Raw genomic sequence first — 144,179 nt, 5'->3', positions numbered from 1 at the left:
CCAGTGACTTCTTGTCATGTTCCAAATGTGTCCATCTCGATTTATGTCGACCTGGATGTTAAGTAACATGGAAAACATGGATGTAATGTGGATGTAACATGGTTGTTAAGTAACATGACAAAACACCAGTATAATATTTTGTCATACCACTAAATTGTCATTGTTCAGGTTTGGTTATATTTGCATTCCTCTGTGGTCTACCACTTAAATGGCACTATTTGTACTAGCCATACTTTCCTATTTTAACCATTTAATTTTAGCAAACACCTTTTCATCCATTAGGTTCAGCTAAACATCTCAACTATTCATCAGTTGCTTTTTGCTTTTATTTTAACTGCTCCTTTCAGCAAACTCATCCATCACCTTCAGCTAAATGTTTCAGCAGTAGCATTAATGTTACGTCTTTTCCTTTTAGCTTGCTATTCTTACCATTTTGTCAATTTATTTCGATAGTTTCACCTGTCAGTTTTAGCTAACTATTTCATACATTTATCATTACTCAACTAATAATTTTAAACCATTTATGTAATATTTTTAGCTGTTTCACCTGTTTATCCTTTCTTAGCCTATCATTACATACATTTATCTAGCGTGCTCCAGGAATGAGTCTTAAAACCTGGAAATGAGTTAGCATTTTTGTACTCCCAGTTCCGTCATCTCAAAGTCAATGGTTTTTTTTTATATGTTTTTGTGTAGAAGCCTGAAATAAGCTCTGTGGTAAACACAAGCATAAGAGACTTTCACGTTTTGTTCTCTGACATAAAATACATCAGTTAATAACCCACTTGTGAGTTTTGAAGCTTTTATGTGTCTGGATGCTAACAAGCGGCTTAATGAGACTACAATAATACAATATGTCATCACACCAAACATGGCTTTACAGCCTTGTTGTGGTGGCGAGGTTAAATCATGTGACTGCGGTGTAGGTTGTTTATAGCCTAATGTTAGCTCTTTACTTCTGGTGATTACAATTACGCTTTAAAAATGATTAAAGCTGTGTTCATTTGTGAAGATCAAAATATAAGTATCATAAACATTTGTTTACCATGGAGCTTATTATTTGCAACAATCTAAAATCCAATGGAAAAATCCTATAGGCTTTTTGACAAGGGAACCAGGGCAAAGCTCATTTCCACATGGGCCTACAGAATAACATCATCCCTGGAAGACTTTCTCTGTTTATCCTGTCTTAGCTTTTTAATTTCAGCCATGTATCTTTTACTTTTAGCAACTGTTTCAGACAAACCATTTATCAAACACTTTCATCCAACTATTTTGCTTGTTTATCCATTCATTTTAGACTAATCATATGAACTGTTTATTCATTATTTTTGGATAATTATTTCAGTGTTGATCCTGCTTTAGCTGAATATTTCTGAATATTTAAACCATTACTTTTAGCTAACTATTTGCAACTTCTCTGCCAGCTTGCTAAATAGTTTTCATGCACCCTCTGTAGCAACACGTGGTGTTAAGGTGTCATAACTGACTCAGGCAGTACTGGTGGGAGGTGTGATTAGACAGAGGGTGAGACGGATCATGCCGTAGCTTTCAATCAAATTGCTTGATAAGTTAATTTCATGGGGTGACAGAAATGCACTTTTTCCTAATATTTTATTCATTCGGTGCATAAATCTCTCTTCTTATGCTCAGAGAAGCTCTTCTGTGGCTCACAGATCTGAAAACGAGCGTGCAGCTGAAGAACAGGAGGACAGTTAGCCTCTCTAAGCTCCATCTACTACAGAGAATTCAAAGCATACTCTGATCCCCTCAGAGGCTGCTGCTGTGCACTATTAACACAATATGCTATAACAAAAACACACATCCACGCATGCACACACATATGCACGCTCCCTCTTAACATATAAACATGCACAAACACCCTCCATGAGACTTTACTTCTATCTCTGTCCTTGCAGAGTCTGCTAATGTGTGTGTGCACACGTGTCCTTGTGTGTGCCTGACAGCTAGGAAGGAAACCCTTCTGGCTTCACCCCCCCCCACCCCCCCCCCCCCCCCAAAAGGACTGGCATCAAAGAAGAGGGCTTTTCCTCCCTCCTTCCCCCTTTCCACAGTGTGCTCTATTTCTAGACGTTCTCCTTATATAACAGCTGAACGAGTGCTAATCTAGCCAGGAAGGCGAGACAGAGGAGAATCTGTTGGTTCCTTCCTGAAGCTTTCTCTCTCTTTTGCTCACTCGGTTGCTATCGATGCGTCTCCCTAAACTGAGGAGACAAGCGAGCCGTGTTGCATGAACCAGGTGAGACCCAGACGAGAGTTAACAAGGCTTCGGAGACAAGAGCTCGCAGCTGAAACACAGTTGTCTCCAAGATGTTATCCTTCTGTCTCCCCCGCCCCCAGTAAAATTGTGCTATATCTGTGTTTTTGTGTCTAAACGCATGAGCGAGTGTGTATTTGTGAATTTCTGTGGGTGTATGACTTTGCTTTAGGAGACAAGGTTTAGGAGAGGATGAGGTATTGCCTGTGCTGTCTGCTTAAAAGAGATGGACAGACTGTGTGTATACAAAACAGAGGTAGAGACTGTAAGTCTCTGTGTGTCTGCGTTGTCCCTTGCTGGCAGCTGTCACTGGAAGAGGCTCCACTCCAAATTAAGCGAAACAAAAGCCAGTGAGCAGCAGGAAAATAGGACAGCTCTTGCAGGACTTGCTTTTGGACTCGGCCTAAACTGCACAGGGACCACGGTACACTATAGTCTGTGTGTGTTTGTCTGTGTGTGTGTGTGTGTGGGAGACAGGAGCAGGGGATGCCTTTTTAGTAAGCGTGACGAGTGTATTATAGCTATGGTGTTAGAATTATGCCTGGCTTCTTGCTCAGTAAGACACACTATAAATAGCAGCTGCCCTTTTGCATAGTGACACATCCACACCAGAGCATGAGCATAATAACTCAAAGTAAAAACGATTGTGGAATATGAGACACATCTATCAGCTTGACGGTAATAAAACAAAGAGGGGGGGGTCGATATCTGATGGTGCAACTGTGATCCATTAATCACATTGGCAGCACGGTATCCCAATAGCAGGATAAAATAGAGATTGATTCGTCATTTCAGGATATAAGATTCTTGTTTTCCCCCTAAACTGCATAGCTGAATTAATGAACACAGTCGCCAGAGGAGAAATCTAATGGCTTCCTGCCTCCGATCTCCTTTCACCCTCTTTGCTATTTGATAGTCTGGATGTTGTCACGCTCCACCGCTGTCACCTGCGTCTCATCCCACTGAAAGCTGAGAACTTTGCAGACTTTGCCAAACTGTGTGGCAGTTACATATGTGTATATATGTGGTACACACGCAACAACACATTTTGCAGGACACGCTGTATCTGCCACAGATAATGGAACTGTGGATGATTATGGCATGGCTTTATCTGTTACGTGATGTGAGGGAAATCCAGCAGTGAGGGCTCTGTGTGTGCTTAAAAAGGAGGCACTATTACTATTATTTTTTCTTGGTTTTTTTTTTTGGACCAAGGTATTTTTTAGCTCCTTATATCTTTACATTTTAATAGGACACCTTTTATAAATGGTTTATAGGGGCTTTATAAATGGCTAATACAAATTTAACAATGTTTCAGAAATCAGTAATCAACTATTAGTAACAACAATGTTAATGTTGGGTCACGAAAAATGACTCAGGCTGATGTTTTGTCATGCTGAAGGAGGATAGCGTAAAAACCAGTGTGGCTGCATCACCAACCGGGCGAGGGGTCAGGTTAGGTTTAGACATCAAAACTACTTTGTTTAGGTTAGCCTAAACAAAGTAGTTAAGTTATACCTAGCTTTGACTGGCATGAATGCGACTGGAAAGGAGGAAGTGTATCAATGCAAATAAAAGCAACCCCAACACATCCAGCTTTGAGTGGCACAAATACTTGTCAAATACCACTGCTTTGTTGGCAAACCTACACAACAAAATATGATGTGCTAGGTATCCCTCTGCATTGTATTTGGATGTCCACATGACATACATCACTACCTTAACATGCTATACATACAAGCACACTACACTGTTATTTAAATAACTTGATTGACCTTTAGAGTGACACGGTAAACCGAACAGTGGGCAACTGGGTGAAAGTCCGGAGTTTGTTTGACCCATACACCACCCCTCCAGCCTGCCCTGTGCGGACTTGCTCGCTCTATTGAATATGATAGCTGCTGGCACTGTTACAAACTGCCGGGCATGGTGCGCATCATACTGCCACGAATGGTGCCTCTGTGTCAATAACTGCTGATGATGTCTGATGCTGAAATCACAGACAAAACGCAGGTATATAGGCTTTTTAAACTATGTACATTTCTCTGAGTGTATAATAATAAGGATACAAATGGGTTTACTACAGAGTTGGAAGAATGCCTGGTGCATCTCACACATACGCTAAACAGTGCCTCTGGTGTCACTATATGCCAGGAACAGGGTTAAGGAAGCAGGTTAAATAATATGAAAAGAAGAATTACCACCCACCAATCCAGGAGTTGGTCTTATTAATGGCTCATAACCAAATGTATTTAGCCTAAGTAAATGATTAATCAACCATTTATAACATTATTAACATTGTGAACCCTTCATAAAGAGTGCATTATCAGAAAGTGGAAACATTCAATTTTATCTGCTTTTTATATTGTATGATTTCTCTATTATAACTATTTTTAAGTTGATCCTACTTATTCTTGGAAACAGATTGCTTTGACAAAATGAAAGCAAATCTAATCTTTCTGTTTACATTATATATAACTGATTAGTTTACTCACATTTAAGATGTATTTACTTAATTTTGTGAAGTTGTAGCAACTTAAAAATGACCTTAAAATTGAAATTATCTTGTTCTTTCTACGTGTTAACAACTTCAGTATTACAAGTTAGTCTGATTTAACTTGGTCATGACAAAGAGGATTTTGCCAATGATGAAGTCAGGAGATCTGCAAGTTCTGTTTTGTTAACAGATTTAAGATCATCAAATATGATTTACTAGTTTGCAGCCAGGAGAATACAGACATATAGTACGGTAAACTTCGTTTACTGAAGTTGCTAAAACTTAGAAAGGTTAATTTAATTAAGCTTGTCATTTTTAAGATGCAGCAACTTCAAAAAAAGAGTAAATATAACTACATTTTAAGTAAATTTAACTAATACATATGAAGTGAACCTAAATTAAGACTAATAAAATATTTAATTACATTTTTGAGGCAATCAGTTGCCTAGATTTTTTAAGTGAAGTCGATTTGTCATATTTTATAGTCTGTGGAAGGTGTTAGATAAATAGATTTTCATCTTTTCGAAAGATACAGGCAGATTATTGAGGGCAGCCACCAGTTAAAGGCCAATACTTTACGTAACCGGGTATTATCTAATAATTAATAACCGGAGCACAGCAGTCCTTATATGTGATTGGCTCTCTGGGTTCCCTCCACTCGGGAAAGAAGAGGAAAAGGTCATGTTGTGATTATGTCACCTCATATCACATTAGAATAAAAGAGAATGTATGATTAATAAAACCTTGGAACTTGAAGCCCTCCAGGTGAACCCACAAGCAAAGGTCCTCGTTGTCGCACTCGCAGCTCCACGGGTTCCCGCTGAGCCCCACGGAGCGCAGCGCGGGCAGCGCGATCAGGGAGGTGATGTTGAGCACCGTCAGGTTGTTCCGACTCACATCCAGCACCTGTAGGGCCGCGTTTTCCACAAAGGCGTCCTGGTGAATCTCCGAGAGCCCCGGATTGTCGGTCATCCTCAGCATCACCAGGCTCGCCAAGGGGCCAAACGTCCTGTCCTCGATCCGGATCAAGGTGTTGAAGGAGAGGTCCAGGTAGGCTAGCTTCCGTAGATTCCCAAACGTGGACTCGGATATCTCCGTGAGAGAATTGTTGCTGCAGTCCAGGTACACCAAATCGGAGAGGTAGTTGAGCGCGAGCGGCGGCAGCTCCACGATGCGATTGTTGGAGATGATGAGTTGCCGCGTGGCCAGCGGCAAGTTGACCGGGAAGGTGGTCAGGTGCTGCCCAGCACATTGAACCACCAGCTGGTCATCACATACACACCTGTCCGGGCAGCCCGAGGAGAGCACCGGGGATGTGTTCACCCCCGCGGTGAGGAGGAGCAGAACTATGAGCCGCAAGGGTTGCGCGTTTGGCTGCGGGGCAAGACGCATGACACCGCCGAGGGCTTCATCCACCCCGTTTGGAGAGAGTCAGGCGCGGTCACATTCTTCATTGATACATCCTCACCAAGTTGTTTGTCTCAGAAATGATTCCCACAGAGGTCAAACCTTACGCTCGCCCGTGGCAACCTCTTGCGCGTAATGTCTCAATTCATCCTGTCGTTGCTTCTGGATCCAGCGCGCGCCTACTGTCGGGAACTTCACAACCAAATGTCTTCATGCTGTTATTGAAGTTCATTGATTTATCGGGTTTCTTCCGTCATTCACAGCGTCCCCTCATGCTGCACTACCTGCAATGAACGGTCAGTTGTTCCTCTGCATGTTTGCCATGCTCTTGCTCTCTGAAACTGAATCCAAATGAGAGGGGCGCACTGAGCTGCGCGCGGGTGGGGTGGGGGGTGCGTTGTGGAGTGATCTCACGCTTTGGAGTGAGCTGGAGCGAGAGGAGAAGCTCTGGGCAGCAGACCAGATGGAAGTAAAATAAAATAAAATAAAATAGAAAAAAGCCAACAAAGTGTAATCCATGCATATGCGGATTAGTTTAGAACAATGGCGACTTAAAATGCTCCAGCTGCAGGCGCAGTGATCACCATCACATGCCTCAGGTGTGTGTTGTATGTATGTCGTCATCATCATCATCATCATCATTTATTCAATTTAAAGCATCGGAAAACACATTGAGGTTGAACCCTTAATTTCAGTATGTACTTATAATATTCAACTTAAAAGAAATAGCAAAGCAGAAGAATTCAAGGTGAATATATATGAAAACCAGATAAACAAACATACCTGAAAACATGACAATTACAAGCAGTTAGATTAGATATTAAACCTTGGAATTCAAGGTCAGCTTACGTGTATTCAAAATATTCAGGTCATATGAAGGCTGATCTTCTTCCCATAATTTCTTGTTTTCTTTGGTATTCTTGATATATATATATATATGCAATAATGATTGTTGGGTAGCATGTATGATAATATTGTCCAGTGTCAGGTCTTTATTTGATCATGTGACGATACCATTAATTGTAGCTATAGTTTGGACGCAAAATCTGTGAGTAGGGCCAATCATATTATTGTGCACTGGGGCCTGTTGGAACTACCTTATGCCACTGGCTGAGAGATAGTATAGGAGCTTTTGTAAAAGAGCTTTGTAAATAAATAGAAATAAATGCTGATCCCTCCTCACAGGCAGAGCAGGCAAGCCATTTTTTTTTGGTAAAATAGACAATGATGTTCCCCCCTAGCTATCACTAGTGATACACCTTAAGGCTGAGTGATAAACTACATTTAAAGATTGGAGAGTGGAACTGGATGCCCGGCCATGAATAACCTCCCCTAGTCTGATACATAATGTGTGAAACCTGCATAAGATAAGATTAAAATATGCATGTGTTAACATCTGTTTGTGGGCACGTATATGTGTTGGATATCAGCCTGTCTCATGCGTCTGTGTGTGTGTGTGTGTGTGTGTAGAGGTGGAACAAAAAGCAGGTGCACCTGACACCTGGAGGCATATGTGATCAGATCACATGGGTTTTTAGGCTTTGGAAACAAGAGAGTGAGGCGGTGATAACAATGTGCTGCGAGGGGGGGATCCCTATCAGCTTATCTACATCACTCAGACCTATATGTGCAGTGAGGCCTTTACAATAATGTCTGACATATCAGCCATAGGCAACCAGCCCCCCCAATTCAAAGCATACCCAGTATACAGCCAGCAGATGATGGGACGAGATGAGATGGGACAGGGTGGTCTCAGGCAGCAGTTGTTTTTCTCCTCTCTCCAGTCTCAGTATGAGTCCTGAGTCTATTCTTGGTTCTCTGTGTAGGTGTTGAAGTGCTGAATCAGACTCAGCATGATGGAGGAGGAGGAGGACAGATGTGCCGCTGACAGTCCGTGAAAGAAACTACCCTGAGTCCACAGTCAACAACCCACTGCACACTGACCATGCTCACACTCTATCCTCTCTCACACGCACATCCACAAAATGAAGTTGAGCCTCTTTTCTGTATGTGTTCACTAGTGTCAGAAATAGAGCGCCAGGCCTGTAGGCATGTATAACCTAATGCTTTTTCACACTTGCCATCCTGTGGACTGAACTAATCCACACAGCTGTTTTGTGTCCGGGGTATTCAGTGATTTTATGAGGACATCTAGTGACGGATACTTGGTAATGTTTTACACAGTGAGAAGCTTATATGCAATAATCTTCTTACATCCTTTCTTTTCTTGTGCATGGTTTGCAGCTTGGCTAGTAATTACCCAAGACCCATGCGTCAGAAGGACTATCCAGATTTATTTATCATTCTGCATATGAAACATTGAGTCATAGGCTTGATATATAGCTTAATTGAGGGGTGGGAACACAATGATACTAGACGATGAGTCTAAAAGATTTAAAGGGTTTTGGTTTATTTTTCTTAACCTGGACTCTATTTTCCATGTTTGTGTGTCTAAGTGACTGATGGGAATATTCAAAAATTCAAAATAAGACATGACTGATGGGAACAACAATTTTTGAAACTGGTCCACTACTGAGCGAGAGCACTACAGCTGGCAGCCACAGTACAGGCTGCAATGTAACCACTCAGGGCATATTTGATTTGATATCATTTCACATCCACTTTAAGTGCTTTTTTCACCAACAGGCTCAAATTGTTATTAAAAGTGTCTGACAACGTTCTGGATATGACCCCACAGAGACAGACCTTTTTGTTAATAGTAAGATCCTTTTTGTTTAACCAGAAATGGCCCAGAATTCACCATTAACAAACCCTCCATTTAGGATAAATAAACTAACATTAGAGATTATAGAGCCAAAGTATTTTCGCACCTAACTGTGTGAATTAAGGATTTATTTCAACCAGACCTACGCTGGCAATTCTAAGAACACTGGAAAGACAAACCAAGATGTTTTTTGGGAGTTTTATTTTGTATCTGTCGACCTTGAAAGAGGTGTGATCTTACTCTTTAACAAAAAGGTCGGCCTCTGTATGGATCCTTCCCATATTGTTGCAGGACATTTCTAATAACAGTCTGAACCTGTCAGTGGTAAAAAGAAGGACTTTCAGTGGATGTAAATTAATAGTGCCCATCAATGTTACTTACTACAGCCTGTTTTGCTGCAGCAGTCTCGCTCAATACTGGACCAATTTCAAAAATTGTTGTTGCAATTAGTCACTTTGACACAAAGACATTGGGGAAAAAGGTAGCCTCTGAAAGGGAAACAGCAGAGGAAAATTTTATACTACTGGGTCAAAAAAATAGACTTAAAAAGATTTACACTTACAATTAAGCAACTTGGCCCTGACAGTAACCACAACATTGAATGCAGACAGTAAGTTCTTGGTGCATCCACCTGTTGCCTGGACAGACTGTCTGTGACCATCAAGCAAAAATAATCTCTTCACTCTCATAACTTCCTCTCTCGAGGTAAATGTGGCCTTCTAATTGTTTGGTTTACCTCAAACATTTTCATTCTACTAGAAGCAGAGAGACAGCATACTGTGAGATGAGGGTGTAAATGTGTTTGTTTTTGGTAATAACTTGTCTTAGAGGATGTCAGTCATGTTCTGCTGTTGTTGCAAGGACGTGTGTCCCATATTTATCTGATTAATCTGCATTCATGACACCTGTTTTGGCTATAACAACATTGTCATGTGGGTTGATCTACTTCCAACAAGTGGTTGCACATTGTAGGCCACAAACACAAAAAAGATAAAATCCCTCGAGTTGCTGTTGCTGTTTGAGTGACATGGTAAAGTATATTATGTCTAAAATGATTGAGTTCAGTCTCATGTCAGCAGCTTATGCAGTATTAAGCCTGGGTCTGCTGAACAAGAGACACCACTAAGAATGGTTTGCATACTTCAACTTGACCTGATATGTGATACAGGAAACCGTGCTGTCAGATCTCTGGTCACCTCAGTGGAGGGCAGATATTTTGGAAGCCGACCATTTACCCGGATCAGAGCCTTAGTATTGTCAAAGTGCGCGGTGGCACGGCTTACTGCACTTCAAAAGGATGGAGCCATCATTAATGTTATTACTTGCACCTGCTTTCATGTTATGCCAAGTCAAGATGCCCACCATAAAAAAGGATTATCCCTGCAGTAAAAGTTGACACTGTTTGGATGGCTTGATGAATATAGCAATCAATCACATACAGAACAAATCCTGTTTTTCTGGCAATTGGACTCTTGGACCTATTACATTATATCTGCAATATCTAATAATAATTAACTGTATTGAAAACCTTATCCATAAATCTACAGGATATGAAACCACAGGGGAGGTGCTGACCACCCATGTACAATCATATAATTCTCTCCAAAGCTAATCTTTATTGCAACTTCTTTTATGGATTTATGAAATATATTTCTTCCGTTGTAAGACATTCCTGGAGGTTTTGTGGAAGTGAAAGCATACAGCTTCTCCTTGGCAGAGACGTTGTACTTTAAAGCACGATTTCCCAACCTTTTTGGCTTGGGACACTTACAAATTAAGCAATGTTAGAATTTCATCTGAATAAAAAGTCCTGTATTTAAAATCTAAACGCACATACTGTAGCCCAGGCAGTATGGGCCTACTTTAAATATCAAAAGTAAAAATATTCATAATGCTTGACACTGGTACGATTTCCCAACCTTTTTGGCTTGGGACACTTACAAATTAAGCAATGTTAGAATTTCATCTGAATAAAAAGTCCTGTATTTAAAATCTAAACGCACATACTGTAGCCCAGGCAGTATGGGCCTACTTTAAATCAGAGCTGGTCAAAGTGGAGTGTTTTTAATAACATTTGTGTTTGTTTTGTATGTTTGGGTTGGCCGAACTAATCAAGAGTTCTGAGTTATGGCAAAAGTGATAAGGACTCAGGACTCAGACAGGCTATTTAACAAAACAATCAGACACAAAACTATTGTGATCAATTGCGGTGCCGTCTGTGGCTAAAACAGTTGCACTCAGTGGTCTGTTAATCAATCAATAAACAGTGTGTAACTCATCAGAAGAACAGGAAAGACAATGACACATTAAGATTAAACTAAAAGGTAAAATATTTTCTTCTGCACTTTTTACCAAACTAAATCCACTGGTTGAAACACCATGCAGAAGGAAGTCTGCATCTACTGAAAGCTCACCTTACACCACTAAGCTGGCTAATCCACACTTTGAGATATATATATATTTATTTATTGATTTTATTTCATTCCAAAGTTAAAATGTAGCCTATGGATGTATAGAATTCAAGCAGGCTACCATATGCTAATTACAACAAACCACTACTGTAACAATACTCTCGCAGGGGAATCTCGCGCGTGCATGACGTCATAGTTTACCTGCAGTCTAAGGCGCATGTCCGCAAAGTGGAACTGATTATTTGAGGAAATGTTTCTGTGGAGCTCTAAATCGGATGTTCCCGTGACATTTAGCACATATTAGCTGCAGGAGTGATCGAGTAAATCATTTCTAAAGACAGATTTCTGTTGAACAGTCAGTTCACCACGCCCTCCCTGTGTGTATGTGTGCGTTACGTAAGCCTTTACGCACGGGGACACATGAGTAGAGAGGAAACTTCAGTGTGACAGTCGGTCAGTCTCTGCACCTGAGTGCTACAGCTGTGAACCTCGTGCACTACATTTGTAAGGTAACTGAACGTTTGTGTTTTTGACAGTGCTGTGATTTCCCCCTCTGTGTTTCCTGTCAGGCCTGTTTGTGTTACATTCATGGCGTCGCTTGAATCCTCATTTGACCTTTCATTTTTTAAGGCGTCCTTGCTCTCCGCGGGTGGTTTTACAGCCTCTTTTCTCCTGTTTGACAGATTTATAAATCATATGTTTGACTGAGGGCCACGAAGCACACATACACCGAGTATTATGCATGCATATCCGTGAAAAAGCAGTATTTTTCTGTAGTTTTTGTTTTTGCCCTAAATTCTGCCAACACCTCCTTTTTGCTCATTTTTTTCACTAACAAAACAAAAACAAGGATGAAATCAAAAAGCAAGATGTATTACTTTCAAGATTAATCCAAATATTAAATGATAACACAATATATCTGTAAGAACTTTATTTGGAATAACCAAGACTTATCCAGCTGCGTGATGTTTTTTCCTTTTTCAGCTTTGCCACCATGGTTGTGCTTTCCAAAGAGTATGGATATGTAGTGCTGACCGGTGTGGCCAGTATGGTGATGATTGGACATCTGGCCTTTAAAGTTGGCAAAGCCCGCAAGAAGTACAATGTCCGGGTGAGCAGGAGTACATAGGGTTGTAAGGATGAACATGTGGTAATTTGTCTTACTTTTGAAGTTATGCATGCTTATCACTGGTGAGAGGCATATATGTTAAATTTTGAGTAAATTGTTTGAGTTATGGGAAAGGAGTAGAACAATATCCTGTAAGTGTATACTTCTTCCTACTCCTTTATAAACATGTAAATTTAACCTATTTATGTTTCTGAAAATTTGTATATTGAGCTGCTTTAGGATAACATTTAATTTTATTTGTTACTTTTTTGTAAGTTCAAAATAAACTCCCCTGTTTCTCATTCATAATGTTTAAAACCTGCACCCACCCATTTAAACAGCTCAAGTCTACACCTTGTTGAAACAGTTCCATGCTTGGGCGTTGCCATTTTGTGTCAATTTCCTATACAAATAAACCTGTCTTGCCTTGCAGTATCCTCAGATGTACAGTGACAACCCAGAAACTGGAAACATTTTCAACTGCATCCAGCGTTCACACCAAAACACGTAAGTAGGAGCTGAAATATGAGCAGTGCAACTCAAATTTGCGCACACTTAACTGATGTTGCATTACACTTTTCATGATTAGTAGCAACAATGGAAAAAGAGGTTAAAGTTAACATGCTGTTATCACTTCAGCCTGGAGAGCTACCCCACCTTTCTCTTCTGCCTCGCAATTGGCGGTGTGCATTGTCCTGTAAGTGTATTTCTGCGCTTACAGCACCAACATACATTCATATATAATATCAAAAGATTAAAGCAAAAAAAAAAAAGATTAAGTTTTTTGTTTTATCTGATAGGATAAGTATATGTACAAATTCTCTTACTCCTCATAAAAATTCCTGTCATAACTGAGTGTGTTGCTTTCACAGCGTCTCACCAGTGGACTTGGAGTTGTATGGATCATAAGCAGAGAGGTGTACGCACATGGTTACTCTACAGGAGGTAAGATCATCTGAGCAGTCAATGTTTCATTTACATTTTCTGCTTGTGTAAGGTAACACTGGGTGCAAAGGTGCTATTATAAATGAATACTATTCATCTCAACCAGATCCTAAAAAAAGAATGCGGGGAGCGTTTGGGAATGTGGCATTGCTCGGGATGATGCTGACCACAGTCAGCTACGGCGGCCACCTGCTCGGCTGGACGGGACCAAGGATGGGCCCCTTCCGTCACGTAAACTGTTGCTAGTGAGGACGAAGTCTTCAGTGTGCTTACTCAATCATTCACTTTATCATTAAAGCCACTCTGTGTAATCCGTATACGATGCAACATGTGTGCTAAACTCTGAGCATATTAACATTTGAAGTCAGGTTAGGCTCATGTGCTTTAGTGACCTGACCGGTTCTCCAGGTAGGGAAATTCCTCCTTTAGGATGCAGTATGGGGTTTATTCACTGGTTGGCACTCCCACAGCATGTGTGATCTTCAGCTGCAACCTATTAAGATATTCTTAATTAGCCGGTCCCATGACATTAATTATATTTCATATTTTGCAATAGATAATGAAAATGCTGTAATAAAATAGGGAGGTTTTCATATTGATGGGTTTGTGACAGAAGATTGTATTTGCTGGTCTGAAAAAGTCAGACTTTGCACATTGATGAATAACTGAAAATGGTGACTCCGATATAATCAAGTAAGACTCATAACTCTGATGATTGATGGATTTTTTTTTTAGATGTTTCTCATATTGAAAACAGGGGTTTGACTGGTCATACTGATGATATTAAATATTTCCATTGGTTGTAAATATTTTATGCCTTTTTTTTTTTGCTGGGTGTTGAAATGATTTTAATACGTGGTTTTGTTAACACTGGTGTGTTTAAGGGTGCGGCTTTCTTCTTTTAAACTGAGTAATCAAAGTTCAAAGTTCTCTCTGCAGAGCCGTTGGGCTCAAAGCCAACTCCTAAAGAAAATAGCTGTCACACAGGTTACAGTGACACAGCATAATACTGAAAGGGACAGTTCACCCCAAAATCATAAATTCATATTTTTTTCTCTTACCTTAAGTGTGATTTATCAATCTTGATTGTTTTGGTGTGAGTTGCAGTGTGTTGCCTTCTCTCCATTATAATGAAACTAGATGGCACTCGACTTGTGGTGCTCAACACAAGCTGAATGCCATCTAGGTAAATTGGCAACTCACACCAAAACAATAGCGAAATGCTGAAAAAGCTTTTACACAGTTGTGAAGTGTTAGGTTAAAAGAGAGGTGGCTAAGGTTTGTATTAGGGTAAGGGTTACATCTCATTACTAATAAGGTAAATCAGGTCTTCACTCACTGCGAGTTTAATAAATGGATAAAGTAGATTGTTGCTACATTTAGCCTTACACTTGGTCACTGCGATAAATAGCGCTACAGGTAAGAGGGAAAATTATGTGTCTTTGATTCTGGGGTAAACTGTCCCTCAAAGAACTAACCCAAAAACTATAGCTGTAAGATCCTACAGTATACCCTCTATGTATAGGCAACTTACCATTGTGTGATTTCAGTTTTATTATCAAACAGAAAATCTCAATGTCAATAAATTCTTACAGTCCACATTTCAAAGGCATATTATCATACGTCACTGTTGGCACTTAACAGTATAGTAACTCAGAACACACCAGGTAAAAACTGTAATACAACAGCTTAAATCCAGCACATTTGCATGATACTCCAGCTAATACAGATACATGTAACAACAGTCTAAATTTGCCTCTCCTCATTGTCTCCATTTAAAGCATTTAAATAAACACCTTGTGCATAAACAAATGCATTCTTTATAAATATGTATTTTACATAACACATTTAACAATAAGTGTGTTTTACAATTTACTCATCTGAAAGTGTTGATTTGGTGTTGCAAGGTCTCCTCTGAGTGTGTGCTGGTGGCTTAAATGTTTGAAAACAGAATAATCACATTTGTATACCAGCATTAGACCATGATGACAAAAGATCTATAACACGTGCAACTACACATTAAAAGACAGCAACACAATATTTTTGCGCATATAATTTAGGGTAACTTATTGATCATTTTAAACAATTGAATGATGAGTGGCTTCTACTATAAGAGAACTGGTGTGTCTGATTTTCCAAAGATATGGCTTTTCAATTGTAAAATCACTTATTTTGAATTTTTTTTAGAAGATTTTCCGCTAGACCTAAGACAACGTAAGACAACACCTGCAAATAGGCAATTGGTTTGAAAGTGCACTTCACTAATATTTGGTCACATAGGGGATCATAATTTATATTTCTTAATAATTCTTAGGCATGTTGACAACTTTCCCACGTCTTTCACTGTCTTATTTCTTGCTGGATAACCTGAGGTTTTCTATTAATTACATTGGAGGACTAAATGCAACCCTGGTCCACATGACCTCAGATGTCCCCAAGGGGTCACTACGACCATTCCTGCCACATTAAAGTGCTGTGCATACATGTGGATCCAGTCAGGGCTGCAGAGGCACTATTTACATAAACAAAAAGTTTCCACTTGACTGAAAATCTCCGATAATTTAAAGGGAATGTGGAAAAAAGTGTTTCTGAATCCTCCCATTATAACAACTTTATGGATCCTTCTCATGGAACCACTGATAATTATTATTCTTTTTTTTATCACTGACCCAAAACTTGTCTGCAGAGATGCGGCTGCATCCAGACAAATGCTGTTCTCAGATCCATACGGGTCTTTCTTTGGTGTCTGATTTGCTTCTGGTCTCTGAGGAGTGGAAATGTCTGACAGAATGCGTCCATCAGTAGCTGTATCTGGAGAGAGGTGTGTCCTCCATCAAATCATCCTGGAGAAGATGATGATAATAACAATAATAATAATAATGTTATTTATACAACACTTTTATACAAGAAATGCACAAAACAAAATAGGAAATGAAATGACCAAATGAACATAAAATACACCAAGGCAACTTAATAAATACATGCATTTAGATACAAAAAAAAAACAAATGTAAAAAAACCCACCTGAAAATAGAGTATTTAGCAAAAGCCAGAGATTATAAAATAAAGTAAAAAAACACATTATAAAAGAGGTGTATTCATATTATTTAGGACATGACTTTTAATTTATAGCATGGGTTAAGATCCAAAACCAATGGATCCTGCAAGACAATTAAAACATGATTTAGATTAGCAACTCTGTGAATTTTAATATTTTATATTGTAAATTTGACTGATTGTGCACACAGGATTGCAAGGGGCTCTGTAGGCAAGAAGTTAAACTGACTTCACTTTTTTTTTTATATTTGTATTGAATTCTCTTCTAAAAATCTCTCCTTGCATGTCCTCATTTGAATAGCACTGGCTATACTAAAACATAGGATTTAGTAGTTCCTGTTTGATGGATTAACTAACTAGCTAGGCCACTGACCTATGTGAGAGTGATTTAAGCGCTGTGATTTAAGACTTAGAAATAGAGCAGTGGAGTAGTTATGTCAGAAGGATTGGTCAGAAATGGTGCTGCGGACACCAAGATATCCTGACTTTTAATTCATACTATGGTTCAAGCTCTGTGTTGCACAGTTGATGCCATTTAGAGCCAGTGTCTGCACAAAAGTGATCTCCTCGGTCTTGTGTGTAAGTCCTTTTTTTATTATTCTGTGCCCACTCTTTAAATCTGGATGTTTTTTTTTTTTTCAGGCAGCAGTTTGAGTGGTGCGGTGGATAACTGATCTGTTGATTCGGTCATATCTGATCAGATCAATGCATGAGAGGAGCAGCTGCTGCAAAAGTGAGTGATGCAAACTTTTAGATCCAGCAAAATAAATGGTTTCATGCTGCTGTGTGCACCTGGGATGTTTGGAAGTTGGAGGTCAGATAATTCCAACCTTCATCTTTGAATGGAACGCAGCATTAGAGCAGGTTAAATTAATGTAAACAACTGTTGGCCTGCAGCCTGCTGTTTTCTGTTCAGATCGTGGTGACTACGCTTCAAGTCATGTAGGTTCGACTCAATTCATTGTGACCGCCTTTAATAGAAAAGGTCTGTCTGATCAGAGCCTCAGACAGCAGTCATTATACAACTGTTTTTACAGTCTGAGCAGCACTTCGTAAGACAAGTAAACTGATCTTTCTTTGTAAAACAAAAATCTATGGAGTTCCCTTTAATCACAACTGTAATTTCATACATACAGTATATGCACAGAAAAGAGTACCTTACCATGGGTAGATCTTGCAGCCGATGAAACTCAGGGTGGTTTGTCCGCTGGCGGAACTTGAGGAAGAGAATGACGAAGACGATAGCAGTAGTGACGATGAACACTGACAGCAGGCCAGCCAGCAGGGGGTCTAGAGGAGAGCTTGAGTGATAGCGAGGCCCTTTTAGGTCTAAATGACAAAAATGGACAATTTTAACAAAACAGTTAACCCATTTTTAAGTTAAAATGAGAAAAAGAATCAATATTACAGGCTTTAATGAATACTCTCATCACCTTCATCTCCAATGTTAAGCTCAGATGGGATCTCCCAGTGCGTTGGCCCAGCAGGAGCCCGGCCTGGAGCTGAGGTCAGAGGGCGTCCTGTGGTTGCTGGCTGTGTAGTGGATGTGGTCAGTGATTCAGACTGTGACTGGATGGTGGAGGCGGAGGCTGTGGCGCTTGTGTCCTGTATTGTGTGGGCCGGCTGAGATGAAAAGGTGTTGAGGGGATCTGAGGTCAGAATGGCTCTGCCTTCAGTGGTGGAGATGTGCAGTGGAGGGGTGATGCTCTGTACAGTCAGCGTGGATGAGAGGGTCTCTGCGGCAACTAAAAGTGGGGATGTGAAGGCAGTGTATCAATTCAAAACAGTGCAAAGAATTCTTCTAAGTAAACAAACTCTGTTAATGAAAACTGATCACCCCCACTGACATTAAAGCCGCTATACATGTTTTTTGTTGTCAGGTCCCACCTGTACTGCATGACAATGCCAAGAAACCCTGTTTGAAACAGAGCCAGCACAATGTTAATGACCTGTTTCACACACACCGTTTGTATTTTCATGCATCAAATAACTGTTTAATAATTGTGGTGGTTGATATCACACTTTGCTCACTACTGCGTCTTTCCAGTTTGCTAGTGACTGATTGAGATAAACACCAGGTATCAACACTACTACACCACTCTATTCAGTCTTCTCCCTATGTTTAAGTATGAAGACTAGAACATCTCGCTTCCACAACTGCAATTATCCTGAAGCAATCCACATCCTAAATGCTTTACTGGTTGTAATAAAAAAGCACATGCACTTTAAAGCAAGGTTTATGCTCTTGTGTGCCAAACAGGATGTCATCATAATCTTTAGTGTTGAGACAGAAGGCTCCAAAAGTTGCAACTAGGGGGTGGTCGTGCACCACTGAATGTTTGTTACTTTTTTTGAAATGCTGCACTGTCTAGTTTAACGGGGATGACTGGCAAAGCAGGTTTGCCTGTGCAGACGTGTTTACAACTCTTCATTGAGAGACCACAGGGACAGTCAAATGGCCTTAAATAGTTGTAAAGAAGTAGCCAGCTCACTGGGGAAAGAGGATGCTTTTTGCTGCAGGTTGTGGAAGAACATGACAGATGCCTGTAAAAGCTTGAAACAGTCTAATGAAAAGCATGGCGTCCCAAGAAGAAACAAAGCGATAAAAAATCATTTTAACTTGGAGGTAAGGGACATTCATATTTGTAGTACACAAATGCAATGTCTGGTGGTACATATGTGTTTACCACTGTTGTAAGCAGCCGACTTTTCCACTAACATTCTTCCGGCAACATTGATTTCTTGCTTATTCACTCCGTTTGTAGACCGCACTATGTTTTGGGAGTATGTTCAAAAAACAAGCAGAAACCCTGAAGAAAATGCTGAAAAAGCTTTTACACAGTTGTGAAGTGTTAGGTTAATAGAGAGGTGGCTAAGGTTTGTATTAGGGTAAGGTAAATTAAGGTAAATCAGGTCTTCATTCATTGCGAGTTTAATAAATGGATAAAGTAGATTGTTGCTTCATTTAGCCTTACACTTGGTCACTGCAAGTGGTGTTGTAGATGAGTTCAACTAACTGTTGCTCTGGTGGGTTTGACTTGTGCGAGTGCTGGGTGCGGTTTGTAGGGAGCGTGTCATGTACGCTGCACATGGGCTGTGTCTGCAGTTATACATGTCTATATGTGGCAGATGAGCAACTCTATTAGATCTATGATTTTAAAAGCTATGACCAACTGCAACTTTCATGATGAAAAATGATTTGCCTCTAGCCATAGACTACTGCCCATATTTTTTCCAAAATAGAGCTGCGTTTCCACCAAGCAGTTTGTCTTAATTAAATTCAGTATGCATTTTTTTGATTTTTCATTGTCTACAATTTTGGATGTTACCGATGGAACTGTTCCTTACTGTCCCCATTTTTCATCATCCCTCCATTGGGGCACCTAGCATACAGATCCAGTACTAAACAGTGGCTCTAGAAATGCTGCAGTCCATCGATCGATCAGTAGAGAATCAACACTCTGTGCTCAGGGCTGAGCTGTGGTTGGTTTGACCGCTGTTCATACCGTAACAAGTTTTATACATTAGGATAATAATTTAGGATATAAAATGTCATTTTGCAGCCTCTAACAGTTCAATTCACTGCACCAACTGCTGGCAACTTTTATGGTGGAACGTTTACTTGTTATGCTACTCGATGTACAAGCCGATGACGTGAAACCATCAACACACCTCAAATTTCAATATGACAACTTTGACCATGTGATCTGCTTTTATTGCCTCTCTTGGATGACATACACTTTTCACAAAATGTATATTAATTTTGACCTGATCCTCACTTGGAGAGGAAAATGTGACACTTTCCTGTGCACTCTCATGGGTGACACCATTAGGGGGGGGGCTTGCCTCTCTATTAAATTATAATTTATAGGAGTTTATGTTTTTTCTTATTAGTCACTGCTTTACTGTGTAGATTTTTAATTTGCCTGTGAAATGACTCAATATATGTTACGATATTTCTCCCTTTTTCCACGTGCATAAATTCTTACTCCACTTGAAGCACATGTGACTGTTTACATCTTGTTTGACAGCTCACGCTGAAAGCTTGAGGGCTGGGAGAGGTGTGTTTTAGGAATTTTGTAAGCTTTGTAATTATAGCCCAAACTACATCACTACTGTTCAGACTGAAGGGACAGGCAGTCATTAGTGCTCCTGACAGGACAATGAAGCATACTTGTTAATAAACGGAGAGGCAATTGTTTTATCCTTTTTCATATTTTGTATTAAGTCACAAAGATTAAAAGTAACCAGTGGTGTAAGATTTAGTTTTTGAAGTGAGACTATGCAACAGCAGCTTTTGCAAAGTGACATCTTGGACATAACTCTATAGGGACGGGCAGAGAAGTGATGACAGACAGCTAAAAAGAGGGCAAGAGTGTGAACTGCATGGTGCCATATTGTTTATTTTTGAGCTGCTTAAAGAGGCAACACAACATCAGCTGAGAGGGTTATATTTATCTGATCTATAAAAGGGAATCTCTTAAATGAGGTTACGACACACATTCACAATCTCAGTGCAGTCATGTGGGGGTCAGGGGAGGAATATGTTCCTGGAAGGCTGCTGGCAGTGCAGCTGGGTCTAAAAAGAGAGCGTCTGTGTTTGCAAACAGGCATCTTTTAGTGTGTGGGATGTTTTATTTTAATAATGTGGACAAAGTAAACAGACTGGAATGTAAAATAATAAATTCACATGTAGAATTATGATAACTATAATTTCAGTGTTTCTAAATTAAAAGCTTTTAAAAAGGAGGCATAAAAACAATGCACGCAGGTCTGTGTTGATTACCTGAAGGTGAAGGAGCACCGGTCAGGATGGCAGGAACATTCATGTGCTGAGTTGTAGCCACTGCAGAGCTTGTGTGTGTTTTATATTCTGCATTTGTCGCAGTCTCTGAACGGACAGTCCCTTCCATCTTGATGATGGTAAAAGTTTCAGTTGAGGTTTCATCCTCGCCTGCAGGATTATGTGTCCACTGTGAGGCCTCATTGCCAGGATCCTCTGTCAGGTCAGGAGATGCTGAGGGTCCGGTGTGACTCTGGAGGGCAGCCAGGGGGAGGACAGGAGGCAAAGCACTGCTCTGACCTATGAAATGAAAAAAGAAATCATACTAAAAGGGATAAACGTCAACTCCTGGATAAAATGTTTTGTCTGTAAAATTAGGTCTAAAAAATTCCCCAGAGCCTAAAATGAAATATGGCTTGTGGTTTTGTCCAAATAATAAGTATTGAGATTACTATCATAAAGACTGAAAAACAGAAAGTAACCAGAGAACTTTCCTTAAAAAAAATTTAAATGATCAATGCCTTATCAATGACAGAGGCAGATTGCTTTTTTTTGTCAACTTGTGGGAGATATTTATTTTTATTTATTAGTCTTTAGTTGTTATTAAACATCTGATCAGTAGTATTATTTGTTTGAATTTCCTTGATCTTTATTTAGTTCAGATTTTGATAGTACTTTCATTTGCTAGTTATTTGTTTATTTTATTTTATTGTTGTTGGTTTTACATAATTAGTATTTTGTTTTGTTTGTGAAGTGGGTAGCACTGTGGGCACCTGCAGATAAAGGTCAGAGTTAGGGTTAGGGTTGGGCAGGTATAGGACCAAGATGTACCTGGGTTGGCAAATATATACGTATGTACATATACGCAATAAACACAATAGGAAGTCTAAATAAAGATGACTGTGCATATAGGTGTCATTTGCACTGCAGATGCTGTGGACATGTCTCCACCACTTTGTAAAATAGACAATTTTTCCCCTCTCACTTTTAAAAGGGATAATTTGTTGAAAATGTTCGGAAAAATAGCTTAACACCAAGAAATGTTAGGTTTATAACTGAAAATGATTTGAGAAAAGTTAGAAAAAAAAACAAATATTCATTGTCCAAAAAAGTAATGTAAGCTAAACAAACCCCCCTTAAGCCTTCTAGATTCTGCAAAAGGACCCAATAATGTGTGCCAATCAATAACTTTAACAAATTCTCGACAGTTTCTTCTTGTCCAAGTTTTCCACTCTCTCTCTGTGAACACATGACCTATTAATGTCCAGGGGGGTTATGAATTAATTCAAATAAATTAAAGTGTCACTAATTAGCCACACTGTTTGGCATGTTGCAGAGGGGCTGCTAGCCGCGGTTGCTGATGCAAAAATGGGAATGGCCCTATCTAGAGCCAGTGTTTGGTTTGTCCAAACTTGGCTACTGTAATGGCGATGCAACATGGCAGACCTCATAGACGAGGACTTGCTCCCTATATAGATACAAATTGCTCATTTTAAGGTAATGAAAACACAACAATTCTTATCTTCAGGTGATTATACACTAAAGAAAACATACTTATTATATTCGACTTCTGACAATACATCCCCCTAAATACACACTGGAAGTTTAAATAGGCTTCTTTCCCAAACAAAAGAGTCTATTATGCCTCCAGGTGTGTTGACTCAGCAAGGATAACATTAAATGTGAAGAGTTGATCTACGGGTATACAAATATTTGAAAGCAATAGAAAATACCCGAAAGTATTGTAAAAAGTACTGTATTCCATTCCATTATATTTTTCAAATATTTTAAACTGTCAGCAGATGCCTGAATTTTGTGCTTTACTTTACATAAGTAAAGACATTTCCACCATAAATTGGTGCATAAAAATTCAGAGTGCAGGAAATTAAGTGTGTAATGGTCCAGATTTCCTCATGCTGCAGGACTCCTGCTTAACATGCCCCCACAGCCCCCAAACCCACTTTTGAAATGAAACCTACGCCCCTGGCTATGCATACATATATAATATATACTATATACTATATTAAAAGTTCAAACAAAATAAATAGGCATAGGACACTTGACACATAGGACACTAATCAGAGTAAATTGAGCAACCATGCGCAGAAAGAAACGCTTACCTCCTTGAACAAAGAAAAAATATTTAACCTGAGGGGCTGAGCAGACTATGAGAAGTGAATAAATAATTGAATGTAATTATTATAATAATAATACAACCAACAGCCTGCAGCTGTGTATGAACTTTCTACAAGATCAAAAGACTGTCGGGAGCATCATGTGAGGAACTGATAAACGCGTCCAACTCGGGGGATGTCAAGTCCGTCCACATCGCGCGCGCGCGCGCGCGCGCACACACACACACACACACACACACACACACACACACACACACACACACACTGGGGATGACACCTTACCTCGTGTCTGCGATGAGCCGGTAAGCACCACTAACACCCAAAACGCCAAATTCATTTCAAATTTCATCTCCCTCGCGGCCTTCCCCTGCAGATCACGATAAAAAACAGAGCAAAGTGGGCTCTCCACAGCGGCTCTGCTTCTTAGCTCTGAGGTTGTTTCCGTTACGCGATTTGACAGGGCACATCATCAGCGCTAAAAATATCCTGAGGGAGTCGGGCAGAAGAGAAGCTGGGGTGGGGCCGCGCGGCGGGCTGCATGCGGGCAGCGGCCGGAGCGGAACAGGCTGCACACGCGCTTTATTCTAAAACTCTCGCTATAAATTTCACTCTCTAGATGTGCGCTTTTCGGGCCAGTCACTCATGTCTGCATCTATTCCTCCGACATGCATCAGTTTGCAGTCGCTCCTCTGCTCCAATCAGCTGTCAGTGCGTCAGAGGCGCAGTTGTGTGCGTCAGGGGCGCGTGTTGTAGAGCGCAAGTTTGACTGTATTCATGATTATTGTCGGCAATGATGGTATACAGACATTAAACGGTGATAGGTGAACATGTGTCAGCTGGTAGTAATGTGAGACAACTTTTTTTCAGCCCCCCACAGAGGTCAATGTGTCGTCACGCCTGAGCGCACTGCCCACATGTGTACTGTATGGACAGCTGAATGACCCGCTGCGTCCTCTGGCAGCGTGCTTTGACACACTTTAGAGGACAGTGTCCCCTTTTGTAACCACTTCTTTTTGTTTGCCGATCAGATTTTAATTTCAGAGAGAAGTGCAACAAGGGAGGCACCTTCACGTTGCACCAGATGGAGCCCCCAGCCAATCCGGGAGACGACCCGGTGGGGTTGGAGTTGACGGTGGAAAATGTAGAGTCGGTAAGTAACTCCTCAACAAACAGACATTTCACTGGTTGACTGTTTACTGAGCTATGCCTTCAGATTGAGCCTCTGTAGTAACATTGAGAACACGTATTTGAACACATATGTTTGTCAAAAAGAAATCTCATATCTATATTCATTTTATTTGATAACTCAAGTAATAGATAAACAACAGCAATTTCGCTCGCTAGGAGTTGGTTTGTTAATTACTTCAACATAGAGAGATAAGACGAGCTGGACATTTTGTAACATGATACCAGCTATAAGCATATGCTGTCCTAATAATAACTAACACCATGTGCCTTGGATTAGTTGCTATGACAACACTTTTTTTTTTCAAAACTCCATTCAAACAATCTGACATCCAGCATGTATGATTATTAATGTAGCTGAGCCATTCAACTAAAAGTGATTCCTGTGTAGAGAAATAAATTGCGTCATGAATCAACCTGTTAAACATCCTGAAACACAGATGTTGTACTATACCTCAGTCAAAGCAGAGGGGAAATATGGGGATATTGATTGTTATATTTTGATCCACTATGATGTCCTCATCAAAACTTTATTCATCACTTATTACCAGTGGTGAAGGAAGTATCTAGTTCCTTTACTTAAGCAGAAGTACTAATACCACACTGTAAAAAAAAAGTATAAGTCCTGCATTTAAAATGTTACTGAAGTTAAAGTAGGTATAATCAGAAAAATGTACCTAAAGTATGAAACGTAAAAGTACCCAATTCAGAAAAATAAAAAAACACAAACAAAATTCTAAACTATTCAAAAAGAAAAAAGAAAAAGAAAACAACTTAAATGTTTATCAAAATCCTTGCCAGTTAACTTTCTGTCAGTCAGCTAATTAATCAATTGACTAATAATTTTAGCTATGCTTGTATAAACAGTTGGGTGATGTATAACAAAACCTAATATTTTATACACTCTTCTCATATTTTTTTTTAATGGAAAAATTTGTAAGGTAACCACTAACTAAAGTGTTCAAAAAATGATGTGAAATAGGCTAAAAAATGCCATCTGGAATGTTCTTGAGTAAGTAAGTATAAAGTGGGATGAAAAGAAAATACTCAAGTCGGGTAACTGAAATTTGTACTTAAGAACAGTGCTTGAGTAAATATACTTACATAGTACGTTACATTTCACCACTGGTTATTACCAAATTAATTTTTGATAATTTTTCCCTTTTTATTGGTTGTTCTCTTCTCCTCCAGGCTCTCTACCAGCTGTACTTTGACCCTGTAATGGAAAATAAGAATGTGGCTCAGAAGTGGCTGACCCAGGCCCAGGCCTCTGCGCAGGCGTGGCAGTTCTGCTGGGCCCTGCTTGGCCCTGACAAGGTCTGTTGTTGTGCTTCTGCGCAGACATCTTTAAAACTGCAACTATTGAAGTGTGCAAGAACATTGGACACTATAATGCAGTGGAAGGTATACGATGCAGGATATTCCTGAAAGAAAACATCGGCCCTTTTTTACACAGAGATTGCTTTAAAGTGGCTATGAAGACGCTCCTTTATGCATCCTTTGAGAATCAAACAAGGGCGAAATCATGCCGCTTCAGTGTTTGATTTTAGACAGCATGCTGGCATCACAGAGGCAAAAGAGACATGACGAACCTGATGTGCAACAGAGCAGCGTCAGCCTCTAGTTTGACACATAACATACACGTCAGCAGCAGTTTATAAACAATAACTATGACATAACTCAGCAATAACAATCATTTACGGTCTCTGTTATATGACATCTGATTTGCTTCTTCTGCTTAAAGGGTAAGGAGCTCCTGACCTTATTGTCTTCCTAATTTGCTGACATTCTCAGCTGCTGACCTTCATCTTTTTAAAATGGGGTTAATGTATGGACTCATACAGAAATAACCCTTCTTAATCATCACTGATGACCTGCTAGAGGTCATTGTGTATTTTTCTACAGCGACTCTGCCCTCTGCCTGTATTTTCTTGTTTTCTGTTCCTGGGATATTTAGGTGCGTGTACCTGCACAGTGCTCAGATAAAGTTGGGGCTTTATAAAAAGGTAGTGACCAGATGCCAAACCATAAACCGCATGTATGCAAGAGACACAGTGCAGAAAAGCAAAAAAATAGCAAGGCAAAATGCCAAATGAGATTGAATCTGGTTTAGGCTTTCACTTTCTCCGGTCAGTGTGTTCAGAGACAGTGAGACAATCCTGCACAGTATACCTTAAAGAAAGACAGGGTGGATGTCTAATGTGCTGATCAGAACTGCAAAATGTTACGATTTTGCCATGTTAAGTTAAAACATACATTTTTAAGTCCGAACTTCATCTATTACAGTATCTCCATAAGAGTCTGTCTCTTTACAGCTCCCAGAGGTTCAGTTTTTTGGTGCCAGCACGCTCCACACCAAGATCTCCCGTCACTGGAGTGACCTTTCTACAGAGCAACATGAGAGCTTGAGGATGCAGCTCCTCTCCCACATCCTCCACTTCTCCTCAGGGCCAAAAATGGTGCTCACCAGGCTGTGTGTTGCCCTGGCCTCTATGGCGCTTAACTTAATTCCACAGGCTTGGTCCCAGCCAGTGGCTGACATGGTGAGGGCCTTCCAACCACAAAAGTCTGACTCTGAAGGTGCCTCAGGCACAGAGGCCACCCAGGACCCTCATGCGCACTGCCTGGCATTGCTGGAGCTTCTCACCGTACTTCCAGAGGAGTTCCACAGCAGCCGTCTGGCACAAGTTCGTCGTGCCCAGCTGAGGGAGGCCCTGGCCGGGGAGTGGGCGGTTGTGTGCCCCATGCTGCGTCAGCTGCTCCAAAGCCAGGACTCCTCGAGCCAGGTGAAGGAGAAGGTGCTCCGCTGCCTTTCAAGCTGGGTAGGGCTAGACGTGCCATTAGGGGAGAGTCATGAACTGGTTCAGGACTGTTTCAGTGCGCTGTCCAACCCAGACCTGTTTGACACGGCTGTGGAGACGATAGTTAACGCTATCTCACAACCTGACAGCCAGAGGTGAGAAACACACTGCATCATACGTTCATTAAAGGGTTAGTTCACCCCAAAATCAGACATACATAGTTTTCCTCTTACCTGTGGTAATAATAATCAATCTAGAAGGTTTTGGTGTGAGTATCTGAGTGTTGGAGATATCGGCTGTAGAGATGTCTGCCTTCTCCTCAATATAATGGAACTAGATGGCACTCGGCTTGTAGTGCTCAAAGTACCAAAAATACTTTTGAAAAACTCAACATCAATATCTCTTTCCAGAAATCATGACGTGGTTACTCAAGATCATCCACAGACCTTGTTGTGAGCAGTTTCATGTAGAAACTATTTTCTTTCTATTGAATTATACCCGCCAACTATATTCACTGCGCAGTAGGAAGTGTACGTCTGCTAGCTCACCTAGCACCACTGAGCAAGCAAATGTTACAGTTCAGCCGAGGAGGACGCCATTAATTTTTACATCTTGCACTGTCACAAGCATGAGCCTCTTGTCCATGAGTAGATTTGCGGTTTCTTCTGCGCAATGATATTGTTAGTGGTTGTTGTTTGGTAGACAGAAAATAGTTCCTGCTTTAAACTGCTCTAAATGAGGTCTATTATCTTGGGTTCCTATGATATAAAAAAAATCCTAAAGCACAAACAACGGTTTTGTATAATTTGTTATGAATTAGCGCCTCATGAATTATGTTACGTACTTAACGCAAAGTGATTTACTTAGTGTAAATTTACATAGGTAAGTTTTGGAAAAGAAACATGGTAACATTGTCCCTTAAAATACCTCAAAGTTCACATGGTTTCACACAGGACATGAACACTAGTCTTTTGGTAAAAGTTCTGTATTTGTTTGACCCATCCATGAGCCCACCTACATCCTTACGAGGACTTTCATTCTTAATACAATTTTTCTTCTTTACTCCTGTCACTGCATTGGTCCTGCAATTGCAGCCTATCTCCAACACTCTGCAACTTTACACCAAAACAATCTAGACTGATAAACAGCACTGAAGGTAAGAGGAAAAATATGAAGTTTTGTGCAAATTGTCCCTTTAAGGTCAGTGTCAGTTTCCAGGTGTGTGAATAACAAAATGTGTCTGCAGGTATATTGATGCTCTGGTGAACTTGATGCCTCTGGTTTTGGGTCTCCATGACCAGCTGAAGACAGCCGCTCAGGACGGGGACATGGAAACCACACACGGTATCTGTCGCATTGCCGTTGCTATGGGGGAAACACACTCCAGGTACACACACACACACACACACACACACACACACACACACACGCTGTCTTCCTATAACCTGGTTTTAGTTAATGGCTCTTATTCCTTAATTTGGATCGATGTGTTTGTGTATGACAGGGTTTTGTTGGAACAGGTGGAGCGCTGGCAGGAGTATCTGGCTTTGGTTAACATGATTCTTTTCTGTACTGGAATCCCTGGGCACTACCCAGTCAGTGAGACCACTAGCTCCCTTACACTCACCTTCTGGTACACTCTGCAGGTAAGATCAAGGAATTTATTTTTTGTAGAACCATAAGGTTTCCATTTGGTTTCATTTTTTTTCACATGAAATGTCCTCTCAGTTTTGTAAGTTGCTCATGTTTGCATTAAATGTGAAAGTATGGCCCTGTTTTCACCTGCTCTTAACATGTATCTGAGGGGATCAGATCACAAGTGAACAGCTCTAAGTACAGGTGTGAATATACCTAAAGCATCCTCAATGCATCTTGAGATCTGATCACTCAGACCACATTCGGAGGTGGTCTGCATTTGGTCACAGTCTTTCAGCAGTGTGTACACCAGTGTGTCGTGAGCCACACTGATTAGCTGACATCCTTGCTAACTGACTCCCCGCCAGTAGATACAGTGTTGCAGGACCGTTCCCAGAGCCGCTTTCTACCTGGTGGTCCCAATAAAATTCACACAAATTCCAAAACAGTTCAACTCTGTTGTAAAGAAATGTTAATATCCGCAAGATAATGTCAGCCGTGTAAGGCTAACAATTGAGCCTATCACTTAGTGTGTGCAGGTGGACTCTGACCAGTGTGCCTATAGCATGACAAATCTCCCTCAAGTAAGAACAACAACCCATTTAGCATTAGCAAATGGAAATGATGAACATGTTCATGTGCATACAGAGCGGGAAAGTGAGATCTGAACAGACATACTAAGAGCTGTCCATTTGTGGTCCAGTCACCCAAGACGCATGATACTGCCAGCTGTAAAAAGACACTGTGTCTTTGTGTCTCTTTGACTTAACACTAATTCTACTTCTTTCTTGCATATTCAGGATGACATCTTGTCATTTGAGGAAGAGAAGCAGGCAGTTTACCTTCAAGTCTACAGGCCAGTTTATTTCCAACTGGTGGACGTGCTGCTCCATAAATCCCACTATCCGTCCCAGGAGGAGTACGCCTCCTGGTCCTCTGATGACAAGGAGCAGTTCAGAATTTACAGGTACGACAAGATACTACAGGAGATCTAATTGCTTAATTTTTGTCTTCTCTCATCACAAATAATGTCTTAAAATTTAAGTGAACAAAACTTGATATCTGTGGCAAACTTCATGGCAGTCCATCCGATCATTCTGCGGACATTTCTGCAAGCATGGTTAAAAACCGGTATGTTACCATCGTGTGTATTTTGCATTTCAGAGTGGACATTTCTGACACTCTGATGTATGTGTATGAAATGCTGGGGGCAGAGCTGCTTAGTAATCTTTACGACAGGCTGGGCAGACAGCTGATGGACCCCCAACAGTCAGCAGTATGGCAGGTAATGACAGTAATCACTGACTCATACTCCATAAACATGCATGATAAGTTTAACCTGCAGAGTATTTTAAAAAGAAAATTTAATCTATATATTTTTGTCTTGAAATTCTGACCAGATATCACGCTTTGTTTTCCTCCATCTTAAGGACACAGAAGCGCTGTTGTTTGGCTTCCAGTCCATAGCTGAGACGATAGACGTGAACTACTCTGATGTCATCCCTGGACTTATTGGTCTCATCCCTAGAATCAACATCAGCAATGTCATGCTGGCTGACACCGTCATGTACACCATAGGTACAAACCCAGACATGCTTTTCTATGTTGTCCCCAATAATAATCCCAAGACTTTTAGTTTGTTTAATGTTTTACATTAAAAGGCGGGTCTATCTGCAATCTTTTCTATGTTTTTCAAATGAAAATGCCCTCTAAGTTATTAGCAAAAATCAGTGATGTAGGTACAGCAACGATCTCTGGTAGTAATAATAATAACTGCAGGGGTTAATTTGAGTTTTTGTAGTGAGGTGTGTGAAGTCCTTATCCATAGTCAGTAGAATATTTTCAACACTTCACTTTGCCATCAGACACTTCTGTCTGATTTGGAACTAATGCTGTTATATTGCTCTTTTCAAAGTTACCAGACTCCTTCGACAAAAACAGTAATTTTTACCTTTCAGAACACTGGAGTTGCCCATCTACTGCTGTCTGAATTGGTCACTTTGTTTGTGTTGTATGCCTTTCATATCTTAATTAACATGGCATCCACAGAAGTACATTGCTTTGCTGCCGTGGGGGTTAGAGGAATATAGCCAATTCGGAAGTCGGGATGTTGCGTCATACTAGTATTTACAATAAATGTGATATTTAAAAATAAAATACTGATATCATGTTTATAAGACACATATGACAATGTCGTGTCAATAACCAAGCGCCTCTTAAATTCTTTATGTTTCCTTCCATTCTCTCTTTGTCTCCCTCCCCCCAATGCCTTCTAATCTTCAAATTTACTTTTAATATTGCAGTAATATTGTTTAGATGAACTTTTTTGGCCCCGTTAATCATGTCATGAAAGCTGGACATGATGCCATCCCTATTTGGAAGATTGATGACACACATTTCTCAAAGACGGCTTGTCTCAGTCACAAAGAGGTACATTAGAGGGGCTCAGGGTTTATTTGTAACAATATTATCATATAGAACCTCACATCAGGTCACGTGAGAAAACGTTTTAGCAGGGTTTTGGAAACTAGCATTTTGAAGCTAAAACCAACGTACTTTGACTGGAGTACGTCAACTGGAAAGCTGCAGGATGATGTAAAAAAATGGGGAAAAAAAGGTACACACCCTGTAAAGCAGAATTTCACAAATTTCAGCAAGGACTGTTAATGGCCATAGATGGACATTTTTGTCTTTTTGTCTGGACTCCGCTATAACAGACTTATTTACATGACGTGCACCCCATTACTGAATTTCCCCTGTTTGCCAGGATCCCTGGCCGAGTGGCTGGCTGACCATCCCGTGATGATAGGTGGCGTATTACCCATGGTGCTTCAGGGCCTTGTGAAGGCAGAGCTGTCTGTGTCGAGTGTGTCCACTCTGAAGAGGATCTGCAGGGAGTGTAGACAGGACCTCAGCCCATATGCTCAGGACATCCTGACTGTGTCACAGGTCAGACAAGAAACCTCTTTTTGTAACATCTCTGTGATTAATCTCTTTGCATTAACTCCTGTGTTTCTCTGCAGGATGTTCTGGTAAAAGAAATCCACAAGGTGAGTAAACAGCTATCAACAGTATTCAACCGCAAATGTAACAAGTGTCTCTGTGAGGACATCATGCACGATGTGTGGTGTAAGTGTTTCTGTGTGTCTGTGTACAGAGCAGCCAGTGCATGTGGCTGATGCAGGCTCTGGGTTTCCTCCTGTCCGCCCTGCCAGTAGAGGAGATTCTGGGCAGACTTCACTCGCTCATCACCCCTCACATCCAGCAGCTGGATACACTGGCCCAGCAGGAGGTACACCAAAGAAACTTATGCAACTTCCACAGAAAACCCACAAAAACTAAAATAAAAAACTGTGGTAGAGGTGATTGTGCCCTAGTACAAACTGAATAAATCAAGACAGTTTATCATACTTGAAGTATACTACAAAAATAGCACATTAGAACCACTTTATTATTTTGATGCTCAATTAAAGTGCAAAAAAATATATATTTATTGCAGCATTTTTGCAGCTTTTTGACACAACTTTTACAATAAAAACAGGTTAAAAAAATGCTCTTTGCTTTCACAACCACTGTCACATTTTGACAATACTTTTTCTTCAAATTTCACTGTTATTAACTCATCAAAACCATCATTGTTTCCCTTCACAGCCTGATACCGCTAACAAACAGTCTATTATCCACATCCTGGGGATGCTGTCCAGTCTCTTTACCACTCTGGACATCAACAGACAAGCAGAAAGCTTAGAGGGAGCACCCAGCCCAAGACTCACTTCCTCACAGAGCACACGCAATCCAGTAAGTTTACCCATAAAAACTGCGTACCTATCAACGTGGATACCATGAGGCCAGTTATCAAATATTATACCAGCTACTGTATCTGAATTCTGTGAAATCAGAGGCGGAGTTTGAGGGGATGGCGTCTGGGTCTCCAGCTCAAAATGTGCTCTCAAAAGCCCTGATTTTTAAAATACCTTCAACTTAATGTCGTTTAGAAAATAATATTTGCAAATGTTGATAATCTTACCATGTTGGTCTTACAGAAACTTTAAAAGACTAAATGTTTTTCTTTAGGCCAAAGATTCAAATCAGCGCATACCAATACCACAATTATTACATATTTGCAAGTACAGCAGCTCAGAATATTACGGCATGGATCAAATCGGACAAAAACAAATTCAGTGGACTCTACTCTGGCATAGTATAATAAAAATAGGTTTCAAAATTAGAGATGCTGTTTACACCAAATTACTTTCCTATTATGTTATGTGACTTAAAAAACAATCTGAGCAATTTGTTGGCTGCAGAGGTGACACTCATCCTCAACACTTGTGTTCTGGGTTGCACTCAGCCCAGACAAAACGGAAAAAAATGTTTATTTAAAAAGCACCAGCTGGTGATGACTGGCTGAACTCTGTTGTGTGTTGCAGGATTGAATTTAATTGAACTCAAATGGGCTTTATTCACATGGGAAATGCATGTTTGCATTGCCAAAGCAAACGTGAGATAAAAACCAAAATTTTATGTACAGGTATACAAGTCAAGCTCTGCTAGAAATTGGTGGATACACATGTTGCTGCTGATTGAGTATACCTCTAACACACCCATCAAATTAGAGAAACCATACCTCTCATACTGTTTTGTGTAAACATGTCGTTCAACCTGGAAACCATAGCAAAACAGCGCAGAGTTGAACGTCAGACAATCAGAGAACAATTACATGCAAAATAGCATGTAGGCTTTGGATAAGGGAATGCATTTTCATCTGTATCTATTCAGCCAACTGTATTTATATCCTACTTAGAAGGGGTGTTGTTTAACCAAGAGTGGGTGGGATTAGAGTCAGAGGTGAGAGCGACCTCATTGGAAGTTGATATTTTGAGACTGAAATTTATATAGAAATCAAAAGATCCTGTATTTATTATTTGTGAAAAACTATTCACAGAACAACCTTAGAATTGAGCTTAAGATCACTTTTGATAAGTATCCCAAATTTCGATGAAGGATTTTCTGTCATCATGAGTCCCATATTGACACGTTTTACTCGTGATTTTTGAACATTATCTCCACTGGATACTAATTTCATCTGAGTATTCTGCTCAGCACTAATGCAGGCTCTACAGCATGATTGGCAACTATCATGTTTTTCCCAAATTATGTCTCAAATGGCTTAAAAAATAGTGTGTATAGCTGCAGTAAATGGAATTGAAAAAATCTACTTGGGCAGACTGTTTCCTAAAACACCAGTCAAATAGTGGTTTTGTTAATCAGCCCTCAGAATGGGCCTTTCACATCAATATTTCTGAACATCTAAAATATCAAATATGCTGCAATTACAAAACTAAAAATAATATATATTTTTTTTAGGTTGTTGTTGTGCTACAGCAAGTGTTCACCCTGATCCAAACCATCCTCAGCAAGTGGCTGGATGACTCAGATGTAGTAGAGGTAGGAAGGTGTCTTTTATCTGCATAAATACGTATGTGTATGATGTTGTTTGTGTGTGTGCATGTATGATCATCATCTACGTATGTGTGTGTTTACTGACTCAGCTCTCCCCCTGTTTCCCTCTACAGGCAGTGTGCGGGGTGTTTGATAAGTCAGTCCGAACCCTCCTACATGATTTCGGGCCCATGGTGGCTCAGCTGTGTGAGATGCTGGGGCAGATCTATAGCACCTACCCACAAGCCTCAGCTCTGGACCTGGCGCGGCAGGTACACCCCCACAGATCAGGACCTTAATAAAAGCATTATCCCTCTAAACTGAGATAAAGACTCTGAACATTTTTTGGGATCAGTTGTCATTCTCTTTCTCTCTCTTTCTTTTAGATGGTTCACATATTTGCTGGAGAGGAACACCACATCTCTAACATCAAAAGCCTCATTAAGGTGTTGACTTCTGCCACACTTACTATATTTCAGCAAGGTAATAAACACCTGCAAAGAAATTCTACTATTTATGCCTCTGCACCAGCTATGAGTTATCATGTTGTCCGCCTTAATTGAGAACACATTAAAGGAATTTCTTCAAAGTTTAGCAAAGGTCAAGGTCACAGTGACCTTGTCTATCTCATTCTCGTGAACGTGATATTTCAAAAAAGGCCTCGAGGGGGTTTCCTCAAATTTGACACAAACGTTGACTTAAGAATGAAGTGATTAGAATTTGGTGGTCAAAAGTCACTGTGATCTCAAAAAACATGATTTTGGCCATAAATCAAAAATTTATATGTAATTATGACAACACTTCACACAACTGTCTAATGAGATGAAATGATGACGTTTTATATCAAAAAGGTCAACTATGACATCATTATGTTCAGCAAAAACATTTTTCTATCCATTACTCAACGTTATAGCTCACAAACAGAAGGGGAGACATTTGGTCAGATACTGAATTGGTGGCACTAATTTTGAGTGCACACCTTGAAAATGTGCTGATCAGATCTCCTGTGCTGCTGGGGGGAACATGTGTGTGAAGCATCAATGTTTTTCACAGTTTGAGTGGTTCGCAGAGCCATACAACCGCAAGGCGGTCATTCTAGTTTTTAGACATATGTTAATCTTGTCTCATCTTATGTTCATTTCAAAGGTCCGCGGGATCATCCCGATATTGCAGAATCATTTATGCACCTTCATGCTCAGGTGCGTTGAATATTATTAGCCATTGTTACACACGTCTGCAACACACAGAAGACTTATTTAAATCTATATACTATTGAATTATGTTTTGTTCATTTAGATTCTTAAAAGGAAGCCTGATATGTACTTGTCTGACCAGTTGGATGCCAAGGCGCTGTTTTACTGTGGTGAGTATCATCATATCATTTCCTTTTTTTTATTGGGGATGGGGAGGTATTTAAACACCGGTAAATTTTAAAAAGTTGGCATACATGCTTATTCACATTGATGGTATGAGATAATTTAACCATTTTTTAAAAACTTATTTTTGCCTCAATGCACTTTGAAATTTCACTTTGTCTTGGGCTTTTTACAAATTACTGTGGTCAAAATCAAAACACTGTCTTTCTCTCTGAAGCATTTTTGTCTTTAGAGTCCCATGATCTTGAAATTCTGCCTGAGTCAAACATTCATGTGACTTATTAGCTGAAACATTCATTTAAAAAACTGTTTCTTCCAGGAATCCTATCATTGAAGTTCCCAGAGACACCCACAGTGAAAGCTGCAACTCTGTTCTTTGTAAGTTGAGACAGAAATGTTCAGGTTTTGACTGTTAAGGACTGTTCTTTATTTATCAGAGAAGGGGATGGGGTGGGATTTTTCTTTCTTTTTTTTATCAGCTTGACCCTCCCTGGAGCTACAAATGTTTTTTCCTGAGCTGAGTGTCTCTCTTGGTAAAATGCATGACCCTCCTTTCACAATAAATAACCATTTGTTAAGATAGTCGCTCCAAACCTGAACAGTATTTAGGCCAAAACAATGATAAAACAACAGAGAGAGTAAGAGTTATCGACAAAATAAACAGCTCACTTCTGAAAAACAAAAGCAAATCCTCCCTACAGTGGCATCATCACAAAACTAATGTGTGCGCTGTGTGCAACTCAAGGGATATGTTACATTTGCATGTCATTTTGTAGCGGATTCTTGTAAACCTCACATTGTGGTTAATGTGGTGTAGATTTAGGCAAAAGAGATCATGTTTACGCTTAAAATACACAAAAAATACCAAGTTTGGGAACCACAATCTCTGCTGGAAATACAGCGATATATAACCCCCCCCCCCCAAAAAAATACTTTTCTTTCCTAAAAGCTGCTAGAAGCACAGCAATAACTCACTAAATCACCACCAGGTTTATTGTTTGTGGTTCTCATGTACTTGCCAGGCCATCCACCTTCTCTCCATCTGCTTAAGCAGTAGAAACACAACATCACTGTAGAAAGGTTTACATTACATGTCCGAAACACACAAAACACACAAATGTACTGAAATGTAGTAAAATTATTTAAAGTTGTATGTTGTACTCCTAAGCCAAAATGAAATAAAAAAACATAAGTCCCTTTCACAGTGATGTGCCTCCCACATTTTGCTCCCTGGCCTCTATAGATAACGCACAGTCCCTAAACTATAGTTGTTATTTTTTTAAAAATATCTATTCAACTCATCAGCTCATATATGCTTATGATTTTTGTCCTGCCCCTGGCAGACAGAGATGCTGCCACGTTGTAAAGACATGCCCTTGTTTGGTGAAGTGTTGCAGAGGGATGGAAAGCTTCTGACAGAGGCCATACTACAGGTGAGCCTGTTATTAGACACATCTAAATATACAAATATTTTCATAAGGGGAAACACTTCAGATGAAAACATTTTTTCATGCACTGGTAAGTTTGGAGATTTCAAGCTGTTTTGCTTCCTTTTTCAAGTTGTTAGTTTGTAGCTTGATAACAATTTATTCCTAACATGACAACTTTTTTTTTTTTTTTTTTTTACAGCTGTTGACAGTATTTTCTGCTTAATGAGGTGATAAAAAATGATAAAAAGAAATATCCAAAATGCACTATGTCAAAACCTTTGACTCTAACATCTTAACACAATAAAATAAGAATTTTGAACCTGGCTTTATTCAATGTTCAGTTTTCGCTTCTGGAAATGTATGTAAATTACAGCATATTTAATAAGCCAGTGCCTCATTTTCATATCTAAACATAACATTTCCCCAAACGTGTTATTCAAAAATGTGTTAAAAATGTGTCAAAAGTGTTATTTCTTGATGTAAAAAATCAAACTCAGGAAGTTTGATGGTGATGTCTATGAGATAAAAGTTTAACCTGTTGTGTATCCCCGTAAGTGCACTATGTAATGCAATTCTAAATACTGATTTGAAGATCAGCTTTTCACTTTTTTATAAACTTACTGTTAATAAACCAGTGTACACAGTTAACTCCTAACATGTAGTCCTATTTTAAACCACCACCAAAAGTCTTCTAATAGAGGGCATGCTGTCTGTTTTTATTTCTGTCTCAGGCAGTTGGAGGTGAGTCACCTCGCAGTCTGATTGATCACTTCTCCGAGGTGTTGTTGAGTCTGAACAGACATTGTCCAGCTCTGCTGTCTCAGTGGCTGAAAGAAACACTACAGACTCCAGGATTCCCCTCGGCCCAAGTCTCCACAGAGCAGAAACACACCTTCAGTCAGCAGCTTCTGAGGTAATAATATACCTGTCAGTTTTTCTGCACTGTTATTGGTGTCTTCAAGGAAAGTACTGTAAGAAAACTTGTCATTCAAGAGAGCAAAAATGACGAACAATCTTCATAAAAAGATATCTTGACTGTTTTGCATGTCATCCTCATCTAAATCACACTTTCGAACATGCAAAAGTGGTTTAACACATTATAGACTTTCTATATTTTCGTATAGGTGCATGATTTATTTACTTGAAAATAATTGGGAGTGTAAAATCGATGGGAAGGGATTTAATGTCAGTTTATACTATATTTTTTTCCCCATTCCATTTCATATTGTGCTATACATTTTTTAAAAATCACATTTGTATGTTATACTAGAGTAATATTTTTATTTCATTTCACAAGTTTTTTATTTATTTGCTTTTTAACTCGCACTATACTATTACAAGGTTTGACATTCTTATGCAGTACTCTACTATTAGAATTTTGTAAATCAGATTTATGTTTCATATTATACTATAGCCATTTGTTATTACACTTTTATGTGCCACTGTTCTTTGACAATTTTTCAACAATTTCCTGTCATACTTTTAAATAACTTTTTTTATCACTTTTTTTTGCCAAACCATGCTGCAACGCTTTTCATCACAAATTTATACCATTCCATTTAATTTGGAATAATGGCCATGATGTTTTACATTTCACTCGGATCACTGATTTTTTTTAGGAAATAAAGCATATGCTTATCACACTCATCATTAATTTGGATAGCAGATTTGTGTCAAGGAGACACAAAATTGTCTGAAACATGTTTAGGAAAAAACATTAATATATGGTTCTTTCTTCCAGGGAGCAAAACAACAAGCGTCGCATCAAAGAGATTGTGAAGGAGTTTTCTCTGCTCTGTCGGGGCCTCCAGGGGTCTGGATACTCAAATTACTAGACTGAGCTGGTGGCACTCAACGTTCAAGACAAGGTAACAAATCAAAAGAAAGTCTGCTTCTATGATAAATGATGCCAAGCAGGACTGTTCACTTGAGAAGTTACATTAGAATAACCTTAATACTTGTATTTAACCAAAGCAAAAACACAAACTAAGTGGCTTGTTATCAGGATGAGTGGACCTATGTGAAACATGTTTTTGATAAAACACCATTGTAAATTCACAAGCGGGATTAAATGAAAGGAAAAAGTGGCTTATTGCCCTTCACTTATCTCCGGGCATGGATCCAAACCTCCACTAAAGGACACCAATAAACAGTTTACTCTTGCAGCAGCATGAGCAACTGTTTGCATGCTCACTTATTTATTGTTTCTCTTCTGTTGTATACTTCTTGTCTACTTCTCTTCTCACAGGTAGATACACACACAGACACGCAGCTTTTTAAAAATGTGATGTTACATTATATAGCTAAGAACTTTTGTACATGTTTACTTTTGCTGTTATATAATAAAAACAATTTCATTACTTTCACAACAGAAAAAAAGATAACATAACCGACTTCTTGTAAGCAAACATGTCCTGACAGTCTTTTGTTGTTTTTTTTAATCAGTGATGTCACTGTGAGGGATGGCAGTTGTTGGAAGTTGGGACTGCATCCATTGTAGAAAACATGGATTTGAGGAGGACCGTCGTAGTGGTGATTGGTGCACTGGGATGAGAGGGCTCTAAGGACTAGTCTGTGAATGTCGTTGGTGCATTTCAACCAAAGCTCAGTAGGCTGCTCCTGAAACCATTCCTGACCCGGCTGTTCACTATCGTATTCTTGTGAAGAGGTTCAGCACTGACTTTGATTCCTGGGTACAGAGAGGAATCGAATAGTGGTCAAAAATGATCAAACTACGTCATATTGTCACTAAACCCATAATTGCTTGTTTTTTTTTTTTTTTGGTCAGGAGAATGTTCATTTTGAAAGAATGTTAAAATGACTAAAGATTTGGTTTGGTGGCTTTTTTATGTTTTAATGAATTGTATATAAGGGCTATGTGGCTTTTTAATTGTAAAAAAAATATTGTACCTTGGTGCAAACGTGTCTTACTGAAGACGTTCCAGAAACGTAGTGTCCTCATCACCAGCTCCTGTAACAATGGCCTCCCCATCAGTTGTGACACAGCCTGAAAAGGGCACAGAGAGGAGAACTGGTGAGAGCGGGAAACTTTTGGAACTTATTCAGAAAAAGTCTATTCAAAATGCTGAGAGGAGCTTGTTCCAGAAAAAAAAGTAGAGTCAAATTCCATGTAATGTGCAATCATATTTGGCAAAATAAAGCTGATTTTGAGTGGTCAATATACGACTATGAATTCTTGAATGATTACTTTTAAAATAGTTTTTAAAAAATCACCTTACATATACAGTGGACCTTTTCATGACATTTTTAATCACATAATAAACAATTACTTTTTTTAAAAATCTTTTTCTCACATACTTTATGACCTTTAAATGATGTATGTATAAAAAAACACACACATGTATGTTTCCTGAGCATTTCAGAGACTAAAAACAGGAATAAGTTAGTATAGTAGTTCTGGTACAACTGACACTGAATGTCATTTAAAACATGCAGTCTTACCAGGTACAGCACTCTGTAGGAGTGTCCTGTTCAACTTGGCCCACCTGTGTTAGCGACGGATACTTCCACACCAGGATCTGGTTCTGAGAGTAGCCATGAGTGATGCTCACCTGGAAACAAAGATAAAAGATAAAAATCAAAAATTAACTGAAAATACAAAATCTCTGTAATGTCTACTTCCTCTGGAGTTCTATACTTGCTGTGATGTTTGGTATTAGAAATAACTTTCAGTATAACAGTAGAGTTTCCAACTATATAAAATGTTTCATACATTTTAGACAAAAATGCAATTTAATGTGGACAACTCTACACTGATATATTATTTATTTTCTGATAATGTTATAACAGTTACACACATTATCTACCTTTATATTGTGTAAAACAAACACATTTCACATGGGTCTAGGTTATTTATCTTTTGAGTGTTTCCCACAGCAGAGAACATTCTATCTATGTGCGTGTGTCCTCGTAATCGTCAGTCTAATGACCACTCTTTTTTTTTTTTAGTTTGCATGCTTCTGTGGGTCCGTGCGCAGTACAGGCACTGGTCAACGAGTTCTTTGTTTTCCCTCAGCAGGCAGTTTAAAAGAGTTTGGGGTTTTCCGGGGTGGGGGGGGGGGGGGGGGGGGGGGGGGGGGGGGGGGGGGGGGGGGGGGGGGGGGGGGGGGGGGGGGGGGGGGGGGGGGGTGGATATCCTGATCTGTTGATCCAGTCAGAACTGATCAGATCCTGATGGATAATGAGGAGCAGCCGCTGCGAGTAAAGATCAAACTTATTTAGACCCAGGCACAATGGCCTGGTAAAAGTTTCGCTTATCAATGCGTCTGACATTCTGCTGCTCCATCTGTGCCAAGAGTGGACTCTGTGCTCAGAGAGTGAGGCGCAGAGAATAACTGAATGGTATGGATATCGTAATAATGGTGCTCCTAATGAATAGTCCAGTTTCCAAAAAATATAAAACCAACACATGGTAGCAGAAGTTGTAATTGTGCAGGTCAACACAACTGAATAATGTCTGGGAAACCTTGGATTTTATCAAAAGATGTAACTTTTTTTGTCAATATATAACAATATAAATCAAGGATGATGATATTATTTATTTTTACCAATAAAATGACATTTTATTGACTGTCATTTTCCGTAAACTGGCCAACAATTTCTTTAACACAAAGATTGCATCTCCAGGCTGGTATTTTACATTTGTGTGTGTCTTCTCACCAGTTCGTTGGCGTGTGCTTGGACCATGCCATGATTGCAGACCTGGGAGCCTGTATCTGTGCTCTGCAGTGCTGACCCTTCAAAGGGTGTTCCCAGAAGCGCAGGCAGCGGTCGGCGGTGCCACCCCCCTGACAGCCAGCAGCCCATGTTGGTGTGGGGACCAGGCGATGGCCACTTAACTGCTTGCCAGGTGGGTCACTGTACTGCTGCACGGGGAGGAGGCTGGAACTGTTCCACACAGCAACTGGCAGGCTGAACAACAAGGAACGGCTCATCTTCAATATGTTCACTTTTACTGTGTCGGATTATTTGAGGTTTAGAATCAGGATCTATGTCACTTTAAAAGTCTCTGATAAAAGGTTGAGGTTTAAACCCTCTCACCTTGTTGTCATTGCCAAAGCCGTGATGCGAGGTGCTGGTGGTCGGGAGACCATTTGCGACCACACACTTCTTGGTCTGTGACCTTGAAGCCTCCTCTCGCCGAGGGGGGAGTTCTGACGTCCCGCTGTAGGATCACTCGGATCCCGACTCCCAGACGACAGCTGCTCTCCGTTCCACGCCAGAGCACCTAAGCAAAAAGGGGGGGTGGGGCGGTCTCAATTTTCACTGTGGCGATCAAGAATCCTTTTGGTATTTCTAATAAGTGTAATAGCACAAACATGTTTTGGTGGTGCAATATACAGCATATCAGCATATGTTGGAATAAAAAAAAAATCAAATTCTATTCAAAACCACTGTTTGGATAACTCTCCTTTATTCCCTTTATAATATTTTTTTGTCTGCTAAAAAGCAGCAAACAGATTTCAAGCAGCAGTTTTTAATTCCCACTCCCCTCCGGCTATGACTGAACCTACACGTGCTGAGTGACCCTCCAGGCTGGTTAGCTTCCTCCCTCCCTCCTGCTGCAATCCCAGATCTGAACGTAACCCTTGTGGGTACCGACGGCAACAAGACTCCCCTGATGATAGGACAAGAGTCACACACACACTGTTATTTTCCCATTATTTCTTTTTACAAACAGTTCATTTTCTATCACATACTACTGTTGTAAACTGGCAATAGATTTAGTTCTGGCTGCTCCACCCTCTTCATTCCAACAAACTGACTGTAACGGAGTCTCCATCCACTGAAAGGTCACATAATCTTGTCACTTGGGTGGGTTAAGCCACATAGTACATTCATTAACCACTTCCCCTTTATCTCAGGCTGATCAGACACAGACTTAATTACCTTCCCTTTTGAGGAGCATCAACTGAGAACAAACTTAACTATAAAACTCAAACTATAAACAAAGTGTCGTAAGTTTTCCTCTGACCTGACTGGTGCAGGCACTCCACAGGTAGATAATCGCAGGCTCCCAGGCCGACACTGAGCAAGTTTGCCTGCTGACCAGTCTACCAGGTTGAGGTAGAAGAATCGTCCTGCAGCTCCGGAGCATCCAGCACTTTGAAGGGGATCTTGGAGATCTTACGGCTGGTTTACGCGGGGAGCGGAGCAGCTTGTGACTACAGAAACATTGAGGATAGAAACAGGGAAAGCTACATTAATCTCACCGCAACAATTTAAACAGTCATGTCTGTTCATTGGTGCAGCAGGTGAAATAAGTCATACTCTTGTTACTAAGTGGAGAAAGGGAGAGTAAGGGCATGAACTTTCATTATCGCTATCGAAAGGCACTCTCTTAGTGTGGACAGATGTACCGTGGAGAATGAACACACAAAGCAGATTTTATAGTGACGTCATTTCTAACAAAGAGACTAGACTTTAAACAAGGAAGAGGGAGCATATTTACTGCGTTTTAGCTATAATCCATTGGCTCCCAAGTATCTTTTTAGAAATGATTTTTAAGGTTCTTTTACTGTTTTTTTTTTGCAGACTCTGTTGTTTTATAAACCTTCATGACCCCTGTCTTTTTAAATGCACACATTTAACGCACAAGAAAAATAGGGCAGCACAGCTTTTGAAAACTATTCTTCATAAATTATGGAAACCCTCTCCAAAAGCTATAAGAGAGAGCAGGCTTGGAGAACATATTGAAACAACTGCTGAAAAACATTTTATATTTATTTAGTATAGCTTTTATTATGCAATTCTTGAAATTATTTATTTTTTATTAATACTCTCATTTTTCTACTCTTACTGGTCTCTGTTACTTTTTACTTTCACTCATATATTTTATTTTATCGTTGACTGTCTTTTGATTGTCTAAAACTTGCCTGTCTTTTTACTTTTGTGTTGCATATTTATTGTGAAGCACTTGGACTTGCATACCTTGTAAGAAAAGCACTCTATAAATAAAGTTTTTCCTCTTCTTCATTATTATTATTATTATTATAATTATTACTACATTAGTTACTTCAAGGAGCCATTAGAAAAAAAGTTACTCTGGAATTAAATAACCATTATTTTGTGACTCGTACCCTAAAAAGGCTGTGAGAGTCTTGAGAGAGGACTGCGTGCCGCCTGTCGTCTGTGTGAGGGTCCGGCACTGTCTCTATGCCCGCCCCCAGTAGCTCATTCCTCAACAGGGCAGCATACGCCACGGCATCTGGAGGGGTGGAAGTGAAAAAGATGATGGAACAAAAGCTATGGAGAGATATAATTTAGGACACAACTGGGATAATTCATGAGAAGTACACATGTCTGACCTTTGCTTGAGTCTGAATTTGCATCCTTTGCTTTATGGTTCTGATTTGGGGAGCGACAGTTCTCCTAAAGAGAGAAAAGAAAGAGTACATCTGATTATCAAGCTGCGTTTTTGGAGAGCAGCGTAAAAGTGATTAGCTGACTCAGAGGATGAAGAACAGACTCACGTTGGCATAGTGGAAGTTGATGCTCCAGTTGCTTCCAGCGCGTGTGGGAATGAAGCGGTCCCCTGACTTCACGCTGACAGGACTGCAGGTAGCACTCACACACTGATGGACAAAGAATGACAGTGAAACCACAAAAGAAAATCCAGCAGGGTGATTTTATTACTATTGAGCAATATTATTCAAGAGCATTTTAATTTCTGTCTTACTCCCTGCTCATACATAACATTTGGGCAGTTGTGGAAGAAGTCCTTAAATACTTTACTTAAAGGTAAACTGCTAAGGATTATTGTTTGTTGACTGCTCGGCAGTAAAAGCTAAAGTGAAGCCAACCCAAGATTCACTCTCATTTTCCATTTCCCCTCAGTACATTTGCGTTTTTTCAGCGCAGTGCCTCTCGGATGCCTGCTGCTTGAGGTCTGACACATGGTTGCCAACCATTTAATAATGAACACAGAAAATAAGAAAATACTGGCAGAGGGCAGAGTCTCTGCAAGTCTAAAAAAAGTACATGTATAAAAGTTTTAGTGCTTAAAGCAAAAAAACTGTGGGGTGGTTTTGTAATTGAGTTGATTCTCATTTTGTATCTGAATCGTCAATGATTAGGTAAGGTAAATAACACAGTAGTTGTAGCAAAATACAAAATCTAATTAGCAGTTAGGTGCAAAATATAAAAAATAGATAACGCTAGGGTGCAAAAATGAAAACTAGTTGGCAGTAAGATGCAAAATATAAAAACTGGATATTGGTAAGGTGTAAAAGATTTTTTAAAAACTAGATAATAATAAGTAAAATATAAAAACTAGATGATGTGAACATGCAAAACATAAAAATTAGATGATAGGAAGGTGCAAGTTACAAAAATTAGATGAAAATAAAATGCAAATTATAAAAACTAGATAACAGTAAGGGGCAAATTATAAAAACTACTTGTAGATGACAATAAGTTGAAAAATATCAAAACCATTTAGTGGGGGCGCCTGGTGGCTCAGTGGATAGAGCAGGCGCGGGATCAACTCCGGCCTCGGCCCTTTGCTGCATGTCATTCCCTCTCTCTTTCTCTATTTCACACTTGTGCTGTCCTATCAATTAAAGGCAAAAACACCCCAAAAATATCTTACAAAAAAAAAAACACCAAGGTGGAAAGGTGCGAAATATAAAAAGTAAAGAACACTGCGGTGCAAATGTAGAAACTAGATAACAGTAAGGTGTAAAATATAAAAATTAAAGCATGGTTAGGTGAAAAATACATAAACTAGGTAATGGCAAAGGTGCAAAATATAAAAATTAGAAAACAGCAAGGTGCATAATATAAAACCTAGATGACAGTAAGGTGTGAAACTCGATACTGAAGCTTTATGATAAATTGAGTGATGTAAAAAAATAGTAGAAGGAGTAGAAGTGTAAAGTAAGTGAAGTATAAGTGCCTTAAAGTTGTACTTTAACACAATATTTGAGTAAAATGTTACTTTCCACAGTTGTGTTTGGGTAGAGAGAGCTAATTTATTAAGTTCCAGTCTCACCCAGCTGTCATAAACACAGTTACAAGTTAGCGTGCGTCAACAAAGACATGATGTATGTGACTGCATGTCACCTTTGACAGGCGGGCCTCTGTCGGCAGGTTCTGGTGGTTGATTTGCCTCAGTAGCCGTCTCTCGTACTCTTGGTCCATTTCCTCAGGGCTGACGAGCAGCAAGGCCCCTCTGCTGCCCTCCCCGCCCCCGTTTAAACCTCCGCTCCGTCCCGTTGAGGAAATCCACTCTGGATCCCCATCTCTGTGGAAAAACAGGGCTAGCTTACTTCAGGAGATACAGGCACGCTCGTTTCAAACACACACACACACACACACACACACACACACCAAACGGCCTGGTTAGCACGGTGTCTGTGCATGTCAGCGCATGACAGGTGGTACTCATGTTGTCGTTACACGGTTTAAAGACCGCGTTTTCTGTGTCTCGCTCGTCCAAAAATCAGATACATTTCGAGGTAAAATCGCCAAACAGCTCAACAAAGCGCTAATGACAGCCGCGTCGTTGTCATGGCATCGTGCTCGCACACACAACAACCCATTTACAGTGTAACATCAGCTGACGACCCCGCTGCTGCTCGACAACACAGCTCTCTTACCCGACTGACACGGCGGCTCAGGTGACCAAATCAACTGTCATCTTCGGTTGAAAAGCTCGGCGCTGCAGCGAGGAGACTGTTGTCGCTTTCTTCCAAGCAGCGGTACATCAAAACGCCAACGCGACTCACTGGTGTTGTTTATGTTCGCGACAAAGATGGCGACCGAATCAGCTGTAGCAGAAATTCTTCGGTTGACTTCTGCTGTCTGTGCAGTCAACGCAGTGCGCGGCTCAGCAGCGACGCCCGCTGGACAAACAGGGTCACTGCAGCTAAAGTAGCACTGTCGTTATCCTCTGTGTGGCCAAGAGGGGTCGCTACTGCACTGCAAAATATTTTACCCAGTGCCTCATGGCTTCCAAGTAGTATTTTTGTTATGATAGATTTACTATTTAAAGTAAGAGTGGTAAGAGACACCAGCGTTTGTACTGATTAAGGGAAATGTCTTTTTGTCTATTTACACATTGATAAAACCATGCTAAAACTATTTTATTGAGCTTTTATTAAGTCTGTTTTATCCTTTTCTTTGATGTCATGGTTTGGTAGCCTGTCTTTGAGGGACACAAACAGACTGAGTCAGATGAAATGGTCCAGTGAGTTGATTGGTGAGTCCTAGTTGAGCCCAGAGTGTCTGTACACAGATACTTACAGAGAATAGCCAGCCCTGTTTCTAATGATGACCTGCATCCTTTGCATGGGGAATTTCGGTCTCTACCTTTTGGGCGGAGGAATACAGTTCCAAGGTGTAAAACAAAACGTTGCAACTTATGGCATTCATTCAATTGTTTATCTAGTGTCATATTGTTATTTTTTTTTTTTACCTCATTCAAATATTTTATTAATAGAAAAGTACCCAAGAACTTTTTGTCATTTCTTTGTCTTTTTTTTTTTTTTATCAGTGTGTGTTTTGAATTTTTTAATTGTGTCTGGATAAATGCCTCCTCTTTTTACTGCAAAACAAATCTACCTACATGTATGAATAATGTAACATGAACCTGTAAGACATAAAATATAAAAACATATATTTATTAAATTAATGTGCTTGCTCCTGTTTGACCCACATACTTAACAATGTTTGTCATCTTTATACGTCATTCCTTCCATTCCTTTGAAGTGATGGCATGTGTCAGAAAATATATTCCAAGCAAAATGAAAATATACTGATTAATGCATATCCCATATAACATAAAATACAAAATATTTGGGACAATAACAATGCAGGATGAAGCAAAATTTCATTTCATTACAGGTGAAAGCACCATGTGCTGCACAAAGTGCAAGGTTAAAGTTGCAGGCACAACATAAAGCCAGCAAAAATGACCATAAAAGTGAATCAAATTCAGTAAAACTAAGAATAAAACCTCATCAAATAATAATTAAGATGAGGAATAAACCAATAAAAGATACAGACATGTCAAAACTGATAAAAATGCTTTCAAAATTAAATAAATTCATAATAGGCCCACTAAATGTAGACCATTAAAATAGAATAATACATATGAATTAAAATTAAAAAATGAACTAAAAACAGAATACAATAAATACATCAATAAAAGATGGTTCTATGAATAATATACATCATCGAAAAAACCCAGGGACCATAAAATCCCTGGATTCTCCTGTAAATACTTTTTTAATTACCTTTTAATACCAACCTCACATTAATATGCATACCATCTGTGCTGTCATCAATGGCTGTGTGAGAGAGTGAGAGTATTGATAGCACATGTTTGCCCAAAGGCCCTTTGCGTGAGCATGACATCAAAGTAAATAAAGATCTAACATTTGCCCTCACTGGTACTCAATTCTCCATCCCCTGCAAAGAGCACACTTTACAAACGAAACACGCAGATAAAGGTTTACTCTTTGAACTCTTTCATGTGTAGCTTTTGTTCTGAAACACTACAGAGAAGAAGAGAGAGAAAGACAGGAAAACTGGACTGCTGCCGCCTGGGCTTTAATGAGACTGACTGACATGGTAGAGTGACGACAAGGCATGGCATCTCTGGTGGCACTGTGATCTTGCACGTAGGCCTGTCTGCCCTTTGACGTACTGCCAGACGTTCAGCCTACATTAACATGTCAGCAGACCTGGAGTCAGCTACTGTTTATAGATTATCTCTAATATACTTTCTGTGCTTATGACATTGTCTCTGTTTTCAGTATAGACAAAGTACATAGCCTATGCACGTATGTTGGAAAGTAGGCTAATTGGTCCTTTTACCTCCTGACCCCTTACAGAAAAACTGTCTTGTTTAGGGCCTTTGTCCCATATCAGATGTCATCAAATTTTTTAGCAGTTCAACCAAAGATTTCCCTTTTAAACATCTCAAATAGCTTCACATAACAATTTGAGGCTATTAGGCTACTTTTAGCTAACTATTCTGTTTATTTTTAGCTAACTTTTTGAACTACTTACTCATTGCTTTAAACTATTTTAACAGTTTAATCATTATTTTTAGCTGAGTCATTAACTAGATAATGAATTATATTTGCTACATTCAAATTTTTTTTTTAAATTCTTTTTCAAGGTAGTTGACCTACCATTTTTTTCACACTTCGCATTGTTAATTGTAAAAGTCCCCTCTTCTTGGAGTTTATTAGAGGAAAGTCCATGACTACAAATTTGTAGAAGAATTGTTTTTTTTACACATATAGAGTAATTAAATCCTGATCAAACTCTGTTCTAGACCTATAGATCATGCCACTTATGCATGAATGGATCAGTGACAATCATATCATATAATGCACTAATCTAAAAAATCCTCAGTTACGCCATTAGTCCAAATAGGCTGCATTTAAAATCCTTCTTAACAAGAAGTACAGAATCATCAGCAGAAACAACTCATGAAATGTGAAAGTACTCTTTCCTCTGTGGCTGATATTATGCTTTTACTTAAGTAAAGTGTATTAGTCCACCACTGTACAGTATACTCTATAGGCATGTTTACACCACTTAACATACACACATTCCACACGTGCGCACACATGCAAACACACGTACACAAACACCGCCATTACTTACATGTAGCTATCTGGCCGTCATCACATGTTGCTTTTCCACAGCCCAGTCACAACAGCCTCTCTTATCTGCATCCTCCATCGGCTCCACACAGAGGCCCCTCGCTGGAGAAGTCTGATGCCGACATGGAGGGCAGCGTCTGGGGGTGTAGAGCAGCTGTCTGCTCTGGTCAGGGTGGAGGGGGAAACGCCGGGGCCTTATTGCTGCTGTGATACAGTGCAGTTCAGTGGGCACACAGGAAGCTGGGCCTGTGCTTGCAGACTGTGATGCTTTCAGATCCTTACTGGAATTCATAACAATACAACTCTGACTAATCTCATCTTTTGTACAATGAATAGAAAAATAATAGTTTCTGTATGATTAAAACATGGAAAACACTTTACATAGTCACATTGTAGGCGTCGAACGCCGGCTCAGCACTTTTCCAGGAAAACATGTAAAGCTTTATTGTTCATATCGTCTCTGAGAAGCTGTTATGGAAAGAGTAGTGCATAATAAACTGAAGGACTGAATGTAGCAACAGGGTATTACTGTAAAGCGACAGTCTTATCTTTAAATCATCAGCAGTGCCACGTTACTTTAGTTTCAACTGTGTGTTTTGGTGAGAAAAAATGACAACATTCAACCTGAAGCTCCCATGTCAGATTCAGATCTAAACTTTCGGGCGTAGATGACCTTTGATGGCGTCTCAGGAGTTTGCATTGTGCTGCAGTGAGAATGTTTTGTTTGTCACACCTCTATAGATGTGGTAAATTTGATATTTTAGTTTTGTGTAAGCCTCCCCTCTCTGTTTTTTTCTTTCTGTCTCAGTCTCTTTCTCTTCACCACAGACTGTTTCACTGCAGTGCACGCTGAATATCTCCTCCCACGCACTCGCTCACTTTGACACAGAAGAGAGCTACAGAGATGCATGCTCTCCCCTTTCGCTCTCTCGGTGTCAAATGAGGACATTTATTGACCTGGGCAAAATCAATAAAGGGCACGTGGATTAAACGTGATTTGGTGTACAGCAGATCTTTATCTCGATCAAAGCACTGTGGAACCGAATTTTTACAAAGAGAAAGCCTTTACTCTGTGTGGATGCAACAGCAGAAAAACACCTGGTTAAGCCATCAGCCACACTGCATATTAAATGAGTTTTGTTTACGTCATGTTTTGATGGGTTCAACTTGTGTTTCTGCACATGCATAATCATTATTCATTCTTCTTCTTTTCCAATCAGGTGTAACACGTTCCACTCCACCTTCAAGTGTCCCATCTGTTGAATGGATAGGGAGAAAAGGGAAAAAAAAGAAGTAAATATACTAATATGAATCCTACCTTTACTTTGTTACTACCAATAAATAAATAAATAAATAAATAAATGTAATAATAATAATAATAATAATGATGATGATAAAGTCTGACATAACAGATGTGAACTTTTTTTTCTTCTTCACAGAAACACATGCCAGCCTACACAATCTTTGTTACCCCCCTGACAAAACTTAATTTACTGGTCTGTATTTATGTAAATCACTGTTCTTGTTGTCTAATAATAATAATAATAATAATAATAATAATAATTAATAATAATAATAATAATAAAAATAGTGTCTCATCTATTATGTCATACAAATTTTAGTTTGTGCAAGCACGCATTTTCCTCTGTGTCTTGTTTGAATGTGCATGTATGATCCCAGGGATGTTTTTTTAAATGATAAGCTTTTTGGACAAACAAGGATGACAGTACGCTCTTGTGTGCCGCTGCGCCCCCACAGGGATGTTCCCTTCATGTTTGAACAATTCCTGGGCCTGCTGCATGCTGGGTAGAGAGCCCTGAGGAATCAGCACAAATGTCAGGCTGGTGTCATGTCCTTAAATGTATCATGATAAATGTAATTTGACACAGACAAGTGCTTAACACACAGGCCAATGTCTGAGGAACGGCTTATTTTTTAATAATGACATTCAGCGACAGCATATTTTTTTTTCCAAAAGAGTAATTTAAATGCATTTTTTATCACACGGAATTACCATAATACTTTTGCACTCCCACCTAACCCAACTGTGACAGTGACAGGCTGCATAATATTACTCAGAGTTGGTAACACTGCCTGCATGGTCCCCCTTTTCTCTCATGGAAAGGTCAGAAAACCATGTCTTACATTTTGGGTGTGTTTTGACATTCCCCATGCATTTGCTCATTTTACAGATTATATAACTGCTGTCATACATATTCTATGTATCTGCAGATATTTGGGACGGTTGCATGCAAAAGGCAAATCCACACTGAGAAGACACAATGGCGTATCTGTGATGACTGTCGCCATGTTTGATAACTAGATGATTTGTGACATTTTCTGGGAAGGACACATCCTGTTATTGTCCTAATTCTGCATTTTAGAGTCTGTGAAACACAAGACACACAAACACACACATGCAAGAGGCCTTAGAGGAAGCTAAGTGCCTCAACTGATCTTTTCCAGATTCATCATGTTCTTAAGAGTGGTGAAGAACGGCCTTTTTCAGCAAACTTCCTGACTGTCTCAGCCACTCTGAGCTGATCTCTGCCACACACACACACACACACACACACACACACACACACACACACACACACACAGACGTCTGGATCGCTATTGAATTATCCTGGAATCTCACATATTACTACAACTGTCTGCCCAGTTGACTTCAGTCCTTACTGTCAACTCAACTAAAAACAAACAGCAGCTGGCCAGGAGAAACTCCAGGAAGACATTTGTTTTTATAAAGTGGATATGGAGAGAGGAGGTTTGTTTTGCTGGAATTGGTTTTCTTCCTCTCTTGCCTTGGCCCTGGGCCGTGGGCCCTTTCAGAGCCTGGCTGGTTGAGCGGAGAGTGGAGGTTGACTGGCTGTCAACTGGATCCACTGGCATAAGGAACCTCCGGCCGAGTCTGAACCCAGGCGGTTCACAGACACTGCTGCCGGGGCCAGGGCAGTCTGCCTTCGCCCTGCTGACGTCAGTCACCAACAGACCACAAGACCTTGTGTTAGACTTTCAAACAAACATGCTGCCCATTACCATGGCAGTATGGACCACCACCATGGAAAATGCTCATCTTCGTCTGTGCCCGTGTTTACCATAAACAGTTGCCTCCTTTTTGCTGAATCTAAAGGAAGCAGAGGATGGTTCAGGTTTCTGGTCATCATCCAGGCATCCACAAACTCCAGAGCAAACTTAATGTAACATCTCTAAAATCTTCTTCAAAATGTAACCTGTGACTTATTAGTTATATAACACACATGGAGCACTTGCAGCATGTTTGACGTCAGTACATTTTGCATCGTGTCAAGAACAAAGAACATCCACATCAGTCTTTCTCAGCACTGGTAAGCACTGCCAGGTTTCTCTTCTACCAGGTAGTTTTCATAGCTAGGTAATGAGTACCTTTTCAAACCTTGGTGACCAGATGAATGCAATTAAATACCTGCCAAAAAGCACTTTCCATCTCAGGACCTCAGCTGAGAACTAAGTTTTATAAATTATCGAGGTTCATCAACCCTAACTAAAAAATTTAGATTGCTGCAAAGACAGGCTCTTTGAACACATTGTCAGGAGAGCTACTTGCTTTCACAAATTACAAGAAGTGAAGATAAGATTACATCGGTAAATGTCTTCCATCTTCTGTTTTGTTTTAAACTTAGAAATCTTTAAAAGTCATCTCTGACTTCATGCCAGTTTTACCCAGCATGCCCTCTTCCTAATCATGTATGCCAGATGCTTATCTGCTCAGGTCAAGGTGCTCACAGCCATGGAAGAGTGAATGCCCTGAGGGCCCACCACATACCATTACTATCGCTACCCTTCCTGTTTACGTTTCTGGTTCAGTGTCCAGCAGCGACTGAACTCAAATCAGAAGGAAGACGTGCCACTGGTGTCACTGCAGGAAAGTGACTAAAGACTCAATCACATTGTTTTCCTCCTTCTGTCATTTCCACATGGCATTCCTCTCACAGTTGCAAAACTGGAAATATGACGCCAACAAAAGCACATGAGTCACTTTTGTTGTAATTACAGAGTCCCGTTGCTCTGAGAATTAAGCTAATTACAATTGTTTTGTCATTAATGAAGCCAAGATAAATAATAGATGGCTATGACAGTCTTGAGGCAAAGAATCCCAATATTTTATCATTCTTTCTCAACTTTTTGAGAAGAGATGAAATATAATATTAAGTGTCAGGCCTTAAAATACCATTTTTCTGTCTACATGCACTGATGCATCTAACATGAAATTCAGATGCACTGAATTATTTTTAGACTGCGCCAATTTTTGTTTCCCTGGACCATTTGGTTTATTATATGTATGTATATCTGAATATATATATGTGTGTGTATATATATATATATACACACACACACACACTTTCTATCAATACATATACTATATATTTATGTACTAATTCTTATTTGTTAATGTGATCCAAAAACACAGTCAACAGAATTCTGTAATACATGCTCATTTTAATAATTTGATAGAAAACATTTGTTGAGCACAACATACACCATTTTACCATATATTGTGAGGAAAAAACTGAAAAAATATATTTGAAACAATGTTATATATTTCAGCAAATATTCCTATGGCTGTACAATGACCCGTCACCGTACACAATATACTGCAGTAAATATCCAGCCTTCATAATCCACCAGGAACAAAAGCCAGACTTCTTCTGCACCTCACGTGAGGTGTCGTTGGTTCAGACTATACAAATGTCTCTGGCTGGAAATTCAAAACAAACATTTCAAATTGTCAAAATTGAGCTGCATAACTTCATGTTACAGTCTTGTAGCAAAACAGCTTGCTAAATACATTAAAACAGAACCACTGGACAAGTTCAGTCAAACTGTGATTTGACATGTGGTAGTGCATATAAATAATAACAAATATACAGGGAATATTAACAATCAATATCAATATTATCATATACAAGGAGAAAGATAATAAATACACTGTTACAAACAGCTGAAGGGTCAGCACAACACAGCTGGGTGCAACGGGATTGTGCAACTCTGTGACCACTGACATACACACTCACATGCACACACACATGCGCGCACACACACACACACACTCACACACCCACATACAGACGGGAAATATTGTGTGATGACACGATATTGCCCTCCCCCCACCATTTATTTTGAAGGTTGCACAATGTGGTACCTTTAAGGTAGTGTTGGACAGATCAGCAACCAGCTGCAGAACTGTCGACATATTCAAAGTGCTGGAATAAAAACTACAGGATACAATTATTCTATTACTAACAGGTGTTTTTTTTAAAATGTGCACTCAGTCTTACAGTCATTCAGAGCTCAAAATGAGTCACGGTGTAAAGCGTATTCACGAGAATGTGGTTAAACACAAGTGTGTGTAAGATAATGAAATGGGGGAATAATAAGGTGGAAACAGATTTCCCATACAGAAACCTTAATCTTAAGATATTTTTGGTGAAATTTTCTTTAGTAATTGGGTTTTATTTGCCACAACTCTTTACCCAGCGTCATATCAGGTATCAATCTGACTTGTGGTTGGAGGTTAAATTTGTTACACAAGTGAATCACAGATCTCAGAGGTGGCAGTGAAATAAATGTGCTTCCTTTACAGGATCTTTGGAGTTTTACTTCGTTTTTTTTTTTTAAGATGAAAAGAAATGTTCCACTTGCGAGGAATTAATTGCTTGTGAAATGAATTACTGGAAGAAAAAGTTATGAGTAAATCTTATTTTGGTTTTACATGTTTACTATAATGTAAATTACTGATGTTTCCATGCTCTCTCTTTGTCCTAAACCACCAAAGTGCAAATTGTGCTGGGAAGTCGTCTGATTTTAGAAATACATCCACTTTCGTGAGAACGAGCTTATACTATTGCCAGAACATTAGGAAGACTGTGTGAGACAAATGTGTCCTCTTTGTAGAAAATCTGACACATTTTACAGCTACATGAACGTGTTCAATAAATTATAAAAACACTTACAAAAAGACACGGTTGTTTAAAAAAAAAAGGCACACGACTTTTTTTTAGACAAGTGTTGGAAAAACTACTTAGGTACAAATAACTTGCTGACCAGTAGTTTTTTGGTTGGACACTGCACCAGGTGGCATCCAATCCCGACACGATACAAAGAATCAAAATGAACATAAAAAAAACATCCTGAAGTGCAAGTTTTTAAGTTTTACTAGTCCCAGTACACGGATACATGAAGTCCACTTCACCGTCTTGGTCTTTGAGATTCAGCCCTGCTTCTACAGTCCAACAGGAGTCCCGTCTTTAAAGAACAGACCTCGTCCAGCTCCCTTCTAGGTGCTAAAACCAAACTGCCGCAGGGTTTCCAAGCCTCGTTTGCAGGGGTGCCCCACATTCAGTCAGGCCCTATTTGCCAGGCAGCTCCAAAGAGCCACATTGCAGGATTACTCTACTGCAATTAAATGAATTTTGCCAAAACAGCAACTTGCTGCTCGCTGAGGACAGCATCAGTTCAGCTATGTTTCCGCTGGCGAGACATCATGCGTCACCATTTCAACCCCGTCCTGATCAGAGGGCTGTTCTCGGAGTATTACACTGTCAACTGTCTCCATCGTCTCCCCATCTCCACCCTGGTCATCCAGCGTCAGCTCAAACTGAAATTTACTTGCCACAGGTCCCCCCTCCACCTCTCCGTGTGGGCCACCTTCCCCATCACTGGTGTAGAAGGGAGGGGAGGGGCTCTGGGGGATCATGCTCTGGTACCAGTTCCTGTTGTCCTCCAGTGTGTCCAGGATGTCCTGGGCATCAGGGTGGACAAGGTCAGCCCACGTCTCCCACAGAGGGTGGACGATGTAATCAATGAAGCCGACCTAGAAAACACATTAAGGGATAGCGTCAGTAACAGTGACGACAATATTCACTTTCTACTTTAGGAGCTAGATGAGTGCGTTCTCTACCTGTGTTCTCTCCACTGAGGCTGTGTGTTTGTCACACATTGGACTAATCTCCATCCCCCTCTCCCTCTCTCTGTCTCCCTGGTGGAAGAACTCATCCATGATCCTGTCTGTCCACTGTCGGTACAGATCCAGAGGTTTCGTCGGGTTGCTCAGGTCAGCACAGTGAACCATGTTACGCAAAACCTGCAAAAAAGAAAAACAAAAATTAACATCTTGCATGTCTTTCATTTGTACCAAATTGTCTGAATCATTAAAGTGTATACCATGTAGCAACCTACAGGGCTAAAAAATGAAGTCAATGATGCAGTTCCCCTAATGGTAAACTTTAAAGCAGAAATAAACATGTTCACAGCCTGGTACAAAAACAGTTTTAGTTTCTATGGCCTATTTCCCCATTCATGACAACTTCATTTTTACATAACTGACCTTTTTACTTTTCATTAAGACTTAAAGTTACACAAATTTAAGGAAGTAGCCACTATGACTGAAAGGTTGGTGCCATTTGTTAAAAAGTTGCTACCAAAGCAGACATTTGTTGGGTAGCATGGTGTAACCCTAATTTCATAAAGTATAGCTGTAGCTGTAGCTGTAGCTATTTCAGTGTGTATTCAGTTTGTGAAAATTAACTAATGGTCTGGCCACTTAAAAAATTCTTGTAAGGACTCTTTAAAAAGTTTGATTTTCTGGTTTTTGACTTAACACATTTGGTTTTAAGTCTTTGTTTTCCTGGCAAAAAATAGCATTAGCATTGCCACATATAACCATTGACTCTAAATGCATCATGCTAACCAAGTTAACAGTTAACATTAGGGTTAGCTCCACCCTCTTGCCACTTTTGGCTCCAAAAAAAATCAAAGATAGCAACAGTCAAAAGGCCATATGTGAAGCTTCAAAACTGAGGTCCGTAAAACCAACGGGCGACTTCACAGTGACTATTGATTATTTTATAGTCTATGGTGTACATGTGTCTCTTACCTGCATCCTGTCTGTGTAGTTGTCCAACAGCAGGACTCCAGAGCTGGTCACTTTCTTGGTTTCCACCATCGTCTTCAGGTTAGCCAGCAGGCTCATGTGTTTAGACATGTCAGTTGCCAACACCTGGACAGAGAAACACACAGAAGATGATGTAAGAAATAATTCAGGAAGGAAGCAATTAAGTAATCAAGAAATCAATCACGCTGAAAGCTAATACAGGACATCAGACGTTTCCTCACCATGTCGATGACCATTCTCCGGAGCGTCTGTCTCTGCTTCTTAGTGAGGTTTTGGAAGATGTCACAGTTGTCCTCCTGCAGCAGTTTGAAGCCCACGGCCAGGTGGTGGTTCTCCAGCACTGACTCATCGTTGTACATGAGAGCCAGCTCTGAGTCTGATGGCAGGGGAGGGGGTGGGGAAATGACAGGAAGAGAGAATTTAAATGGAGCTCTAGCTTTTTAAACTCAGCTCAGGTAACTATGGTAACCATGCAATGTCCCCAAAAATCTGCGTTGCTGTCTGCCGTTGGATACAGATCCCATTAAACCATGCAAGTATTTCTGCCTGTTTTGTAAATGTAGACTAAATAAATCTTTTTTTTTTTTTTCAATATTCACGTTGCCAGTAAAGAGGACTTACTGGTGTTGATGAGAAACTGGTTGGACACTCCTGGGTGGTCCACGTCGTGTATGGCTGCGGCAAAAATGGCTGCCAAGATTTCTAGATCTGTGAAGACAGCCTGTGTTTGAAGAGAAGGAAGAAGAAGACAAAGACATAAGCTTCACAGTCAGTAAACTGCCCAAACAAGGTAAGGTATTAAACAATTGTCTGATCCTTCGGTGTGTCATCATCTCTGGCATGCAGTTTCCGGGGCATGCCAGTATTGGTGACGGTGAGGCCAGTCACCTCATTAAAGCATAATAAACAGCTTGAGGAAAAATGTGTGGGTGATCGTGCTGCACTTCAGTTGTGTCACATGCAAATCAAGTAGGTAATCGAAACTTGAAGGGATAGTTCAGATCTTTTAAACTGAGGTTGGTACTTATGCATCGTCAGTGTATTTTATACAGCAGTGGCAGCCAGCACACCCTTAGTTTGAAGAAGCAGAAGTACCACAACAGTGGGGTTGCAACGGTATGAGATCTTCGAGGTACGATAAGCGTTTCAGAAAATATTGCAGTTTCACAGTATTAAAGAATCATTACTATCCGTCAGAATTACCCTTAAAGGGATGAAAATAAAAGCACTTTGAATTGCCCTGTTGTATGAAATGTGCTATACGTATAAAGCTGCCGTGCCTTGCCCCTCATCAGCAAGCTATTATTACTGTTTTTGTCGTCGGAGTCTGGTGGCTCTGACATGAGCATAGATGGGGAGCTGCAGCCATTAACTGCTTCCCAGTCCGAAATTGCTGTCTGCTGCAAATTAAAGCAGTGATGATATTCTCCATATTGCTTACACTTCAATGGTCATTGATTTTTTTTTAGGTAGTTAAAACACGTTTTGCTGCTGCCCGCATCCACAGCAATACATTGCTGAGCTTCTGTGATGCAACTCCCGCTTCAAACTGGGAGCTAGAATGAGTGCTGAATGCCACTGACTGTAGGTAATACACTGACTATCTCATACAGCACCAAACCAAAAGATCTTAACTATCCTTTTAATTTAAGGCCAATTTAACAACAAAAAAGGCACAAACATAAACTTTCCAACTGAGCTTTACTAAAAACATGCTTAAAATCAGAACAAGTGACTTACATCCAGTGCGGGGGTGGACAGGAGGATATGTGTGGACTGGGCTACGTCAGCGGCGTGTAGACTGTTGTGGTAGGCCACGTCCGAATGGTAGTGGCTCTCCAAGGTCAGCATGAACGTCACAAAGGTGTCTGTTGGAATCTTGAACGTCCTCATCAGGTCTCGCTCCTGCATGTGACACAGAGGAGAAAAATGAGACAAAAACACCACGGTGAGATTCCTTACTGTTGCAGTGTGTTGGTTGTACTTTCAAGCATCTTACAGTTGATGTTTTCGCCTGCAGAGAAGTGATCTGACCTCAAAATCAATTCTCAAAACCATATTCGGCAAATTGTGAATCAAATACTACAGAAGAGGCTGAAAATGAAAACAGTTTGCTCTCCTGCCAGGATGATTCACAGCTAGAAATCAATTTCAAGTGCTAATGTCTCTCAAGCAGATGTCCCTGTAGCAATACTGACAGCTCAATGTAAGGGAACATACTGTGCACGCTGACGTGGGCTGGGCCTTGTGCCTTCTATAGCGGTATGTATTTCACACTTTTTTAAATGAGCTCTTTCTGAGGTGGAAGATGAAGGAGAATGAAGAGGCAAGGTGCTGACCTGAAAGATGGTGTACATGATGCATGTGAGCGGTCGGTTGTGGGAGTGCTCGGCCACTTTGAAGATATTCAAGCCCCATTTGTTGATGTCCTCCAGGTCCTGATAGAAAGAAAACACAACTGTGAGCATCTTAACAGATTACAGAGTCTTCACATTTTATTTTTTTGCTGTCTATTACTTACATTCGACAGCAGCTCCTCCTGGTCCGTCTTGACCCCGAAACGATTGCTGGTGCTCCCAGAAATGCTGGGCGTGTGGCTAACCTTCCTCACCCCGCTGATCTGAGTCATCATCCCACCCTGCTGCTGCTGTTGCTGCTGCTGCTGCTGCTGCTGCTGCTGCTGGCCCTGCCTCCTCTTCCTTTCCCTCGACTTAGGAACGGGACATGGAAGCTCCAACTCATTCTGCTTGTCTGGAGAAAACAGAAAAAGAAGACACAAAAAACAATTAAAAAGGTGCTTTTCAGTTAGTCTGAAGACAAAAACAGACGAGGCTGTTGTATAAGCATCCTGGCTTGAGTAAACAAAGTTTACACATGGAAATAGTTGACCTCTCACACCTATGTGACAACACATTTAAGCTACACTGACAAGCCGTTTAATTATTGCGGAATCCTTCAGTTATGGTTTAATTTACTGAAAATAAATTTCTCTCGACAGTGAAAACGCAAAAGAATAAGAAGGGCCAGGAGGCTTTGATGAGGTGTTATGATATCTAACAGTGCTACAGTGTCCCGTGCATTCTGAGAAACTGAGCCCTGTTGTAATAACAATCCACAGAAACATGGAAAGCTGGCTCATATTAGGCCAAAATGTTTATGTCCTGTTATGTTGCGGGTTTGTTTGGTGCATGTGATTCTGTCTGCTGGCTGAAAGAGACTCTCACATGCTCTACGCAGATGACAGTGTGTGTGAGTGCAAGACACCCTCAGCCTGGATATGTGAACTGCAGTGAGAGGAAAATATCTCAGCTGCATCCTCTGCAAAGCAGAGGAAAGAAATGATCTCACTTCAACTGACAGGTGAAAGTGGCACCACAGATGACAACAAAACCAGTGAGCTTCAAAGACAAGTTTCTCTGCACTCTCGTGTTTGTCTCCTCTCCCCAAGAAGCTGCAGATTATCTCTGTCGCTGCAGCACTTCTATTGTTAGGAGAGGTACAGTTTCTTCACCGTGCATCCAGCCTCTCTGCCCTTATAGATGAGAAGATGGAGGCGTATTTATGAGCAAGAGCAGAACATGAGTCTGCACACAGCCCTGATAAGCTGGCTGGGTGCATGCTGGTGGTGAGTTGGATGGAGAGGTGGAAAACCTGAGGGGCAGACCAGCTGGCCGTGAGTCACGAAACGCTGCCAGGCTTTAAGGTGACAAGGAAACACTGCTGTCTACCTGCTGAATAATGCAGTGTCTATCTGGACCTGATGGCACTGCATGCACACAAACATTCTCCCTCTCACTTTCTCGTTGCAAAGTCTTCCCCGAGAATAATCCCCCCTCCCAATCCTCCCCTCACATCTCTGCAGTCAGAGTGAGGGAACTCTAAGTCTCTCCTTCAGACCAGATCAGACTGGTTTGAGAGCAGTGGAGCAACTACGAGTTTCCCCGCTACTTGGCACATGCTTTGGGTAACCTCACGACCTCTGCCGCATATAGACTGCATTTGTCATTCCTGATGGATGTTGGCTCATGAAAGTCTTATTAATATTTGTGTGTGAATATGTGCTGCATTGCTCACCGAGGAAGGTGTTGGAGATGTACTCTGATACTTGGTTGCCTGAGCGACTCATCTCAGACAGGTGGCTTAGCTCCCGGTTTAGCATCCTCTTGAACTGGAGACAGAGAAAAAAAAAATATAAGGTTAAATGGTCTATACAAGGAAATACACATTCATTTTATTAATTTTACAGCTGTTTCTGAGCAGGGGAATAAAGCACTTCCTGTTATTTTCCAGTGGAATATGTCCCATGAGAACATGGCCTCTGTTTTTTTTTTTTTTTTTTTAAATGTGCCATATAAGGTCTGTTTATGTCTTGTTGGTCCTGGTTTGAGTTAGCCACTGAGACACTTGACTGCCGAGCATTTCAACAAACAAACTGCAGTGCATAATATACAAAATACATCTTTAGTTTTCCAGGGGAACAAAATGTGCCAATTTTTATCAGTGCACACCACCACTGAGGTAGAGCAGGATGCCAGAACCAGTTTTAATCAAACACATCCAAGTGTGTGATCAAAACGCAGCAACATCAATGTGGGAAGACATTTCAACAGCTGCAGTAACCTAACATGAATATACAGTAGATGCATGCACACGCACGCAGACACACACACACACACACACACACACACACAGAGCCCCATCTCCTCTGGGACACACCTTGATGTATCCCCAGGACACAGAGAACAGGTAGTTGGCCTCAGGCATGGTGCTAAGCTGTGCTGAGCCCCTGGCGCTCCCCAGCAGAAGCCCTGTACGCTCCTCTCTGAGTGGACCCCCAAGACTGAGCTCAGCCCTTCAACCTGAAGCCCAAAGCACCACTGAATTCCAGCCTTCCAACGGTCGACTACGGTAAAAAAAACAAAAAAAAAAAAAGCCCCAGCTGAACTCTCCAGAGAGGGGCTGTGGCGGACCCCTACATCTCCGGCCAAATGCGCCTCCTCATGGTGTCGCCCACTGTTTTCCAAGCCACTGGCGAGAGTGATGGAATCCCCCTGGATGCAATCAATATTTCCTTTCCCTTTCTCCGTTTTTTGCTGCCTGACTCCGTCTCCCAAAACCTCTTTCTCCTCCTGCCACCATCCAAATGTTATCCAGTGACATGCAGGGGGGAAATCCAGCCTTCCCAAGCCCAGACTGAGCAAGGCAGGGAGGAAGGGCAGGCTCTAAGACAGAGGGAGAACGGAAAGGAAGGACGGAGAAAGGCGGAGGGGAGGAGGAGGAGGAAGAGGAGGAGGAGGAGGAGGGGGGTGCGCTCTGGCTGTAGAGTCCCCTGTGGCTGGTGGGCTGATGGAGTCCCTCTCTCTTTGCTAAACACTGAGCCATGCACAGCACTGCAGAAAATTTGGAGAATCCCCCCACATCTTTCCCTCTATCTCTCTTGCTATTTCTCTCTTTCTCCCTCACTCCTGAGCTCTCTGCAAGCCCCCTTCCACTGTCTCTTTCACCCCTCACCACCCTGCTTTCCCTCCCCTCTCCATCGGCTCCCCCTGCTCAGTAATGCAGAACAGATCCAACGCATACTGCGCAATGTGAGGCTTCAAAGCACCAGAGCGTTTAGCACATGAGTAAGGAGACGCCGGGTATTAATTTACCAGTCTTTTTTAATAAGCTGCAGTACACACTTCAGTCCACCATCATTTCAGGACATTTTCATGACCTGCTCGTCTTCTCAATTTCTATTTCTATTGTCTACAATATTTTTCCAAAAACAGCACATTTCCTGTCTTACTGCAGCAGACAAAAGCAGAGATGATTTGAGACAAACAGATGAGAGTTTTCAGTCTGCCGCCCACCAGTGTACCACCAATTGCACGACAACCTGAACGCCATGGCAACAGAGTCACGTGGCCCCCTCCATCGTTCTCACGGTGGTCCCCACTCTAAACTCATTGCATCACATCTCACACACACACACACACACACACACACACACACACACACACAATACACAATCTGCAGCAGAGATGCTATAGATCAACACAACCAGCCGAGACATAAAAACACAATTATAATTTCTGCTAAGAAAGGCAGATTGTGATGCAAAATAGGGCTGCGACTATTATTTCTAATGTTTCTTGATTAGTTGTTTAATCTATAAGATGTTCGAAAATGGTGAAAAATGTTGATCAGCGTTTCCTTAAGCCCAAGAAGACATACTTAAACATCTTGTTTTGTTCACAAACTGAAGATATTCAGTAAACTGTCATAAAGGACTGAAGATACCAGAAAATGCCCACATTTTGGAAGCTGGGATCCGACAATTTTTACTTGATTAAAAAAAGAATTAATGCAAACCGATAAACCTATTATCAAATTAGTTGGTCATTTATTTAATAGTTGACAACTAATCAATTAATCGCTGCATTCTAATGGAAAAGAGCTTCTCTTGTCAAGAGAGAGAAGCACTAATGCAAAACCACATGCAATCCTCAGGATGAACACAATGGATAATGGTTCAATCAGTTCTTTTTCCTGACAATGTGATTGTAATTTTGTGGTTTTTTTTTTTTTTATTTTTTAAAAATGTCTTAAAAAACAGCCATGGTGATGCCTTTTGCCAGGACTTTATTTCTTACAATGGGGTCTTTTCTCCTCTGGTCTCAACAGCTGTCTAATAGCTGTCAAGCAGACGGCTAACATCTACTTGATGGTGAAACTTGAACACTGCTTTCAAAGTGTTGGCTGCACTCGAAATCCAGACTGCCAGAGGCAGTCCATAAAAATCAAAGAGGGCTCGTAAGGACAAAAACTGGAGCTTGGAATCAGAGGGCTTTATTCCATTCAAAGGGAACCTGTAATTGATTCTTTAAAGCAGTGGAACAGCATGGATTTGCACGACCTCTAGGAAATGAATCAGGCGCAGAGCCACACTGCAGTCATTCGGGGTCATACAGTTCAGCTCACACACACAGCATACGCTCACGCTATGGTGACATGTCTATGAGTGTGTTCAGGACAATAGATTACTCAATATATGTAGTTAACTCATACATCCTTTTACGTTGGCAGAGAGGACACATCGGAACAAACTCTGGTCTTTGGTAACACAGACAAGTTTCATAAACTCAGAAAACATGTGGTTAATTCTCAGAAAGTGATAAGCTGATGTCTCATTAAGTTTGACTATCCAAAATAGGTGCTCACTGCGCACACTGTCTCGTAAAATGTAAATGATATGTTTGGGTGAAAGCCAAACACCTGAATACATTAAATTAAAACACAAAAACTGCTGAAATGTTTTTAAGCCAATTATGCCACAAAACGACTTTCCTATTGCCCTTAATCCTATAACCAAAATGCAAAACAAAACAGGAAAATCTCACTATAATAAGTAAAAAGGGCAAACTAAACTCAATATTTAATCATGTTTTCCAAAGAAACTACTTTAGAAAAATCAGTTAATGTATTATTGGTTAAATCACTCTCACCATATTGCAGACCACACTCCCACGACACAATGCAAGCAGCTCCTAAAACAGCTCACCTTTTTCCAACTAGTGTGCATCCCAAAGTTTTGCTTCTGCTTTTCAGAACAACATAGTCCCATTGTCACTTAACAAAAAAGCACAACCCGAAAGAAAATCCTGTAAAGTTTCACGAGCAATAACTCTCCTTAGTGCTTCTCAGACTGTTGATTGCTTGCTCTCTCTCGTCTCTTTGCTCAAGTGGAGTCAGGCAGGAAACATATAGCGATAAAGTAGACTTGACTGACTGGCCTACAAGGTCTAACAAGAGGCTGATGGCTCCTCCCTCCGACACAGGCCCGAGCATGTGTCCCCACCTACTTCCCTTTTGCCTGATAGAGTAATTCTCTGAGGTCATTTACTGGTAGACATCCTGCTTCCTAACATCGCCTCAGGCACCGAACAACTAACATACCTGAGCTGATCACTGAAAAGTCCCAGATTTACAAGTTTAGCCAGGCTGACAAATTGTGGTGTAAAATCACAAATGCCATTCCTTTGGGACAAGTCTTTAAAAGTTGGCACACAGCACGCATTGACTGTAACAGAGCAGAGATAGAAATGGGATTGCACAGTCGGGAACAGATTGACCTCATATTGCAATACTTGACTGTGCAATCCAACAAAACCCAGAGTGATCCAATGCTGCCTTTGTCCCCTGTGTGGCTGTTTACAGTGTCAACACTCTGTGGATCATACCTTGCGAGTTTAGTAAGATTAGAAAGACACATTTCCTTGGAGGTGTTGATCAAAACTGGAAAAGAATAGGGTCTCAGGGTAAAAGGTTTCATATTTATCTTCCGCATTCCGGCTTATTTTCCATGATAACAGCAGATTACAGAGGTAAAACTTTTTAATTACAATTAGGCACCATAATCACTACTGCAGCATGTCAGATCTCCTCACCACACTTTCAGTCAAACGGGATCACAACACTATAATTTAATGTCCATTACCCCTGCTGCAGCTACAGACCCACCACTACATCTGTTTCAATAATTTTGTCATTTTTTCCCCTCTGAAGACGGCGGCGCTTCAAAGCCGAAGTGACCACACGTGAGTTAAAGTTTCCTACTCTGCTCGGGGGCTCGCTTGCACGCGAACCCGCAAAGCGCTAAACTCCCCTAACTGGATTCAGATGGCAGTGTTTGTCCAAGGCCGTCACCAGCATCAGCATGGAAGTGTGGCGAGGCTAATGATAGTGGAGGGGCAGGGGAGCAGCTCCCCGCTCTGAGGACACAGTGACCAGGCTGGCGGTCAACAGGGTGTGTGGTCCCCGTAGCCCCGGATACACCTGTGCCCTTGGACGCTGAAAGTGGAGACACTTTGGGTTTGATCGTGGGTTCAATTACATCCTCTCTGGTTCCGAAAAGAAATGGGCTCTTTGTCAAACATCACGTCATGTAAGTCTTGGAGCAAGTCGGTCTGCATATGCTGCCAGGGTGCACAGTAAAGGAGCCCCCCCCCCCCAAAAAAAAAGAAGTGCCCATGATGGCCACTTCTACTGGCACATTTTGCAGTGACAATTATAAGTGCCTGTGTCCACTAAAGTGTTTCAGAGCACTTAGGAGGTGCTATGTTTTTCCAACTGAGATGCTTTGCTTGTGTCTGGTTGCCATGATACGGAATATCCGTGAAAGTAAAAATATTGGAACAAGGTAGAGTACTGCTCTTCATGAAGTGAGGGATGAAGCACATATAGCAGGAGGATGAGGATGGAGAGGATGGACCTGGTGGTCTATATGGATTCATGGGAGAAAACAGACTATCTATCTATCTATCTATCTAGCTATCTGCACGATAATATTGGCATGTGATCGAATCAACAGATATTGGCTTTAAATAAAATGTGGGTATCAGCCAACATGCTGATTTCAGCCAATATTACAAACCAGTATTTATTTTTTGAATTATTATTATTAACAAAGTGAACATGTAAAAAAACATCAACCCCAAGCGTAAGTATTTTCCTATTTTGCACACTGAATGAATATTACATACACTGAAAAGCAGTGTATTTCATGTCTCCATCTGCTGGTAGGCTATCATGATAAAAGTGTGCATAATATGATGTTAATTCCACTACAACAGAGACTTGATGAACACAATAAAACTAGGTTGGGGAAAAACGAGTTGTTACACATGTTGGATATTGGCAAAAGATCCAATATCGTCATCCCTAATATTAACATATTTCGCATCCATTACTGTTGCTGTTCATCTGTACCCGTCAGATGTGATTGTTGGAATTTGTGCATTTTTTCTGCACCCCCTGTCACTGTGATAAGCATGGCCATGTTCACTGAAGCGTTTATCCAAAGTTGAACATTTTTCAACTTTCGGCACTCAGAAAACCAAACAAACAAACAAAAAACAGCAAACAGGCAGCACTTAACATAGAAAAGATGCTTAATGCATCATCACACTACTGACGTTTGTCGCGTAACAAAAATACCAGGCAGTCCCATCGATAAGGCTTAGAAAAACATGCTGACCTGAGTAGACACAGCCTCTTAATCCCTTAAATTTCCTATAAAGGCACTATGTGGTGCACTGCCGCTACCTCAAAAAAACAAACAAACAAAAAAAAACCCTAAGTGGGCCCCTTCTACCTATAGTGGGAAAGCTGGAAATCATTAGCTAGGACAGTCAGCTAGCTACCTGTAACCACCAGCGCAATGAAATGGGACCTTGATGGACTTCTTTGAGGGCCCCCATAGTCTATAATCGCTACTGAATGCTGCATTATTGTACAGTGTGTAGGATTTAGGAGAATACATTGGCAGAAAGGGAATATAATAAATAAGTTCGCTTTCTTTACTATAAAATCACCTAAAAATAAGAATTGCTGTGCTACCTTAAAATGAGCAGTTTATTATTTATCGACAAAGGGAGCGAGTCCTTGTCCATGGAGTCCGCCAGTAGCCCAGAACCGACACACCAAAAACTGGCTCTAGAGGGGCATCTGTGTTTTCACGTCGACCACCATAGTTAGCAGGTTTACATTACCATGTGTGTTTGTTTTGGAGAGAAAGAGATCCCTGCAGATAATTCAGGTCATGCTTAAAACATCCTGAATGTCTGGATCTTAAGTTATCAAAGAAAAAAAGTGGGCACACATTAGCAGGTGCTGGGCTGGCAGCCAGTCTGTGATGAGCTGAACAGCATCAGAGAAACCCTGATTTCCAATGTGAAACTGCTATATTCAGTGTTTTTGCCAGTTTAATGACTGGGTCAGCTTGTTTTGTAGAGGAAGAGGCCTCTGCAGATAATTCCACTCCTGGTATAAACCTCCTGAATAATGAACACTGAAAGAATTATAACGGGGAAACATTTCAGCCGGTTGCAATATGCAGTCCTGACTGCTACATACCACTAAATCCCACACACTGCTCCTTTAATAGTGCATATTTGACACCAGTTTAGCAAATGATTTCTTTTCATCCCTGTTCAATTGCACAACAGTTAAGTAAACTTAACTGTATCATCATAAACTGTTGACCTCCGTTCTTTCTTTCAAAACCCCTGTTAGTCAACAATGCTTAGTGTTGATAATAGGTCATACCGGGGGAACTGACTCAGGGCGAACAATGTGCATGGCCTGCCTTACCAAGCAGCTGTGCTGCTGTGCGCCTGCCGGGCCTTGTGCTCATTGTCTTGACAGTTCCAGTGACGCGGTTGTCTGTAAAAACTCAACCTGGCTGCACGGTCAAAGCACAACTATTGTCGTCTGGTAACCAGGGAGTAGAGGATAGAGGGCAGTGGGGGGCACGGGAAATAAAGAGACAGGAAACCGGTGTCACGGTCACAGTCACCCTTTACGGTCTGACAATACCACTCCCAATCCCAATCCTGCCTCAGACCACAGTGTAGAATACAGACGGAAACGTACACCACCACCCTGGGTGTTTATAATCTGACGCCGCCATACAGTCTGCACTGTCTGCGTGGGGGTTGAGTAATACTGTACACTGTATAGTAATTTGGTTGAGCTCTGCTCAAATGAAATACGCACAAGAAAATCAAAGTGCATCAAAGCACAGGGAAGCAATTAGTTCTAAGTAGCTGCTTTATGTTGTCTTCGAATGCCACAGTGTGTTTATTTTGATTCGCTTAAACCAAAACAGAAAGCTGACTTTTTTTTTTTTAAATAACATGTTAGATTTGTCTAATTTGTCATGCAAATCGATGATAGCAAGGTTCTGTAGGGATGGCACTGTCTATTTGTTTAGTTTTTTGCACAGACTTAGTGCCAAGAGGATGTCATGACTTCTGTGATTTCCTGACCCATCATCAGGTTAACATTGCAAGTATTGGATGAAATGCCATGAAATGTGGTACAGACAAACACATCCCCCTCAGGATTGTTGTAACAGCTTCCATGATCCTACAGCTTTCCATATGGCACCATCCCCAGGTCACTCCATTTCTTCTCCCGTCTTGCGTCCACCCTAATTTCCATATTTGCCTAAATTTAAAGTCATTTTAAGTCCACACTGATGCGCAGCCATGCCAACACACTGGGTTGTAAAATCATACTGGAGCGAAGTAAAAACAAACTAAGATGTCGGGCAATATTGAGAGGACAGGTTGCTTGAAAACAGCCTCGATAGTAGCATCTATCTCATCTATCCCGCTTGCCATTGTTGTTCTGTTCATTGGTTTTAGCACACCACTTGACAACAGCTTGACCATGGGGCTAGCCCTGCCTGTAGCGCTGATAGACTAATTGTTAAAACTCCTGTGGCGCTCTTCTTTATTTAAATGAGAAACCGCTGTTTCATATCATGATACCAGATGAATCACTCAACTCAAACTCAATGGAGTGGGCCGATTGAAAGGTGTGGACTCAGGAAACTCAATATCTGCAAAGCTAGTAACATTACCATCAGGCTCAGCAAATGTTAGCCTGCTAACACACTAAACTAAGATGGTAAACATGGTAAACGTTAGAACTGCTAAATCTGAGCATGTTAAAAACTGTCATTGTTAGCATGTTAGCGGGCTGACAATATTTTAATCTCAATTTTTTTTTTCCCACATTAAGTCGGTATTGTAGAGAAATAGCTTAAAGCCAAAATCTATTATGGTGCATAAAATGATGACATTTAAGTTTAATTTAGCTGAGTTAAGCAAACTGTACAAAATAAAAAAGTAAAGTAAAGAAGTAAAAAAGTAAAGTAAAGACGTAAAAAAGTAAAAATCCTGGCTACTGAGAGACAGTATGTTCAAGTTTAACCTCTTGTAAAGTGACTTGTGTCAGCATTTCTCTTTTCTTGGCATGCTGGTTGGTAAAATTAATATGGCAAACTGTACAAAATAAATAAGTAAATATCCTGGCTACTGAGAGACAGTATGTTCAAGTTTAACCACTTGTGAAGTGACTTGTGTTAGCTTTTCTCCTTTCTTGGCATGCTGCTTGGTAAAATTAATATGGCAAAATTTATTGTTGTGGCTGACCAAACTGTAAAAGTGCCCACTGTTTATTTCTATATATTGTAAAACATACAATGCTGTTAGCTTGCACATCTGTTAACAATGCAGAAATGTTTTCTCAACATAAAATATCACAAAACATCAGCCATCGTTTTAGCATTAAATCCTTGTTTAAAATCAGATGTACAGTAGTTGTAATTTTGCCTAATATAAAGAGACTACATGGGGGTGTTTTTAATTGGCTGCCTCCTTTAGAATAATATGAGGATAGGGTTGAAAAACAGTGGAGTGCACCTTTAAAACTTATGCAGACTCTACTCCGATGAGTGCTAATTTTCTCTGTCAATGTTAGACTAAAGTCTGGACAAACGGATGTCTGTAAGTTAAGTGTGACCTTTAATGATGAGAAAGTGGACCAATGTCTCACTTACTCTTACAAAAGAGCCAACATACACACCACTCTAAAAAGTGAATGACAATTACATCTGTGTGCAGTTTAGAAATCATGCTGCACTTGTACCTGGAGCTCAGTCTGCTTGTACAAAATGCAGTGTGTCTCAGGTAATTTGAGGAAGTTGAAGTAGAACAGTGCTTTCCATGGAATAGGCAATATGCTCTTAAAATATAGCAGGAAGTCAGTAGTCATGTTTGCACAACAAACCATTTTTCTTAACAGGAGATCTATAAAATGATGATGCCAGCTCGTACACAACCACATAATGGCTGTTACTTTGCAAGTGCGTCAATGTGGCAAAAAGCAATTTACATATTGCATTCACTGTGCAAAGTGACACTGCAACAAAGACCAATTGTACAGCTGCGTACAAGTCAGTCAGGTCATCCTAACAAGTTCAGTCTCTACATCATGTCTCCTGACTGTATGAAAGAGGACATACTTTGACAACATTCACTTTGTAACACTGAAAAGCTATTAGATCTAGGAGTAAACCTGTAAAATTATCATCTTTGCTCTACATATTTGTTAATTTTGGTTTGGGAAAGATGACACTGTACAGTGGCAGTGTGCTGTGTGCCTGGGAGGTCTTATGGTGATTGCTATCTATCTATCTCTATCTAATTTTGGAGGGGCATTATTTACTCAAGATCACTCTATACATTAAACATGATTCTCTTCAGCTACTTGTCTAAATGGTATGAAAATAAAATGTCTTACTTTGAAGAGCAATGCATCTTGCACAACAAACAGCTCAAATGAAAACCAACAACTGTAATTCCCAAAACATAAGGCCCATCCACCATAGAACATGCTTAACTTTTTTTAAGTCACATCACTGGAACATATGGGTGCAAAACATCCTAGCAACTTCACAAATGCAAAATGTGCACATACAAATAATAATATTACTATGTAAGCTAGATTGTCTTACCTTGTTGGAGGCCATGTCGCTGACAGAGCGGTAGGTCTGGATGGTCTCCAGCTGGTCCAGACACCAGTCCAGCTCCTCCATGGTCTCCATAGCCAGCTTCTGGTAGGACTCATCTGCCAACAGACACATGGACACGTAATCAGGACCAAGAGGATCCATGTCCATAGTGGAGCCCCCCGACACCATGCAAGGAGGTCCAAGGGTCCCGGCGTGGCTTGATCTTTTGGAGGACTGGCCCGCAGGACATCCAGGAGACGCAGAGGAAGAGGGGGAAGTGTGTACACACAGCTCCTTCATCCTGTTACGCTCCGCCACCTCAGAAAGTTGAGGTCCTCTCAGACAAACTGAGGGCTAGAGTTTCTGTTTGCAGACGCTCTCTCTGTAGTTTCTTTCTCTCTGTACCCCCTCTTTCCCCTCACTCTCGTGCGCTCCTCAAACCCCCTCCCATTCTGTCTGGCTTCCCCCGCCCCCTCTCAGGCTCTCCCTCATTCGCTCACTCCCCCTCTCTCAGTATCACTGTGCTGAATGAGTGGCGTGCAAACTAGGCTTTCTGCTGCCTCCTGCTGTTGATGTGTCTGTGACCCCCCCTCATTTAAACACATACAAATATGTACATACAGGTACAGTACACAAACCTGCTGCCTGAAGAGGGGCTTTTGGGTGAAAGAGACCAATCTGATTTTGGTATTTTCATACGCCCTTTATGATTGATGAAATCTAATATATTAAAACCAGGGGGAGAAGAAAAAGAACAGGAAAGAGGCAGGAGGGAAGTAAGAGAAAAACCTACATTAACTAATTTATCACTGCTGCAAAGACATCCGTGCCAGCTCTCGATGACTTCCTCTCTGAAACATGCAGACCACTTCAAGGCTGTACTCTGCTGAACTGCAGCAGCACACACCACACCACCATGCTTCACAAACTGGCTCTCTCCTCTCTGAACCTCTCTGAGGGAGAGAAAAAAATTATATCAAACACCAAGCTCTGTGTTTGCACAAGCAACACGAGAGGCAAACTTTGACTCCCTGAATTTGTGTGTGTGCGTGTGTGTGTGTGTGGGGGGGGGGGGGGTACGCCGGGTTCTCGCTGTGTGCCAAAGAAACCAAAGAACTTCCTCTTTGGCCCTGAGCTCACACAAAACACGGAGCGGAATTACTGCATGGTGGAGTGACTGCTGAGGACAATCATAGCTGTCATTTGATGAAATAACTCTGTCGTTAGCAGCAATGACTCACATGTAGTAGGCGCACAAGCTTTTGAGAGGAAAAGAGCAGTTTATGAGAAATGCCCTGAGATAATAACACATGAGGAAACAAATTAAGAATCATCATTCTCTGATATACCATGGAGAATGTTGATTCAACAAATATGTGGCCAGAGGGAGTGAGCGCATCTGGATCTCCCCACCTTCCTTTTTCTATGGAAAAGACTGATCTCTACTTCATAGGGCTTCACACATGGAAGAAATTTACCCCATATGCTTAGCACAACAGGACAGCCAGCGTGCTGCTCCCCAATTTACGTCAATATGGTAGATCAAAGCACTTCAAAGCACAGTGATGGCGTACAGACTCTGAACCACTGGCGTTTAACAAAGAACTTCAATGACATCTCAGACGATAAATGTGAAATGAACAGTTGAGGAAACCTCCCACCACAGAAAGATATCAGACAACACAATGACAGCGACTCTTCCAAATCACAAAAGAGAGTCACATTTCAGCAGTTTAAGCTCGACTGTGGTTTTTAGAAATCATGCCGCTGGCTCCTCAGATTACAGGAGCACGACTGCTAGCACTAGCCTCATTCCTCAGGTCAGACCAATTTTCCTTTACTTGAGCTCCAGGTTGGTGAATTAAAAGAGCCCTTGGCTACAATATGCCGCTGGACGCCAAGCTTCGCGGTTAAAACTATTCACAGGAACCACCGGCATCCACGCCATGTAAAATTCAGTGACACAGAGCAGAAAGTAAAGCATCAAAGGAGCTTATGCACAAGGCGGTGAGCTGTTGAAACTGGGTATACACCAACGTGCGGCCGCCTTGATCCATAGGAGCAAGAGACGTTGCCAAGAAGGTGCAACCACATCCTGCCCTCATTCCCTCCAATAAGGGCATATAGAGACGTTAGACATTTTAACAGGGAAGTCGGGAATCATCAAAGGCTTGGCTCATCCGCACCGCCTGCATGACCGGGATTCAGGTCATTTTGAAGCTGGCCGCTGATTCATACAGTCCTGAATCTGATGGCGCTGAAAACCTTCAGATGTATACTACAAAACAAAGGTTTACTGGTTTTGCTCTCTGGCTTCGTGCCACTTGCCTACAGCAAGACCACTGAAGCAGAACTTCACATGTTCATCTGCTGTTTCCAAAAAACAACAACAGCTGGATGCTTTTCTAACATGATACACATTATAATCAGATGTAGACACACGCACACATGAGGAGTAGAGGGGCCTGCTGAATCCATCATCACCTCTGGTTGATCATAAATACAGCGCTAAATGGACAGACAGACATTTCACAATGTCACCAGTCAAAGGTGGCGTGACGCACTTTCAGTCTGAAAAACCTGCTTCCAGACAGAGTGCGAGGTACTTTTCCAGCCTGTTTTTTTCAGTCTAGTTTTTCTTCTTCTTCGGTGAGTTCTAATGCTTTGGCCATATGCTGGAGGCTGCCGAAAGGACAACAGACCTCAGTGTGCAGACAGACCCCGTCTGCCTCCCCTCTCTCCCCCCTTTCCCTCCAACTCTCTCCCCTATAGAGCCACAAACCGGCCTCTGTGAGAGCCATCAACTGCACCAACGACCAGGGCTGGGCTCAAACACCCCCCCCTCCTCCATTCCCGCCCAAGACACCTTCCGCTCACGTCCACCTCACACTGTCCCTCTCTGTGCTCTCAACCTACCCCCAAAACTGGTTTCCCTTGCTGTCTGGCTGAGATTTGGTGTGCAGAACTGGACCACCTCATCTATTATACCACCTACTGATAAGCTAAAGCGTGACAACTATCCAGATGCTTCATTAAAGACTGGCCCACACAGAATTTTTCAAATCTTAACAGATGTTGAAAATGGGAGAAACCCCCCACACAACATGTAAAGATACATTTAACAGTTTTTTTTGGTGTGTGGAGAGTAACAGTTGGGCAAAACAGCACACCACACAGTAACAGATTCCATTAACAAACAGTGTCCTGACTAGGGGTCAGCAACATGGCTTTAAAATTATATCAATTTATTTCAGGATATGTTTGCAATTTATTTATTTACATTGGATCCCCATTAGTTATTACTGTAGCAACAACTATTCTTCCTGGGGTCCACTGCAATGATAATATTCTTGACAATATGACAAAAACACTTATGATATTTCATTACTAATTTCAAGAACACACAATTGCAACAAAATACGTCTCGTATTCTTAAGAGCTTACCTTCAAATTTTCAGTAAAAACTCAGCAAATATTATCTCTCAGTTCTTAAGAAATAAAAGTGACTCAGAGTGATGTTCACACTCAGGACAGCACTGATTCAACACTACTGACGTCACTTCTGGATTTGAAACTAAGGAGCGGGAAGCAGTTTCGTTTTTAGTTATGTTTGCTGTTTCCATGCATAATGGTATGATGTCACTATGTCAGCAAGTTGAAATATTACCAGTATCACTATATGAATTTTTCATATCATAAATACTACCTATATTATCATGAATGTTATGATATGGCACACCCCTAGTCTTGACTCTAAAATTGGAAAGCTCACAAATCCTTCGCAATCAGACGTCACTTTAGAATAAGTATATATGGCAGACAACTTCTTGAACAACTAGCTGTTAAGGCCCTGACACAAAAAGCCAGCTGTCTACCGTCAGTCAGTGTTGGGATGTCGGTGCGCGTCTGTGGCCCTAGTTGCTGTGGTTTCCTCTGCACAGTTTCCTCTAGTCTGGCTTTTTTTCCCCCCACCAATTCATCATGTTGAGTTGACGATGGCAGAGCACGTCGGTGAATGACACAGTTCAGCTGAGCGCTTAAGTCAAGAGGGAGTGAGATCAAAACAAGCTTGATATAAAGTTAAATTGTTCTTTAACCACTGAGCTCTTGAGCAAGAACATGTCAAGATGGTTTTTATGTTGTTGTTGTTCACTGGCACATGGTAAATGCTTTGTTCTTTCAACACTGAATGGTGTTGTTAATGTGCTTAGTGTGTATGGGCCTTTCATTTTTGCACTACTTCTAACAGAAAATTCACAAAGAAACATAAAAAAAAATGATGAAGTCATGGAGATGGCGTAAACATGGACTGCAAGGGCAGCAGCACAAGCTGGAGTAAATTCTGAGTTCAATTTATAATTGCAATATTCATTATAAACTGAACTGATTAATATTTTGGATTTGAAATGGACCAATCCTAAGTCTGGCCCTCCTTAGTTACTGATGCTCGGTCAGACAAGCTTGACAAAGAGAAAAACGGTGGCTCCAGTTCTGTTAAGATTAGAGCCGTAGTAACTGAGGATGACGAGACCATCAGTCAACATTGCACCAGCACTGCTGGATATGTGTCCCCTTTTTCTCTCTGGGGATCAATAAAGTACTCTATGTATATATTACTGACTACAGACCATGGTGATGACTAACGTCAATCTCTTTTTACTGTAGAAAGTTAAACTCGGGCAACACACAGATAGCCGTACAGAGATAATATAAACAAAGGGACATTGGCCTTGATACTGACTAATGATAAATCATGTCCTCTTTAAAATAGGTCAGCAACCAACATACCTGCTATCTGTCCTTTTTTTGTAACATTACCACTAATATAAAAAGGAAATAAAGCTGGCTGAAGTTGCTGATTTGACATTAGGCTAAGTCCTCTTAATGTAGCTGCATGTTAGATAGCTGGTTATCTGGCCTTATGCTTACATTATTTACCTGAAGATGTAACTATATGTAATGTAATGTGTCGGTGAAGACTGTTACAGTTAAAATTCAAGACTTGCTCGACTGTCATTGGAACACATGGCAAAAAATAGGGGGCGAGACTTGTGCAGCAAAAACTACCTAATTGAAAAAAAACAAATTTATTACAATTAAAAGTCCTAGCTTTATATGCTGTTGGGTGGATAAATCTATAAAAATGCATTAAATTTTATATTTCATATGTGAAATCTTGACCTGCAAGGTAACTACAGCTGTCAAATACATGTGCTCAAACAAAACAGAACGATATTTTACTCTAAAATAAAGTAGTAGTATTGACAAAAAATGAGCTCAAGCACTTCAAATACTTGAATACATAGGAACTTTGTGAGCAGCTTAACAGGCTTGACACAAGGCCACTTCTCATGGAGTGTTTGCATTTTCATGATTGACTTCAAGACAGTGACTAACATGGCTGACGTCCTGTTTTTTTTTATACTACTTTGACTTGTCAGGAAATAATGGGGCCAGTGCCAACAGAGGGTCAATGAAAAAGACTTGAGTCATTACAGTCAGTTAAAGTGTAAACAGCTCGGAGCTATCTGCATGTACGTAAACACATGCACTCCTCATCTTGACCTTACCCACATTGTGAAGGAGAAAACATATTTTGACAGAGATATGTGCACGTACTCAGTACTGCTTGTGTTTGACTTCGCACTACATGTGGAGCTACCACAGGAGGGACGGGGGGCGGGGGGGTCAATGATTCACCTTTGTATCATCCCCAATGTGCGTCAATACATTCACCAGTTGAGAGAGGGAAAAAAAAAAAAAAAAGTTTGGCATGAGGAAACAGAAACAGAAACAAAGAGAAATAAAAGGAGAAGGCACCTTGAAGGACAACTTTGATCTCTCTCAATCAGGACTCTATTCCCTCAGTTATGTAATGGGAAAAATTTTTGAAATTTGTCCAGTACTGAGCGAGACCGCTGCAGCCAGCAGCTGTGAAACAGGCTGCAATTTTATCTCTCCATAAATATGCATCTTCAATATAAGTCCACTAAAAGTACTTGTTTTTGCTACTGTTGATCGGTATGACACTGGAAAAAAAAAATACACCAATAAGACATATTTTGGGAGTTTTATTTTGTTTCTGTCAACACTGAATAATATGTGTTTTATGATGATTAATTTCCATTCATTTCAATTAGGGATGTCATTTTCAGTTAATTTTGCTTTTGATACCTTGACAAAGATTAACCTGTGACTAACCAATTAATTTTTAAGAAAAAAAACTAAAGCTAAAAGACATCATGAAATACAAGAGGCCTTTTCTTTTATTCTAGCACCGCGTGGACTCTGTGACTTTTAGCGCAGCATTTCAAAGCTCTATCCATTATGAGGTGGAGATATTTGAATCTTTCTTGTTGTAAATGTGTTACCGTGCAGGAGATGGTGCCCACTGCCCACCCTCCAGTCTTAACTTCCTTTGCCGCTCTGCACTGTGTTCCAACCAGTTCTAGTGGTTACTAGCCATCAGTGCTGCTTAATCTGCGATTACGAACGGTAACTCCTCCCATGGTCTTCCCTGAGGTTGCCCTGGTGAATAAATGGCTTCACTTTGAGCTGCAAAACCCTTTTAGCACTCTTTGTTAGTATCACTAGCCGTGTTGACACTGTTAAAGGTGCATAAAGGGCTTACGTTAATATAACAACACCAAATTAAGCTGCTTACTCATGAGGGTGACCTGTGGGGGATACCGCAGGGTTGGCACAATGTTTCAACAGCAACACTTTGCTGCCACCAAAGGTCTTAACAGCATTACCAGCAGTAATTGCCAAATGAGTGGCTCTGCTAGCTCTCACCCGACCGGCGCAGTTTAGAGCTGCCCAGTCAAGCTAACCAGTGTAACATGAAAACCTTATTGGCTTTGTTCTTAATGTGGTACAGCATAGTGCTAGTATACTGCTGAACTGAAGAGAAGCCTGCCCGTCAGTGGCAAAACAAGCACTTTCAGTGGACATATACTGACGGTGCACTGCACATTGCAGTCCGTTTTGCCGCTCTTGGCTTCAGCACTGTCACTCAACATAAGAGCAATTTCAAAAATTGCTGTTCTCTTTAGTCACTTAGAAACAAAAAAAAGGAAAATAGGGTCCAGATAGAAAAAGTTACCCTTTAATTCTTCCAAATTCTTGTGCAATCAAATATCAACACAAAAGACTTATCTAAAAGGTAAACAGTCAACTCCATACAGACCTGGTGGGAAAACACACTACCAATATATTTATCTTGACTTTGATCAGTGACCTTCCTGAAGCAAGTTTCACTCTTTACTTTTTGAAACTCTGCTCTTTTGTCATGTAAATTACATTGTGTATACTGTTTCAAATTCATAAAATGAATACTTACTCATTTCAACATGCGTTTTTTTCTTTGACATACTATAATGCATAATTTTGAAATATATTTTTATATATTTGTATCATGTTACCATATGTGAGTATTTGTATGCATATATTCTATGCAGTTTTTACCTACTGTCAGAACAATATAAAAAGTTATATGTATGCATAAGTGTTATTTTGATATTTCAATAAAAATTGCTGGCTGCTGTATGACACATACTAATATGGGGAAGGGAGGTGTGATGTTTGAAGTAATTTCTGGGTCACCTGTGGTGTGGTGGACATTTACGGTAGGTCCATCCCCGAAACCACACTGCCACCACCCTTTGTCTTCTCGCACAAACAACCTTCAGAACTGATTATGTCTTTCATGGTTTACAACAAATGCATAATCTTCTCACCTATCAAAACAAAAGGCTTCAACAGTTATACAAACAAACACACACAGCTCATCAGGGCCTGTTTGACAGCTCCTTCACAATGCACCATGGAGCTGTGTTGGCACGGGCCAGCCCGAGGGATGGGCCGCAGCGAGGTTTATGACTGTGCTGACGTCAATGACATAATTCAAATACTTAACCAGGCTGCACGCTTCCAGCCCTCCGGATCCTCTCCTCTGGCTGCGAGCCTGGAAAACCTGACATGGATTCCTGCTGTGGAGCAGAGTAACTGCTGCAGACGTGAGCAGAGCTGACTGCCCAGACTGAAAAAGACAGGTCAAATTTGTTCTGGCTGTCAGTTTGTGGTCAGCTGTCTGTCTGTGTGCCCAGCCCCCCATCTGTGTCCTCATTATTTTAAATGTGAGGAAGTAAACTTCATCATATTGTAAATGACAGTGGGAAATTATATTTGCAAAACTGTCTCACACACAAACAATATGGGCTTAACTTGAACTTCATCCCTTCACTGCAACACAGGATAAGTAACTGATACACAAATTATTATTTTAGAGTTGAAGTATATGAAGCAATGAATCTGCCTGTGTGTGTGTGTCCTGTGCATCTCGAGAACTCTGCATTGGATCTACTTCACACTTGGGGGTGTATTACTGATGACCTAAGAACGTGCAGTGTCGAATTTGGTGCAATTTAGACGTGACATGTTCATTATTAATAAATCCTGAAAAAACAAGCAAACAGAACTCAGTGGCTCTTTGCAGCAGCAAGGCCCAGGCTTTAGGGCTTTGCAGCAGAAGCATGTCACAGTAAGTGTATTCAGCTGTCTGCCTGACCATGAGTACCTGCGACTAGTGTGGGATTTTTTATTAAGGAAATTCTATTTTTTTTAAATTCTTTTTAGAGACAGTGCATTTTATCAACACATTGCTGAACATGTGCCACTGTTAGCCGAAGGCTAATTTGCTGTCTCTGGGCCAGATATTAAGATAGCCACTACAACAGAGAGACATTAAAGAGTGCAAACAATGAAAAGCATGACTGAAAACATGAATATAAATAAGCCAAATGATTAGCACATTAGGCATGATTAAAAATAATTAGCATAATTTTCTGGGCTGATTCAGTGATTTGGGGGCCCCAGGCAAATGCCGTCTTGCTTGCTACTTTTCAGTCTTTCTCTAACTGGCAATGCTGGTATTGGCAATGATATAAGGACCCAGTTTTTCTTTCTTGAGTAAAACTATCCATTATTAGTAGTAAAACTCATAATACTACAGTGTAAAAATCCAGATTTAGTAAAGCATTATCAGTACAATATACTTTTATTTACTGTGTTCATGACAAAGTTTTCCATTCTGATATAATGTTGAATAGTTTAATGAATAATAACGCATCATGTTTTAATTATTATATTTTGTGTATAAAATCTAAAGCTGCTACTTAACCAGTAACAGTAGAACGATGAAATTCTCTGAGCTATGAGTAGAAGTGGCATATTTTTTAAGTGCTTTTTTTTTTTTTTTTTTTTTTTTTACAACATACAGAGTAACAACATACAGGTAATTCAATATTTTTCATAACCAAACATCATAATATCTGGACCGAAGGAATCAGCAGTGTCACGTGTGAAGTTCTATGTGTGAGTGGTTCCTCAGACAGCTGCAAGCAGCAAGCAATAGGTCCATTTGGACACAGCTTACTGCGCCGTTTATAACAGACGCCCACTGCCTCATATTGGCCGTATATAAAGACTTCTACAGTATGTTATTGGTGCACTTGTTTGCACGCACACCCAGACTTGCACATACACAACTACACATCAACACTCCTTCTCTGATTTAAAAGTGATTATTCCTTATTTGGCATTCAAAGTGCAAATTGCTGGTGATTAACACGTGCTTTTTTTTCCCTCCTTCATTCTGTCAAAATGAAGATTAGCCTTTTATTACTTCTCTTTCAGGACATGTTTACAAAAAGAAACAAAAGACAAATGAGTAATACCACCCCACACCCTGGACGATATACGCACATAGTCACATGTCTGCTTAGTTTCAAGGCAAAAAATGTCTATGTTTGAATGCAGCTGTCTGCAGTACTCAATTCATTTTGCAAAGTTTGAACTGCAGTAACTTTCTGAGCAGTCTGCATGCATCCCACAAAGTCACATAAATCTTTTTTTTGTCAACAAGGTTGACAACAAATATAATGAAAAAGATGAAAACACTTTCAACTTATATAAAAAACTATATACGTCAATGTCTTACACAATGGTGCTCGAACCCTTTTCCCTGGGAGGTCTAAATAGGCACTGAAATGGAAACGCATTGCAATACTATACAATAATATACTGGAGGATGTTGTAGATGATGCCTACTTATGTGTATCGGCCACCTTAATTCACTATAAAACAATGACTGCAAGCAGCTAAACTCTGTCATACTTTCTAAATAAAATACAATTCACCCAGCATAGAAAGTGCATCCTATGAGTTCTATTGGTTTCATTAGTACATGTTCTTACAATAAATCCTACCACAGTTAAAAGGAAACATATTTTGGGAAATATACCTTTTTTAACCACAACTCCTTATTTTTGCACTTTGTTTTTGCATGTATTAAACAAACAAGAATGAAAGTTTTAATAAGTGAGCTGCAAACTTGCAGGTAGGCAGACTTTCTTACCTGTGCTTAGAGCCAAGCTAGTTGTTTCTCTAGTTTGCAGTCTCTATACTATGAGATAGGCTAACTGGCTGCTTGCTGTAACCTTAGACGTAATTGACAGATGCAAGATGCATTTTGAGGTATTACCGTTATTATTGTAGAGTATTATTATTTGGCGTATCAGTTATTAATTTCCTATTTAAGTCTTTGGAAAAAAGTGTAGAGTATAAAAGAGTAGAGTAAAAAAGAGTATATGATAATAATGAAATATTTCTTTAAATGATTATTCCTTCAGTTCCAGAGGAATATGAATAATGTAGCAATCTATATGGTGAAACTGTGTGGCATTTATCATAGTTCACTTTAAATAAAACCCCATTTGTTTGTGTTCCTATTATGAATGTAATTCTGCTAGTTAGATTAGAGGAAAACATTTTGGAAAAAAAAACTTAAATACTTAAGGTATACTATGTAGGATTTTCCTAAAAGGACGATGTACAGACTCATGCAAAAGTAATCCCCCTAAATCATCACGTATGACCCAGTGGAATGACAGCACCAGGTGAGGTCAGGTACATCTAAAAAGGTTGTGACCAAGAAGTAGCCTCATGGATCCAAGGGGGAGTTACGAAAATGGCGGACATAGCGCCAAAAAACACAAATATGAAAATAAATTTAGAGAGGCGGACAAAACTTGTTTCAAAACGAGTACATCTAGGGTTGGCTTTCAATTTCGCTGGTGAGCACTGAAAAAGAGGGTGGGGATGACAAGACACACAGAGTCGGCCTGTTCTCTGCTAGACAGGTAGATGCCGGTGATTAGCTTAGTTATCTTGCTAGAATATCTGCTTTTTCCCTTACAACAAGTGTAAAGGTCCTGCAATAGTAGCTTGCAGTGTATGAACAGGCAGTGTAAGGAGGAATAGCAAAGTTTAAATGTTTCCAAACCGTAACCTAGAATTTCTACATTCTGTACCTCTGAATTTCAATCATAAATGCACATGTCAACATTTAAGCAGAACTGTTAATTGTTTCCATGAAGGGGGTTAACTAAAGCAGCCTACTTCAGCACCCAGACTCCATTTATAGCAGCGCTGCCTTAAACATTAATTTCTTAAGGGCAATGTGTAAACATTAATTTCTCAAGACCAGTCAAAGGGAACATTTTCGCCAAGAACATGATGAGGTTTCACATCCTCTTCTTGGTCAAATGACTAACCATGGACCCTGGAGTCCCTGCCATCTGTGACAATATTCAGCTCATGCTACTGATAACTGTTACAGATTAATCACCAGTCCTTGACGGTCAAAGACGTCACAATCAAGCTTTTTCCTCAAAAGTCTTTTTATCTGGCATAATGAAGAGCAAAGCCTATAATCTGAATCAGTCAGGGAAGAGGGAGCCCTTTGTTGGCTGTGGGGCTCACGGGACTGCATGTGATGGGGCCAAGACAGTTTGCGAAGTGTAAACTGCAAACTCACATGAGGGAAACTACAATCCCCTCTTGGCGTAAGATTGTTAACGGCCTAAACAGCCTGTAATGACGCATTTTGCAGCTGAGCTGATTTTTAATATACCCCCCACTTTTCTGTGTCTTGTGTTCTTTCACCCAGTCACTGCGGTCACGTTCTAGCTCCGTTTGTTTATTTCATTCAATGTGACCTTTTTTCTGCTGCTCCCATATCGCATCTGATTAAAAGGCTCCGAAACAGTGACGTCTCTCTCTGACCTTTGCTGTGTTTTCTTTCTTTCCCATCTCTCTCCCCGCAACAATCTGGCATCTCCCTCACTGTCCCTTGAGCCCACTCTATCTCTGAGTGCAACCTCACCATCTTCCTACAGGAACCCACACAACTCTCTGCCATCTAATGTGTCGCACTCCATTTCACTGGGTACATTTTCAATGGGGAGGGGGGACTTTTGTTTTTTGGCATATTTTACATGCATTTGTGTCCCTCTCTGTCATTCTGTGTTGCTTCTCTAAATTCAGAGGTTTTTCTGGGTTCAAGAGCACAGAGCAGACGGAGCTCTCCCTGACCTCTTTTTTTCCTATGCAGCAGTTTGTAACTTGCAAGGTGGATGATTGATACTGTTGATCCATTCACAGCTGATCAGATCACATCGATGGATAAGAAGAGCAGTTTTAAGGCCATGAAACATGAAGAACGACATCCAAGAAATAGCTGCGTCATAAGCCCCCTGCTGCGTCCCCCCATGTCTCTGTGTCTTGGCCAGAAAGTTGTACAGGAAGACACCAAAATGACAGCTAACAAACATGTATGCTCTGTGCCTACGTGAGAGGAGATGCTCCATAATAGTAGACGGCAGTTGTCTGTAATGGCCATTCAAAATGGGAAACCAGAAGACCTCCATGACGCTAGTTAACCAATTAGCACGTGAACAACACAGCCCAATATTGAAAGAACAAAGCATATTTACTGTGCACCAGTGAAAAACAACACAACCAACCAGAAAACATTTCTGTTAAGAGCTTAATGACAGAAAAAAAGCAATTTCATCAAAGTTTGTTTCAACCCCACTCCCTCTTAACTTGAGCTGTTGGCGCTGAGCTGAATGGCCAAGTCAGAGTGATTCTATTTACCAACGGGCTCCACAGCAGCTGCTGTCAAATCAACATGCTGAATTGGCGGGAAAAAAAGCATATGAGTGTAGACGAGGGCCAACGGTGCAGGGACACACCGCGGCGACAAGGGCCGCAGGCGTTAGCTGTTGGCCTAACATGGGTGTAAGGCAGATTAAAAATTTCAGTTTTACTTTTAATGTGCCTGATGTTCTGCTGCGCTGTCTCTGCCCCAAGTGCACTAAAACAGCTGAACAATATATATACAATGGATATTACAATAGTGCTCCTAATAAATGTTCTTGTGGTGGCAGATGTTTTAAATGTGTTGGCCCAGCAAAAATAAATCAATGTGTGGGAAATTCTGCCCTTTATGAGAGGCATTCAAAGTTTCATAGTGGTCCTTATCAGCTGTCTAAACTGAGCTCATGTCCAGGATGATGCAGGTACTGTGTCTTTTCAACCCAATCGCCAGAATAAATATTGGCACACTGCTGCAAACCAGGGATACATGACATTGGTATGTTATTATGGGCAGATATGATGACTCTTTGCTGTCTCAGTCTTAGTTAAGAATCACTGTTGGTGGCATAATCACAGCAGACACAATAGTGATGTCTTTGTAAAAAAAAAAACAACTACTGTTGTTGGCTGGAATCACTGGAAACACAATAATGATTCACTAAAAAAAACAGACAGTGATGTTGTTCATTGGTCTCTAAAAGTGGCCGTCAACTCATATAACATGTCACTTTAGAAAAGTTGATGAAATGAAATGTACATTTCTGAAAGCATGTTAAATATGTACAATGCCAACATTTTCGTCTGGTGACTCGGCTGATCGCTTCCACAACTGGGAATATTGCCTCACTAAAAACACAGAAAAACAGGAAAAGTCTGTTCTCATTTTCCGGTCAAAGAGATGACGAAAATGAGACGGAAAGCAGCACAAGGAAGGATATGAGGGCATCTTGTGATATTGTCAATTGTTGTAGTCTCCTACTGAACAATTACTATTATTTACTGTAGTAGCAGGTGTACTGTATGTTCTTTGTATGCTCAGAAAGTGCTAATGATGGGGATATTGGTTGGTGGGACTTGAGCAGGATTCCATATTTGAAACACATGTGTACTGTGTGCCAGAGGGTTCAAACAGAGTTAATCATACTTGTTTTTCTCATTCTATCTTCCTTGTGCATCATGATGGAAGCCAGCGACAGGACAGTTTCACTCGTCAGAGATTACTTGGAGAAGGTCAAGGTTTGTGAGAAGTGTGGAGGAGGAAGGACAATAAGAGGCTCACAGTTGTCTTGTATTTTTTCCTGCTGCGGGACGCTCCCAGCAGCCCATCTGTGCTGATAGGAAGTGGAGAGCACCCGTGTGCAGGCCCTGCTGACGTCAATCAGGCTTGAAAAACCAGTGCAGCAGGAACCGACATCACCACCTCCCTTTCTTTCACCCATCCTTTCCTCCTTTACATCTACCTGATCTGAATCTCAACCATTAAATCTTTATGTGGGTCTCACCCTCTTTCTTTCTCTTTGTTCAGTCACAATGTCAGTGCATGGGAATTTTTGCATGGTTATCATCAATCACGGTTTCCTCTATCGGTAACTCAAAAGATTAAAGTTTCTATTTGCACATGTGAACACCCTTAAAGATAACACAGTTTGCAGCGTTGACATCTATTACTGTAAAGACATGGAAATTCTCATAACAATTGCAGTTCTACCCAGAGCCCATGTACACTGGCATTTGCATGCAGAAAACTGAGTATGAAATGAGGGTGTGCTGTGTTTGCAAATGCACAAACATATTTTATTTTCTCCCTCTGCATGACACAGCAGTAACTTGTATGCAACTGCTATTGTTTATTCATTGTTGTTTTTTTAATTCTAAATGTTGTGCAGATTCTAATCACATGCAAGTAAAAATTTCGATCTCTATCTAACTTTTATGCTTGAAACTGCACGTATGAGGATTCCCGTGACTGGACTATTTTTTAATTCTTTTGCAGTTTTTTTTCTGTATAGAGAATTATGATGCGGCCCCCCTCAAGCAAATTTTATCCTGCCTAAAAGTGAGCGTTGCAATTTGTATATTTCTGTGATTTCTAAGTGCAAATGCGGCATTACAGCAACGTGGTGGCACTGTTGTAATCAGTGCAGTGCACCTGGAATACAGATGTATGAAGAGAATTGGACACAATGATGAACATGGAGCCCTGTTCATTCATAGAAAAGTTGCTCCACAGTGCATAAAGTCAAGAAAATTCAACTGCCGCACGAGAGATTACCCAAATGATCGACACCGTTTCTGCACTGTATGGCCCATGGAGCAAGGGCAATAGAAACTTCCTCTCACCGAGTGGCTAATTACTTTTTAGCGCTCCACTAACTTGAATTTCAATGAAATGATTAAATTGTGTGGCTCTTCTAGACTTTCAAAAATGTTATTGGACTAAATAGATACTATTCTTATAGAGATACGAGTCATTTCGCAAAAAGCATAACGTGATAGTGTTATTTCATTGTTTGGCCACTACAAAAATTGCCTTCAAACCCCAGGAAACTTCCTGACCAGGAAAAGCGTTGCTAAAACTGCCAAAGAGGAAGACAAGAGCCATCTGTTTTGGACTGCAGCAAAGTTGGGTCAACCTGATATGCCACAGTGTTTCCGCTGTTAATGTCATTGCCACCACAACAAAAAAATCATTACAGAAACGAAACTATTTTTCCGTGCCATTTGATGATAGTTTTGGCTCACCAGCTGGGGTTTATAAATGCAGCTGCAAACAGCTGTCAGTGTTTGTGAATGCTACTCTATGCTTCTGAACACCGTTTTGTGTTGAAACTACAAAGTTTACTGTAGTGAAATGTAGGAAAATTGTTTTTCAATCAACTTTTGTCCCACTTTATCAGGACAGCAGTTTAAATAGACATCTGTAATACATGGCATTGCTTCATTACAATACATATGAGAACATGAATCCCACAAATACTGATAAACACAAATAATTAAAAATAAGAAGTAAAATAATATAAATAAATTATATAAAAATGATAGGCTGTCTTGTAAAAGTGCATTGTAAAAGTGTGTGACAGTTGCTTCTCTAAAGAATTTTTTTTTTAAATGCTTCAAAAACAGAAAGTGATCAACATTGTGCAACAATATTTTGTCAGCAGAATCAAATTGTTTCACAAGATATTCAGTGTATCAGTGTTTGTGGACATATTCTCTGCGTCATACAAAACTTTACTGCTACTTCAGTACATGAACAAATGTTACTGGGAGCACATAATTCTCATTAAAGACACAACTGATTATCCATGTTGCAATTTGGCAACAATTTATGAACAACTGTATTTTATCAAATCATAGAATTATTAGAACTCCTAAAATATGTTGCTTGTAAAAAGTGTTTGCTTGAGCCAGTTGAAGGCCCTGTGCACATGTTCGTGTGCGCACATGATCAGGATGGGAACACATGCGCCTGTTTTGAGCCAGGAAAAAACCTTGTTTTCTATCTTTTAAATCCACCGACATTCAAACTTGACTTTTGACTTGGCATTTATAAAGCCATCACAATAACACCAGCACTGAATCACACTGCATTGCTCATAGCAGGCTTGTTAGAGGACTCACCTGACAGACAGACTTTAGTGAGAGAAGGCTGATTCGCAGCAGGAGACCTCCTGCAAACCAGAGAGAAAACAAGCCAGTAACTATTAAAATCAGGAGCCCCGATGTGTAACAAATGGCTGCATTATTTTTTTTCCACAGTACAATTTGGTTTAAGCAGCAGTCATTGTTGCCACAGCACAAACACAAAACAGATGCTCCCTCAGTTCTCTGAGGGAGGGGCGCAGGAGGGTTCAGTTTTCTGAACCGGGGGACGCAGGTCAGATTTTCTAACATGTGACATCGTCATGTCTGACTCAGTGTTGGCTCACAGTGACCCCTCTCTCTGAGGTCAGACTGACTCTGAGTCTACCTCTGGCAAACGTGATGCAACTGACCTGGTTCAGTGATCAAAGGGAGCCTTTATGAACTTAAACATGTTAAGGGAACCCCCTCTTTCCATCCAAAATAAAATAAGATGTCTCTGTATGGATGCCACAGACTGTTGATGTCTGATTCCACACTTGGTTTGATATGTGTTTCCTCCATGAGACAATAGCATTAGGAATGTTTGTGATGCTCTGGCGCCCCCAAGTGAGGCATGATGATATGTTGAAATTAAAAATGTTCCTTAAAGCTGAAATCATCATGCAATTTACTACAGGAATCTGCAAACTGTATGTACTGTTCTGGATTTTAAGCAAAGGATTTCTATCAGCATGCAAATGAAAAAGAGCACCCCATTAAAAAACAACAACAAAAAAAACACTGCATAAATGAAGACATTCTGTAGAATGTAGTCACTTTCACATTACTAAAGCAAATAATATAAGAAAATTATGAAATGTCTTACTTATTGGATGTACACTGTACATTTGTCAAGGTGGTGAAATTATTCCTGACAGTCCGAAGGCTTGCCAGAACCTGAAAAAAACACAAGAAAAGGGGATGAAAATAAGAAGCCTTCATGAGCGTGAAAAAGTAAAAATAAGGTACACAGAATTATTGATTTAAATATTGAGAGAGTATACAGATGGATAGTTGCACCTTTATTATATTCAAAGTATATCGATGTGATGGCTACTGGCTCTGTATTTTTTAATTTTCAAAAAAATGTATTCTTGTTTGCACAGAACTGCAGCTGACTATGCAGACTAATAGTTGTGTCTGTCTGTGTCATTTAAAACTGTTAATTGGCAGCGAATTCAGTTGTCATTGCAGCTGTGACTCAATGAATGGTGCTTGTGCTCCCAATTTACAGCCAGAGGATTTACAAAGGAAAAATATTTTATAAAATATTTTCAGTAGATTCTTTATTCTTTACTTTACATTAGTTAAGTTGGTGATAATGAGTCTAAAATGACCTTGTCATTCCCATTAAGGGCCACCAGGGGGCAGAGAGGCTTTTTTTTTCATAACTGATTGAGTGAGTGAGTGAGTGAGTGAGTGAGTGAATGAGTGAGTGAGAGCGAGCAAGTGAGTGAGCAACTGCCTGAATCCATGAGGTACTTCACATCTTGAAAGCCCTTGGGGCAAAAATGTGCTTCCCAAAAATGCTACCTAGCAAAACATCATTAAGATGGCTGAAATGCTGTGCGCAGAAGATTTATTCATAAGAAGCTCTTACCTGAGCAAATGGAGTCACTATCAAGTCCTCTCCATGCCTGAAATGGGACGAGATGGGAAAACTGTAATAGACCGACAAATACAGAGCTGAACATAGTGAATTTGATGTAACAGGATAGGATAGGTTTCATGATAATTTCAACTTACAGTTCTCCAACAATGGAAGAGTTGCGAGACAAGGACTTCGGCGATAGTTCGTAGTCACTGTCAGAGCGGTACAGGAAGGACTCCCGGCGCTGGCCATGGGCAGCCAAGTTTGGATGTAGAACCAGACCTGAACCTGGGGACGCCTGCAGGTCTGAAGGACTGCAGCACAACGATGGACCATTTTCCCCTTCAAAGCTAAGAGAAGACAAAGGACAACAGCAAACAGTTAAATAAGAGAGGAGAGGAACTGAAAAAAAATGATTTTGTACTTAGTAGAGGTGTAACAACAGAAAAACAGAGTCTTCATACTAAGTTATGCTCCCAGAAATATTTAATTGAACTTCCACCAAGGTGACGTTTCAAGCTTCACACTCTATATCAGCATGAAGCTCGAAATGTCACCTCGGTGGTATCAAAAACAACAGGCAGATTATGGCAAGCAGCCAAGAAAAAGACAATGAAGATATTTACTACCCTCTATAGAATAAATCACCAGTGTGGAAATATTTTAGATTTGAAAGAAAAGACAGGCCAAGACAAATCAAATGCCATACGCAACCAATGAGGATATGAGATAAAATAATCAAGAAACATGATAAACATTTATTTACTTTTTTTTTCCTATAACAGTCCTTCAACTTTTGTATTGTATTGTAATTTTTAACGTTTTTCTAACAGTATATAAAGTGTATTATAACAGTACTTTAACTTTTTTTATGAGGGTATATAAAAACTATATGATAACAGTAATTTAACTGTAATGCAGCAGTACTTTCATTGCATTATATTAGTACTTTACTGTTTTATAACAATACATAAACTGTATTATAGCAGTACTTTATTTAACTTTTTAAAAGTCCATAAACTGCATTATAATAGTGCTTTAACGTTATTATAAACATACTTTAACTTCATTATTACTTATTATTTATTACTTAAGTTTTTCAGTAGTTCAGAGGAGATTCTAAAATATCAAACTATATTTCAATGGCTCACAAAGAGGTCGCTGCTTCTTCTATAACCATTTGTGTTAAATGGGCATATGATATTGTCTCATATTGATCGCCGGCCCCTAAATTGTATCAAATCAAAATCATATCATGGCAGACTTTGTGATATCAGAAAATAAAGTATTGTTGTCCAAAGAATTAATATAATATCTTACGGGGATGGAAGTGGTGATTTACCCCTCTGGGCTTTAGAGAGCATGTATAGTTGTACATGAAATCAGTTAATGGTTCTTGGACATTCCTGAACTATTACTTTAAAGGAGTCTATTTCCGATCAATCATCAATCTACCCATTTACACTGACAATCACACCATCATCATCATGCTCCGAGTACTTTCAATAAGCTGCCACTAAGTACTGGCTTGCGCAACATGTTCACAAATCCCATCTAGCAAAGAGATGGTTGCATAAACCCTAAAATGATTACTCACCCATCCATCCATGGCCTAAAAACCAAAACTATTGTGCTCATTAAATAAGTATGCTTTGCTGGTCAGTGAGAGGAGGGGTTGTTTTATTGTAAACTGCTGCTCTGTTCTGGTCTATCTCACTGGAATACTGTCCATGACAGCTCCACTAATTCCTCCTCACAGTCAGGAGCAACAGACGAGCAAAAAGAGAGATTAGCTCCGTATGCTGTGACGTCAGGCATATTCAAGTGTTTTTTTTTAGTTGTAACAGATACACTCAGCCATATTCAACCGACCTTTTGTACGTTGCAGTGTCTGTTATCTACCTGCTCAGAGGTAACAGATGGTAAGTAGGCTACAGTACAGTAGTTTCATCTGAAATAAGCATCTCCTCTCATTGCCTGAAATTAATGTTTTTTTTACATGGTCCCTGACAAAGAAATCTAATGAGAATAACATTTTAAAAAAGCATAAAAAGTCAAATGCAACACATGATCCAATTGTTTAATGCCTAAACTAATTTCCAATGCTTGTTTCTGGCATGGAAAAATGACATACAGATCAATAGAAAAATAAAAAAATTGTATTACTTTGTCGAATACTCGACTGCGATTGGTCAATTACGGCATTCTAAAGTCTGTTATTTCTTAGTAGCAGACCATCGTTATGGGTGCAGTCATGAACTCTGAAAGACCACATCCAATAATTTTCAAATTAAGCAGAGTTATAGCCTCTTGGTTCTATGTCTCCACCCAACTACTCAAGTTGCCGTTTACATCCTCGTCTGTCCAGACTCATATGTAGCCATGACAGCTGACAATACTTCAAATAAGGATGTTTCTACAATGAAGATACAAATTCTAAACGTGGATGCTTCGCAAACATCTTCAACCCGACAGCACATACGATCTGTAAAATCAGCACAGTTTCAAGATTAATGTCACCAGTTCAGTATCTGACCAAATGTCTCCCCTTCTGTTGCTGAGTAATGTTGAATAATGGCCAGACAAATGTCTCAGCAGAACATTATGATGTCACAGTGAATCACTTCATTATTTTATCTTTTATCATTTATTTTATCTTTGATTTGTGCGATATTTGGCTAGAAATCAGTTTTGTGAGGTCAATGTCATCTTTGACCACCAAATTCTTATCAGTTCAGCCTTGATTGGACATTTGATTTAAGATTCAAGATTAAAAAAACTTTGTCTCTCACATAGTGACAAAAAATTGCCTTTTTGGTTGAAAAAGCATTCACACCCATTAGACTCACATAAAATCACAAGAAATCACACAACAGTTCCATGTAACAAAGTCTAGGAATAATGCCTGATGTCTCACATCTGAGCACATATTGTCACTCTGCACTTCAAACGTTATTACGCTGAAAAAGAACAGATACAAAACAACAGTAAGATAAAAGACAGAGGAAAATCCTTCAGAAATTCTTGTGATTTTCGTATTTACGAGAATGGGACGAACAACCCAAAAACATAATGCCTCCGACAATGTCTATCGCCCACAGAGGCATAATAAAATAATTTTGTGTAAAATTAGAGCTTTCTTTTGTAAGTAGCCATGTAACAATCAGAATTAATGTTCAGTGCGTGGGTCAATATTGTGAAATAAACCCCTTAAGGGCAGCATAAGTCAGATTTTCAAGACCTGCCTCTGAATCTGGACCGCAATGTGCAATACTGCAATACTGCAACGGCCCCACCCCTGCACAATGACCATTTAGTTACGTTACTCGACCCATCGACACCAGATTTTGACACAAAACCACAAATGCCTTTATTAGTCCCTGTTCAAATAATTCAGTTAGGTAGCACAGTTAAAGTGATAATTTTAGACATTTTATCCATCTTAAATTAAGATATGTTTTAAAACAAAGGTTATTCAGAAAATACAGTTCAAATTTTTTGGGGGTTTTATTTGCTAATTCTCATTATATTGAGCAGCAGATCTTGACAGTCAACATGCCTGTTAGTGACGCACCGGCAACATTTCAGCTGAATGCAGAACTATGTTTCAGGGTGATTCAAGACCCTTTCTGTAGCCTGTCGGGGTTTATTTCACGGTAATGACCCGTTCACAACACATTTTCCCTTACATAAAATAAAGGGAACAGATAGTCCAAAGAGTGACATTATCAAAAAGCAAAAAAAAGCAGAAATGCTCGGGGCAAAAGCAAAAAAACAAGCAGCCAATGTGATACAAAAGTGTCTTGTCGTTTTTTGTGTAAACGTGATGCAAAAATCTATAGTTCATCCAACATGTTTGCTGGAGCCACAGTGAAACCACCACAGATGCACAGACGGATATAATCTGTTTGTACTCCTCATGGAGTGGATGCGAGGAGGAGAGGACAAGCGATTGTGTAATCAGATGATCAGGTCAGATGGACTGGAGTTAAGAGTGAAAGGTCAAAGTATCAATGTCCCGCAGGAACAGCAGAGGCAACAAATCACAAACAAGTCTCACTAAGTCCTGAGTAGCTTCAGTAATCTAAGACGCATGAATGTTTTCTGTTTTTAGTCCAGTTGCACAAGAAACGTGTAAACAATCACACAGTTTGAGCTTTTCTCAAACACACTTAGTACGCAATCAGATCCTCTAAAATCTATCTTGTAAGGGACTGACTGTCCCGAACGTCACTTCACCATTTGCCCCACATTCCCCTACAACCCCCCGCCTGTCATTTCTGTGACATGTGGGATTAACCAGGCACATGTCCCACTGAGACGCTCTCAGTCACACACCTCTGCCAGTAAAGCTCAGATTAATGTGAAATGTGCAAACTCTGATTACGCACAGGCAGAGCGATAAACATCATCTGTGTTTACGTCATTCAAATCCTAACTTTATACACACATTAACAACATGCTTTACCTACAGCAGTGCAGTCTCTTAATCTGGCATAAGCCTGTCAACAATGCATGATTTCTGTAGATCAAAGACACTGTTAGGCTCACAGCAACAATTTGGTATAGTGAATCATAAAAAAACAAGTTTTTTGGAAGCAGTTTCTTGTGGCAATGTAGAGTCAATTTTGAACTTCACGCTGCAAACTAAAAATGATGCAATCATTCCAAAACACAGACCCTTGCAGAGGGAAAAGAGACAGAAAGGCTCAAAATACTCATGGAGACAGTCTAGATAGAGAGTCAAGCTCAATAAAATATTTTCAAAAGAAAAGAGGAAAAGACAGAAATATGTCAAAGAATATAAAAATCACCTGGGAGCCGAGAGGTGTTCTCTACTGACCACCTCCTCGCTGAAGTCAAAGTGCCCAACCCTGCACCTTGGGGACCTCCACGGCATTCTTCTCTCCCTTCCACCTACTCCCTTCTCTTCAGGCAACAAAAAGCACTGATTCTGTGGCTGCTCACTCATACACGCACAGTGACAGACCCCTTTTCTGTGCAGTAGCAGGCCACGTGCTGGAATAACGCAGGCTTGGCAGACGCCAACAGGCAGATCTGGGCTGGAGCACTCACAGTTGCTCTGTTTATCTGACCGCCTGTCCTTTTCCCCTCTATATTAAACCAGTGCAGATTAGTCAGTGCATTCATCATTCCACCCGCCCTTCGCTTGGCTACCTACAGCATCATCCATCATCAATCTACATCTACCAAAGTACTGGAGTTTACAATGATGTCAACTTAGAAAATGTCACTAATGTGCATATGGTGTAGAGTAAGCAATATTGATATTTACACAGGAACAAAAGCATGTTTGCAATAAAGCTTAAGAAATTAATCGATCAGCTGTCAATAACTAGACTGACTACCAATTAAGTGGATAATCAATAATCAGTCTGAGTAATTTTTAAACAAAAAAAGGAGGAAAATTCTCTGATTCCAGTTTTTTAAAATGTGAATATGTTGGGGTTTCTTTACTCCTTTATCACAGTGAACTGAATATAATTGTGTTGTGGACAAAAAAAGACATTTTAAGATGTCATCTTGGGATTTTTGAAACACTTATCAACATTTTTCACCCTTTTTTGAGATTTTATAGACCAAACAACAGATCGATTAATCAAGAAAATAGTCAAAAGATTTTTTGACAATGAGAAATGTTGTTAGTTACAGCCCTGGTTTGCACAGCTTATGGCTTTCAAGTCACATCACATCTGCTTAAAATCACAATCGCTGCGATACTAATAATTTTTAGGCAATACATTTTGGCACTTTGAACACCACAAGCCGAGTTCCATCTAGTTCCATTATATCGGAGAGAGGGCAGACATATCTATGGCTGATATCTCCAACAGTCTGCAACTCACACCAAAATAATCTGATAAAAACAAAAAACAGACTGATAAATAGCACTACAGGTAAGAGGAAAAATATGTATTTTTGATTGCTGCCCCTTTAAGGGTAGAAGATCCCAGCTGTTAGAATTTGAAATTTCATTGACAAGTACTTTATTTGTTTATCACAAAATGACCAATTCTAACCTAAAACAACAAATAATGTTTTGGTCCTGACAGAGGACAGTGTATTCCTAGCAAAATTCGGTGTAAACTCTGCAGTATGCCAGTGTTTATACATTGTACATCAACATCAGCAGAGCTCATTTAGCACAAGAGGCAGCTCAGCAGGCTGAAAGCAACCCTGAAATGTGACTGGATGACACTGAGAAAAACCAGAGCCTCCAATTATTATCTCAGTAATAACAGAGGAAAAGGAAACAGGCTGGCTTTCTTAACTGAGACCACTGCACTATAAACACACACACAAATATATATTTAAAGAAAAATCAATGACTGGAGAGAATAAAAGCATATCTGCTACTAAAATAAATAAGAATCATGCATCCTGATGATGAGCATTTTTTTCATGCAAGAGTCAAGACATTTCACTTGAGCAGAGCACATACCAAAGGAAAAACACTTGGCACTCTGCTCCGATCAGCTCGTACTTTTCAGTGTTTCAAAAATACAGACATTTTATGATGAAACAATGTCATCATCTTTCGCACATTTCAACACAAAGAAAAGTAGCACTGTAACCATGTGCCCAGACAGCAGCATAAGACTCTAGAAAAGATTTTTTTTTAAAAATATATATATTTAAAGATTGTAATTCTACTTTTGCGTTCTCTGTACAACATCTATTTATCTGTTTATCCAGGAAAAAGATCCCTTCTCTGTGGCTTTTTTGTCCTGAGGTTTCTTTCTTTTTTGAATTCATTACCCAAATCGAGGGTCTAAAGACAGGGCACGTTGTATAGACTGTAAAGCCATCTCAGACAAACATGATATTTGGCTCCATAAATAAACTTGAATGTATGGAACTTAAAATATGTGGGGGAACTGCGGTCAATTATGATTGGCCAGACTCTACAAGATTCAAGATACATATCGGCAGCATCTGTTTCCAGTGTTTTTACATACCAGTTAATCTCTTTAATAAATAACTCTCCCGGACTCTATCTAACGCCAGAGCTGGAACATTTTTGGCAACTCGAAATGAACTACTGCTAAATCTGGTCTGTGCAAGTTAATAAATAAATCCTAAAATAACCACTCACCTGCTGTATCTCTCTAAAACACAATAAATAAATTGAGTCTACAGAGAGTAAAGACAAAGAGTGTGAGGCAACAGCTCTTCTTTTCTTTTTCTGCTGCTTCCTCTCACACAAACACACCAGAGTCAGTTCATGGAAACTGTTCAGATTGAAACTTCCGAGATTTTTTTATTATAACCAAATGAAGAATTTTGTACTTCATTAAAATGCAGAATATGCTGGACTTCCAATAAAACATATTTTGCAAGCTCAGATATGTTTTTCTTTTAACCAATTAATTTGAATCCCCCACCTCCACCCACTTAGTATGCAGCTAGATGAAAAAAACATGTTTTATACACACATATTTTTTAAAATGCCATGCTTTTTGCAGGACTGGGTGGATAAGTTATGCTCGATATGTTTGTAATAACAACCCGGTCTCACTCTCAACTGGTGAAGTACAGAAGTTTGATCAGTGGCCCTCAGCGTCAGTGGCCCTCGATATGAGACACTGATACAGGAGGGGTACCCAGAGTGTCATAGTTTGACTTTAAAGGCCACTGACCTCACATTAGATTTCGTTGGGAGTGAGAATGTGTTTGAAAGGAAAATGTACCAAAGTTCTCAAAGAAAATCAAAACATGCCTGCATTTGAATTTGTTGTCTTCAAACTCTCAAATGATATAATTTCCTCTTGTTGATGTCACTTAAAGCTTCAGTGTGTAAAATTTAGGGATATCTATTGGCAGAGATGGTATATAATATTCACAACTGTTTTCTTTAGTGTATAATCAAGAGAAAATAAAAATTGTGTATTCATGACCTTAGAATGAGCTGTTTATATCTACATATGAAAAAGGTCTTCCTCCACAGAGTCCGCCATGTTGTTCTAAGGACAAACCAAACACTGGCCCCATAGGGAGCCTTTTCCCCACTGGCTGCCGTAGTTTTAATAAGTCTTGTTTTTTTTTTCTTTTTGATTAACACATTTCCCATAAAGAGGGAAGCTTTTATACTCCAAAAAATAAATAAAAAACTTTCAAGACTTATGCAAATACCTATTGAATTACCTCAAATGGATGTAAGAAATGGTCAGAACTAACATGTAACAGAAAATTGTTAAAAATATATCAACTGTCATCTGTTTTTACTTCCTGCTAATAGGTACACGTCAATTATTGTCTTCAGTCATTGAAACAATGTTAAAAGAGTTATATTGCTTCGTTTTTCCCTTTATATGTTGAGGGCCAAAAGTTAACAGACTCACCAGCCAGATTCTTACCAGGTATTCGCTACGGTGAAGCGCCTGTATCGACGAAGATGCTTGTTTACCACCTGCTTGCGAAAGCGTCTTGGTGAAGTGTGTGATGAGAGTTCCTGGCCAGGATTACAAGTAACAGCAGCACTGCACGAGTCTGCCTGGTCCGACCTGAGCGCCCCGCTCTCTCCACTGGCTTCCATCAGCGCAGCAGCTTCACAACCGAGTCTGAGGCAGTAAGAGTGGCGGCACTTTGCCTGACGTTTAGAAAGTTACAGCCCTCAAAAGAAACAGTTGAAGTCACAGTGTTTGGAAAACTATCAGGTTCTTTTTCTTACTTGTTTTATGTTTAAAAAAAATAAAAAATAAGGAGTTGCTGTGTTGTCATCAGGAGCCAGAGAGACACTTTGAAGAAAAGGATTGTCCTTCCCCAAGATCAAACTCACGACACTGCTCTAACAAACATTCACTCATATACTCAGAAGCACGAGACTGACTTTATGATTAATCTGATTGGTAGATATCTTTAAGACATCCCCCTGCAATATGCAAAATGCAAATCCACAGCATCATCATCTACAGGCTGCCTGGCTGATTGATAACAGCTGGAAAACAACATTAAAAGTTGCAGAGTGTCTGCAGTGATGTGCAATAAGCGGGGCAAAAGTTTTCCAGCTCCTGACATTTAATCCAGATAAATGCAGCCCATGCTTTTAAAAAGAAGTGGAGCAGAGTATGAGAGTTATTGAGATGAAAGCAGCTAACAATGCATCACACAGAGAGCCCAGAATCATCATAGTTTTCGAGAGGTGAGTCACAGAGGTTCAAAGAAAAAGCGGTGTCTGTGGCAAATTGCCATTCATGGCAGCCATCATAAAAACTCCCTTTTGTACATACTGCCTGCATTAATGCAACCACAGGAACAGAGGCCCACTCTATTCAGCCTAAGAGGTAGACACAACAATAACAGTGTCTTCAATTAGATGACTGCCAAATTATTTTGTACCATCTGATGTCTCAGAAATTAGCAACTTTGGGTTCTTCTCCGGGACACAGGGTAATAGTTCCGACTGTAAGAAACAACTAGAAGAAAACAAGGTGGCGAAAACACAGTGGCAAACCAAAATAAAAGTAGAAATGTGACTGCCAACTTTGCTGCTTATTTGCAAATCCAATGTCCAAAGCAGACAGGAGAAACCTCCAGCCTCCCACAAGTTGTTCTGAAAATTCTGCTCCAGAATGCCAAGAAAACTATGAAATTTTTGATTTTATTTTAGTGTGAGCAGAAGGACATACCAACCAAATGAATATAAGTATGTAGACTAAGTAACCGATGAAAGCCTGCCAAGGGACTTTAAAATAAGTGTTTTTTTTTTACAAGAGAGGATTCAGACAAACAATTTGGAGTGGATAGAAACCACCTGGGTCTGGTAGCTAGCAGTGCAGCTTATTAACAATTCCTTCTATTAACGTTGTCCTGACCCAACAGCACTGCTGAGGAAATATTGTGCCCACCATCCAGTCTTCCCCACGTCAACCAGTGAGTAAGCAGCTCAATTTTGAGCTGTAAACTTCCTTTGGCATTGTTAAAAATCACTGTTAGCTCTGTTGGCCCCATTAACAGTCAGCAGAGCTTGTGGTGCTAATATAGTTAATAATGCTCGTGCAGTTTTGAGGCTCAAACGGAATAATCACTGGGGCTACCTGGGAGACATCGGAGGGTGGCCACCATTTTTTTTTGTAACTACTGATATGAGCAGCACTGCTGGCTTGCTCCCACCCGTCCCGGGTATTGCACTGTGTAGAGCTGCCAAAGCTAACATTACCTAACCTGTGGAGGCTTGATGGTGGGCAGTGGGCACTATGTTTCCACGTGTTAACGCCACTTGTCAACAGAACCAGCAGAAAATAAAATACAAGACATTTACATCGCAAACATTAAAATTTCACCACCTCTTAACAGAAAGTGCTTTAAAATGCGGCGCTAAAGATCACTGATTCAAAGGAGCACTGGTATAAAAGGAACGGCCTCTTGTATTTCAGTCATTTTACTTTTTTTTTTTGGCCGGTTAGTTAGCGGTTAATGGGTGTTTGGCTATGGAAAGCAAATACTGACTTCTCTAGTCTCTAGTCAGTAAGAACAAACTTTTAAGATTTTGACACTGCTCAGTGAGTCCTGAGTGGCTAGGAAAGGGTGGAAAATTCTTAGTGATGCGTTACACTTTCTCTAATAAATGAATATGCGTTGTTACCATCATGACAGAGGTAATAGGGGAATCGCCTTTGCGGACGACCCATGCCCTGAGATGCTTCAAACCTCCCAGTGCAGCTCTGTTGAACAGATGTGGGTGATATGTGTGTAGTTTGTTGTGTCTTTTTGTTGTGGTTGAATTTCCCTGACAGTTGCCACAGATACAAAAAGAGTTTAGAAAAGCTTATATAAACAAAATAATATACAATTCGGTGTCACTACTTTTGTATGAAAGCTGCATCATAAACATTATATCGCTGTGACGATCAGTTTCTGTTTTTCTGAGCCTTACCTGTCTGGGTCAGCCTGTGTGATGTCGATGCGGGGCAAAGAGGCGATGGGCAGACTTGTGGGTCTGGTACGAGTCACTGGATCTTCTTCGGGTGTTAGCGGCCTGCCCCTGTCCCTCTCCATTTCTGCCTGTCTCCATGACAACGGAGGCAGCTGCAGGTTGCCAGAAAATCGCCTGTGGACTTTGCACACCTCTACGCCGAGTGTGCTGCCTGTGGGAAACTGTCCCGCAGGAGGCTCCTTATTCTCCTGAGGGCGAAAAACAGAAAAGACAAAAACGGCAATTTCATGGGTTAGTTTTCCATGAAATTAGCTCATAATAATCCCTCCAGATAGGCTTTGTGGTGAACAAAAATTGTGTTTTTGTGGTAATGAACAAACAAAACAAAAAGATTATGCAAAGTTAAAACAATGAAAAGGACATTTATGAAGGTAACCAAGAAATAAGTAATGCATAATATAAAAGACTCTGGGTAAAAAAAAGTAGAGATTTATGAGACCCATTTAGCACACATAAACATAACTGTTCTACAGCAACTCAAAGATGTACAAATATTTAAACTCTAACTAAACAATCTACCTAACCTGCACATATTCCAGATTTAATACTGTCATACATTGTGTATTGGCTACATTCGTGTTTTTATGTGCTCTACTGCACAGAGAAAAATTAACCGTTTGATCAAAGCTTCTTCCAGGCCCTTGACATCTGAGCTGCCATTCGATATGTTTATTAAGCAGTGGTGAATATAAATAGTGTGTTTAATGTGTCTGGTTGAGTTTGAAGGTTCTGGTAAGGAGCGCTGGGTGTTTCATTGTAATGACGAGTTGTAAACAAGCCAGGGCAGTGAGCAAACAGAGGCAGGCTGCCTGAGCCCATTCTGCATACATCACTCTCCACTTTATGTTCACCGAGCACAAGTGTAAATGAAACTCGTCGACAGGTTTCAAATAAACTGGGGAGATGGGGAGACACGAAATGGGGGATCGAGGAATTCTTGGAACAGGGCTTCAGCAAACAAGAAAATATTTGTCTGTTGGGCTGACAGGAATTGTGAGTGTGAGAGAGCGAAAGAGTGAAGCTACAGTCTGTCCTCTCGACCATCAGGGCTGACAGCTCACCACAAATTTGACAAGAACAAGCCTGCGCAAGATCTTCTGTTAACTCACTCTTGAATGACAGTATTTTCCTGAATGCAGTTATTTGCTGCCATCAGGTACTACAGCCCAACTGATACTGGTGTTTGAAGCCAATATTGATGTGGCTATTTAGGAGTTTAAAAATGGCATGAAAACAAGGCATTCACCAACAGTTACTTTTTAGTCACAAAACATAAATAACAATCTTGATAGAAATCCTTTTTCAATAATTGTGACAAAAAGTGGTACAGTCTATAGGTGAAAAATCAACTTATCACTGCTCTCTAGTGGACATAGTAATGCAATGACGATTTGAGAAGCATAACCTCTGAATTTAAAACAATAATCAAAAGTGCAGATTAATCAAGCAACTAATTGTTTCTACTAATTGAACAGCTGCCAAAAATTAAAAAAAAAGAAAAAAAAAGAAAACATGATCAAAGATCAAAGATACATATTTTTCGTCTTACGTGTAGTGATATTTATCTGTCTAGATTGTGTTGGTGTGAGATGCCGAGTGTTGGAGATATCGGTCGTAAGGATGTCTGACTTCTCTCCAGTATAATGGAAATATACTTGTCTTGTGGTGCACAAAGCCCTCAGAAAATACATTAAAAACTCAACAGCAATGTCTTATTCCAAAAGATTTGACTTGGTTACTCAAGATAATCCACAGACCTCATTGTGAGCAGTTTTTATGAATCTTTTTTCAACCAAAATACAACCACATTCACATCATTGCGCAGAGGGATACGTGCATCTACTGATATTTCATGTAGCCCCACTGAGCTAGCTAATGCTACAGCTCAGCTGAGAAAGATGCCATTAAACTTTACATCACACGCTGTCAGGAGCACAAATCACTCGACGATGAGCAGATGCACGCTTCCTTCTGCGCAGTGATAAGATTGGCGGGTGTAGTTTGTTCAAAAGAAAATAGTTCCTACATATAACCAGGTCATGATTTCTGGAAAGAGACATTACTGTTGAGTTTTTCACAAGTATCTTGTTTTTGTGTGTGTGTGTGTGTGTGTGTGTGTGTGTGTGTGTGTGTGTGTGTGTGCGTGTGTGTGTGTGTGTTTAGCTACTTTGAGCAACACAAGCTCAGTGCCATCTAGGTCCTTGATATTTGAGAGAAGGCAGACATCTTTGTGCCCGATATCTCCAACACTCGTCAACTCACACCAAAACAGCCTAGATTAATAAATAGGACCAAAAGTAAGAGGAAAAATATGAAGTTTGGATTTTGGAGTGAACTATCCCTTTACTCTTGGTAACTGCTCACATTATAATGTCTCTTTACTGCATTGAGAAAAGTATGTTTCAAGTCCAAATTGGCTCTTCAGAGAGGCCAGAGAGATCCACTGAGATTTGAAAGTGAGTTTTGAGTGTCCTACAAGAGATGAAGGTCAAAGGGAAAACACTGAAATAATAATCAATGAGTGAAGTGAAGAGAGGTGTGGTGTGAGATGAGTGAACAGTGATCTATGAAATAAACAAAGACAAAAACAACAGAGAGAGGAAGTCATCCCATGTCCTCTTTCCAGTGAAGTGATGAACAGTAATGGAAATGATTTGCCAAAAAAAAAAGCACAGAAGAAACATGAATGAGAGAGTAAACTGCAAAGTAGGAAGAAGGGATAGAGAGTTTCTGAATAAGAGAGGGGAGACAGAGTGAACGGAGAAGACCGTTAGAAAGTGAGTCTGCCTTCTGATTGTCGGTAAACACAGCTCTACTGACTCCCCTGCTCCTTCTAGGAAATGCAATTTGTCTGATTCATTGTGCTGGTCTGTTTAAGATAGATTCTCCCTGTCACAGAGGAAGAAGGGCGAAAATAAACTCCGGCAAAACATGACTGTTCTGATCTGGGACCGTTTCCACTTACACAATCACTCTTGTCAAACAAACGTTATAATGAGAGATCTAAATAGTCTCTTGTCAATATGTCACAGTGCCTTCCCTATCTCACTGCCAAATTCTGCAGTATCAATTGTGTATTGATTGCAGCTCTGACATCTGGACATGTAATTCTAGTTCTGCATTGATCCCATGTCTGCGGTCCACTTGAGAAAATACTGCTGAGTCACCCTGAGTGTACGTCTGTGTATAAACCAGCAGTAGGATAAGGATGCTGATAATTTTGGAATTGAAAAACAACAGTAAACTTAGGAACCGGGATTCATCATATGCACCGGAAACATGGTCATAAAAGGACAGAACTGAGATGAAAGGCAAAACAATGAGTCTGAATTGGAGGTAGTGTATCTCCACTGTCAAACAGAGGTGGAGTGGGTGTTTTCTCGATGAAGATGAAAGGCCTCTCTTGGCTGCAGAGTCTAAACAACTCCAGCGTTCTCTGGGCTACCTCCAAAAATCCTTTTTAAAGACACTGGTATAAATGAGACACCTTTAGAGGTGATGTGTAAAAACACAATGGGAAATCATAGATACACGTTCGGGGCTTGATTGTTCTATCTCTAATATTTTTGTTGTGTCATTTTATATAATATATTAAAAATTTGTCAATAAAAAAAAGATAAATAAAACTGACATACAAACATTTTTTCCTGGTGCTATTAAAGTTCCTCACATATATCTTAAAGGTTTGGGAGAAACTACAGCAACTATAGCTGTCGCTGTAAGTAAATGTCTCAATAAAGTCGTGGACTTGCAATGTAATATTAGATGGTTATTTTGCTGGTATAGAGAACCTCAGTAATGAGTCCTAAAACCCAGAAATCAGTTAGCATTTCAGCACCTCCGGTTCCCTCGTCTCAAAGTCAATTTGAATGGGTTTTTGGTGGGAAGCCTTTGCAGTTAACACAAGCTGAAGAGGCTTTCACATTTTGAACTTTGAAACTGTTGATATGAAGTGGCTAGATGAAATTATAGAACGTCATCAAGCCAAACTGTGCAGAACACAGCTTTTACAGCTTCGTAGTGGTAGCGTAGTTGATTTATAGCCAAACATTAGCGTTTCACTTCCGGAGATTGCATGTAGGCTTTAAAAATCCTGAAATTGGCATTCATTTGTAAAGATTATCTTGCCAAACAAAACATGCAAGTATCAGATTTTTTTTTTCCACAGAGCTTATTTTCTACAATGATCCAAAATCCAGTGGAAAAACCCCATAGGCTTTTTGACGGGGTAACCAAGGCGATGTTAGCTTCCAAGTTGGCCTACAGAAACGTCCTCCCTGGGGCATTTTATGGCTGCACTCTTCTCTCCTTATCAAAAAAAGTCAAGGTTTGACATTAACCCTTGCCTGGTACAAGTAAACTGGAATGTCGCTTGAGACTTTTTTGCCCAGAAGTCAGTGCAACTGTATCCCTTTCAAAGCTTTGTAATCCATCCTTGAACTTCAGTGTCTTTTTGGAAACTTTGTAAAATAAACCCATACTGCTAAAACTGATACTGAATGCCTTCTGTGGATATTTATCCACTTTACTGTGAAAACAATGTGTGTTATTGTTAGACATCCATAACATCGTGGCAGTGCTGATCTCAAGTGTGCTGTGCAAGGGAAAACAAGTGTTGGTCTTGTTTTTGGCCTTGAAATGTTCCACAAACCACTTAATATTAGCCAAGTGCAAAGCAAAACAGGCAATTAAACAATGTTTAGGTCAGAATTGTCTTGGCCATGTAATTGTTGTCTGTTAACTGAATATTATTTATGTTAATTATGATAAATCCCTGCTGATATTATTCATTTTTTAAAGCTTAATGTCAAACCCAATTGTATTGTTTCTGTTTGAACAGCAGAAAGCACAATCATACTAGTCAAGACAACGGACTCTCGTACTCTTTTTCAACCAAAATTTACGCAGCTATGCATGTTTTTTTTTTAAACGCTGTAAAACCCGCTTAAAAAAAGGCAATAGACTGCTTTCCCATTGCCAGTGGACCAGAGCCGTGTACACAGCTCTGTCACTGTATTTTTTTCTTTTGGTGTCACGTTTAATGTAATAGAAGGCTGAAAAGCAGGTTAGAAAACAGTAGAAAGCAGAACGGAGGCCTGTGAAAATGTTATTGTCCTTACTTCTTTTTATATCTCTTACTTAATCAGTCTCTCTGTCGATAAATAACTTATCATTGATATTTTAATCATGGTAATATCTAACCATGACTTTTGGTATTGTTACATCCCAGGGAACTATTGCGTGCATGGCAACTGCTGAAAGTAGTATTACTATCTAATACAGTTCACTGAAATACGGATAAGTTTTCAAGTAGCCTGCACAAACATTCCTGCCAGTAGAGTGGAATAAGCATTTTAGGTGGTATTAATTGAAGGTTTTCATTCTGAAACAAGGCGCCGGCCCTTCAAAAAATGTGTCTGCTATCACGTAAATCACGGTGCTTGTGACAGTAAAATTTCCTGAAAGTGAGAAACACCATTAGAGGTTTGCTATATTTTTGCATTATCATAAATACTGAGTAAAATGTAAGGGGGGTTGGAGGGTGATGGAGGCCAGTCACAGCAGGAAAACTTTCATCATCCAGGATGCAGCTTGGCCTCTGAGCTCCTGTTGGACAATGTCAACGTAAGTGATCTGGCCTGCCTGCCCAGTCATAAACACCGGTGGCGTGGAGGAGAAACAGATGGGCCGCTCTGTCAGATCTCTGTCCTTCCTCCTCTTATCCATGTTTCCACTCAGTCTAATACCCTGAATGTCTCCTGGTGTGAACCGTCTTTTAACACCTTCCCTCCTCTTCCCTCTCTGCCTCCTTCTAAACTCTGCATCACTCCTCAACTCTTCTTCTCTATTGTCCTCCTAACTCTCTCTCTCATGCACAGACACACACAAAACACTGTCCTTCACTCCCCCCTCTCTGTTCCAACACACACACCAATCTCGCTCTCTGCAGCGTGTCCTGCTGGATAGCGGTCTGTTGTGTACAGTACAGTCATCTGTTTATGAGTCACCGACCACCGCACAGACATACTGCACCTTGCTGCCTCACTGTATTCCCACTTGAGCTCACTGTATCCTTGTTCAGGGAGGAAACGGAGGGAAGGCAAACGTTACACAATTTACAGTACCTGTGCAACCTGCAGAATTAGGCTATAAACTTTGGAGGCGAGATGCAAATCTCAGATAGAAAGACATCACGAGTGGCTGTGTAATGAATGCATGGATGGATTTATGTTGCACAGATGGACAGCTGGAGAAATCAATACTTACATCGCCTGGTGTAACCCCCTGTGCACTCCTGCTTTTCTTCATCCTGAGGGATGCTCAGCCAGACTCGCTCTCTCTCTCTCCGACTCTGATCCTCTCTCAGAAAACGCAGCTCTTTCCTGCTTCTCCTGCTCTGGGCAGCTTCACCAGTACGCCTGCACATGGGAGGCAGAGAGGATGGGGAGGGCAGTGATAAAGTAACCAGTTTTAAAAGTTAGGACATCATGTCTGCAATTGTTGTCAGATGCTATTGTTCTGACTTGGTGATGCAGTTCTGTAGCCAGTCTACACTGCACTGCATCACAGACTGCAACACACAACTTAGACATAAACGCAGACATCACATGAACTGTGATGAATTACCTATCTCCGCAGTTATAAGTTTGTACAAGTAGAGTGGGCATCACCAAACGGCGAGGGACAGTTCTAGCCGGAAACCATGACAAATTTCTGATAAATAAACGAGAATATATAATAATCTTGACAGAACATTGCTTTCTGTTATGACGGTCTCAGCTACAGACTGCGGAGGCAGCTAATTCGGTTAATACAGCAATAGCTCCAGTCAACTGAGCCAATCAAACTGATTGTTTACCGTGTCTGGAGACTTCACTGGAAAAACAGCATAAGAGAGATCTTAGAAAGATGTCAGCATGAAACAACTGACCTGATGTTTTCTGGCTACAGTTTCTTTGCTCTAACCGAACATTCACGACACACCTTGACCATATTTGGATCAACTTACAGCTGTGAGTCAGCTTTCTCACTATGACCATTATTAAAATCATGTACCTTTTCCAGGCTCACCAATAAGAACCCACATATGTGCATGATAATGGCAATAACTCCATTCAAGACAAAATTCAAAGTGCTGGCAGGGCAGTCACAGTAGGACTTATCTACAGTAGGAATAAATAAATAAATTAAAGACAAGAAGGGCTGCTAAAGTTAGCACTTTCTTTTCTAAGAGCAGCTCTTTCTATTCCATCTTCTATTTATTTTCTTTTACTCAAGTGCATTGTGCCAGGACTAATTTCCTTCATGGTAAAGACAGCTATTTGTTTCCACACAAGTTCCATGTATCCTAATTTAGAAGGTGACAACACTGTTGGGGGGAGTTAAGATATAATGGTTTTGACAATAACCGTCATATTTATGAAATGACTGTTCATATCATGTTAATAATACACATATGATGATATCATGTTTATAATCCAGCTCCTCTTTACTTCTTTCCAATCCCTCCCCAAAGCCTTTTGCACTTGTTTAGCGCTGTTTATGGAGTTAGCAACATTAGCTGCTACCTGCTAGCTGAAACACCCTCATGTTGAAAACTGTCCAAACAACTCATACATTCTGAATTTTCTATATAGGGACACTTTAATATGTGTGATTTGTAGTTCATTAGGATCCCCAGTAGGTAAAGCCCAAGAATGAGCCAATCTTCCTGAGGTCCGACACATAATACATAACGTTTTTTAAAGAGTTAAACGTGCAAAAACAGTGTTCCTTTCACTCTAATAAGTATTACTGAATAAAATACAATTTGTTAGAATGACTCCTTGAATAAAGACAGGTACATGATAAGAGTGCACAGTTTATGTGCCCAGAGGTCTGTTGGTCCAGTCTTGTACGTCAGTCTGTTGTGAACGCAATCACCGTACACTCATCAATAATAGAAAGACCACAGCTGGTGGAAAACCACCAAAAGGCAGACATGAGTGACCAATCTTTGTGACAGAAATGAATCGACATATTCTGTGTCACTATTGATCACCAGTCTGTGTTCCCCCCACATCACCCCATGTTTAACAGGTGCCGTGCCCTTGTGTTAAAGTAAGTGTAGGACTGTTGTTGGTGATTTCCAGCTGCTGCCAAATCAAGTGGCATAAAAAAGAGCATTTCTCAGCTGCACAAAAAACCCAATTTTGTTTGTAGTTTTCTAAACAACGTCTGTATGTGTGGCTTCCTGCTGCCCTCAGCTGTTGTGAAAAATTTGACATGAGAGAGAAAACGACTGCAGATGACAGAGGGTTTAGTGTTTGGAGCATTTGCAAGATTCAGCTGCTGGTTCAAATCTCAGCAGGAGAGAAACGTTCTTAATAATGCATGAGTTTGCATGGATGTGTCCATTATGTTTTACAAGAACACCATTTAAGGTTTTCATACTTCATGATATGGAGGTTTAAAGAAGATGGTTGGGCTTTGGGCAACCTCTTTGGGTTGTTATTGTGACCATCAACACAGAAAGCACTATAGGTGGAAAATTGAATGTAGAAGGAGTTAACCATTTAAAATCATTTTCTCATTAAAGTTATGTATTTATGTAATATTTTTTTCCAGAAACTATAACCAACATAATCTGATGCCAATATTTCTCTGCTCCTTTAACCTTTAGCAAGAAAAAAAGCTACAAAAAATACCTGAAATTTGAAAAATAAAAACAAAAACAAACAGGGAATGACCTGGGAAAAAAAGTGCTTAATAATAATAAAATATAATTTTCTATATGTAGTTATGAAGTTATGTATATAGTTTTTCTGGATATTTCTCTGAAGCCTTTTAAAAATATTTCTAAATCTACTAAATCTTGCAACATGCAGGAAATCTTTTGCTAAGTTGCTTCTTGCCTTTTTCCCATGTTTTCGAGGAATAAATCAAACTAATTTGCTCAGGGTTCAAAGATTTAAATATTTGTGAAGTATTGAAGACTTTTTTCAACAGTATATTTCAAAATTAATCTCGACATTTCGACTTTATTCTCATAATTTTGACTTTTCCTCGATGTGCACAATGAAAAAAAGATCTTCCTCCCCTCAAAAATATTTCTCCTGCCTGACCCTCATCCTCTTCCGTACTATTAGCATTGATCTTTTTGAACAGTTTTTGCAATGAGGCTCATTTGCATAGACAGGGTTCAATTTTGCACCATATTTATGCATATTACCTCATTTAAATACTTGCAAGTAACCCAGGAACACAGAGATGCTATTTGCTTGGCAGCACAGTTATTGATGCATTTAACCCTTTGCGGGTGCTTTGAGAAGAGTTCTTTTTTGTTTTACTTGTGCATGTTTAGCAGCTGCAAGAGCAGCGCAATCAGTGTGTGAATTCCCCCTGTAATCTTAGGGTGCAATTAGGCACAATGGTGCTTTGAGCTTGAAACTAATCTCATCCTGCCAACATACTCACAATGACAGTGTTAACATGTTGTTTAGCAAGTATAATGTTCACAATCTTAATTTAGTGTGCTAGCATGCTAACATTTGCTAATTAGCACTGAGCACAGCTGAGGCTGATGTGAAGGTCATTGGTTGTATTGGAAAAAATACAATTTTGTTCCAATGATAGTGCTAGATGAAAAGTCAAGGCATCACCAATGTTATTAGAATTTATCCTCTACGAACTTTGAATAGTCAATATTTAAGTCAAAATTGTGAACCAACTGCTACTGCTATCCTTAAATCCACACTACCAGTGCAGCTAAAATGTTTGGATAACACTTAAAAAAAAAGGAAAACCCCAAAGCCAAAGGAAACCCCATAACCTCTCTCTCAAACCCAAGGCTCTTTCTCTGTCATATAAGTGTTTAAACTATGATTCTCTCAATAAGCACTATTTCAGAAATTTCTTTTATCATTCCCAAGTGCATATCATGAACTTATTTATATCAATACAGATCGCTATAACCCTTTGTCCTGTACCCTTCCATAAAAGGTCAAGCTGGTACAAACTGTCATTTAATGAATGAACCCCAGGTACTTTACCACACAATCAGAGAAGACGAACTTTAAGAGGTTATGTAAGATCATGTCATCCAGGTCAAGAAATGATAGGTGTGATCCTACACTGGTTTTAAAGCTTTGAACCTATTAGTACAAACTATCAGAGGAAAGCTCTACAAATGTGTCCCATATGAGAAAATAAGAAGCGCTTGCATTGTACTCTATATCATAACTGTGCAGCTATGTTATATTTTCTACCAAGCAGTTAGGGGAGTTGTCAGCCTCAGAGAGACCACTTATTTTGAAATGTAGGTGACAGACCCCATTTAATTGTTTGTTTAAGTACTACAAAAGTTGTTTTTCAAAGATTGTGGTATCTCCACGGACTTCTACCAGTGCGAGAAAAACATCATAGTTTCAGGCAACGCAAAACAATGCAACACTATTCCAAAAGCCTGAAAGGTTTAATGTTCGATAGACTTCTGTGGCATACAGCTCCAACGAGTAAAACAATTATTTGTCCACAATTAAATTAATCAACAACTAATTTGATAACTGATAAATAGTTTACGTAATTTTATATTGAAAAAGTCAAAATTCTCTGATTCCAGCTTATTAAATGTGATGTCATTTGTGATTTAATGTAATGATATTTAATATTTTGTGGTTTCTTTACTCCTCCATGACATAAAACTGAACGTATTTGGGTTGTGGACAATAGAAGACATTTCAGGACGTCATCTTGGGCTTTGGGAATCACATATCAACATTTTCCACCATTTCACTTTCTGACATTTTATCGACCAAACAACTAATTGATCCCTTGATATACCTTAAAACCAGTATCTCGCCAGAATCCTGACAGACTCTTATATTGCACTGGGCCATGTGTCAATGTTTGGACTCATTTTGAAAATCCTCTGTGTTTACATGGTTCAATTAAAAAACAATGTTCAGAGGGCTGAGCACACTGAAATGAAACATCAAAGATCAATTTTGAAGATTATTAAAATAGATACCTGCACCTGCATCCAAGAAAATGGTAAGCCTTTTAAAACAAATTAAATTAAATGTTTGTTAAAATGTATTTGCTTAGCCTTTTTTTCTTGATAGCAGCACTTCAGTGAAAATGTCAGAGATCTTCGGATACATCCAGGGAAGCAATGCGATTCCTAAGAGCATTTAAACCTAAAACTCAAGCAATCCGTCAAATCAAAGAAGATCATTGGAGAAAAGACTGGATTGAAATGCACTGCTGCACTTCTTAGAGAAACAAGCTTCAAGTAAACCTCTCATCCCCATGGTAGCTGCCTGTACCTCTACAAATAATTGATTGTAGATGTGAAACGGGCAACAGAACACGCAGTCATGAGGCAGCACTCGAGACGCTGATTGTAAGGATTTGGGCTGGATTGTGAAAAGAACACCAGGGATCCTTGTTGCTGGGCATTTGCTTAATTTACAACTCAAGGACAAAGCAAGGGCCATGGGTGGACTTAGCTTGAAAGCTGATAAAAGTATGTGTTACGTATGTATGAGTTCAGTATGTTGTCTCTGGATATAATGGAGAGAAAAGGCTCTGCAGCAGATTAACTGCATCATCTTCCTAAAGACTAATGTGGACTGACATTAATTGGTAATGGTTGATTTACCATTTATGTCATTTGTCAAATATAAATACCAATTTACTGTGTTTTTTCAGCTTCTGGAATGTGTTTTACATGTCATATTGTGGTCAATCAAGGCTTTCAACACAATTAATTATTTGTGATGGGCTGCCACAATAAAACATCCCTTGCCACAAATAAATTCTCTATTTATGGAGCTGGACGATTCATTAAGAGCGTTGCAGAAATATATGTACCGTTGTGTTATATATAGCACCCCACTTTCAAGCATAGACAGACTCTGAATCACGTACAGGTGTGAATTGAGTGTTAATGGGATTGTTTATGTGATAGACAAGTGACCTGCTCAGATCAACTGATCTTTTCAAGATCGATACTTATGACGACACAGATTGTAAGAAATCAAGCAGACCAAAAAACGATATACACTCACAGTGAAAAAAGGAAATCATCAGTGTTGAAATTTCAATTAACAAAACTTTTTCTTTTTTTAAATGTCTTTCATCACATGTTAAACTTACTGCTGCAAATGAGAACTTTTCAGCATTATCTTAAAGCAGATCCTTTGCTCTTCCTATGCTGACACTTTGCATGTATTGCAGTCTGCCTTCCCTGGTGTTGGTATGTGTAATACTCCCATAGGCCTATGGCATTTTTAGGCCTTTTCTTTAGTGCATCCATGCAGAGAGAGAGATAAAGAGAGGCATGGAGAGAGAGTGCGTGTGGACTGATGTTTTGACACCATAGAAAAACTTCCTTTGATCACGAAGCTCAGTGTTACTCCACAACTCTCTGGTTAACCACTGAAGTGTATGAACTAAACTACAGACTGGATTTTCTACTAACAGTGACAGAGTGGCAACTGCTTCATATAAACGGATAGTGGTATAATGTAACGAAGTAAGAATACTTTGTTACAATACACTTTTACCTGACTACATTTCCCCTAAGCATTTTAAGTTTCTTACTGCAAAATAGGGAAGAAACTAAGGAAGGGTGGAGAGAATGGACAGACAAATTAAGGAATGGAAGGGAAAGAAAAACTGCATTTTGTTCTTTAAATCCTTTGAGTTGCAAAAAAAAATGTTATTTTCTTCGAATGTAATGTGGGCTCCATTTTTAAGGCTGTGTATGGTGTGAATTCTCAAAATTCTGACTGTTGCTTTTTTTATTGCCAGCATTTAGCCTTCTTGTACTTTTTATACTTAAGTACATTTAATATCATAAAATTACCTTTGATACTTGTCAGTGAATATCAGATACTTAATGACTTTTACACAAGTGATATAGTAATAGGAGACTTCTACCAAAGTCGTTTTCTGTAAAATATCTGTACTTTTACTCAAGCATGGCTTTCAGGAACTTCATCCACCGCTGTTAACAGTCCAACCAAGGCTGAATACACATCACAGGTCTGTATTATATGTGTCTGCTCTATGAAATGCCACGGCACTACATTTCATAACTATTCCTATAGTCAGCAACCAAAATATCGACTAGGCTGTAATCACTTGAACTCTGGTTAAAAATCCCTCTTACCCTGTGTATCCTGGAAGAGACGTCAGTGACTCACCATCTCCACTGGCTCTGGACATTAATACTTTAAGTAAGTATGGTAAATGAATATATCTGTGTTGGATGATATGAGTGTCGTATATAACCTAAATGCTCTGACAATTTGTACAGTAAAAGGGCAACTCACAACACTATCATGACAACCAGTGTTTGCACTTCTGTCATAAGACTGCATTGCTGGCAGCAGTGAGAATATCTGCTGATCTGACCAGTCAATCTATGTTACACACCCTTTGTGCACAATGGAGAGCTGTAGAGGGCAAGTCAGTCGCCGTCAAAAATTTAAAATCGCTGGACACCCACACCCAAATCATGCGTGGAACTGCATTATTATGTTCCCTCACTCTGAAGTCAAACAATGAAGGCTTTCAAAGCCATCTGTGTGCCACAACCATGATGAGTTAACTTTAAAGTGGTCACTCATTAACAACCTGAGAAATCAAATTTACTGTGAACTGAAGAAAACATTAGGAACAAAAGTCTAAGAACAGGCAGTACTAGGCACTTTTTAAGCAAACTGACTTCACTTACCCGGGTTTGATCCATCCAGTGGAAAACTAATCTGTATTCTATGTAAGCCCTCAAATACTCACTTATCAAATTGCGAGTTCTAAATGGAGAAGTAGGCAGCACCAGTCACAAGACACCACAGCTGTTGACACAACTGTAGCAGGTCCTGTTTTTCTGTTGGACCTGCCCACATTCATTCAATCAAAACAGCACGCCCGCTTTATTCACACCTCCGGATCTGCAGTTTGAACATAATGTCCCCTGGATAGCACCACTAATGGCATCACTCGTCTAAACTAATTTAAAAATGAGCGTTTCAGTCACTGATGTTCAATGTCCACAAATATACTTTAAAGTTTATCTCTTCTCTAAAGTTAAATTCTCTCTAATGAAAAAAGCCTTGCCTTTAGATTCTGACAGAGCTATACTTTAAAGACCAAATAAAAGATTCTGCAATCTTTTTTATTGCCACTGATTAGATGATGATACATAAATAGAGATAGACCGATAGAGTTTCTCCTTCTGACCTTGAAACAAACTGCTGTGGTTCTCACTGAAAGGCCTGAAACACAGCTCGCTGAAAGGACTGAAACTCAGTTCACTGAGGCCAAAACCACCATCACACTTTATATATTATACACATTATATATATATTTAGCTCAAAGACACGATTTCAGTATTTTATTATATCACAACTACACTGGATCATTTTACTGATATAATGTTGCATTACGAAAACATTTAAACATCTTTGTTTATTTTTCATTTCTAATCTTCAGAAGTTTAGCTGAAGGTGAAAAAAAAACACTTTTGACAATCCCTTGAAGCAAGCAGAAAAGAAAGGAGAATAATGTGGGCCTTGTCGCTTTAGGCCCTGAGGTTACAGATTGAGCTGCCTGAAGCACAAAGTTTCAAACTCACTTATCTTATTTTGATGACACAGTCACAGTGTACTTGCCATATAACAGCACAGGTGGCATGAAATACAGTGCATGTTGCATTCAAGTAGCAAACTGAAAAATAAAGCCGACGTGGAAGAGACAAAGGAACTTGGTTCCAGCAACAAATCAACCTTACCTAACCTCATTGAATTCTGGGTGTTGCACCAAAATGATTAGCTGTCATTGTCCAGATCACCTATCCTTTAACCATGTGCCATGGTGTGCAGCCTTTTGTTTCACTGGTTTTGTATTACGCTCTATGAAAACAAAGTGGTTTTAGATGTAGCAGCTGCAGACAACAGAAAAACATTACATGAATGGCCAGGAGCATATGCATCCATTTATTATTGCTCCTAATGCAAATCACACCTGCAACCGCACGACATCTCTCCTGGAGTTTTTTGTTACTATGGCTTAAAAAAATGTATCCCAAACTGCAGCTGTGGATTACCAACTGAATTTGATTTTAAGAAAAGATATCCGACCCTTGCAACAGACTTTTCATTCATTTTTCTTATTTCTGAAATATCTACATGTACAATTGATATGATACGTAAACAAACATAAGTGAGACGAACACAGACTTTCATGTACCACAACAACAACACTCAACTAGGTGCCACTGGATGCCATTTGTTACTCAGTTGTTTTTTTACTTACAGACAATTCATGCTAGAAGTCTCTTAGCCCTAACTGGGCGAGTACTCTGTGAGACACATCCATCTTAATGGAATTCATACAGCACAGAATATGATACCAATCAATATTTAGGCTGCAATAAGTTTTAAGGCACTTTTCTAATCTTATCCCTCTCTCCCACACTGTTTGTGTGGGCATGTCCAGCACACAAAGCAGTTGATTCACTTTATGCAGGTGTCAGACTGGCAATAACAACATTAGGATAATAAATGCACTTCATCTTACTGAAATTATTACAGCTATGAATCGCCTCTCCACAAAGAGGGACAGACAAATTTGGAATTTCCAACATGAAAAGTACAAGTTCACAGGAGCGCCTTTTCATTGAAGTAGAGCTGAAACGTTTGGTCAAACTATTCATTGACTGACAGGAAATTCATCTGCAGCTATTTTGATGAAAGATTAATATTCTAAATTAAAATACAGTATTATCGTAAAGCAAAACTGTCAATTTTCATTTAACTCCTAGAATGAAACTGTCAACATCATTTCTTCTACCATGTAATTAAAATAGATAGCTATCAAACATCATTCAACAGTTCTACCTTTTTTTTTTTTTTTAAAAATCACTCACCCCCAAAGCCATATTAGCTCCATGACTGAAAAACAAAATGCCAATCAACACTTGTCAACTTGGATTATTCATTACTGAAAAAAACAAAGTAATTCACGGTGGAAACTTTGCTGTTTCTATTTGCATTCAGTGAAGAGAAGCAGAATTCCAGCAGAGAGGAATATTTGAGATGGGTGAAGGCTGAGAGGAGTTTTTTGAGGAGGCAGAGAAACAACACGCCAATTTGTGGCAGCTGAAAGATGACGTCAGTGTGGAGGCCACATGCAGGGAACCCACTGCCCTACTGTACACACAGAGGGACAGAGAGACAGAGAGCGAGAGAGACAGAGAGAGAGACTGGACAGGCCAGACTGTGAGCCTGTTGCCGCTGGGCTAAAAGACCATTTTAGGATGGTTCGGCTGTCACACCATATGTTTGTCATTGCAAATATCATCCCTAGATGAGTCATGAGAAAGACGCTCTTTAAATCTAATGTTACAGAAACTGGTAGAAGCAGATCAGTTTTCAGTTGTCTTAAAAAGGTATAACAAACATAAAAATTGATATGGTCCCATTTTGGGATAGTTTATCTGCCTTGTAGATTAACTTCATCTCTGTTGTGTAATGGTGTAATAAAATCGCTCTTGTACTATTTTGGTCATCACCAGGAATTTTTTTCTTTTATTATAACTACATTAAAGGGGTGAGTAAATGCTAAATTGTTTGAGTGTTTAGTGCTGTGCCACTGCATTAAAAAAAAGAGATCTATCAAAGAATTAAAGGAAAAAAGGAATAAATAACTAGTGGGCCACATCTCGCCACATGGCAACTTTGACGCTGCGTGAGTCACTGTTTGATTGCTGAAAAAGCTAAATAATTAAGAAGGAGTGCCATTCTGTCTAATCCAAACACCCACACACATATGTACCAATTACCCCATCGCATTCATGTCATCCAATTTAACATCCATTGACGTATTGCGATTGAAGTACTGTCTGTGTCAGCACTTCACCCATTCACAAGAAAAAACTTTCCAGCTACACTGACAAAAGCGTTTAGAGTGAATTATAAGCATTGACTCAGAGAGTAAGGAGGTAGCAGAAGGCTTGGCAGAGTCTGTAGGATTTGGGGCACAGAGGGGGCCTTTGGTGAGTGTCACCAATTGGCAACCTCCATATCAACATGGCTGAAAATCCTTCAGATGACAGCTGAGACAGAGATGAATCAGTGTACAGCTTTGACCCGTGTCATGGAAATACTCATGAGGTTGAGATGGAAAAAAACCATGATGCACCACCTCCTTTACAAAGGTTGGCTACAGTATTTCCTTCTGTGAAGTGACTGCTTAGATAAACGACCCTTGATAGACCCCACACACATCATACACCTACCTACCACTTCCTTGTTTGGCACTTTTATCTTTATCGATATCTATATTAGGGCTGCAAGGCAGGGTATGCACACAATTATCTATTTATGGCGGCCTGTCACAATTAGAGCATCTGCCGTCACATGTTGATTTTCTATTTTTGGAGTTGCACCATTGATTAGAATACCCAGTTCAGTCATTCATTGCACCACATTCTCAGAGCACAGAGCGTACTCTGGGTGCAGACGGAGCAGTAGAACATCAAGCGCAGTAAAAGTGCAACTTAATAGTTAAATGCGTTGGGTCTACATGTTTGCATTCAGTCACCTCTGCAGCAGCTCATCCTCTCATACACAGATCTGATCTAATCAGCTGTAACTGGATCCACAGATACATTATCCAGCCCCTGATTTAAAGCTCATAAAATGGGAAAAAAACACTCACGATGAGTGTCACCTGCACTACGTTCATGAATCCACAAAACATCCAAATTTAGAGAGGGGGACATACAATAATATAAAAAAGGGACACACACGTGATAAAAAGGGAAGTTTGCCGACACACATCCTACAGTGTGCCTTGGATTTTTGAAAATACTTTTATTTTTTTTATTTGAGGCCACTTCCTTTGTCATCACATACAGATTTTAATAGAGAGCCACCGAGTCGTTGTTTTATAATCCTAGTAAATATAACTCAACTGCCTCATTCTAAAAGATAAATGAAGTTGATTTTTTGTTGCATAATTTTTGCAAGAAAACAACAGTTTAAAAAACTATATTAACATGCTTTTTTTTTTTTAAGCCCTCGGTATATAAAGGCTTTTACTGTACATTATTCAGCCAAAAGCTCCTTAATACATAAAAGACTAACCCCTTCTGCTTGAAAAAAAAAAGCTAACCACAATATTACCTCTCAGACACAAAAAAATGTACTCACTGTTGAGGCTCTTCTTCTTGAGCTAGGGCTGGAATATAAATGAGCACACTGTCCAGCTGAAAGACAAACAATGTATGGATTACAATTTCACTCATCACAAATCACTGCAAAAAACTGCCAATATTATGGCCAACTATATGACTGATCAGCAACAAGTACCCCTGATAACGTGACAATCTAATATATTTCTCTCTGACAAGCAAAGAAGGGGAACAGAGATATTTCCCTATGATATCACAATTGAAATAGTAAATATGTAAAATTACTTTTGATAAGTCAGAGTTGAAGGGATAGTACGGAGCTATATAGTGTAAAAGCTATTGCACTGACTATTATTACAATCACAAATCAGATTACCATCAAATACAACATTCACACACATGAAAACAATACTTTTTGTGTTTTTTTGAACCACAGTTCCCACTATGACAAACACTCACCCAGTGTGCAAACCTAAGTGCCTGGTGCAGACACGGCATGTATTCATCAGCTGGAAGCAGAACATCAGTGTTCAGCCACAGAAAGGCAGAACAGTAAAGCCACCAAGCAGTCAGTGAGTCATCAGTCTGGTAGCCAGAACCCTTTTGACAAGAAGCTGGATGTATGTGCCCTGTTGTTTCAGCACGGACGGGGAATAAAAGGACAGTGCCCAGCTGAGCTCACAACATAAAGACCAGGGCACTACAGAAATGCTTTGAACTAGGCTTAAAAGGGAAGTGCACCTTTGATATGTTCTTCCTAAAATGCAACATGAGACTATGTAGTACAAGTAAAATGTCTCGGTGAAAAAAAAGAAGAGGTTGTATGTGACAGCTCTAAAGTGATTTCTGTTATTAGTAATAACAACAAATAGCATTTATCCATATTGGAATAGGTTGCTGTTGTTATTTTGGTTTGTGATTGTTGCTCTCTTTTGTCTAGCCTTAGCTCAGTATTACTGTTTCTGCAAGAAACTCCTCTCGCTTCTGCTTTGCCTTGTTTGTCAAAGCACTTTGTAAACTCTGTTTTTAAAGGTGCAATACAAATAAAGTTATTATTATTATTATTTGTAAAAGAGAAATAATGCACAGAATCAACAATAACTTCTGGTAGAAAACTGGCTCCTGATTTAATCTATGGAGATATGTGAAATCTGCAAACTTGTTTATTTCTGTTGTCATTTTAGCCGTCACTCTAAAGTTTAAAGATATATAGAGATATGTTTTTTATCATGGTGGTCAGACCTATCTGATGTTTCTACTGTGCTTATTTTATCTACTGCGCTGCTTTGCTGATAAAAAAAAAACATAAACCAACATAAATGACCAAGAAACCAACATAAGTTTGCAAGGCTTAGGGACTATTTTGCCCAAATGCTGACTGTAACATAAAACATTACCTTTTTGGCAAAGTTTAAAAGTTAGATGATCGACTTTAAATGTTGAAAAAAAAAAATTTACAAAGTGGAACACACGGAAAACTATGGAAATATTATGTTCTCATAAAAGAAAAGTTTGTTGTCATTTGTTTATATGTGATAAATGTTTAGGAGTGTTGTTGATCCCTCTATTCTATTTTTTAATGCAATAAATTAAAAAAAAAATAGATATTACCAATTATTTTGAGATTTTACTATGCAACATCAGAAAGAAACACTCCTAATGTCTTCCCATGTCTTTTCAAGATTGATTTAATTCATTTCAATGTCAATTAAGGCTTTATTTTTAGTTTAATTAATTAAAAGGCCTTTAAGACTTAAGGGATCTGTGGGGACCCGTTTGAAAAACTCAAAACAAACAATCCCTAACACCACATGATGAATGCAAAACTGTTACAATCTCTCCCACTCTTCCCTATTACAGCGACTATAAAAAGGTCAGTATTAAGTCTCTATATTGATACAAGTCCAACACATTCAGTCCCAACAGAAATATGATTAGGATTTCTCCTCTAGGGTGAAATAAAGTGCCTAACCAGTGCCATTTATTTTCTGGAGGTCTTGGTTGACCTCATTTAACTTCGACAACACTGCTAAATGGACAGTGATTGATTTTGTAATGGCATATAAAACACTTGGTTTATAGACCAAACCCACAATCCCTCCATTGTTTATTGTTAATGTGGCTTCACTCAGGCTTGCCATCCAAACATGTACACCAATATTCACTTCTTTTCCCACCACCTTAATATCCAAATTGGAATACATTTTAAACTCATATGCTTCTCTATAAAAAACAAATCTTCCCCTGTAGTGAGAAAAACATATCAAGCGGGGATGTCTTTTTCATCATCATACTTTGTGGAAAGCGCCCTGTGTAGGCTGAATCTGGAGCGGCACAATTTGTTTAGAAACGTGTTTCATACTACAGACACACACAAACACACACTGTCAAAACTGAACTGACAAAGGGAAGAGAAATGCCTACGATGCAAAAAAAAAAACAACAAAAAAAAACACAGCCTGCATACAGACAAGAAGCCTACGTGATATGAATCAAAGACCTTTCAGTGCAACTCAAGATGTTTGACTACCGATCATGTTTCCTCGAAAATAGCTTCTGTACCGCTCAAATGACGGAAAATGTGCCACCTGACCATCGCGAAACATCATGTTTTTGCAAACCTCCGGATCTACAAAACCCCTTATTCTTCGGCAATAACTAACTTTAGATGTAAAATGTGCAAATACGGCACAACTTTGAAACGTCGCGCGAGGGTAAGATACAAAATACGGTCGACAAAAGGTGCAGAGAGATTAAAAATGCGTATTTTTCTTGCTTTTTACTGATGAACATTGAACTATTTTCCTCACAGGACTGTTAAATGCAATCTTACCGGTGGCGTTTCCGATGTCCCACGCGCTGATGCCGTTGTGGTACACCGTGCTGTCCCCTGTTTCTCTGCCGCGCTTCCGCAGCACGCGCCCCTTTTTATCAGGTTCCATTTGTGCCATTCGCGCTCGTTCCCCTTCCCGACCCCGCGAGCGCATCGATTGGCTTTGACACCGACTACGCAAATCCTTCCGTTTACCAATCATTGTCAGTGCGCACGCCCTCCCTGGCTTTCCGCCTCTGCCTGCGTCCGTTTGACTCCCAGCCAGGCCCAGAGGGGAGAGGGGGGGGGGCACTGTATGGATGTGTCTGCTTCACCAGTTTAATGTCTTTTATTGACTCACTGATGTGTTTTAGTTGATTGTCTCTTTGAATATCTTATTGCGACTAGTGCTGTTACCACTGAGCTGGTCCTTTCCCTCACTAAATACATTTAAGTGCTACTGTTGACCCTACTTTGCATGACTGATGAAATTAAACTGAACTGACACTAACTACGTAAGAAACGTACCCACATTGTATTCCTATGATTGTGATGAAAAAAAATAAGCTTTACACTGTGTTGCATCCTTGTGTGGATTATGAAATAATGGACCCCTGGGCCGTCATGCAAAAGTTCCTACTTCCTCTCCTACACTGTGAAATTTGCCAAGTTGATCTTACTCAAAATAATTAAACTGAAAATGAATAAAAAGGAAAATAAATATAACAAATCTCAATTTTTGTTTACTTTATTATCTTATTGATATTATTACTCAATTATCACCGTGTGTGCTTAGTTCGGTGAAGCTGTTGCAACTTAAAAATGACAAGTGAAATCACTTTGTTCTTTAAGTGTTGGCAACTTCAGTGAACCAAGTTGGTCTGACTTAACTTGTTCATGATAAACAGGATTTTGCCACTGATGAAGTTTGGAGATCTGCGAGTTCTGTTTTGGTAATATGTTTAGGAATAGAATAGTTATTGACAGGTATGCAGCAGAATACAGATATATAGCACAATATACTTGGTTTGCTGAAGTTGCTAAAATTTAGCAAGACTGATTTAATTTAAATTGTCATTTAAGTTGAAAAATTTTCACAAAATTAAGAAAATATAACTACATTTCAAGTAAACTTAACAAATGGATATAAAGTAAACATAAATTAAAACTACTGCTACAGTAGGCTTTTCAAGAAGAATAAAATGTTAACATTAAAACTAAAATAACAAGACATAAGCCTATCAAAAGTTACAGTTTAGTATTGTTGTATGCTGCTGCATATTATAATTTTGATTGCTTACCTGCAAATTGGTTTTGCCCAATGTCCAGCCAAAAATCCCCAAAAAACAAGCAAGGCATAGACACACAAGATAAACACACACACACACACACACACACACAATATTTATTACAATATTCATGAATAAAAAGAAAAGAAAAAAGTGAAACAAAAGGGGAGAAGCAGGCACGGTTAGAGATGTGACATATGCCCGTCCTGTAGTGCAGTGTCTGGGCTCCTAATAGACTTGTCTGTTGTGCTGTGTTTTGCTTTACATAGAGTTGTTGACTTGTGTAGAGTTGTGCTGCAGTGAAATGTTGCATTATGTGGTGTTGAATTGTGTGCACCTGCATTGCCTTGTGCTCGACTGAAGTGTGTTGCATTACATGGAGTTGTGAACACTGTTGCGTGTGACTGTACTGTATGTTGCATTTGAGACCCCCCAGCAATATATTATATGTTACAATGTCACACAAGAACATAATATGCTGTGTTGCACTGGGTTTTGATGCTTTAAACTGTGTTACCCTGAGCAGCGTTCAAGGCCAGACTCAAGCGGTCTTTTAGAATAATCTTGATGCCTTTGCTGTTGCCAGGCAACAGCTGTCCTGGCACCGAGATGAATGGGTGTCCCTGGGCTCTCTTGTTCCTCATCTCCATCTCTACCTTCATCTTTTATTTCTTCCTTCAGTGTCTCTCATTTCTATAGAGTATAAAAGCAGAATAGCAATATCACTTTCTAGCATTTTCTCTCACTCACCAGACACCCATGGCCCGTTAAAGTGTCATGTTATGGATTTTGCAACATAGCAAAACTTCTGATTCACATGGTCATTGATGTGAGCTCGGGGGCCGTACGTATTTCTTTGATTAGCATTTTTACCTCCTCGAAGTAATTAAGCCAGGGTTGATTAAAGGAATACTACACCCACAAAGTGGTCATTTTATATTAATACTCACCCTGCATTATGTTGAATTTTTGGGTGCTTTGCCTCCAATGTGAACAAACAATCCTTAAATGGAGGAAATTCTCAAATTATTAAATATTAAAAATATATTAAAAATTAAATAAAAATAGGTCTGCATTTAATAACAGCAAAACTCTCACACAACTCATGCAGCATAATACAATTTCATTTACCCAGTCGTATATTAATTTCTTCCCAAACACATCCTTTTTTTTAAAAAAAAACATCTTACTATTTCAAACACTTCCACACAAACAGTAACAGGCAGACAAATAGTAAGCCTGCCAAAAAGAAATCTGCTCAATAAATGCACAAGCAGAATTCAAATTAATGTTCTTGTGCAGGCTTGCTAGGTTTTAGCGAAAACATGTGTTTGGGAAGCACTGAGCATATGACTGGATAAATTAGACTAGGATTATACTTAGTAAATTGTGTGACAGTTTGTAACAAAAAATGCTTGCTTTTTTGGATTATTTGTTCACCATGGAGGCATGTGAGAAACACAAAGTTGTATTCACAAATTCAATTTAACAGTGGCTGAGTAACTGAAATACAAACAACCTTTTTGTGGGCGGCAGGCTCCTTCAATCAGCAGATTTTCTTGAAGAAATATGTAGATGGTTCTTCTTGATTCACAGAAACTCTCTTCAGAGTACGTCAGTGAGCAAAGGCATCACCACTTCCTTTTATCATCCTCCAGAGAGCTTTTATCTGGCAGTCTAACTTGAATCTTTGGTACATAAACTCGTGTCTTAAACTTTTCTTTAAAAAGCAGGCATATTCATGTAGTATATACATTATGAATTACACATACACAGCTTTGCAAATGTTTTTGCAAGTGCTTCACTGATACACTGGTTTGCAATAATTATACAGTGCAATACTCTTGCATTAATACTCCATTTATGCTGTACATTTAAGCTAATATTCTTGATTCTTATTTAGTCTATTTATGAATTTATATTTAACATGCCCATTTGTCTGCATTATTTTTTACTTACGTTGGGGTTATATATTCTAGTATGATGTACGCATTTCTGTCTTTTTTTCTTTTTTCAGTTTTTTTCTATATACTGCAGCACAATGCACATATTTTTTTGCACATTTCTTATTTTTTCAATTTTCTCATAATGTCTCTATACTGAGAACAACTGTAACAAGACCCAACTTCACCCTGTGCATCAATAACTATTTCTTATTCATATTCTGATAACCTCTCGGTGACATGTTACATACATGTGGTATCTTTCACACGTGAAATACAAACACTGATAGCGGAAAGCGCAGATGTTTTTCATAGAAATAATAACTCGTTAGCAAAGTGTGGGTTGCTTTTGTTTGCAAACGAAACGCATTTGGCTTAGCATGCAAATCGGTGAGGCAGCTGCGATGCATTTTCTGACACACGTGAAAAGAGAATGAAATGAAATCACTGGAGCTGCATGGTAGATTTCTATCACATCCTATTTAACCCTGAATTGATAATGTTGGCTTTAATCAGTGTTCTGTCATGCAGCTTGCTTTCAACTGTTGTTGGTCTGTATCCAAAATTGATGCTTGGAAAGAGCAAAACAGATAGGGAAGCAGACAGATGTTTTTCAGTGAAAATTATAGGCTGTTAGGCAAAACATGGAGCTGTTTTGCGCACTGCTTATTGAATATTGCAAAATATCTAAATGATTTAGCAGCTGTTAACACCTGAATTTTTGTCAGTTGGGCCTGGGGTTTTACTTGCAGAGTCTGGCCAGACAGATATGTACCTAACACACTCACCCACACACACACCACCTCTCCTTCTTTCCCAGTGTGCGTCTTGTGGGAGGCCATTAGAGAGGTTTGCTAAAGTCACTATTGCTGCTGTAGGAGACAGCCTGCAGGTGTCTGTTTGAATGCATCATCAATCACCCCTGCCCAGGAACACAAGTCCATTTCCACCAACGTCCCAGCCCACTGTAACATTCACTTTCCTCATCACACCAGCAGCAATTAACAGCAAGACAGAGTTTGTTGTACTATACAGAGAGTTTTAATCAATGTTAGAAAACAAAATGCAGTCAAGAGCTTATAAAATAACCTCTGAGAGCTCTTCAGCGCTCGTTAGTGTGGGTATGGGAGTCACAATAGAAAGAACAGGCTTTCTTTGTTGAACATGTCAGTTGTGATATGTACAGTATGATATTTCCCTTGAAAAGCAGTTAGGGAAAGAGGAAACCCGAAATTATATAGGACACCAATTTTCTGTGATAGTCTCTCAATGAAGTGGGCTAATCATACAAACTTCAGTATTAATATTCACTTACTGACAATAATGAAGTAGAACATGATGATGTAATATTGATTTAAAATGACAGATTTCAATGGCCCCTGATGATGAAACACAAAAACATGACTCAAAAACCAAATCACAGTGATTTCTCTATGCATCAAAATATACACTGTGAATTACAGGCACTTATGAATGAGTCTGTATGTAAAGCCCTCTTCAGGTACCACAGACTGTATAATAAAGATGGACAACATGACAGCTCTCCAGAAGACAAGCCAAAACATTGCAATCGCTCACTAGTAGCTGGCTGCTGTATACAGAGTTTCCTCACACATTCATGTATTTAATATTTGTATTGTATTTAATATTTAAACCTCTGTTGCCATGTATTGATTTTCTATTTTTGGAACTGGATCATTCATTAGCAGCGCTACTGGAATATGAATACCTTTCAGTTGCTGATTGCATTCTCGGAGCACAAAGTGTACTCTGGGCACAGAAGGAACAGCAGAACGTCAGGCGCATGGACAGTAAAACTTAACTGCTAATTGCACAGGGTCTAAAAGTCAGAGGCAGATGCCCCTCTCATCCTTCGATCTGATCAGCTCTGACCAGACTGACAGATTACTTATCCAACCCATGACTCAAACTCCTCAAACTGCTGATGAGGGAAAAAAGAACAGGATGAGTTCCACCCATGCTGCGTTCACTGACCCACAAAAATATCTGAATTTAGAGGTGGACACAGAGTTAAAAAAAAAAGAGGCACACACAGACGAGTTGAAAATAACGGGAAGTTGCTGACCCCAACCCCTCATTGCCACACATAGACACAGACATCTAATTCTGTGGGAAACACTGGCATAGCTCATAAAGCCTGCACGCTTCATGTTAGCAGATGGGACATAGGACAAACTAAATAAATCAAAGTACATTTCACATAAAGTTTTCCCAAAAACGAGATCTGTCTTTTAAGCAGTTCTTATCATGCTGATGTATGATCAACTGTTTGTTTTTGTGATAAGTTTCAGTGTATGGGGTTATTTAATGCTATATAAAGGGAGACTGATGACATGATCGATAGCTGTGAGTGCCTACGATGGTGCTGCTCGTGATTGATTGGACGGCGAGAACTCGATACAGCAGAGACTGTCACTGCGCAGACTTTGGCTCCAAATTACGTCACCTGTGCATGATTGTAACAGCTGTATCGGGGATATTTTGGATTCATTTTTGTAAATTGAGAGGAAGTAACAATGCTTTGTCCATCATTATACACAGTCTATGTTTATGATAAAAACACTTGGCCTAAAAATATACATCTCCTGTATTTATCATTCAGCATGTGAACAAATGATTACCAAAGTAACATCATGCTTAAAGTATGAATATCTTTGTCATCTGCAGGAATATCAAATGGATATGGGTGCTTTCTTTTGACAGTTCACAGTAAGTGAACACAGACATGTAAGATGTATGATCTTCACTTAACAGTGCTTTCTCAAATGCCTCAGCTTGCTTTTTGAGGATCATATTGCTGCATAGCATGGATCAAAATCCACAGTTTAGAGGTGAATATGCTCTATTTTTGCACTTTAAAATGATCTTTGGTGAGAACGTAAACAATTGCACCAGAACAAAAAGTAATGCTTTAAAGTCTTGTAGCAAAATGAGAGAAAAAGAAACACACATCATCTCCGTACAAATATATATTTACCTGATTAGGAATCCTACAACTAGTTGTCAGATAGCATGGATTATGATAACTTGCCCTGCCTTCACACTTTACATGGCAAACAGTGCTCACAATAAGCAAGCTATGATTCACTATAGCCACTCCCCCGCTGAACAGTGAGGACAGATAATGCAGTGTGCATTGCAGTGTATATTACAATAGAGTTACTCTTTAGGATCCCTTTATGATATTGATTAACTGAGTAATGAAATAACAAGCAGCTGCAAGGAGCGGGGTGATCTGGGGTTGAAACACAGGCGAGACAAGCTAAAATACGTGGGTTAAGGTGGATAAGCATCAGTGTATCTCTCTGGTCCCAGACATAAGGCACATTAATAGGGTGCATAGTGTTGTCTCCAACGCTAATACCCTTAAATATATAAAAATCGGCCTGAAATCACGTCTGGTAAATTCAACATTTTGCAGCCTACACTGTACATGAGCATCTTCCCCTATTGAGTGCAGGACACATGTGCCCCTCAGTCTGCAGTCTATTCATTCAACTATCCACCTACCCACCTATTCATCCATCCATCTATCCACTGTTAAACAGCGCCCTACCACTGCTCCCAGCTGAAGTCATCCCCGCCTCCAAACACGATAAAGAAACCCAGGATGGTGAAGAAGATGACAGCGTTTCCTGTCATCACCAGACCGCAGGCTCCCCACTGGATCTGTGGAAGAAAAATATTTTTACTGTATCAGACCAGAACAAATCCATCGTGGTACAGAGTCCATCCTTTAAGACACAGTCCAAGAGACATATACCAACAACTGACACAGTGCAGACAGTATCTACATAAACTAATAAAAGCCAGTGATGGTGACTGTGTTTGCAATATGGAAATCAACCTCCAAAATATGTTACTGCTGGTAGAGAAAACTTACTGTGTTAGTGCGGGCCAGCACAACGGGAAGCCCAAAAGCTGATACCACAATGCCAGTTGTTAGGAAGTAGGCCAGCTCTCTGCATGCACTGGAGGATTCAGTGTCGTCACTGAGGCGTCTGGCTATGAAGGTTGGGATGGGGCTTAATATGTAGAAAATCAGAACAAACAGCGGCCAGTATACCCTACAGAACACAGGTGTGGAAAAGTTAAAAGGATGCTTCAGATTTTTGGACATAAGATGGCATGACTTTTCAGTTTGAAACAGAAGCCCACTTCTGCCAATGCAAAGGAAAAAAAGATCTTCCAAGTCATTATAGTGAGATACTTCCTCGAAATAATGAGTTAGTATCTCAACATGATGAGAAGCTTTCTAAAAATAGTTACCTTGGAACTCAAATAATGAATATTGTTTCTGATTATTTAAAGATACTAATGTATTATACTGAGAAGGTTTTTTTATTATTTTGCTAAAGTTTGTCATTATTTTGCTAAAGTTTGTCATTATTTTGAGAAACCAAGTCATTATTTTGAGATGAGTGAGTCATTTTGAAAGTCTCAATTTTTTCTTGATATACAAAGTCATTATTTTGAATTTTTTTTTTTTGTTATTTTTTAAAATTCTTATTATTTTGAGCTAGCAAGTCAATTATTTTGACATACTAAGTCATTTTTTGACATTTTTAAAGTTTTTGTTATTTTACTAAAAGATCTCATATTTTGAGAAATAAACCCATTATTTTGAAAAGGCCTCGTTTTGTGACACTAAGCTGTTATAACGGGAGTTTCTTATTATTCTGAGAAAAATTTCCATTATTTTGAGGTTTCTTAAAGTCTTGAAATACAAAGTCATTAATCATAGAAAGTCCATTTTTTCATCAAATAGGTGGAGATGGGCTTCCATAGTCAATACAAAGGTACAAATTCAACAAAATAAATATATAAACAATGCATCAAGCAAATCACTAAAATAATTAACCATTTTATAACGAAATGAGACACTCAGCACAGCTCACCTGTGATGAGAAATATTACGTTGCCAGTTAAAACGATGTCCCCTGTGACTATCGAGGGGATTTCATGGGTCTATGAAATTAACCCACGATACCTCAGCCCAGTTATCTCAGCTTGAGCTTGCATTTTTTTTTGTTTGTTTGATTATTTGTTTTTTCAACAAAAAAAACTGCATAACACACTGAGAGTGTGGGGTTAATAGTGGGTATTCAGGGTGCAGCAGCTCTCTCTTTTGAGATGCATTGTGAAAAATGTAGGATTCAGTATTTCGGGAGCTTAATCCATAAAAAGGAGACATTTTTTAAGATTCTGCTGCATTGACTTTGACCTCTTAAAAGTCCCTGAACTTTAATGAAGTGCAAAATTCAATTGCCAGAGCATTTTAAGTGATTTGCTGTTGTTGATATCTCTCTGATTAACTGGAGAAATTCCTTTAGGCCTCAGTTTAGCATGCTAAGTCACGTCTGTGTCATGCAGAAACATTTATACTTCGATAAAACATAAGACCCTACCCATACTGTTCCAGTGCACATCCCAGGAGAAGAAATGTAAGTCCAATGGCACCACTGAAGGACAAACCAACAAGTGCTGGAAGAAGACAGACATTACATTACATTATAATGGCAGCTTTCATCCAAAGTCATAGTAAAAAAAAAAAAAAGAAACAAAAAGCTAAGCTGGTTAAACTTGCTATGTAGTTTGTTTGTATGCTAAGTCAACAATTAAGATGAATTTACAGTGAAATATAGCAACATCCTAGAATGTTAACAGTTTGATATCTTAATAACGGAACTATCGTTAAGTAGTTTACAACAAAACTTAATCTTCTTAGGCAGTGTTGTTACGGTGGCTTTCGAAATGATTCAGCAGCGGTTTACAGAAAGTGGAAAACTATGCTAACACTTTTAAAAGCTGCGCGTAACTTATTGAACGTAGCTCTCAGCTTTCGACTGATTCATAACCGACTGCTGTACAATACCTTTAATGCCGGCCATTGCGATAAATGGGTAAAAGTTTCTCTTTGAATGTTGCGGTGTTCTTTGTGTATTGTTTATGTGCTCGAGCTCTTCTTCTTGGCAGACGGACTTCCTGCTTCCTCCATCGGAGTTTCCTTCTTTGTGGTCAGGTGACGGTCTTAAAGAGACAGCTCAGCGCCGAGTCCGCCTAACATTTAAACATCACCAGAAACGGTGTTACTGCACGTGCAGACACACCTGAACGTGGCCAGGTGCTGCCGAGAGCCGACTCCTAATCTCCTGTCAATAGCCGTTTATAGGCTGATTGATCTGATGTTCTTGTCGATCAAATACAATTTTCTTTCCCAAGTTTATTGCAGTCCCTTGTGTCAGGGAGCACAAGATCATGCAGTCCTGGGGGCTCGATTTACACCCTTGTGACGTTAGTATGTGTACATTTTTGAGCTACGTGGGCTGTACTTGATATTATATTTGTATTTATACTTATAGGCCTACTCCTCTACGTTTCAAATAGGAATATGTTTTATTGCTCCACAACTTTTATGTTCATATTATCAGACCCTAGACAAGCCCCCGCCTGATACAAACAACAACAACAACAACTACTACTACTACTACTACTACTAATTCTACCAATAAGAATAATAAAATTAATACTAATAATAATGATAATAATAATAGTAATACGTAATAGTAGTAGTGGTATCATATTTACTTTATTTATTATAAAAAAGAAAAAAGCTACAAACAATAATGATATGAATAACAAGCGATGAGATAATACACTATGTGCAAATAAGCAAATTTAGACGTCTTCATGCTAAATCCCACTTACATATATATATATGTGTGTGTGTGTGTGTGTGTGTGTGTGTGTGTGTGTGTGTGTGTGTGTGTGTAAAATCAACCATACATAATGGACACACAGTATCTGTATAAGCAAAGGGTGTTTATTATTTGGTATTTTTTGTGTGAGTGTATTCTTGTTAAGCTTTATTCTATCCTTTTTGTAGTAGACTAGTGTCTTATAAAATATAAAGCCTGTTACATATTTAACTACCCAACTGTAGTTCAAATAGGTTCCTGCTTGACCAGCTATGACATGAAAATTTAAGTGCTCACACATATGTATCAGTAATAATAATCAGATAACTTACAAACACTCACAGGAGCCATTTCCTACATAGCGAGTACTTTCACTTTTGATACTCTAAGTGCTGATAATACTTACTGTTCTTTTGCTTAAGTAACATTTTAAAAGCAGGACTTTTACTGTAATAGTGTGTTTTCACACAGGTTTATTCTTCAGCAAAAGATCTGAATATTTCTTCCACCACAGTATATATAAGTGGTACAGTATTTATAGACTGAGTCAACATTTAATTATTTGGTTTTGAAGAGGATTTCATGTATTTGTTGTACATGATTTGAGCCTTAGTCTTTACTGAAGCCTGTGGAAATATGTTCCAGTAATATTGTAAATAGGCCCCCTTTTTAACAAAAGACATTTGATGTGTTGCGATAAAAGCACAGTGTGTAAATAATGAATGGAGTGACTCATTTTGTATGTAGCTGCTTTTGTATCAGGGTCCAGGTATTGTGAATGCTAACACATGCTGTCACACTGTCACACTGTCACACTGGGACACTTGAATGGAACAGAGTCATCATTAATGTTATTTGTAGTACATGTTTTTTTTTTTTTATGACAAATCATAATGTCTGCTGTAGAAAAAGAGCATATTATGGATTTTGCAAACTAGTGATCCATTTCCTGTACACAATGTCCTCTTCTCATTAGCACATTATTGAATATTGAAAATAATACATCTGTCTGTATCTGGGAAAAAAAAAAATATATTTTTTTCACAAACTGCAATCTCTAGCTGAATTTTTTTCGTTGAACTAAAACACACAATAGGATGTCCTCAGATGAACCAGAACTAAACCCAGTGTGTCTGCCTCTTGTTGGGCTGCAGGTTCAATGTAATATGGAGATGAAACCAGAAAAAGGTAGAGCACTTCAAAGGGCATGTGTGATCACAGAGCTGGAGCAGATGTTAGTGGACTGATGCCGCTACTGGCCAGATGGATTTCCTGTAGCCACCAGAGCTGGATAATTCTCTTTTTAAATGTTACAGCTTAAATGTCACCAGCACAAAACAAGTTTTAGTAAAAGGAAGACCAAACTAATACTCCACAGGGGGGCTGAGATGTTATCTTGTTTACATCTAATACCACACTATTCTAATGTTGTTCTCTGTAATTTTCAGAGCAGTTACTCCTGATATGAAAAGATGTGTTTGTTTCTACACTCCAGCAAGTTGTCGCTCATCCTCCAGCAAAACATAATCGACTGCAATTTAAGCTTGTTATTAACTGATGAGTTTTAATTTCCCTGAATAAAGGATGATCCAAATATTCATCTGAGGCTCCATGCGAGGAAAAACAGCTCAATGGATGGGTCAAACTATGGGATTTTCACCACAGTTCAAGTCCTGTGTTAAACCAAAAGTCACTGTTGTTTAAATGTAATTTTAGGCAATTTAGGAACAGTTGTCACGTACTGACGTCTGTCATGTAACATATTTTGGTTGTAACAAACATAGCTCAACCCAAAATATGTTTTTTCTAAACCTCAACAGCAAAAGCAACAGTTGCAATCTGCCATTAAACAAATATAAGATGAAGCAACAGTTGAGGCAGGAAGTACCATGTCATTTCAATCAGAAATTGGTGCAGAAAAGGCACAAACCTGTGCATTAAGAGTCACCAGAAAGCAGGAAATAAATTGCTTGAAGCTCAAAATTTCACAGAGAGGAAATGAAACTGCAGTGGTAGAGCCACATGCTGCTTTTAATGAGACATTATGTCATTATAGATCTATTTTGATCACAAGAAGTGCCGCTGATTTTTAAAACCCTGCCGCTTCTTGCCAGTGACTCGTTGGTTTAAATTATACTTAGAGCAATTACAGAAAACACAAAGAAAAAGACGTACGTTTTAAAAAAACCAAAACCTTTTAACAAGATGTGAATACACAGCGTGTTTGCTGCTGTATGTGACAGACACACAAACCACATTAGAAACCAAAAATAAAAAGCAGTTTAATATGGAACAATCTTTCAGCCTGAAATGCAAACTCCTGCATAAGCAGCTACAATTGGACTTGAAGCTCAGTTTATACAAAAATCTGGAAAGAAAAACAAAAAGGGCATTTTTTAAGCAATGATAGAGTAACATGGAGTAATATGGGAGGAATCATGTGATAACTGAAGGGCCGCTTCGACCCGTCCTGTGATGGAGCTGGGAAATCTTCAGAGCGATGGTTGCCAGGGGTGCCAGCATCACCTGCTCCAAAGAAGGGTGATATGGTGAGAGACCTGAGCACCTGGCTGCTAAATGCCAATGATGCACTTTCTCATTAAATGTAAACTATAAGCAGTCATATACTGCTGACTCAAGATAATCTACGGACCTTGTTGTGAGCAGTTTTATACAGGATTTTTTTTCTTTCTACAGAACTACACCCGCAAACTGTATCATCGTGCAGAAGTAAGCATGAATCTACTTATGGATAAGAGGCTCATGCTCTTGACAGCGTGAGATAAAACATTAATGGCGTCCTTCTTGGCTGAGCTGTAACATTGGCAAACTCAACAGTACTAAGTTAGCTAGCAGTAGATGCACACTTCCTTCTGCGCTAAAACAATGGCCAACTCAAACCAAAACAATCTAGATTGATAAGTAGCACTTCAGCTATGAGGGAAAATATAGATTTTTGATTTTGAGGGGAACTGTCCCTGAGCCTGACCATTTCCTCTCAGAATGAGGTATTTTACCTGTGTGTCTTCAAAGATTTGCTCCTTCTCATAGCTGTCTATGTAGATTCGAACTGTTGCTCCATCACTTCCTGTCCCACTGAGTCTGTAGATGATCCGAGAACCATCAGAGAAGATTATCCGCAGACCCTGCAGCACAAAACAGCCCACTACAGACTATTTGGAGCTTTAAACATCAGCAGGCACAGCTGAGTAGCAACAATGCTTAAATAGTTCAAATACCTAATGAACACCGGTTAAATCCAGTATACAGAAAAACGTTATTATCATAGAATACAGTTCAGTGTCTGCCACGCACCTGGTTTCTGGAGATGGTGCTGTCTACCGGGTCTGTGTACTCAAAGTTGTCTGCTTTTTCTACTTGGTAGATTTTGTCCTCCACAGCAAATCTCTGCTTCACAAAGGACTTGTCAGCGATCATAATCTCCAAATCCTCCATCATCTCACAGGCTGCATCTATGTCTACGTTCTCATAGTCGTATCTGGGACAAAAAAAAACCAACTGGTATTAATTACAGAATAAGTATTCTATTGTTGTACAATTGTATGCAGTTATATTATTTTGATGAAGGTGGAAAATACAATCCAAAATTTGCTAATGTAGCGGTTTTTAAAACAATTGTTTGTAACTAGTGTCAGCAGAGAGATTATTTGTATGACAACTAAGTTTTTTTCCCCTTTTTTTACACAATGGACGGAAGTAAAAATTTAGAGAAGCACTGAATGGTAATCGTCTCTTTAGTTCAGTGAAAGAATATGTAATGGCACATATATTCCACTAGATGTCTGTCATGTCCTATGTGTATCTTCTTTAGCTCAGGTTGTATATCTGATAAATAATGTACATACATTGACTTTGTTTTGGCCATTAGTGGAGATTTGGGAGGAAACCTCCAAACATAAATGTCAAATGCCTCATCTTCGAATAGAATTGTGAAGATGTCTGACCAGAAAGTCACTAAAAAGATATTTCATTGGGACACTGCAAGTTCCTCCCTGGGCTGATGAGTAAAAAACAATATGTTTAAAACAATATTTTAATTAACAACTTGTCACTCGTTTTCCAGAGCAGGTTACTTTGTGATATCTAGGAGATTAGGGAAAAATGTGTCTTGTTTGTAGAGAAAAAGGGTCAGTTTATGTAAAGTACAGAACAAAAATTACAAAGTTATTGTCTCATAGAGAATATTAGTGTGTCATTAGCCCCGGAGACTGGCAAGTTTAATGCCACTCCAGATTGCAGGCACACAAGGGATGAGCTTTTTAGTAAAATGACATCAATTTGTATCAATTACTGTTGGCTGATTGACAATAAAAAACTTTTCACTGTGTCCCCTCACAATGTTGAAATATAATCTATGTCCTTTAAATAATGCACATAGTTTTTCTACTTAGAAGTAATTTGGCAACTGATTATTCTTCTTTTTTAAACTTTTGCTGTCTTTTTAAAAAATTTTGACATATGATAGAGCATAACTCTGGGCAAACAGTACAGGTGTGTCGACATCACACCTGGTGAAGTAGTTTCGTCCATATTTCAGCCAGTGGTCCTTAAGAATATCCTGCACACTCTGCCTTCTAGCAGCAAGAATGGACAGCCATGCCAGCACGGCCCACAGCCCATCCTTCTCACGAATATGGTCTCCACCTGAAAGAAGATGTGTAATTATGTTTACCAGTGAAGAAAACCATGAGAATTAAATAAGATGTTAATTTAAACATTTTGATGTAATAACTTGTCATAGAGATACAGTACCTGTACCAAAGCTTTCCTCTCCACACAGAGACAGTCGGCCTGCGTCCATTAGGTTCCCAAAGAACTTCCACCCAGTGGGAGTTTCATATAACTCTATTTTTGTCGCCTTGGCTACTCTGCAGGAACAACAGAAGTGAAACTCTAAAATAATAATATAAGTATTGTTTTTATTAATGTCTTCTTTTATATTTTTAAATGCCAAGCAAAACACTTGGCAGGGAAAAATGTTGGCATTGTATGTTTTTGCAAACCTTGGATATGTTACATAGGTACGCTATTATGTAGCAGATGCTACGCAGATGGTGAAGTCATGAAAGTCATGTTTTGGGTTAAAATACCCAGTTTTAGGGACACAATCTCTGCTGAAAAGGCTGATATTTCTATGTGAAAAACAGTAGCTTTTTGTGTCACTATCCCTGTAAGAACATCATTGACAGATTGTTTCAATTCACCCGTGTTTGGTGCCTAAAAAACACTGGAAACATAGCTATGACATGCCAAATCACAACTGGTTTTGTTGTTTGATGATTTGCAGAAATGTACAATGCCAACATATTCTACTGATGATTGGGTTGCCAAAAGTACCGCAAGTCTTACATGACTTAACATAAAAAATCACTGTCTCATTGGTTTGCCAGTGATGTAAGCCAGGCTGTGTTTTTACCTGTCTAAGGCTGCGCTTGTGGGCATGCTGCGGGCGAAGCCTCTCACCCCTGTATGCTGGAAGTAAGGGATGCAGAAGATGTTGTCAGCAATTACAGCCACAGAGTCAGGCGGGGTGACGAAGAAGCCGCGCTTACCGAGGATCATGTTACGGTCCTAAAAAGCCAACACATAGACAGAGGTCAGAGGTCTAGGCCTTTGGTTCAGCCCTTCCAGACGTGAATGTGAAATATGCTTTTGTGTAATAGTACACGCACCCCGTCACCATCAAATGCTGCGCCAAAATCAAACTGTCCATCTCTCATGCTGTCAACCAGATCTGCAGCGTAGGTGAGGTTAGGATCCGGGTGTTGACCCCCAAAGTCCTCCAGTGGGACACAGTTGATGGCAGAGTTGACAGGGCAGCCCAGCTCCTCACAGAGGATTCTCCTCACATATGGTCCCATCACTGGGGAGCGGACAGAGGTAACATAGACAGTGCTGAGAGAAGACTGGAAAAAGACAATGATGAACTACTGACGTTTTACAAAATGGCACCATCAGCATCTGAAAGTGTTGTGTTGCTCCAATAAACCCTTTGAAACTGAGAAAATTTGCTTAATTTCTTTCATATACACTGAAACAAGGCAAAGAACAACTAAGAGATTATCCCCAAAATAACAAGAAATTAGTAAAAGTACAAGAAAATTAGCTGAAAACTGGCCAAAAAAAGTAAACAAACCAACAATCTAAAAAGGAAATTACATGAAAAAGTGATTACAATTTTTTTTTTTTGTAACATAATCTGAATATTTAATTGTGGTAGCTATAAATATAGTGTTATAATTACAATACAGGTGGTTGCAATCTACAGTCCTCACTGGTAGCTGCTACTAAATACTCCTAAATATTGCACACTGGACCATTAAAATGACCATTAGCTTAGCTTAGCACAAAGACAGAAAAGGGAGAAAAAACAAACCAACCTTTGTCCAGAGGTAATGAAATCTGACTATCACCAAAAATGACTTTTAAAATATTCATCAGTAATGTTGAAATGCTTTAATTTAGAGTGACTGAAATGGGGAGAAAGTCAGGGGCCACACTGACAGGGGTGTGGTATCTTGTGAGAATGTGCACCCTATAAATAACAATACTCATGACTTCCTATGAAGAGGTGGTGAGGGGGATACATGAACTGTTCAACCGTAAAGTTTCAGTTTCAGTGTTTGGGAACTCTCTAAATAGATTTGGTAACCTGATCATAATGAATCGTTCTAAAGTCAACAGTTCCTATAACCTCACGCCACCTCCAACATTATGTCAAAGCCCAGAACAACATTTTCTTAACTTGAAATGCTCTCTGTCAAATCTGATCACTCTACTCATGCTCATCAATGATTGCATATAGTAAATGTCTGCATATGGATAGCATTGTAATTCCTAGGCACATGTTTGACATTTGCATGATCTTTTGTTGATTCCACAGACAGAGAAGCCAAACAGATTCTCGTGTACTGACTGGTGGCTTGATTTGTGCGTCACATCTGACCTTAAGCAAACATTGACGGAACATGAGCATCATGTTGTTCTTCCTGAGGACCTATGACTTAGTAAAATCAAAAAGTCACATTGAATATGAACTCCAGTAATCTGATATACTGCCCTGTGTGCAGCGGTAGAAAGCAACCAAATACATTCACTGAACTATTGCACTTAAGGGGTAAGTTCAATATTTTTGAACCTGAATCCCATTTTCCCATGTTTTGTGTCTAAGTGACAAATGGGTGCAATTTTTATTATTTTCTTTTTATTTTGGGCCAGTATTAAGTGAGAGCGCTGCAGCTGGCAGTGGAGAAACAAGCTGCAATGTAACCACTAGGGGCAATTGTGCACCTTCAATTTATGTCCACTAATATTTCTTGTTTTTGCCACTGGCTCAGATCAGTATCATTAGTGTTTGACAACATTATGGAAAGGACCCTACAGACACAAACCGTTTTGTTAAGGAGTAAAATTCTTTTTGTTTTACTAGAAACAACCTTGAAATCCATCAACAACCTCACAGATTTAAATAAACAGTTATGCTATTATCGTGAGACACACGTCATTCAGAGTCAAAAGAAACAAAACATAATTCACGATTAACTATTAATTAATTTTGTTATATGTGATAACATGCTGGCTCTATACATGTTGAAATTACAGTTTGAATTTAAATGGAATCTGGTGGGATGGCGATAGTGATTTCAAGCCTGTTTCTGGTTAAACATAAAGGATCTCACTCTTTAAGAAAAAGGTCGACCTCTGTAGGAATCCTTCCAGTCACGTTGTCAGGCACTTATATTAATAATCAAGCCTGTCAGAGGCAAAACAAGCATTTTCAGTGGAGGTACACTGAGGGTGCATAATTGCCCAGAGTGATTACATTACAGCCTGTTTCTTTGCGGCTGAGTAGAGTTACAGTGAATGATGATATTAGTAAATATCTGCTCACCTCCATGCATGGCATCTAGTCTTATCTTGATGTGGTTTTCACCAGAGAGGAGCTCCTTCAGAGCAGCAAAGTCAAAGATGTTCCTCAACAAGTTAGCGTAGGATTCCACAGAATCAACAATTTCCACTGGACACAACCAAAGATGAGAAAAAAAATTATACTTTCAGTCTAGGAATTTACATACCATTAAAGAAATTAACATGAATAATCACTGAAGAAAATATGTCATGCCAGAAATACATAAGTAAGTCAGATTTAACTGTGGAAGCATGCTAGAAAAAAAGGTTTGGGTTCCTTCACAAGTTCAAGGTAACACGTGTTGAATAACTTGTACATAAATGATCATTTTGCAGGTGAGGTATTTAACAGCGTCTTTTATGAATGCAACAACAAACTTACATTTTCAAGTAATGTTTTGACTGCTCTAACATCCATCCACACACCCCTTTTCTCTGTCATCGCCTCTATCTTTTCCCGAGTTGACAGTGTGACAGAATCATGCTGCACTTTACCTGTGAAGGGTTTGAACTTGTTCTCCAGATCAAACATCTGTTTGCCCAGTGTTGTCAGATCCACTTGCAGTCCGGGGCAGATGGCGAACTCCTCAATGGTCCTGCTGAGCTGAAAGATCTTGCTTGTGACAGCCTCCTTGGCTGGGCCTGGATGGAGGAGAAAATCTCTGAAATCACATTTGATATTTGCACATGTTTGCATACTACAGAACTACAGCTTTACACATTCAGCACATTTTTGATGTGCTTGACCTTTGTCCCCTTTTCACTCTGAAACTCCCAAACTGTGTCTGTGCTACGAATCTGAATGAGGCCTTGTACAGCCTTGTTAACTTATCTCGTAACACTGTTTTTCACTTGGCTGATACCCCTGCATGCTTCCTCCGCTTCAATTACCATACCTCCATTTGCAGTATTGAACTTAATGCCAAAGTCTCCATCAGGTCCACCGGGGTTGTGGCTGGCAGTGAGGATGATGCCACCAATGGCTTTGTATTTCCTGATTACACAGGAGATGGCTGGTGTGGACATTATCCCATGGTGTCCAATGATCACACGACCCACCTGAGGAAATGTCACACAGGTGTGTTTGAGTTGGCAGGCATGTGTGTGTATCTTAATTTATCTGAGTCGGGGGAGGGCAGGGAATATCAGGTTTGGTGTGTCATGCTTCTTCCTCAAAGTAAGTGGGACTAGAATTTCATTTAATGAATGACAGCTATGAAACATCAAAAGCAAGTTATATTGTGTTTAAGTGCATTTTAAATCCCTCTAATAATCTTACCAAGAAAGCATCAGAAGCTCAAAGGTTATGTAATTTAAACCCAGAGACCACAGAGAGCTCATTACTGGTGCTGGCAAAAGAGTAGAAAACACAACAGGGTACATGCTTTTCTATTTGAAGACATCAGAGTCGGCAGGAGCTGCAGTTACAGCAGCAACCAGCTGCTTTTATGGCTGAAAGGCTGCATTGATCCTTTAATTTCTCAGTTACTAGTTCTATCGTCATATTGCATTAGACTGTCTACTCTCACTGCCTTGCATTGCTTATGACTAACAGACACTGACCATTTATACTTGGCTAATCATGTTTTAAGTTGGGCTACTTAAAACATATTTTTAAGACATCATTGTGTTGTCAACTTGCATGATAAACACATTGTGAAAGGATAAAATAGAGGACACCAAAGAAAATTTTGGCATTGTACATTTTTGCAAACCACAAATACATTCCATTTGCATGCTTCAAACATATTGTATCAATGTTTTTAAAGTGATGTAGTGTATGCTGACTTCATCAGGAGGTGGAGGGGATGGTGGATGGCATGTCACCTAGGAGAGACGTCTGCCAAGCTGCAGAGTGCTGCAACAAAATCAGTTGTTTTTAAAAGAGTCATTGCTGTGTTTCCACCAGCATTTTAGCCTCCACATTTGGGTGTTTTGTAGTGACCCATTTCTGTTTTTACAGCAGTGATAGTGGCAGAAAAGTGTTTGTTTCTCACTGAGACTTGCTGCATTTCCTGTGGAGATCATATCCTCAAACTGGGTATGTTAAGATAAAACATTATCTTTTCGTGATAATAACCAAGTGTTAATGTACCTAAACTTAACCACATGTTAACCACAGCATTGTTGAAACAGAAAGTCTCAACGTATCCACTTCATAATAACATGCAAATGTAACATATTTGTGGTTGGCATAAATAAACAGTGCTAAATCTTATTCAGGCAATTGGGTTGAGAGTATCATTAGAAAACTGCACCTTAAAATGTATCCTTCCTTCTGGAGTTGTGCCTTTTGTCTTCATTTTAAAAAAAATTAAATTTATTGTATTTCATCAGAAAACTGAGCATCAGAAAGGCAGAACTGAGTACAATTTAATATGCGTTTATTTATTTATTAGTAATATTGTTACTGCAATATTAAATATTATGAAAACAATATTGTTGGGGGTTTTTTTTCATCATATTGTGCTGCCACAGTTTTAGGTTGGTAAATGCATCAGAAAACTGCTGCCAATTTCAAAATTCAATTGTTACCAAATGCAATTATGGAGAAGAGGTTACAACTCTGACTGGATATTTAATGCTAGTCAACATGTTTTGAATATTTAGTATCTTTCCAACAATTTAAAGCTTTTTTAACACAAAATTATTTAAAAATATATATATTTTTTTTTTGTGGGTTTTTTTGCTGCTTGCCCAAAAAAACAGCAACACACACGACCATACTCAAGATCCACTTAAAGTTGTTTTCAAGAGCTTTCAATTGTTTGACATTGGTTTCTTTAGCAGAGGGAGTTTGCAAAGGGGTCTGTTGACATATTGTGGCTCAGTAGCTCCTATGACATCATCCTTCTAGGACCTTTACTACTTCTGCTTAAGGAGGACTGTATAATATGGTTTAAAGCTCCGTTAAAGATGGTAAGAGCAACTTGAGTTGAGGTTTGTTTTGCCAGACATTTCAATGTCAACAAAAGATTCAATGTGATGCAACCAACATGTTTACTTTTCAATATATAGTACATTGATTTTATTGGGATTTCTTTTAAGATATAGCTACCTTTAAACTTTTAATGTCTGATTTATAATTGATTATTTATTATCTTTATTATTATTATTATTATTATATAGTATAATCATATATAGTATATAGTTGTTATTATTATTATATAATTAATATATTAATTATTATTCTGCTCTCTAAGTACAACCATGTGTCAAAGACTGCAAACTGAATACCAATAAGAGATGAAGCTGGTCCATCTGATGACAACAAAGAGACAATAACAGCTGACACATCCGTGCTCTCTCCCACCCACACACACTTGTACACGAGCACACACTTACCAGCATGCACACACAGACAAATGCACACACACACACACACACACACACACACACACACACACACACACACACAGTGTCACTGACCCCATTGGCAGCTGCCATCTGCACAATGACCCCAATAGCAGTTCGGTTAAAGAAGCGACCATCTCCGCCCACCACCACTGTTGATCCCTGGCGGTCACGCAGGTCAATGGAGGAGAAGATACTCTGGATGAAATTGTGTAGGTAGTTCTTCCTGGACTGGAATACATAAACCTTTTTCCTCAGGCCACTGGTGCCAGGTCTCTGGTCGGGGTAGGGGGCCGTAGGGACAGTCAGCAACTGCAGAGGACTGTTGTCCATTATTTCAAAACGAGAATCCAACTTAATGCAACAGCGTCGAGAGCCAGAACCTGTTGCTTAGAGGGAAACCCCCCCGTCAGTTGACATGGGGAAGCATACATGGGGGCAGAATGGGAGGGTATATTCTTGACTCCTCCTGTTATTTTGCTGCAAGCACGGGGTTACAGTGGTACTTCTGAAGCCCAAAATAACCTCTCAAACTAATGTGTGTGCAGAGGCAGAGGGAGTAACTGAAGACGCTCCTTCACACATGTGCAGGGAGATCACTGTCAAGGCTGCAGGCCCAGTCACAAAGAAGTGTGTGTG

General features: G+C 39.7%; 7 protein-coding genes and 1 pseudogene across 9 annotated transcripts in view; 2 read left to right on the top strand and 6 right to left on the bottom strand.

Annotated features, from left to right (window-relative positions):
* LOC121950899 (leucine-rich repeat-containing protein 52-like) overlaps positions 1 to 6,396 on the bottom strand; it is a 9,390-nt gene extending 2,994 nt beyond the window's left edge. Inside the window, exon 1 of the mRNA XM_042496985.1 lies at positions 5,519 to 6,396. Coding sequence (XP_042352919.1) covers positions 5,519 to 6,167 — 649 coding nt within the window. The 5' untranslated portion in view covers positions 6,168 to 6,396. The remainder of the gene's footprint in view (positions 1 to 5,518) is intronic.
* Positions 6,397 to 11,567: 5,171 nt separating this feature from the next.
* mgst3a (microsomal glutathione S-transferase 3a) lies at positions 11,568 to 14,178 on the top strand. The gene is made up of 6 exons (XM_042497822.1): positions 11,568 to 11,827; positions 12,303 to 12,429; positions 12,860 to 12,933; positions 13,066 to 13,123; positions 13,299 to 13,371; positions 13,478 to 14,178. Exons 2-6 carry the CDS (start codon positions 12,313 to 12,315, stop codon positions 13,615 to 13,617), a joined length of 462 nt encoding a protein of 153 aa, XP_042353756.1. The 5' UTR covers positions 11,568 to 11,827; positions 12,303 to 12,312; the 3' UTR covers positions 13,618 to 14,178.
* A 1,413-nt stretch (positions 14,179 to 15,591) lies between these two features.
* LOC121951100 lies at positions 15,592 to 23,800 on the bottom strand. Its single transcript, XM_042497320.1, has 5 exons — positions 23,629 to 23,800; positions 21,215 to 21,511; positions 17,862 to 18,173; positions 17,591 to 17,757; positions 15,592 to 16,214 (listed from the first exon to the last, which is right to left on the bottom strand). The coding sequence occupies exons 1-5, from the start codon at positions 23,693 to 23,695 to the stop codon at positions 16,170 to 16,172; spliced, it is 888 nt and encodes a 295-aa protein (XP_042353254.1). The 5' UTR covers positions 23,696 to 23,800; the 3' UTR covers positions 15,592 to 16,169.
* A 308-nt stretch (positions 23,801 to 24,108) lies between these two features.
* LOC121951101 (importin-13-like) lies at positions 24,109 to 39,858 on the top strand. The gene is made up of 22 exons (XM_042497321.1): positions 24,109 to 24,496; positions 25,723 to 25,848; positions 26,847 to 27,487; positions 28,579 to 28,719; positions 28,837 to 28,978; positions 29,768 to 29,934; positions 30,132 to 30,252; positions 30,398 to 30,545; positions 31,735 to 31,916; positions 31,991 to 32,017; positions 32,125 to 32,259; positions 32,619 to 32,765; positions 34,335 to 34,415; positions 34,544 to 34,681; positions 34,796 to 34,892; positions 35,556 to 35,608; positions 35,706 to 35,772; positions 36,105 to 36,163; positions 37,129 to 37,218; positions 37,947 to 38,128; positions 38,957 to 39,083; positions 39,661 to 39,858. The coding sequence occupies exons 1-21, from the start codon at positions 24,428 to 24,430 to the stop codon at positions 39,048 to 39,050; spliced, it is 2,907 nt and encodes a 968-aa protein (XP_042353255.1). The 5' UTR covers positions 24,109 to 24,427; the 3' UTR covers positions 39,051 to 39,083; positions 39,661 to 39,858.
* On the bottom strand, positions 39,369 to 46,992 carry LOC121951099 (annotated as a pseudogene).
* Positions 46,993 to 55,831: 8,839 nt separating this feature from the next.
* LOC121950872 (cAMP-specific 3',5'-cyclic phosphodiesterase 4B-like) lies at positions 55,832 to 122,381 on the bottom strand. Of its 3 annotated transcripts, none has more exons than XM_042496955.1 (17): positions 122,328 to 122,381; positions 107,578 to 107,729; positions 101,251 to 101,498; positions 90,509 to 90,703; positions 90,363 to 90,423; positions 89,589 to 89,659; positions 88,760 to 88,809; positions 72,140 to 72,252; positions 61,867 to 61,960; positions 60,314 to 60,543; positions 60,132 to 60,230; positions 59,533 to 59,697; positions 58,414 to 58,513; positions 58,014 to 58,168; positions 57,775 to 57,897; positions 56,800 to 56,982; positions 55,832 to 56,712 (listed from the first exon to the last, which is right to left on the bottom strand). In XM_042496955.1, exons 2-17 carry the CDS (start codon positions 107,617 to 107,619, stop codon positions 56,359 to 56,361), a joined length of 2,283 nt encoding a protein of 760 aa, XP_042352889.1. In that variant the 5' UTR covers positions 107,620 to 107,729; positions 122,328 to 122,381; the 3' UTR covers positions 55,832 to 56,358. The 3 variants fall into 3 exon arrangements, with proteins under 3 accessions (XP_042352889.1, XP_042352891.1, XP_042352890.1); XM_042496957.1 differs by having other exon boundaries at positions 90,363 to 90,399; XM_042496956.1 differs by lacking the exon at positions 122,328 to 122,381 and adding an exon at positions 115,034 to 115,093.
* Positions 122,382 to 126,556: 4,175 nt separating this feature from the next.
* Positions 126,557 to 131,558, bottom strand: LOC121951789 (leptin receptor gene-related protein). Its single transcript, XM_042498261.1, has 4 exons — positions 131,435 to 131,558; positions 130,968 to 131,043; positions 129,443 to 129,626; positions 126,557 to 129,228 (listed from the first exon to the last, which is right to left on the bottom strand). Exons 1-4 carry the CDS (start codon positions 131,448 to 131,450, stop codon positions 129,112 to 129,114), a joined length of 393 nt encoding a protein of 130 aa, XP_042354195.1. The 5' UTR covers positions 131,451 to 131,558; the 3' UTR covers positions 126,557 to 129,111.
* Positions 131,559 to 134,517: 2,959 nt separating this feature from the next.
* LOC121951630 (phosphoglucomutase-1-like) lies at positions 134,518 to 143,922 on the bottom strand. Its single transcript, XM_042498025.1, has 11 exons — positions 143,616 to 143,922; positions 141,083 to 141,245; positions 140,682 to 140,828; positions 140,170 to 140,295; positions 137,951 to 138,141; positions 137,695 to 137,849; positions 137,031 to 137,146; positions 136,787 to 136,922; positions 135,573 to 135,756; positions 135,275 to 135,403; positions 134,518 to 134,783 (listed from the first exon to the last, which is right to left on the bottom strand). Exons 1-11 carry the CDS (start codon positions 143,871 to 143,873, stop codon positions 134,694 to 134,696), a joined length of 1,695 nt encoding a protein of 564 aa, XP_042353959.1. The 5' UTR covers positions 143,874 to 143,922; the 3' UTR covers positions 134,518 to 134,693.
* Between the last annotated feature and the right edge of the window lie 257 nt (positions 143,923 to 144,179).

The sequence above is a fragment of the Plectropomus leopardus genome, chromosome 12 (genome assembly GCF_008729295.1).
Source record: "Plectropomus leopardus isolate mb chromosome 12, YSFRI_Pleo_2.0, whole genome shotgun sequence".
Classification (NCBI taxonomy): domain Eukaryota; kingdom Metazoa; phylum Chordata; class Actinopteri; order Perciformes; family Serranidae; genus Plectropomus; species Plectropomus leopardus.
This window is presented reverse-complemented; position numbering and strand designations above follow the sequence as displayed.

Coding starts and splice junctions, on each gene's coding strand:
- mgst3a (XM_042497822.1), top strand. CDS start 12,313: ATGGTTGTGCTTTCCAAAGAGTATGGATATGTAGTGCTGACCGGTGTG. Junction 13,124..13,298: donor TTGGCGGTGTGCATTGTCCT/GTAAGTGTATTT, acceptor TTGCTTTCACAG/CGTCTCACCAGTGGACTTGG. Junction 13,372..13,477: donor ACATGGTTACTCTACAGGAG/GTAAGATCATCT, acceptor CATCTCAACCAG/ATCCTAAAAAAAGAATGCGG.
- LOC121951100 (XM_042497320.1), bottom strand. CDS start 23,695: ATGAAATTTGAAATGAATTTGGCGTTTTGGGTGTTAGTGGTGCTTACC. Junction 18,174..21,214: donor CGGTGCTCCTTCACCTTCAG/GTAATCAACACA, acceptor CCCCACTTTTAG/TTGCCGCAGAGACCCTCTCA. Junction 17,758..17,861: donor GCTTAACATTGGAGATGAAG/GTGATGAGAGTA, acceptor TTTGTCATTTAG/ACCTAAAAGGGCCTCGCTAT.
- LOC121951101 (XM_042497321.1), top strand. CDS start 24,428: ATGGAGCCCCCAGCCAATCCGGGAGACGACCCGGTGGGGTTGGAGTTG. Junction 25,849..26,846: donor CCCTGCTTGGCCCTGACAAG/GTCTGTTGTTGT, acceptor GTCTCTTTACAG/CTCCCAGAGGTTCAGTTTTT. Junction 38,129..38,956: donor TTCAGTCAGCAGCTTCTGAG/GTAATAATATAC, acceptor TCTTTCTTCCAG/GGAGCAAAACAACAAGCGTC.
- LOC121950872 (XM_042496955.1), bottom strand. CDS start 107,619: ATGAAGAAAAGCAGGAGTGCACAGGGGGTTACACCAGGCGAT. Junction 88,810..89,588: donor GTACAGTGTACATCCAATAA/GTAAGACATTTC, acceptor TCTGGTTTGCAG/GAGGTCTCCTGCTGCGAATC. Junction 56,713..56,799: donor CCTCAGTGGAGAGAACACAG/GTAGAGAACGCA, acceptor TGTGTTTTCTAG/GTCGGCTTCATTGATTACAT.
- LOC121951789 (XM_042498261.1), bottom strand. Junction 129,627..130,967: donor TGTGCACTGGAACAGTATGG/GTAGGGTCTTAT, acceptor TGTGTTCTGTAG/GGTATACTGGCCGCTGTTTG. Junction 129,229..129,442: donor TGCTGGCCCGCACTAACACA/GTAAGTTTTCTC, acceptor TTTCTTCCACAG/ATCCAGTGGGGAGCCTGCGG.
- LOC121951630 (XM_042498025.1), bottom strand. CDS start 143,873: ATGGACAACAGTCCTCTGCAGTTGCTGACTGTCCCTACGGCCCCCTAC. Junction 135,757..136,786: donor GGACGAAACTACTTCACCAG/GTGTGATGTCGA, acceptor TTTTTGTCCCAG/ATACGACTATGAGAACGTAG. Junction 134,784..135,274: donor AAATCTTTGAAGACACACAG/GTAAAATACCTC, acceptor TCTTTGGAGCAG/GTGATGCTGGCACCCCTGGC.